We start from the raw sequence: 141,499 nt of genomic DNA on the forward strand, positions 1-141,499 counted from the left end.
TGAGCAATGTGGGAGACACTGGCAGGGGACCATTGGGCATGGTGTGCCCTCATCAGTGAGGGTGCTGTGCTCTATAAGGGCAGAATTGAAACAGCTCAAAGGAGAGGTGACATATAAGTTTAGAATACCCACCCCATATATGTATGTTATGCAACACTATTCTATTAGAAACTAGGAGGGATGGGAATTCAGGGAAGCCTGGAATGATTTGTATGAACCGATGCTGAATGAGATGAGCACAACCAGAACATTGTACACCCTAACAGCAACATGAGGGGTGATGATCAACCTTAATGGACTTGCTCATTTCATCAGTGTGACAATCAGGAACAATTTTGGGCTATCTGCAATGGAGAATACCATCTGTGTCCAAAGAATTGTGGAGTTTAAACAATGACCAAAGACTATTACCTTTAATTTTAAAAAAAAGTTCTTATTAGGTAATTTTGCTCTTATACTTTATTTTTTTTCCTTAAGGATATGATTTCTCTCTCATTACATTCAACTTAGATCAATGTATACCATGGAAACAATGTAAAGACTGCCTTCTGTGGGGGGTGGAGGGAGGAAAGTGAGATTAGGGAAAAAATTCTAAAATTCAAAATAATTTTTTTTAAAAACTTGGTGGAAAAACCCCCACCCCAGGTGTTCACATGGACTCTTTGTGTTCAACCTGTGTTAGAGCATTCTGAGCTTATAATAGACTTAACAGCCACCATTGAATACACTGTAATTTGTCTTAAATATAGTGATGTCATTTTGGTGATCTTTGATAATAAAGGACAAGAACCAGCCATCTATAAAAGGGGGTGAGAAGGAAATGGCAAAAGAAAAGAAACTTGTGTCTCTGTGAAAGTCAGACACAACTGAACAAGTGAACAAGGAACAAAGGCAATAAATGGTGAATGTGATCTATGGCTTGAGACTTGGATAGATGTAATTATAATTGGTGAAATAATAAATATAATTGAAGATTCCAGAGGATTCTGTATAACAGAACTAAAGAGTCAAAATGGGGAAAAGAGGAGAGATTAGCTAGTGTAGAGAATATGGTCTGAGAAAGAACTGAGGTTGACGGACTGGAGATCAGAATGCATCCAAAGAGAAGAAAAAAGCATAGTGAGGACGTGGAAAGTCAATTGTGGTCAGATAAGGAAATTTCAAAATTTTTAACAATAGAAGTGGTACATTTGTGGGTGACACCAAGTGAGAAAGGAACAAGCATTTCTTTAGCATCTCCTGCTAGGCACTGGAGTAAGCACTTTACAAATATTATGTTATTACTTTAAGGATAGGGTATGATCATTCTTTGATTTGCACTACAGCAAAAAAGAGCCTTAAACTGGAAGAGATCTGGGCTAGTCCTAGCCCTGTCACTCATTTTGAAATCTTGGTAAAGTCCCAAAGCTTCAGTTTTCTCATTTGCTAAATGAGGAGGCAGAGGTACCTCCCAATTCTAGAAAGTTATTTCAACTTTTCATATCAAGAAATAAAAAAAAATAAATGAGCAAGTCTTTTTTTGAAGGTTGCCTACACTATATATTCCTTTATTAACAGAATATGCCCATTTATTAAGTTATATGCTGCTAAAAAAAGAATGATTTGTTCCCCCTCAGGTTTAGAAACTTAGGAAAAAGACATCTAAGTGAGAGCAGTGAATAGCATTTTGCATTGTTGTTCAGTGGTTTACAGTCATGTTTGCCTCTGTGATCCCAGCTGAGGTTTTTTTCTTGGCAAAGATTCTGGAGTAGTTTTCCAGTTCACTTTACAGATGAAGAAATAAAGTGAACAGGATTACACCGTTATGGAGTTCAGTTTTGAACTCAGCCCTCTATCTACTGCGCCATCTAGCTGTCCCTGCCAGATAGCATCTTGAATACAAATCCTATCTGAGACATTATTGTGTGCAAGTATCATTTAATTTTTCAATTTCTAAGACAAAGAGCTGCCCTCTAAGTGCTGAGATGAGGAGCACAGAACAAGTCGAGGAAATGTCTTCTTTGGGAGATCACTATAATAGTCACATAGCAGGTTTGCTCCAATTTTAATGGCAAAAAATGCATGATATTAAGAGACACTAAATAGATGAGGATGATTTAAAAAATCAGGGTATCATAAGTTAGTCATACAATTGTACTGTCATATAATAAAAGGTACCAGAAAATGAGATATTTCTAAAGAGAAATAAAACAAATACATATTTTTAATTCAGGGGAATCATCTGTATCTGAACTGAAAGATCAGTGACTGTAAAATCCAGTCAATATTATATATTTTTTTCTTAACTATACAGTGAAATAGTAAAGAGTTAACTGAACTCAAAAAACATGGAAAGAATGACATGAACTGAAGCTGAGAACAGAGTAGAACCAAGAGAACACTGTATACACTGGTAACAACACTATGAATTGACTTCGTTGGATACAGCTCCTCTCAGCAATTCAGATCGACAACCCAGAGAAACCTGTCATGGACAATGCCAGCCATATCCAAAGGGGGGAAAATCTCCCAACAGAATCTAGGTTTAAAACTTCCCTTAGTCATGTGATGACAGGTTAAAGAGGAAGCGGTTGCAGCTGTCAGAGCTCCCTGCAGCTGACTACAGAAGCCAGAGCCGGTGTGGGACTGTCTGGTGGGAGGAAGGGTCTCATCATGGTGGATGATTTCAAGAGATTCCTGTGCAAAACGTTACCAAGTGTTGAAGGGGTCACGCCATCGTAGTTTTGGACCGGGATGGAATACCGGTTATCCAAATGCTAATGATAATGCTCCAGAGCATGCTTTGAGACCTGGTTTCCTATCAACTTTTGCACTTGCAACAGACCAGGGCAGCAAACTTGGGACTTTCCAAAAATAAAAGCAGCAATGCCAATACTGGACTGTCAGTCTAGAAAAGGAACTTGCCCCTGTGTTTGAAGAGTTGAAACAGGTCGTGGAAGGTTCTGAACCTAAGGCCTAATTAACCATGGCCATGTTGTGGTCCCAGTGAGTCCAGTCCAGCAACATAGTGTGACTCCACACTCTCAGAAAAGACAACTTCCCCACCTTAGATTGAAGAAGTTTGTATTCATTATTTCTAAATCAGTGGACTACTGTGTTGGGTTTTAGGCTTAATTCTTCTCTAGTATGATTTCCAGAGAGACCACTAAAATGGGTCCTATCTATCACAGCTCCCATGGAGTTTAACTCAGCCATCAATGAGGGATGAGTGCATCAGAAGCAATGTTCTCGTGATTCACGAGCCCCCTGACTGTTATGTTACAGTCAGTCCAAGCTGGCTTGCAGTAGGCAGGCCCTGTTCTGTATATGCTGTTGCTTTGTTGTGAATAATAGAGAACGTATTTTTGTGTGTGCTGTATTGTTGTATGTTTGCCCTAAGTGAGAAGAAGAGAGCCTCTAACAGCAGCAATAAATCAGTACAATCACTAACTAGCTCTGTGAGGTAGGAATTTAAGGAAGTGTTACTAATTAGTTTTTCTCTGGTTGTATGTCTAAAAGGAAATCTCTTGCTTTGGATTTATTTTTATATTCAGCTATAATAACCAATCAGTATTTTGATTTTTTTTCTTTGTACAATTTAAGTGTGAAGATCAGTATCAAAGCTTTGGTTTGTGACATTTATATAAATGCCATGATACAACAGTTCTTTTTTTCCTTTTCCTAAATAAGGGTCTAAATAAAACAGTATTTTGTACAAGTAAAAAAAAAAACACTTCTCTTATGTTTTTCCTTCCTATCTCATGATTTAATTTTTTTCTCATTAGCCCTAATAACTCTTACACAAAATGATTAAAATGTAAATATGTTAAATATAAATGGTACATGTACATTTTTTACTAGACTGATCACCATTATGGGGCAAGGGGAAAGGGAGGGAAGAGAAGATGGTAGAAAAATATGTAGCTTATAAATTTACAAATGGATGAATGTTAAAAAACTACCATAGCATATAATTGGAAGAAAAAATAAAATACCAGTTTAAATAAAAACAAAACACAAGTCCTTGTTCAAAACAACTACCAATCTCCTTGTGCCCATGCCTTCCTTTCAAAATTATAAGTTTCTGAGTTTTTATATTTAGCAGGAATAAAAAATAAGTCCTTCATAACAAAGCACTTTTTATAAAATTTAGAACACATAGGCTTTGATTGAAGAGGAACTGCAGATGGCTCCAGGTCTTTTCCAATTGTGAAGACAATGTGGTCATTTCTTCTAGTAACACTGGCTCTGAAGGAAGAATTTTAAGATGCAACTGAAAAAATAAATGTTCATGAATTAAAATTAAATTGTCTAGATTTTTAGAAAAATGACATCTTCTACCTATTCTTTTACTTTTCAGAGGTTCCAAGTAAAGCCAAATTATTATATATAATTTATATAATTAATTATATCTTCTTAAGGTTTAATAGTTTTCCTAGCACCTACAGTACTTTTTCCTCCTCAGCACAGCCTTTTCCCTTTTTTTAACATAATTTTTTGTTCTTCAGACTTCTTCAGAGTCTAGTAATTATCATTACACTCTGCTTTCACAAATGATTTGAGATAAACACTATAAGAATTCCAAAGGCTTAGAAACATGAAACCTGGCTTAGAGACCAAACTTAAATTCCTATGCTATCACAAAATATCTTAATCAACAAGCATTGCCTACAACACACTCCTTATAAACCAAGCATTATGTTAGCTGCTGGAGGAATAAAATGAAATGAACAGTCCCTACCATCAAGGAATATATATACCAATGGGGAAAAAATATGTAAAAACACAAGTTTATATAAAAAATTTTTAAAAGGTAATGGGACTAAGGATTGTATTTGGTGAGAACTATTTTCTTTTATTCCTTTTTTTCTTTCCTAAATTTTTAAGTGATATATCTATTAGTGTTTAGGAAACAGTTAAAGCTTAAAGAAAATAAATAGAATAAGCTAATATTGAACATTATTCATTAACTAATGGATCTCCCAAAAGTTTAGTGCAGTTTTAACCTTTCTTAGCTTAAAACTACACTAATAAGAGATAGCATGTCTTTTACTTTACATATCTCATTTGATCCATGTGTGTTTGGGAATCTAAGTACACATATTTATATATGCTGCCTTCATTCTACTATTAAAAGAAACCTTCCAAATGCTGACCAGTGCATAAATATAATTATTTTAAAAGGAGTTCATTCCAGATCAACAACTTTGTAGCTACCTGGAACTCAACCTTACCAACAGTTATATAGAGAACAAAGATGGCGTTAAGTTTGCATTAAAATGCTGTCATAATTAATCATGCAAGAAAAATTAGCAAAATTGTAACCATTTGGGGCAGAGATGAAGAAGGAAGAGTATAGGTTGCTATACCTTATTCAGAAGAGGTATCTTTTTATTTTGCAATTATTCATAAATGATATAAATGGCTGTAAAAAAAACTCCCTTCTCATAAATGCAATAATTACCTTTAAAAATAAAGCAAGATATGCCTGGGAGAGTTCAAAATCACGCTTTGTAGTTAACATTGCCCCAATCATTTTCAAGAAACTCTGCATGAGTTTTATAGAGCCACCACATTCTGGAGATAAACTTCGTAGTTCTATTTCAATAGCTGAAGGACCCAATTCCTTAAGGACATTAAGTGCAGATTCATCTGTATTTTTAGGAGAAAAAAAATCAATTACCCCTTTGCAGTAACCACTTGTAAAAGGAAAGAATTATATCATTAGAATCTAAGTGAGCTATTATTTATTAAAATAATTTAAAACAATAAAAAATCATTTTGAGAATAGTATTGTGAATAAAAAGTCTTTCGATTATCTGGTAGCAGGAGGAAGAAATACAGTGCCCACCACACCTCCTTTACAAAGATCTAAAAAATACACCAAACTGAATTCTGATTAAAGAATCATCAAAAAGAAGAGGGTGAGCAACAGTGTCAAAGGCAGTAGAGAGATCAAAGAGAATGAGGATTAAGAAACTGGATTTGACACCTTAGGGTCAAAGGCTATATTTCATAGGATTAAGAGAGTGTAAGAGGAGAAAAAGTAGAGCCATCTCTTGTAGATGACCATTTCAAGGAGATTAGTTACAAAGGCAAAAGAGATATGATAGTGGGAATGGAAGGATCAAGTAAGGGTTTCTATCATAAGGGAGACATTAGCATGTTTGTAAGCAGTCAAGAATGAGCCAAAAGATTGGGAGAGACTGAAAATAAGTTCTGAAAGAGTGGGGATGACAGAGAGGACAATTTATTTAGGAAACAGAATGGAAGGGATTAATTTCGTAGAGGGGTTATTAGCATTGAAAAGAATAGGGTCACCTACTGAAGGAGACAATAATGGTAGAAACCACCTAAGTGAGAGGAGACATGGATGAAATGATAAAAGGGAGCTGATAGTAAATGGTCTAAATTTTTTCCTTGAAATATGAGGCAAAGTTATCAGCTGAGACAGTTATGGGAGGAATGAAAAGACTTGGAAGAGCCAATGTGAAATTTGGGATAGTGAGCTGATAAGGCAGGTATATAGATTATGGTCAGATAAAGGAATTTGACAATTCTTGACCATGAAAGTATATTTGTGTATGATGTCAAGATCAATGGCCATTTTTGTGTGTGACTGAAGTGGAGTGGAGTAGCAGCCAAAGGAAAGTGAGTAGGTAGAGGGACGGAGAGGTTAGAATAGGGGTGAGAAGAAAAAAAATAGATTTGTTAATTAAAAATAGAGAGGTGCTAAAGATGTGAAATGTGTTTAAATGAGGTCAGTATATTAATAGTTTAACTGTATTGTTTTACATTGATACAAGAGACTTCATAGAGTGGAGAGGGTAATTTGTAAGTTTGTAATATAAAAACAAAATACATCAAAATTTTTTTAAAAAGGAAATGATCAACATATAGAAAAATATTTATAATAGCTCTTTTCATGGTAGTAAAGGTTGGAAACTAAAAGGATTTCTTTCTATTGGGGAACAAATTATGATCTGAGTACAATAGACTACTATTGCCATTAAAAATGATGAAATGCATGATTTCAGAAGTCTTTAATGAGCTAATACAGATCCAAGTAAGCAGAAACAGTAGAATAATTTATAATATCATAGAAAAAAACAACTTTGGAAGATTTTATAACTTCGATCAACACAATGATAAAACTAGGAGTTCAAAAGACTGAAAATTCAGCAGGTCACTCACTCATCTCTTAACAGAGAAGAGATGAAGTTAAAATTCACAGGGACAGTCCTTTTGGCAATTTCTAATGTAATTGTTTTGTTCAGGCTATATAGCTATATTGAAGGATTTGTTTTTTGACTGGCTTATTGGAGGCAGAAAGAGTAGGAGGGGCAGATTAATAGAAAAAATGCTGTCAAATGAAATTACAAATAAATTTAAGGGGAAAAAAATAATGAACAGACAAAATTCTAGTTGTGAAAAAGATACTGTTGAAAGTTGAGTTCTGAAAAAAATATCTATTCAAGTAAATTAAGAGCAGATGGAAGTTTATAAAATTACTTATTTAGAAAAAGCTAAGTTTAATTGATGTTTAACTATGTCATTTAATGGATAAAAATAACACAAGTCCATTATGAATTCTCTTCTTTCAAAACAAAATACCAAAGTTTGTATAAAATGGTACCAATTTGTACATGAAACTTTGGTACAAAATCTCAGATAAATGAAATAAAATTAAACTGAATATATTATTACAAACTAAGTTAAAAACAAAAAAATACTCAGCTCATTAGTTTTGGGGGTTGCTTTCTTTTGACTATTTTTAGATACTCCCATTAGTTAGACTGCTCAATAGATAATCTGGCTGGAGTCAGGAAGAACTGAGTTCAAATCTAGCCCCAGACATTTACTCAATATGTGACCCTGGACAAGTCACTTAACCTCCATTTGTCTCAATTCTTCTTCTATACAATGGGGACAAACTAGAGAATGAAATGGCAAAACCATTCCAGTATCTTTGCCAAGACAACTCCATGGACAAAGAATTGGATATGACTGAACAAATGACTAACAACATCAGCAACTACTGAACTAGCTATAAGTTACTCCACTATCTCTTTTTTATATATTCCAAAGTTTAGAATAGACATGGAAAATGTAGATTTTTTTACTTACATTTATTATTGTTCAGTCCTTCTTCAAGTTGCAGACAGAAGTCAGATTTTTGAGCCAAAATTCCAAGATTTATCACTTTAGACTTGAATAAAAACAGCACCAAAATTAAATTTTAAAAATGAAGTATGCCTGGCACATATTGGGGAGAAAGGGAAAGTTCATTCTATTCCTCCACCCCAGCTAGGGGAGAAGGAAGCAAAGAAGGATGCAGACTTGAACTTTGAATCTCTGGTCTTACCTTTTGAGCACCTAGATCTTGGTCAGTGGAAAGATATTTTGGAACAAGGCCAGGAACTGTAGGTATAAAAAATGGTGCTGATTTAGGCACTTTGGGAGGTTCCTTTGGTTTATTCTTTTTCTGATAAGAGGAAAATATAAAAAATGAAAAGATTTAGAAAACAAAAACACTTTGATACCTTAACACTCCTCTATCAATAAAAGATTATAGTCTGTCTTAAAGAGCTGTCTGAGGCAACTGAACTTGTCCAAAGTCATAAAGCTATTTAAATGACTCATTTTTTCAGTTTTTCCATCTCTTATTTAATGAATCATACAAGTTATTTCACCTTACCTAATACCTGACAATACACTTTTCATCTGTTGAGACTTCTAATGCTCTAAATTTCCTTCTGATATTCTAAATCTTTAAAAGTGGAGAGAAAATATGTCTAAGATTTAAAAGCTGCAACCTGGAAGAAAGAGTACAGAACTAAAAAGAGGTTCAAGCTTGGGCTTCACTAGGTATATGATGTTGTTCAAGTAACTGCTGCTCAGGTTCCTTAACTGGAGAATGTGACAAAATCACTTTTTTTTGGTTGGAAGTAGTAGGACACAATCCAAAATGTTGGTTAAAGATAATAATCAGAGGGGGCAGCTAGGTGGTGCAGTGGATAGAGCACTGGCCTTGGAGTCAGGAGTACCTGAGTTCAAATCCAGCCTCAGATACTTAATAATTACCTAGCTTTGTGGCCTTGGGCAAGCCACTTAACCCCATTGCCTTGCAAAAACTTAAAAAAGATAATAATCAGAGATCCAAAAATGAATTTGGTACACAGGACTTTGGGATTATTTTTTAAAATTACATAGTATGCTGTTCTTTGTAAGGCCTCTATAATAGGTGATGACAGGTCAAACAGGATGTCTGAAACTTTAACATGATTATTAATAATTTTTTTAAAAGTTTAGAGAAGACTTTCAAAATCCAGAAATGGTAATCAATACAATATTATTGTATTGTGTTATTGTAGCAATACAATATGATATTAAACATATAAAGTTTAAAGTATTCAACTTAGTACTGGGAGAGGAGAAAACTCATAGTTTCAATGTTTTTACAAATTACAGCCAATTAACAAGCATTGATTAAATGGCTACATGCCCAACAGTGCTAGGGATACAAAGACAATAATGAAGCATTTCCTTGAGCTAGGTATATAAAGAGAGATAATATGTGTACATAGATGGTACACAAAGTATTGCAAGGAAGAAGAGCACTAGAAGTTAGAAATCAGGAAAAGTTTCAGGTTTAAAGTGCTGTCTCTTGAGTCTTGAAAGAAGTGAGGAACTTTCTGAGGCATCAGTGACTGAGGGAACATAGTATACCTTAGGGATGTGGGATGGTCAGTAAAAGGCATTAAAATGGAAAATAGAGCATTGCCAATGAGAAATAGTGAGGCCAACAGGTCGGGTGAGGGTGGGTGGGTGGGTGTGTGTGGGGGGTGTGTGGGTGTGTGTGTGTGTGTGTTTTCAAGCCTTCTCACAGTTGAATAATGCTTAATAAAGCTGGAAAGCAGGTTGGGGTCACCCTGACTCATTCTGGCAGTTGTGTCAAGGATGGACTGGAGAGAGGAGAGATTTAAAGCTATGAGATGGTTTAGGAAATTAAAATCATATTAAGACAAGTAATGAAGTATGCCTAAACTAGGATGATGGAGGTTTGAACAGGGGAAAAAAGAATCAATGGAAAAGCAATAGACTGAATATGTGGGCTAAGATCTAAGCATGTTACAAGCCATCTTCTCTACACTTTGTTTACTGGTGATCTCATTAGCTTCCAAGGATTAAAGTATTATCACTAAGCCAACAACTCACAAATATATATATATATGATATATCATATATATGTGTATATTATCAAGGCTTTTTTTTCTTTCCAGTGAGCTTCAGTCCAGCATAACCAATTGTTTATTGAACATTTTAAACTGGATGTCCAAGATGTTAAATTGGATGTATCCAATACAGTACTTAGTACCATTCCCCTCTAAACCTACCAACAAAGTTACCACCATCCCTCTAGCACCCAGATTTGTAAACACAGCATTATCATCCCAATTCCTCACTTCCCCTCACCCCATATATGCAATTAATTCTCAAATCTTATCATTTCTACATCCACAATACTTCTCAATTCTGACTCCTCCTATTATCACACACCACATTACTTCAGGCACTATTCACATCTTGCCTATATCATTTTTAAAGCCTCAATAATTCATCTCCCTACTTTAAGACTTTCCCACTCCGTCTATCCCATACACTTTTTTTTGTTTTTGTTATTTTATTTTTTCAATTACATGCAAGGATAATTTTCAACATTCATCTTTTTTGTAAGTCCCAAATCTTGCTACCATTCTCCCTTCCTTCTCTGCTTTCTATAACAGCAAGTAATCTGATATAGACTATGCATATGTACAAACATGTTAAACATATTTACATAGTAGTATAGTGAAAAATGAATCAGAATTAAAGGGCAAAAAACATAAAAACAAGTTTAAAAAGTGAAAATAGTAGGCTCTGGTCTATATTCAGACTCTATAGTTTTTTTCCCCCGGATGTGGATGACATTTTCCATCACAAGTCTTTTAAAATTGTCCTTGGTCACTGAACTGCACTGCTGAGAGGAGCTAAGTTCATCACAGTTGATCACAAAGTGATTTCCTTTAAGCAAGACTATGTCTCTTCTTCTTAATCAACTATAGTGACTCTTTATTGATTCTGTGATAAATTATAAACCTTACACCTTTTAAAGCCCTTCACTAAATGCCTCCAAATTTATCTTTCATTACATATTACTTTTCCTCTTGTACTTTGTGATCCAGTCAATAGGTCTTTTCTCTGTTCACAGACAACACTCTATCTCCCTTCTTCAAGCCTCTGTATGGTTATGCCTGCATTTTATCTCCTTTTTACCTCCATCTTACAGAACTCCATTCTTCCTTTAGGACACAACTCAAATAACACAATTCTCAATTCTACAGGAAGTTTTTCAGTTAATGCCCTCTCATCTAAACTACACTGTTCTTTAGTTGTAACTATTCTCTTAGTATTTTGTGTCTATGTATGCATATGTGTTTTCTTGTCAGCTCTCTTGTTAAAAACCTAAATTCCTTGTTATTTTCTCATCCATAATATTTGCAACCCACAGCAAATAATATAGACCTGGTACATGATTGGTACTTAATATATTTGTCTGTTTAACACAGATGAAGAATTAGAAAAGAGAACCAAGAGAAGATAGTGTTTTGAAATCTCAGAGAATAGAGTATTTAAGAGAAGATGCTATCTAGTAATATCAAATGTGTCAGAAAGGTCAGGAAAAATAAAGACTAAGAAGTTCACCAGATTTCTCAATTAAGAGATTAGAAGTAATTTTGGAAAAAAAAAATTTAGTTGGGTTATGAGATAAGAAATCAGAAATGGATGGTGAGAGAGTGGAAGTGCAGGTACCAGGGATGGGAACAAGTATTTATTAAGTGTCTGTTAGGCCCTGTATGAAATACTTTACAAATATTATCTCATTTGATCCTCAAAACAATTCTGGAAGAAAGTGCTATCAATATTCCCATTCTACAGTTCAAGAAACTGAGGCAGAAATCAAATTATATGCCCAGGGTCGTCTCACAGCTAGCAAACATCTGAGACTGGATTTAAATTCAGGTCTTCTTGACTCTAAGCCCAGCACTCTATCCATTAAGTCTTTTAGGGGCTTTAAGTCAGATTATTTTCCCCTAGGACAAGAGATTAGAGACAGAGAACAGTAGTGTGTTAGAGAAGATGTAGAAGGGGATAATTAGAAAACCTCAAATTAGGATTAGAAACATCAATGAGCAAAGTTTCAGTCTAATCATTTCATAACATAATTTTTATCTCTTCATACCCCTTTTACTCCCACCTTTAACCGTGACTTTATATTGCCACTGTTCAATGAATCCTGGACAACAAGGTAAGGAAAACTCAAATTAAAAAGTTTGTTTTCTAATTACTAATGGTTAAGATTGCCCTTTCTGTAAAATTCATTCAGGACTCCAGAATTTGAGATAATCTTACCTTAATAACTGCAAGATTGAGAAGGTTTTTCCACCTTGATTCAGGTAGTAGTGACAGAGTCAACAGCTGCTCATTGAGTTGTTCTGGTGAGTCATAATCTATCATTTCATCATTTGGTTCTTCAGTTTTTTCTGAGAGCTCCTCTTCTTTATAAAAAGAATTCACAATAAAGTAGATAAATGCATCTATATAACTATTAATTACAAATACACTGTCAACTTAAATTCTTTCAAACTATGCTTAAAAATGTTAAGTTTGAGATCATTCAAATATAATTGATATACAAATATAACATGATACTTTATATATATTTCTTTTGGTAAGTGGTTTAAATATGTCTATATATGAAGTTTTTTCTCTTAGTGGAGTCCCTGAATATGTAATATTTTACTTCCTAGCCCCTTCTTCCATATCCAAAAATATTTAAATACTTTCTATAAACCACATTATCATTTTAACTTCGCAAATCTTTGCTCAATGCACATCTCTCCTATTAACCTCCTGAATCTGTTTTTCAATTAAGTTTATTTCCAAAGAGGAGACAAAATGAAAATTTTAGACTTCTTCATTTTCCTTTATCTACTTGATTTCAGTAACTGATGGTATTACCTTTATCTCAAACCAAATTAACAACAAAATTCTATCATATTCCTGGATTCAGGGCACCAATAAATGCAAATATTCAAATAAAAGTTGCTAGTTTTTATTCTTTAAAATAGCCCTTGGTTTTGATGTTGCATGAAGAGGCACACTCAAATATGCCCAACTAAATTTGTAAAAAAAAAAAAAAAAAAATTGCTTTCACAAATTAATATTTTCTTAACATGAAGGTCAAAAATGGTCAGTCATACCATTTGCTTATTTTTATGTTTAACAAGAGCTATCTTATGATCATTATATTAACCCACCCAAAAGCATATCACATCTTGTGATTACCTTGGCTGTGGCAGATACCAGGAAGCATTACAACAGAAGGAACATAATCTGCTGAAAGTGGCCGTAATGAAACAAGTGAATACAGGGAAATATTAGACCTAAGAAATAAAAACAACACAAGGAAATATTTTAAAAGTTCATAAAAACAATCCGCTTAGAGTAACATCTAAAGGTCAGATCTCTAGCTTCTAATACCATGGCTACAAATTCAGATTATTCCGTGTAATTAAGAAAGACTTAATATATTTAGATTGTTCACTTGAAAATATTATAAATATTATATACCTTGCTTTAATCCAGCACTTGGGAAAGTCAAAGCTAAAAAAATTCTAATAAAACATTTTTAATAGAATCCTATGCACTGGGGAAGCTTGTTATTTAAAGGAACCCTGTTTTACAAACCTGTTCAAAAAAGGAACCTTTTTAAAAGTGTAATCTTTCAGGTAAATCATTTTTTGGAAGGGAGAAATACTTTGCTCCCATAACTAGAATTGTTAAAGCTGGGCACAGTTGTACACAGCCTTTTTAAAATACCAAATACTGGATTTCTAAGCTTTAAAAAGCTGAGTGAATAAACCTGGTTTTAGTAATTCATTGGCAAAGGAATGAAGATTCATTCTCTCTCATAATTCAGAGTAATGGAATTTTAAAATAAATTATCAAACCTTTTAACACAATATGTAAGTCAAGAAGAACCTATCTAGAGTTGAAAGAGACCTAAGAGGTAATTTATTCTAATTCTTTCATCTCATAGATGAGAAACAAAGGTCCAGAAGGAAAACGATTTGCCCAAAGTTATACAGGCAATAGAATCGGAATTTGAACTCAGCTTCTATGACTCCAAATTCAGTTATTTCTGAGATCCTAGCAAATGATCTACTAATTTAAAATAAAAACAAAACTCTAGTGGAATTTACTGTATTAGAATCTGACCTGGAGGAGCTTCAGAAACATCTTGGGCTTACTGTCAAATACCAAAAGAAAAAAGAGAGAGAGAGAGAGAGAGAGACAGACAGACAGAGAGACAGACAGACAGACAGACAGACAGACGAGAGAGACAGACAGAGAGAGAGAAAGAGACAGACAGACAGACAGAGACAGTGTGGCACAGTAGAATGAACACTGGAATCTGAAGTCCAAATGCCTGGGTTTTCATTCTTGTTTTCACTGAATGACCTGACACCTCACCTCTCTGGGTGCTTTCCTCTATAAAATAAAGCCAGGTGGTACAGGGGTAAACATCAGAATATTGACTTCATCATACATGTGCCAAAGTTAGCATTTTCTAGTTACAACTAAAATACATAATGATTTTTCCATAATTCTTCCACCTTAACAAGCATGATGATCTTATCCCATCTCCTGGACCCCTTGAAAACTTCTATCAGGTCTAAAATATCAAAGTATTACTAGCTAGAATAAAAATCCTTTAGAACAACTCTGTCCTAGGGAATACACTAAGGAAATGACTCTAAAAAACAAAGCTTATGAAGTTATGTTACTGGTAATCTTGAAGTCATTTTCAATATGCTCTCCTTTATTAAAGTATTAAAAAAAAAAGGCACTTCCACTTGAGAGATATGAAAATCATTATTATTATTTTTTTTAGGTTTTTTCAAGGCAAATGGGGTTACGTGGCTTGCCCAAGGCCACACAGCTAGGTAATTATTAAGTGTCTGAGACCGGATTTGAACCCAGGTACTCCTGACTCCAGGGCCAGTGCTTTATCCACTACGCCACCTAGCCACCCCAAGATATGAAAATTATTAAGAAAGTTTGAGAAGCTTCATTTTTTCACTGGGGGAAAAAATATGAAGTACTTACCACAAATAAATGCCAAGATTATCCACATGGGAAGTGGCCAGAAAGTCTCCAGTGGGAGACATAGTTAGACTGAGAGGTGCTGAATCCACTAAGAAGCAGTCTATAAGGCTAGTAAGGGGAGAAAAAAATTACTTAAGGGAAAGTCAAAGAACTTATGATTTTTAAGCTTTAAAGGCCCCCCTCAATTTTTTATCTTCATTTAAATTTCAACATAATGGATGTAAATTACTCTAAGGTTTTACTCAATGGAAAGAGAGGATAGAATAAACCTCGCAAAATAAAATTTCATGCTGTGTCACTTGGAGACACTAGTGATTATCAACACTTAACCATTTTAATTTACATGAAAATATTTAGTTCTCATCTCTAGAAGGTCAAGTTACTAACTAAAATAACTAGAAAAGGAGGGATAAATAGGGATATAATTTTCTAATGCAAGAGAGATTAAAGGTCAGATACCAGAGAACTCTTCCCAAAATCCTCTATTCACCTTCTCATTTCCCACCCAGCTATCCCCACTCTTGGATTTCATGATTTCTAGAAGTCATCATTTACAAGGATGAAATTTACTCTGAAAATAAAAGCTCGCTAGGACTCTCTGCCTCTTCCTCCTTCCTTATTTAGGAGGTAGAATTTGAAGTCAGGTTTTCCTGATTCCAAGTTCAACACATTTTCCTCTCATACTATCTAGCTGCCTCTGCAATTACTCAACAGCTTATTTTCTTAGAGAATTGTAACTCTGGATCACTCACTTAACTGTTCAGTGCCTCTATGAGAAGCACAATCAATATGAGGATTCTAACCTAAGTCTTTTTGCAAAGTCTCTCTCTCTGTCTCTCTCTGTCTATATATATCAGATTAGGCAGAATTGGTCCATAAGCAAAGATAATATAACATTTCAATATCATTGTTTTCAATAATAAATCAAAGAGTTTTTAAAAGTCATTTGAAGTAAGATTTTCTGATCTTGTAGAGGTACCTACTTAAAGATATGTAAGCTGAAAAACTGTCATATTTGAGTTCTGTGATCACACCCTTTTCATGTTAAAATGAGGCAAAAAAAGCTAAATCTCTAATTTGTGGATTTGTTTTAAATATTCAAACTATTCTACATAAAAGTTGACTATTTTGTATATTAAAGATTCAGCAGATATTATGTTAGGATTTCTCATTAACTAATTTAAATAGCCAACATCATAGCTACTGCAACAAACTAGGGGAAAAATCAATTCAAATCACTTCTTTTTCACAGTACAATGTTAAAGCAACAGGAAAATCATTCAGTAAGGAGGTACTGAGAACAAAGATTTTGCTATAAATTTTTATTGTTTCAGTCATGTCTGACTTGTTAAGACCCCCATCTGAGGTTTTCTTGGTAAAGATCCTCGAGAGATTTGTCATTTCCTTCTCCAGCACATTTTTATAGATGAGGAAAATGAGGCAAATAGAGCTAAATGACTTGCCCAGGATCAAACTGCTAGCCAATGTTTTTTTTTATATATAATCCTTTGCTTTTTTATTTTTTGCAAGGCAATGGGGTTAAGTAACTTGCCCAAGGTCACACAGCTAGGTAATTATTAAGTGTCTGAGGCCACATTTGAACTCAGGTCCTCCTGACTCCAGGGCTAGTGCTCAATCCACTGTGCCACTAGCCAATGTATTGAAGAGGAGTCTTCCCTGCTTTAATCCCAGCACTCAAACAAAGGTTTTTGAAAGCTGGAAATAAGTAGTTTTGGGAAGCAGCTAGGTGGCGTAGTGGCACTGGCCCTAGATTCAGGAGTACCTGGGTTCAAATCCGATCTCAGACACTTATAATTACCTAGCTGTGTGGCCTTGGGCAAGTCACTTAACCCCGTTTGCCTTGCAAAAAAACCTAAAAAAAAAGTAGTTTCTGTTGTGAACAAAATTCCACAATAAATAAGGACTTAACTTCATTAATAATTGCTTTTTTGGGGGTTTTTGCTCCAAAAGAACTGTACTACTTCTGTGTTTAATACAATCACAAGGAAACTGGGATTATCTTTCTAAAAATCAAATTGGTACAGTTTAATCCCATCCTTCAACCCTCTTCCTAATATGGAAGAAGGTGGCCAATGTGGACAGAGTTCAAATTGGGGATGTGGTAAATGATTTCTACCTAACCTTCCTACCTTTTCTTTTCCTCCTTTTCAAAGATTTAGTTTCTATTTAAAACTATCCTTTACCTACTTTCCTACCCTATTCTTAAGTTTATACTCCATGTAACAGGAACTCTCATTGGGTGATGATTTGAAAGTAATATAAAATTCTACATTAATCTTTTTGAGGTGGCTATTAAACATTTAATTCCAGGGTCAAAAGCAAAATATCTTTCCACAGTGGCTTAATACATAAATAGGATTCAAAGAAAGCTAAAAATACTATACAAATTTACTTACCAGCCAGATGGAAGGTCCCAAACCCTAATTGAGCAATCCATTGACCCGCTTATTAACCAACGACCATCAGGACTGAAAGCCTTTAAACAAAATCAATAAAATGCTCATTTTAAAAGTGCTAAGCAGTCCAAAAGACAATAGAATTGATTAAGAATTCAATTAATCAAACTGTTTGGAATCAAAGCATGACTCAAGACCCCTGTGCTTTCAAATCTAATGTTGCTTTCCCACTAAACATCCCGTCCAAATATTGTTAGCTAATAGTGGAATGAAAGTAAGCTTCTAGGACAGGGGCTGTCTTAGGCACTTGAAACTGTTATTTCTTTGATATAGCTTCTAATTTAGACTACCATTCCCCTGAATCAAGTCAAATATGTGAGGTTTTAGATGAGAAAAAATATAAATTTTCTGAAATAATAATAAAGTTTCTAAACAACTAAGAACAACTAAGTATTTCCAATCTTGCTTATTTAAAACTTTATTTAAATCTTAATTTTCTTCCTTGCTCAGGAAGCATTATTTTATTCTGCAAAGTTTTGGGAGGACTAGTTAGACATCTATGAAAAAATAAAACTCATAAGTAGTTAAGGATATGAAAAAGAACAAAAATTAGGAATTTTTATCTGAAATACATGAAACTACTTTCCTATATGTATCCAGGACACCAAATCTAGGTTTCAGACTCTGCCACTTACCTAATTCATGCAACCTCTGTCTGACCCTAAGTTACCTCATCTGTAAAATGAGGGAGAAAGAAGGCTGGACTGAATGAACTATGTGGTCCCTTTTTGTTCTAAGTCTATGATATATGACTTAAAAAATGTAAAAAGGCTCTGAAAAAGTATAAATGACTATACTCAACACATTGGTATCGTTATACAGATGTAGAGCAAATGCAGCTGTCAAAAATACCACAACAGTATCATCAGAACAGAATTTCAGGAAGGGGACAAGAGGGGGAGAAGGATTTCTCAATTTTAATTCTGTAGAGAAGCAAAAGCATGCTGTTTTGGGAGGTTTTGTTTTGTTGCTTTAAATCTGCCCAATATAACAAAAATTTATTTGGAAGTTTTCTCCCTTGGAAAACAACCAATCTTATTTCTATAGTCAGCATAAATTTCTATGCTTTTTCTATAATTTTAAACTAACTTTAATCCTTTTTAGGCTACTCCACCTTTAAAAGGAAATTTAATGTTTATTAAAAGTGATTTTGTTCCATCTACTAACATTACCATGTCATTTATCTGGCCGTGGTGTCCAAAAAATTCTCTGACTGTCCTTCTGGTTTCTATATCTACAACACTTAGACTGAAGTCATCTGAGGCAATTCCCAAGATGCCACTGACAAAAGAAGTACATAATTTATAAGAAATTAGAAAAAAACACGAATCATAAAGACTATTTTCTATTACTTAATTTTACATTAGTAAGAATCAAATAAAATGTTCTCAGTATATTGTCTATAGCAGTGACATTAAATTTAAGACAAATCTAGGATTTCACTAGTAAACAGAATATAAGCAAATTGCAATTTTTTGCAAGAACATTACATAAAGTTAAGAACAATAAACTCAACAACTATGCAAAAAGTCATAATGGAAAAGTCAAATAGAAAAATGTAACAAATGACAAATGAACAGCTTGATGAATTACTCTATAGCTACCCCTTTTTGTTATTTCTCTATTTATAGAATTTCAAAGATCTTCAACTTCATCAATGTAGGATTCTCCCTTAACTGATTCTCTAATTTCACAAGTAGCTTAGGTCAAAAATGCCTTTTCATTCAACATGATAAAGGGAAGCTATAGATCTCTAACATCCTGTAGTCTTCATTCCAGATCTCTTAATGTTGCATGAGTAACAATCATATTACAGGACAGGACTCCTTGTTCTTGTTACGTGACTGGTCAATTCTTACATGAAGTCATCACTAATAATATGCAGCAGTCTATTTATGACTACCACAGCTCTCTCTTGCCCATTGAGTCACTTAAAATTTGGATTCTGTAGAGACGTGTGATTCCTAAGGATGCGGCATCGATAAGTAAATATCAGTCCTAAAAAGATGGGTTTTTAGGGACAGTCCTGGAGTCAGGAAGTTCTGAGTTCAAATTCAGCTTCCAATACTTACTATCTGCATGAAACTAGGCAAGGCATTTATACTATTTGCTTCAGTTTCCACAACTGTAAGGCAGGATAATAATGGCATCTACCTCGCAGGACTATTGTGAAGATCAAATGAGACTATATGTGTAAAAATGCTTAGCACAGTGTCCAGCACAAAGCAGATGCAACATAAATGCTTTTTCCTTTTCTTTCCCTTTCATTAGAATTCAGTTATTTCAACTGTTAAGTAATCAAGAAACTAATAGAGAAGCAATCTAGTGCATGGGAAGATAGCAAAGACATGGAAAAAATTTTAGATCTTAATAGGTTTGAAAAGAGAGAACTCCAAGATCTACCGACCTATAAAGACTTATTATCCCATCAATAAAAAGTCTTTGAGAATCATCCATACATAAGTTGCATGCTTCCTCAATGAAGGTATATCCAAAAATAAACACAAGGTGTTTGGAGGGGAAGGCACTGGATAGAAAGATTTCATGTAGCAGATAACAACTGAGATAACTTTGAAGTAAAATAAGGATTCTGCCTTGACTCTATTTTCAAAGGTCACTAATTATTTGTTTTCTCCTGACACTCTCAAAAGATTAACTTCTAATCATTTCAACTCTGCATCATCTCTCATACCTATTCCCTCTTTTTCCTCAAAGCCATAATTCCAAGACAGTTTTTTTTACACCTATCTATACTACTTAAATGTTTTTATGCATTAATCTGGTCATGTTATTCCTCTGTTCAAAAGTCTTTAGCACTGCCCTAATAAGGCATTTGTGGAATGGGGAAAAATAAGATTATAAACACATGAGCAGGCAATTAAATAACCTAAAGAAGGAACAATAAGCTCAATGTATATGGAAATGAATAATGTGTAATAAAACTAGAAAGATAGGTTGTGGTTAGGTTATGTTCTCAACCAGAGAAGTAATAGAGAATTCCTGAAGTTTACTGAACAGGGGAGAATAGAGAGAATTGAGGATCTTTAGAGAGAAATGAGTAATGATACAATGAAATATACATTCATACTCATGAGCTCACAGATTTCTCTAAATTAAATTAAGTGGTCATATAAATTATGATATGCATATATATGTAAATTAATTAAGAGATATAAACAAGTAATTTCTGCAAATAGTGTATGGAATGGTTGATATAAGAAACATCTTAAATATTTAAATTTTTACATATGGTTCTGGTTCTCAAATTTATAATCTAAATTATAAAGTTAAAAAAGACTCACCTGTCTCTATGTAGCAATATGATACTGGGAGATGAATTTAGGTTTGTGGTGTGAATTAACATTTTACTCTTAAAGTTCCAAAATTTGAGTAATCCTTCACTACCCGCTGTAATTGTTAACTGGTTTAATCCATCTACTGCCACTCCTCTAACAGCACCTTCATGGGCTTTAAATGCAAATAAATAAATAAATAAAATCTCTCTCTCTCTCTCTCTCTCACACACACACACACACACACACACACACATATATAAACATTCTTTCAGAATAATATAGAGGGGGGAAAATGGCTGCTTCACATAAAATTTCATTATTTCATTCAATAATTTATTACTGAATACCTATTAATTCTGCTTTTTAAGAGAACAAAGTTAACAGAAATCAATTCTATGTGCTCTTTCTTCATCATGCCAAAGTACTTTTAGATTAAAAAAAACAGACATGAATCTCATTACTAAAATAGTTCATGTTAATTTCACAAAGATAATTTCAAAAATTATAAAAAAGATGTCAAGGTGAAAATAAATGAAGTTTTCTGAAATTTTAACTCTACAAAATCTGAATTTTACAACTATGTTAATCCTTATCATTCCATTTGAACATTGTGACATTAAAATTTGAAAGAGATTTAATACTCAAGGACCAATCGAGACATTACAGATTCTCAGAGGTTGAAGAAAACTCAAAAGTCACTTAATCCAATATATACCTGACATGATTCTCCCCTATAGATAGCTTACAAAATGATAACATAACTTTTGCTTTAAGACCTTCAGTGGGGGGTGGGGGTGGGGGTGGGGGTGGAATTCACTACTTCCTAAGGCAGTTCAACCCACTTTTGAATAGCTGTAATGTTATTCAAATACTCATGACATGCATAGGAAAAGTCAAATTAGCTTTCAGTCTTATATTGGTAGTAACCTATTAGAAAGTAACATATAATTTTGCAACTTTGAATCTGCATTTCCTAAGCAGCATTTCAATCTTAAATTAAATCTTAAATTTTTATTAATTCATACAGTGTACCAATTCCTTAGCAAAATATTCCAGCTGCAATTTAAAAAAATACTTTACCGTATCAAATTGAAATAAATGAAAAATTTTAAAAATAATAAATTATTACCTTTTTCAACTCCAAATGAACCTCGATGCATACCAGACTGCATGTTATAGACATCGACATTTCCTGATGAAAGACCAATTATAGCAAAGTTTCCACAGGAAGTTATATCTACAGACTTTGGAGAAAATTACAATAAAGAAAAAAAATCAAATATACAAATGCATGACTAATTAACTATCCCTATGGTTAAGCTGAGAAGTTAACCAGTATAGACTTTGGACTGGGGGGAGAAGAGGAAGGTGTTAGAAAACCTAAATTGGAATTCCTAATGACAACAAGCTTTTTGAACCTGGGGAAAAAATATAATCTCTCATCTATCCCATCCAAAGTTATGTCATCTTTTAAACTTTAATATACTTTTTGTAAAAACTATGCCTACTAGGGGGGAACCCTAATGTCTCCTTTTCTTCACTACTTACTGTCCTCCTTCAATACAATGCAATTTGACTTCTGCCTTGACTCTATTTTCAAAGGTCACTAATTACTTGTTTTCTCCTTCTGACACTCTCAAAAGATTAACTTCTAATCATTTCAACTCTGCATCATCTTTCATACCTGACCCCTCCTCTTTTTTCCTTAAAGCCATAACCCCAGTAAGACAAAAAAAATACCTATCTATACTACTTTAATGTTTTTATGCATAAATCTGGTCATGTTATTCCTCTGTTCAAAAGTCTTTAGCACTGCTCTAATATCTCCTAAATAATTTTCAAATTTATTTGCCTGTCCTTATCAAGGCCCTCAGACCTTCCATGTATCTTGTCATGTGAAATATAATTTATGCACCGTAACTAAAAGTGTTATGTATTTAACTCCTCCTTATTTGGGCAGAGGAATCCTAGACTCCTCTAAAAATCTGAGGAGAAGCCTATGGACTCCTAAGAATACTTCTAAATTAATAAAAAAAAAAAACCCAAAGGATTACAAAAGAAACCAAATATATTGAATTACATTTATCTGAACTTTAACAAAATTATTATAATTTTTATTAAATGGAAATAGTCCTCTGGTCCAGTCAGTAGAAATTCAATTAAATTTTTGCCCCTAGGGGATGTAGGGGATAGTGCAAGTGTCCTGAAGCCAGGAGGACCTGAGTTCAAATCTGCCTTCAGAGACTTAATAATTACCTAGGCAAGTCACTTAACCCCAGTGTCTTGCAAAAAAAAATTCTTCCCCTTTCCTCAATGAAAACTGATATGCTCATGAGCACTGACATCTTTAATGAAAGAAATAAGGTACACAGTGTAATATGTAAATATGACATAGGTGGTAAAATTTACTCATAGAAAAGGTCTTCTGGTTTATCTTAGGGAAACTGGAAAATTAACAAAACAAACATCAAAAACACTTCAATTGACATGAACATTTGGTTAATAGGGGTTTTTATATTACCTAAACTAATATTCATTTTTCTTTACTGCTCTCTCTCTGTAACTAGCAACTTATATTTAACTACACTATTTATTTTCTATTTATTGCTCATATTGATTCTATACATACTTATATGTATATTTTATTAAAACTCCAAGAGTAGGGATTGTCTAATTTTTTGTTTTTGTATACTTAGCAGTTAACAGTGCCAGGCGCATAGTATATATTTTTATTAAATAGTTTTGATTGATTTTTGGTTAGAGCAAGTTTACTAAAACAGATATTATTAGATACTTATACTTCAAGTTCTCCTGGATAACAACAAAAATAAAAAAAGCTAAGACAAAGTCTCCTTCAAAAAAAAATCACTTACTGTTGCAGTTATGTTATGTAGTTTATCTTTGTTCCAATCTTCTGGTTTCAGGAAATAAGCTCCCATGGTACATTTTTGGTAATTCCAGGTTGTACAAGAAAATCTTCCTTGATGACAAGCAATTATTCCATCCCAGTCACTCTCACGAGAATTCTCTGAAACATAATTTAAATCATGATTAATATGCAAATCTTTTGAAATACTTGCAGAAAAAAGTATATATGAAAAAATCTGGGTTATAATTTCTTAAATCAGTTTTTGAGAAGGCGGTAACTAAAGTCATTAATTTGCTATATTCTTCAATCTAACTAGGAACTTTACAGTAAAACTATTTTTATGGGATGACAGCAATCAACAAATATTTATGACGCATCAACTATGTGCTAGACACTCTGCTAAAATGCTGATAAATATGCCTTAAAAAACCCTAATAAAACAATACCAGCAAATATATATAAAGAGATCATCTTTTTTATCCTGCAAAATGTATTAAGAATATATTATTCAGATTATATATCTAGACATGCATCTTATCAAATTAGCCTATCAATGGGAATATATCTTGGATATATGCTACAGATTAATGAGGTAAAGAGAGAAAATGGTACTGGATTGCATTAACAATCTAGGGTGTGGGGTGGCTAGGTGGCGCAATGGATAGAGCACCAACTCTGGAGTCAAGAGTACAAGTTCAAATCCAGCCTAGGACACATAATAACTACCTAGCTGTATGGCCTTGGGAAAGCCACTTAACCCCACTGCCTTGCAACCCTCCTCCAAAAAAAACCCAACAATCTAGGGTGTCCAATAATCCTAAATCACCACCTTCAGTGCTAAGAGTTTATCCTCTTTAATACCAATATTTCACATGGTTGCAAAAAATGGAAATGGCATTCAAAGAATTAAAATGACAACCCAAAAAGCAATAGCAAAGTACACAGAAGATATAATGTTATCAATAATCAAAACTTATGACCAGAAAAAGAAGTAGGCCAATGAATCAAAAATGAAACAATGGGGACAGCTAAGTGGCGCAGTGGATAGAGCACTGGTCCTGGAGTTAGGAGGACCTCAGTTCAAATCTGAGCTCAGGCACTTAATTATCATCCTACTGCCTTACAAAAACAAAAACAAAAAAAAAGAATAAAAAGAACAGATAAATAGCTTGGTAGCATCACTAAGAAACTCTAGTAGAAAACACTAAAAAGAAAAATAAAAGGTCTGTAAGCAAGCTGGACTGGACCTGTATGGAAAATGGATACGAAAATATGAACAAGAATCAGGGAAATCATTACACACACACACACACACACACACACACACACACACACACACACACACAAAGTCAGAGGCATCAAAGCACTGACCAAAATAGTCTGAGATCTTAAAAAGATCTTCCTTTTAATTTTTTTTCTTGAAAAGAAAAAAAATACTATTACACCATTACTAAAACTACTGTATGCAATTTCAACTGCAAACAAATAAGAAATATAGAAATTCCAGTTTCCACACCTGTATTTTCAGAGATGTAAACAGCAATTTCTTGATTGTTGTATTATGTTAAAAACCTAACCAATTATTCTTTCCTTTAGAGACAAGCTATTATTATTCTTTCTGCATGATAGTCTTATTCCAACATTTAAACTCCTTTTTTGTCTGTTTGTTTTTGTAAGGCAATGGGGTTAAGTGACTTACCATAACTAGGTAATTATTAAGTGTCTGAGACCAGATTTGAACCCAGGGACTCCTGAATCCAAGGCCAGTGTTTTATCCACTGTGCCACCTAGCCGCCCCAACATTTAAAATACTAATTTAATAGCATCACAATCAAGAACAGGCATTGAAGACTTCTACCATAAACATGCAATAACCTATTCTAATTTTATCTTTCACTAATCCCCCATATAAATACTAGGCTCCAACTTGTTTCAGCTCTATCTGTGTTGAGTCAGTTATTTATCCTTGCCCAAGCTGCTTCCTATTGTAATATCTTGTCCCTTCCTGTCACATCCAACACATCTGTCAAAACTTCCTTACTCATTACATTAAACTGCTTACATTGATTTCACCCTTTTTTGAATGCATTCATTGTTCCTACTACTTGACATTACATGGACTCAATTCTTACATTTATTTAAATTTCTATATATGAACCTTCTCAATTAGATGCTAAACTCAAGGGGGAAAACAATTCTTTATATCTTTCTGTATTCCACAAACACACACACACACACACACACACACACATGAATATTTGACATTTATTTACTGAGTGGTGGGAAAAAATAGCTGTTTACCAGGCTAATTTGTATACGGTAAGCAAACAAAATGTGGAACTTTTCTAAGAAGCTGCCCTTAAGAATACATTTTTTTCCAATATGCTTTAGAGAGAAGATCAACACTAAGATGAGAATCTTCCAGGGAAGATAGAATTTAAGTCACTACCATCCTATCTATCAAATTCTACACTATAAGCAATTCTATTACTGTAACATCTTTTGGGAAAGAAAAATTTCCCAAGCATTACAAATAAGAGACAGTATGATATAACAGAAATATCACTAACCTTAGGGTCGAGAGATATTGGTTTAAGACCCATCACTAAAGCATACTGGCTATGACTCTGGCAGGTCATTTAATCTCACTTTCAGGAACTTATTGAAAACTGTTAAATTCAGATTCACAAATATTTTGCATTGGTGAAGGGTATTTCTTCATCAGGGGTTCCCACTATCAATAGTGTCAAACTCAAATAGAATCTAATCCCCATGGCTGCAAATTAACTTTAGAAAATCACAAATTAACATCATCTATGCTACATGCATGTATGTATCTATATACAAAAATGCATATATATGTATACACATTCTTAAACATACAAACATACATACTAATCTGATTTGGTACTCTTGCATTAAGGATTTTTGGGGGTTCTTTTGAGAGCCTGACATCTGTCTTTCACCAATGAAATCATATGTCCATTTAAAAAAAGATATTATAACAGTTTCTGTAAAAATTAATGCAATTAACTTGTATATATTAATCATTCTCTTTCCTTCTTTTTGCCTTCTATTGGTTTCCCTTCTGATCACTTAGTCAAATGATTTTCAATACCTTGTATCATGCAGGCTGACAAAAAAGGAATAGCAAATTAAATCAATACAATGAGGCTTGTAGTAGCTGCTGCAATAATCAAAGAAGGGAAAAGGCTGAAACTACTGGATAAGAGATATGACTTTTGTATAGATTTTCATTTTTTTATGTTTTCTTTATTTACAGAGAAAAAAAATGAGTTGTTAAATATGATTACGTAATGCTGTATGCCTTCATTTAAATTAAGTATTTTGCTGATTTTTTCAGTGATAAATAAAATAAGCTTTCAAAATGGGGTTTCATTTTCTTTTGTTTTTTTTTAAAGATAATTATCAGGTTGAATTAATATATCAAGGAATTCCTAAGGAGAAAATAGGAATATAGGGAACATATTACACTTTTTTATATCATTTTAAGTAATTTCAAACAATTATTCATGTAATCCAAACATCCTATAAGAAAATGAAGATCAATTGTTTTGTGCAACAGTGACATCTTATTAATGCTTTCTATTTAAGATTTTTAAAAGCATTTGATCCTATCAATAGTTGGACAAAAAAAAAAAAGTTGGACAGATTGCTTATCTTTTTAATGTAGTTATTTTTATGGAAAAAATTCATCTCATCTTGTTCAATTCTTATCCATGACTTTTGTATATCTTCTAGAATCTGTCCTGGATCTCTTTATAGCTGTCCATTTTATTGTTTACTTTTACTATGTGACTAGCTCAGGTTCCTTCAACTAGTCAAGCAAACCAGCAGTATTAAAAGGATTTATATGGGCTAGGTTTTGTGCTAGTTTCTGGGGCAACAAAGACAAACAAACTCTTAAGGAGCCTACATTCTCTAAGGAGAATACAACATGGATTTAGAGAAATACCAAAAAAAATAAATATAGGGTTAAGCTTTGGTGCAAAAGCTTTAGCATTTTGGGTACAATGGGAAGGGCTTCATGTAAAATGGGGATTTGAATTCTAGGTATGGAGGGTAGCAGATGCACAACATGTAAGATGGAAGAAAATGTGTCATGAGTAAGATGTCAAGGATAAGATGGTCAATTTGGCTGGACCACAGAGTTCACAAAAATGGAACAATGCACAAAAAAGACCAGAAAAGTGGGTAGGTGTCAAACTGCAAGATTTTAATTGCCAGAGAAAAATGTGTATGTGTTCCACTGGAGTTTTCCAGGCAGAGAGGGTGCGTGAGTAGAAAAAATGGGATGGAAAAGAAGTCGACTATGAATGAAAATGAAGTTGAAATTTTTCAACTAGAACATTAAAGTTACCTGCTACAAATATTGTTATGGGTGGAAGTCTCATTGATTCACAATTCTTAAAGCCTTTACGTTTAGCATGCTTTTTGTTTATCATGCCTGGAAAATAACAAAAGAAAAACAAAGAATATTTCAATAAAACTTGCATAAAGACATTTAATTTCACTACTTTTAACAGTATGTCTTTTACAATACAGTAAATTTCCTTTTATGTGACAAACAAGGAACAAAATAATTATCAACATTGACATTTTGGCTCATGTCAACTTAAATGTATTCCTATAGAAATACTGACTCACCTTTAAATAATGCCTTAAGATTTAAAAGCATTTTCCTTAAAATGGTATTATGGAAACGTCATAGGACTTATTCGAACATATGAGCCTGTGGCTTCTTCAGTCTATGAGCTAACTAGGTGTGCAACCTCAAGTCAGTCACTTCATGTCTCTAAAATTTTCTAATTTCCAAAATGACAGGATTGGCCAGATGCTTTATAATGTCCAACAATGAAATTCTATGACCCTGATCTCAGGGACCCCCCCCGCACCTTACCTCATTCCCTGCCATACCAAATATGCTATATCAGAATACCTATTTCATTAAGTAATAGAAGAGACAAAGCCTATGAAATTAGAGTACAGGTTTAACTATATCACTCCTTTCCTCAAACATCAGTGGCTCCCTATAACCACTGGATCAATATAAAAAAAAAATTCTATGTTCATCATTCAGAGTCCTTCATAATCCTGCTCCCTCCCAACTTTCCAGTCATCTTACATTTTACTCCCCAACACATAATCTTCAATCTACTAATACTGGTCTCCTGGTTGTTCCAGGGACCAGATAAAACTATCTCTTGGCTCCAGAAATTCTCTTTGGTCACCCCAAATCTCCCTGCTTCTACTCCAATTATGGACCTCCCTGACTACATAAAAAAAGTTCCAACTAAAATACCATCTTTTACTTTGTACAATTCAATCAGTAAACTTTTATTAAATGCCTATTCTGTGCCATGCTAAGTCAAAAGACAGTTCATGCCCTCAGGGAGCTTACAATCTAATGGGGGAGACAGCATACAAACAAATATACTTATAAAGCAAACTATAAACAGGATAAATAGAAAATAATTAAAAGAGCTAAATCATTGGAACACAGAGGGGGATAAGAACAACTTCATATAGAAAGTGGGATGTATAGACTAATTGCGACTTAATGGAAATTAGACAGATCAGTAGTTAGAGCAGAGGAGGATGAGCATTCTGGGCACAGGGACTACCAGAGAAAATACCAGAGCTGGAAGATGAATGTATTTTTGGTAGAAGGGCCAAGAAGGTGGTGTTATTAGATAAAAGATATTTATTGGGGAGTAAGATGGAAGACTGAAAAGGTAGAAAGGGGTCAGGTTATAAAGGAATTTGAATGACAAATGGGGCATGTTTAGATTTGCTCCTGGAGGCAATAAGAAGCCAATGTAGTTTACTGAGTATGGGGTCAGCATGATCAGATCTGCATTTTAGGAAAATCACTTTAGTAGCTAAATGGAGAATGGATTGATTGGAGTGGGGAGAGACATGGAACAGGTAGACCTAATAGGAGTTTAGTGTGTAATCAAGGTGTGAGGTAAAGTCTACCCTAGAGAGGTGACAATGTCAGAGAGAAAAGAGTAGATAAAAGAGATAATGGAAAGATAAAATCAGCAGGTCTTGGCATCAACTGTGTGTGTGTGGGGGGGGGGAGTTGAAAGGTTGTTGAGAGTAAGCGATCAAGGAGAACTGCTAGATTGTGAGCCTGAGGGACTGAGCTACAGCAATGGAAAAGGAAGAAAAGGAGAGGATTTGGAAGGAAAGTTTTAATTTTTGTTTTGTACATAGTAGATATAAGATATCTACTGGCCATGCAGTTTGAGATGTCTGAAAGGTAATTGAAGATGTGAGATTAGAGTTAAGGAAAGATTGGCGCAATAAACGTAGATTTGAGAATCATTTTTAATAAAAAAGGTAATTAAATCTATAAGAGCTGATGAGAACATTAAGTGAACAGAAGGAGAAGGAGAAAAGAAGCACTAGAACAAAATCCTGGGGGAAATCTGTGGTGAGAAGTCATGATCTAGAAGAGGATCCAGCAAAGGAGACAAAGAAGAAAAGGTCAGATAAGTAGGAGAAAAACAAGGAAAGAGTAGTTTCCCAAAAACCTAAAGAGAACAGAATAAACTAAGAGAATGATGAATAGTGTCAAAAACTAAGAGAGGTCAAGGAGAATGAGAAAGAAAAGGCCACTGGATTTGGCAATTGGGCGATAACTAGTAACTTTGAAGAGCAGTTTCACTGGAATAAAAAGGTTGGAAGTTAAGAGTATAAGAGGTCAAAAAGAAAATGAGATAGAAGAAAGTGGAGGCACCTATGGTAGACAACAGGTTTTTACAATGAGTTTTGCTACAAAGGGCAGAGCAACAGTTATAGCAGAGATGAAATGTTTAAGGAAGGGTTTCATCAGAATAGACAATCTTTTGGAGGAAATAGGATGGAGGAATAAGGTCACCTCATCATATGCCTTCCCCCTTTTAATTACTTCCTATTTATTCTCTATATAGTTTACTTGTACATATTTGTTTTTGTTGACTCATTAGGTTGTGAGTTCACTGAGGGAAGAGACTCTTTATTAATTCTTTTTATATCCCTTTTATATGCTTTGTATCCTCAGGTACATACTAGATGCTTAAAAATGTTTACTGATTGAATGAAATAGAGGATAAAATATACTTTCTAATGTCCCATGGGAATGGATACTTCAGAAAGATAGCAAAATAAGACTTTAGATTCAAGACCAACTTTAACCTTGTTATTAACTTACCATGTCCCAAATTCTTGTTGTATTTTTCATGAACTGTAGAAAATGACTGCAAAGTACCATCATGACCTAATAGAACACAAAAAAGTCAAGCTTTGTACAAATGATAGCAACTTGAATTAAAAAAACCTGATCATGATCAAGTCAACTAAACCTCAACCCCCAAATATGTACCATTTTAGGAGAAAGTAGTCTAATAAATATATCATAAAAACATTAAACTATAGCACGACAGAATGTTAAAGGACAAGGGTAATGTTTAAAGAGTATGAATTAAGAATTTTCAGTACAATTTGAATCTAATGTTTAAAATCCTCATCACTAGAAGTTCAAATTAATAACTTAATCTTGAGAGGCAAATGAAACAGGTGAGGTAGAGAAAATTATTGAAATTATCATTAAGGTGGCCAAAAGTAAGTCTTAAAAAAAAAGGCTTAAACACTGTATAGGACACAGGATAACTGCTTCGATATTTATTAAGTTCTAAATTGAATGAAGAATTAATTATAAAATACTCTTACTTGCACTAAGAATTTGCTGTCCGTTTTGTCCATAGTATCTAATTTTAGTTACAGGAGCACTATGACCCATTCTGGATTTCAAAAGCCGACCTTCACCTCCAGTACCATCAAATATCCAAATCTGTAAAAAAAAAAAAAAAAAAAAAAAATCATCACTTCTGAAAGATCAGGAACTACAAATTGAGATTGCAAAATGCTCACTAGAGAGTGGTATCACAGAATTTCTAGAGTGAAAGGAGATCTCTTTGTCCAACCCAACCACTTCTAAAACATGACTGAAAATCAGTAATCTAACTTTTATCTGAACCCATTCCACTTGAAATAGCTCTGATTGTTGGAAAGTACTTCCCAACATCAAATCTGTATTTTCCTCTTTGCAAATTCCATTCATTGCTCCTGCTGATGCTCTTTTGAGTAAAACAGAACAAGTCAATCTCGGGCATGACAGACCTTCAATACTTGAAGAAGACAGAAATCATGTCCCCAGTCTCCTTCTCTAAAATAAATACCTCCAGATCTTTAAATTAACTTCATATGGCAAAGACTTAATTCCCTTAAACAGTCTGATTACTCTCCTCTGCCCTCTAGTTCTCTAGTCTGCTATTGTTCAGTCCACATCATTAGTCCACAGACCAGAGCATGCCAGAATCTTCTATCTTCCCCAAATTCCTACAGTTTGTCCAAATTCATGCTAGTTGCCTCTAAGACACTAACTATTCAACTCATCCTCTGCTATTGCCTTCAATTTTTCCCAGTCATCAGGATCTTTTCCAATGAGTCCCATCTTCTCATAATGTGGTTAAAATGTTCAAAGTATTTAAGTTTTGGCTTTAGTATCTGACTTTCCAGTAACTAATCTAAATTAATTTCTTTAAGTATTAACTGACTTGATCTCCTTGCTCTCAAAAGTCTTCTCCAGCACCACAATTAGAAAGTATCGATTCCGCCCAAGAGGATAAAATCTGACATTGCTTCCATTTCTTCTCCTTCTATTTTCCAGTAAGTGATGGGACCAGAAGCAAAATCTTAGTTTTTGTGATGTTAAGCTTCAAGCCAGCTTTTACACTCTTCCTCTTTCACACTCATCAAAAGGCTTCTTAATTTTTCACGTTCTGCCTTCAAAGTGATATCATCTGCATATCTGAAATTCTTGATATTTCTCCTGGCAATTCCATCCAATTTGACATTTTACATCATCTTATTGGCAAATTAGTTAAAGTGACAATATGCAGCCCTGTTGTGCTCTAAGAGACAAGAAAGATGATCTGATACTCCCATTTCTTTCAGGACTTGCCACATTTGCTGTGATTCCCACAGCTTTAGTATAGTCAATGAAGGAGACTTTCTTCTTCCTCCTCAAACCTGCTGCTCTGGGAATATTCAATTTAATGTTACAGTCTAGCTTGTAGAATCTTAAAACAAAACCTTGCTGGCATGTGAAATGAGTAATTTAATCATTCTTTGGCAATGTTCTTTGGCATACTGAGCACTTAACCACTATCATCTTTCAGAATTTTAAATAGTTCAGCTGGAATTCCATCACCTCCAGAAGTCTTGTTCTTAGCAAGGCTTTCTATGTCCTATCATCTTTCACAGGCAAAGATGTCTGGTTCTAGATCAGCAACGATACCATCTTGGTTACTGGTTAAGATCTATCTTGTATAGACCTTCTATTTACTTCTGCCCCCTCTTCTTCATCTTTTCTTTTTTTTTCTTTTTTTTCTTTTTAGGTTTTTTTGTAAGGCAAATGGGGTTAAGTGGCTTGCCCAAGGCCACACAGCTAGGTAATTATTAAGTGTCTGAGACCAGATTTGAACCCAGGTTCTCCTGACTCCAAGGCCAGTGCTTTACCCACTACACCACCTAGCTGCCCCCCTTTTCATTTTTTTTCTTAATGAATTTTTTATCTTGCTTTTGGTTTTGCAAGGCAATGGGGTTAAGTGACTTGCGCATAGCTGGGTAATTATTAAGTGTCTGAGACTCAGGTCCTCCTGACTCCAGAGCCAGTGCTCTATCCACTGTGCCACCTAGCTGCCCCCATCTTTTCTGCTTTTGCTAAGTCCATACCATTTTTGTTTTTTGTCGTGCCCAATTTTGAATGAAACATTTCTTTGATCATAGCTCTTACATTTCAGGTTCTTATGCATTTTTGGCATTTACATCATCTGACTTTCCTACTGTGACCAGAGAGAGCCAGAGCTGAGTTTTTTTCTAGCTTTAGCCCAGCTACTTCATTAATACTGGAGCTACTGTAGTTGTCCTCTGATCTTCCCCAATAGCGGAAGCTATTTGGTGCAGGGGAAAGATTTGCATGAAATAAACAGAACCAAGAGAAAATTGGATAAGGATACAGCAGTACTGGTCAAAGAAAATCTACATTCTATTCTATGCTATTTTGATATTAAATATTCAAATCAGCTACAAAGAACATATGAAGAAAGATGCTATCCATCTTCAGAGAAAGAACTGATAAATAGAAGTATGCAAAAATATGCATATGCACAGCAAACACACACATGCCCAGATATATCTGGTCAAAAGGTTCCTTCTCTACTATGGGATAGGAAGGGAAGGAAGGAAACAGTTTGGTCTTTAAAATGTAACAAAAAAAGTAAAATTAAATTAAAAAAAAAAAAAGAAAAATAAATGTTACCCAGAATTATTCTTAATAATTCATATAATGACTGACCAGAATAGAACAGAAATACAGCCAATGCTCTCATTAACTTTCTTAACTGTAATCACTGTTGTCTCACTTTGAGCTCAGTTAATTAATACGTCCTAAATCTTTTCCAGATAATTCCTACCTAAACAGAACTCTTCCTTTTCATACTTATGAAGTTTATAAATTATAGTTTTAAAAATTGGAAGGAACCTTAAATTTTTTTCTAGCTCTTCCTCAATATTAGACATAAAGAAGATTAAGTAATTTGCTGAAGGTCAGAAAGGTATTTAATGGCAGATTCAACCTCAGTTTTCTCTAACTCCAATTCCAAGAGCTCTTTACATAGATTCCCCACTCAGAGAAGTTATGCCTCTCTTAATGTAGGTTAAGACAACCTTGGTTTTGTTAGCTACTATAGCATACTGTTGACAAGTACTGAGCTTATAATACACTAAAATGGCTAGATCTTTTTCAGATATATTACTTTTCAATCATGACTTGTACTTGTCAAAAAAATTTAATCCAAATGTAAAAATTTACATTTATTACCATTCAATTTAATCTTAGAATCAACCAATGATCTGGCCTATTCAGATCTTTTTGGATCATTTTTGAATAACATTCAATGTGTTTAACTTCTCTATAGTCAACAGTAGCAGCATTTCCTGTTCTATCTGTATTTGTTTGTTCCTGAGGATTCTCTGGAGCAAAATATACCATATGGCCCCTAATATTCAAGTCAACATCATAAAGAAAGAATAGGGTTGAGTTAATCAGTTTTTAATATGTCACAAAAAGAGATCTTACCCTCAGAGCATTATCAGCACCATTAGTAAGAAGAAGCGGCTCTCCATGGAGAAATGTCAGACCAGCAATTGCTGTAGAGTGGGCATTTCTCATTTGACTGATTAGTTTTCTCTCTTCTAGGTCCCAGAGACTGATATGACCCAGTGGGCTACCAGATGCCATTACTGGATGTCCATCTATATTTGAAATCAAAATAAAAAAAATACAATTAAGTATTCTATATCTAATTATAAACTCCTTAGAGATAATTAAAATATACAAAACATCCACCTCCTCAAAAAATTCAATTGTTAGCAGAAATAAACTGCAAGTGGATATTTGACAGAGAAGGTAAAACTCAAAAACTGATAGCTTTATATATGATGATCACTCTTTTGTAAACTTATATATAATACAGGACTCAAAAAAGATTGTAAAAAAATCATTTAGAAAATATCTGACAGTTGACATTATCATCAAATTTGTACAAGAACTTCATTCTATACAGAATAAAATATACCTGTGCGGAAAGAAATTGAAGTGACAGGACCCCAATCCTGGCGAAACTTCATCAGTGTTTCATCAAACTTAATATTGTGGATAATAATTTGACCAGACACAAGTCCAACTGCAATAACATCCACTGCAGGTGCCTGAAAAAAATTAGCCCCCCCCAAATGATTCATTTTTTTAATCCAAATAACAGTATCGCCTTGTTATTTCCCACCACACCCCCCAGGTTATCAAAAGATTTAGTAATATCCTGTCTGGGGGTAACTAACCAAAAAAAGTTAGAAAGCTAAGAGGAACCTTAAAGGTGATTCTAGCCTAATCCCCAAATTGTGAGTTTGTCTATAATGTGCTTCTCTCTAGGCAAATATATGTAAACAATTACAGGCAATAGATCTACAGAGAAACACATATCCAGTATCTGGGTATAAATGTGTACAAAACAAAGTCAGTTACTAGAGTTGGGCCAGACAAAACTTCATCTCATTTCTATAGGAAATATTCCAAAATTCATCTGTTTCAAGTTTATCAAAATAAAGGAAAACAGTTCTTTCCAGGGTCACTTTAAACTGGATGGAGAGTTAGATCACATGATTCCAAACAATCAGTCAACATTCAACATCATTATTTTTGTTCTGGTATTAACTTTTCTCAAACATCAACACTGTTCTCAAATTTTTCCTCAAATGCTTCTAATAACTAGGAATTTTCTCTTTACAAAAAAAATCTGAATTTAAATAGCTTTTATTTTAAAATTACATTCATTCTAAATATAACCATCTCCTCTCCTCTAATTCATCAAACCATTACTTATAACAAAATTAAACTTCGAACTACCTTAAAATAGAAGTACTTCTCAAAATTACCAAAAAGCACTTATTTAATACTTTTTTAAAGAAAAAGTAAAAATACTAACCTGTTGGAGAGCTGTCACTGAAAGATTCCATCCTGGAAATGTATACAGAAGTTTGCTATATGGAGGAAAAAAAACTACTTAAGAAACTATTTTGAAGTGCAAGAATCAAATGCTTAGAAACATAGAAGCATGCTTTTCTGAAAATCAGAAGTTAAGGTCTAGCACAGTGACTTACACCTAGTTAAGTACTCAATAAGTCAATAAATTTGCATTACTGAATAAATGCTTATTTAATTTAGAAGCTGGGCAAAGCAAGAAGCATAATTGTTTTAATTATATATTCAAATAAAGAACTTTTTTTTTAGAATATAATTTGAAACTTTTTTCCACTTTTAGCTTCCTAATAGTCATGGAGACTATTAGGAGACATAATGAGATGGATCATTAAAGCAGATTATATTTCCTCATAGGAAAAATGCTCTTGGTAGAGACTGTATCATATACTTTTTCTAGAATTTGGCATGAAATAAACCATAGGCACAAACAAAAATGTGTTATGAAATTAAAAATATAACTGCACGCCTCCGGGATCATCCAAAATAGTGAAAGCATGCTACATCTAGGTATACAAAAAGAAGTATATTATGCATATCATTTATATAAGGAGTTTTAACATATTAACATATACATTCATTAACTAATAAAACCCAAACTAAAATTAATATGCTAGCTATGCTAAAGCATTGAATATTTAATTTACAATCACTGTTAATTCTTCTTAGAATTAAGAAGAGCTTTAAGGGAAAGATTTTGAAGTCACTGAAATGTTCAAGGAACCTTGAGAGGACACTTTCCTTCTCTTTATTACCAATCTTTAATAAGAAAGATATGCATTAAAATTAAATATATGCATTGTAAGAAATATATGCATTAAAATAACTATTGTGTTCTTAAAAATGTCTCAAAACATTGAAGCAATATGAGCCTTGTTACTATTACTGAGGAAAGATCTGATCTAACACTTCCCATATTCATACCCATTTTTCTTTTTTAGTTTATTCAAAGTTCATTCAGACTAGAAAAGTTACATCTGTATTTCACACCTGACTACAGAAACATAAAAACAAATCAAGGTCAGTTTTATGGCATTTACAAAGGAACTTCAAAATATTTTTTCATTAGAAAATTAACAAGACAGGTCTGTCTAGATTTTACCAAATAAACCAAATTTTTTACCAAATAAGATTTTACCACAATTAGTTATTGTTTTGGAGGATTGGTTGCTAAATGAGTGGAGGACAAGTTAAAAGGTGGCAATATGCTTGAAACAATAAGAAATATTCTTACTTGGATTTAATATTCCACAATTGCAGGCTTCCTTGTTCACTCCCAAGGAGAATTTTGTTCAAGTAGGTACTTGGATGCAAAATGGTAGAAATTTTAAAAACAGCCTTATCAAAGGTCAATTGTAGATACTTTTCTGCAAATAGAGGGGCAGTTTAAGGACAGGGTAAAATAATTTCAGCCAAGATTCAGTATTTCTTCCAATACCTAGTACTAACCTCTTACAGAGATCTATGAAAGGGTAAACACAAGTAAGATGGAAGCAATAAATACCAAAATTAGGGGAAGAAATAAAAAAAAAGGAAAAAATTGAGAAAAAACTGACATAAATAAGAACTGATTTAGAGATAGGAAATAGAAAAGAGATTATGAAAAAGGAAATACTTCCCTAAACATAGAAGCAAACCTGATTTCACTATTCCATCTTTACACTTTTATTACTTAGAAGAAACTACATAATGGATTCTCTAAGCATACATGATGCTGAGATATTAAAGATAATAATATATTAAATTAATGAAAGTCAAATCAACATGGATTTTTTGATTTAATAGCTAAAGATACAAAAAAACTACAAAAACACAAATCCCTCCCAAAACAACCAACCAGACCCTACACTTTAGGAACTTGATTTGGTAGGGGAGAAAATATGCAAATAGCCATGAACAGACAGGATAAATTAAAGATAATCAAGTGGGATTAAAAATAACCATACGGGTAGGGACAGTTAGGTGGGTGCAATAGAGCACCGGCCCCAGAGTCAGGAGGACCTGACTTCAAATTCGACCTCAGATACTTAATTACCTAGTGTGTGACCTTGGGCAAATCACTTAACTCCACTGCCTTGCCAAAAAAAAAAAAAAGGTAATCATAGGGATCCAAGGTATGATTGGATCTAAAAGGAAACAGGAGATACAGATGAAGAAAAGAATTTCAGACAGGGATTAAAAAGCAAAGTCAAAGGTAATAGGCCTATTCATGCTGCACATTGCACATACTTTTAGACTCTTACAATGCATTCGACAATCATGTGGAATTTTTCCTCTTTAAACTGTTTTTGCTTTTTAAAATATAGTATTTGTTGTGTGGGATGGCTTTCCCACTCTGTATTTAATATATTACAATACGATATTGAATCAACTGTAGGTGATGAGATCATCAAGTGAAATAGAATAGATAACTATCTTGAACTTTAAAACAAATTACTTTACACAATGACTGTAAACTCATTATTCCAAGAGGAGGTACAATGTGAAATCTTAAAAGTTCTAGGTAAAGCAAGGCAAATTTTAAGAATGATGGACCTATGTGACATTAAGGGAAGTTTAGGGATGTTCTGGTCTCTAAACAACTTTCTGAGCTTGATCTGACTCTTTACTTCCACAAATATCCCTTGGTGCTACTGTCAAATATAAGCTATCAATGGAAATGAATGTAAATTTGAACCAGAACATTTTTGCTGTCGTATAAAAATTATGGCTAAATACTTCACTATAGTATATATAACACTCAGAGTTTATTTCCAAAGTCTCCTATGGTAGAAATCGTTAGTTACATAAATTTAAAAAAAGATTGTCATTACAGAACTATGTAGGGATGAGAAACCAAACATAGTTACCCCACAAATTAAATATAAAATGCAACAATTTACTAAATTCAGAGAATGTCAATAACTGTTATATTCCTATAAAACCAGTAATATACAAAAAAAATCAGAGAAACTATCAAATTAATGATTTCTAGGTGCTACATGGAAATTTAATCAATGTAAAGAAAGGTTAACCACCTAAAGAATTATTTTCTCCCATCCCAAGTTAAATAAAAATTGAATAATTCATTCTTACCTCCTGAATATATATGCCAAATAATGAGAATACTGTCTGTATCAATAGAGATGATATGATCCCCAAAGGGTTGTAGGAGATGAATTTCTGCACTGTGACCCTTGAAAGTGTTTGCTACCTAAAACATTAAAAATTCAAATTGTTACCATTAGCTATACTAATTTTGAAAATGTTAGAAAATATAAAAACCACAATAGTTAAATTTTATATATAAAATTACATTTTTTATAGTAATAACAAATGTCCAGGGAGAGCCTTGCCTTAAAATTCTCTTTGCATGCATCATGTACCACAGAAGTGATCTTGAATTTTCAAAAATTATGTTAATCAATTAAACGATGCAAAGCCAAAATGAATCAGTCTTTGCCTTCAATAAGTTTACAATACAAACCAAACAATATACACATCTACAGATATTTACAAAATAAAGCAATTAGGAAACTATTGCATTATTGCAGGTACATTATTGAATCAGAATGGCAGCTATGTTACTAAAAAGAGAAGGGGATGGATGACATGGAAGAAGAAACAACAAGACTTGGCAACTGACTGGATATGTGAGGTTAGTTAATGTGAGAAGTTGAGAATGGTAACAAAGTTGTAAACTTGAGATATTCAAAGAATGGTGATGCTCTCAACAGAGAATGGGAAATGTGTAAAAAGGTTGGTTTTGGGGGAAAGACAATGAGCTACACTGAGTTTGAGATGCCTACTAGACATCCAGTTCAAAATGTCCAAAAGACAGTTCATGATGAAGGACTGTAGGTTAGGAGAAAGACTAAGACTGATTACATATATATCTGGAAGTAATTAACACAGAGATGATTCTTGTTTACTGATATATAAGCTGATAGGGTCTTCAAAAGACAGAATACATTAAAGTAAGTTCAGGGCAATCTTGGGGGTACACCAACAGGTGAAAGACATTATATGAATGATGATACACTCAGAAGAAATAAATGGTCAGAAGGAAGAAAACCAAGAAAGAAGCAAAGAGCAAATTACTGGACAGATCTTATCAAAGTGAAAATGTTTCAGGTATAAGTCTAGTGACAAACTGGGTGGATCTTACAACAGGGGTTCTTAACAGGGGTCAGTGAATTTGATATAATTCTCTTTTCTTATTACATCATTTTTAAAAAAAAAAAAATTGGGAGCAATTAAGTAATGCAGTGGACAGAGCACCATCCTTGGAGTCAGGAGGATCTAAGATCAAATTCTGTTTTAGACACTTGATACTTACTAGCTCTGTGACCTTGCAAAAACAACAACAAAAAAAAATGATAACTATTTGAATGTAATTAGTTTCCCTCTTAATCCTATACATTTCATTTTATGCATTTAAAAACATTATTTTGAGTAAAGGTCGTCCATAGACTGCCAAAAGGGTCCGAGAAGCAATAAGGTAAAAAAATCCTTTATCATAAAAGAAGCTTGAATGGTAACCAGATTCTGATTTTAGTTCTGCTCTAGAAACACATTAAAATGTGAGAAATTCACAAAAACTTACCAAGGACCTAATTATAGTTGATTTACAACATTAGGTAAACTATAGCTGTTCATAGAAATTATAGACTTTAGTAGGATGATATGACATGTTCATACAGAGAATCATAAACTATATAGACTCTAAGGCATTTGGGTTGGAGAGAAAAGATTCCTTTACAGATATGCCTAGTGGGGCAGTGGATAGAGCACCAGCCCTGGATTAAGAAGGACCTGAGTTCAAATGTGGCCTCAGACACTTAATTATTACCTAAGCTGTGTGACCTTGGGCAAGTCACTTAACCCCACTGCCTTGCAAAAAAAATAAAACAAAATAAAGATATGCCTAGTGTAACAATGAGAACCTTGTCAAAAACACAGTCCAAAATGGATGAAGCATAAAGTTGCCAGGGCAATCAACACTGCCACTTCTTTTTTCTCATTATATCATATTATATAGCTAAGACACTCTTTTCCATGTTAGACAACTAGTGAAGTGAGTAACACAATATTTTGAAATGGGATATGATCTGTCTATGAGGAATGATTATTAATTTAACTTCCTTACAGGTCCACCACAGTGCAAAAATAGCAAGATTTTTGAGAAACTGACAGAAGAAACAAGTTGCATTCATCATTGCATTCATTGTTTTCTTCGTTAAAATTCAGCATTTGAAATAGACAAATTAAAATATTTCCATAAGTGATCAGACCTCTTTGTTTCGGGAAAATGCAGAAAAAACATTCCCATATGCAGCAAAGACCAACCTCCCATCAGCTGCCAAACAAGTGATATCCTGAGGTACAGAATTGCCTAGGAGGGAAGAAGAAAAGAGTTAATTTTTTTTCCCTAGGTGTTAATATAAAATAAGAAAATATTCTAACTAGAATGTTTCACTGGGTATGGGGACAAACACCTACAATCCTTGTTACCTGGGTGGCTGAGACTTTAGTTTTAGGGTCCTGAATTATAACAGAGTTAAAGCTAATTTATTACCTTTACTAAACAAAGGCCCTGACTGCCTGAAGAGGTACGAACTGGTTCAAATTTCCAGGCTATTTAGCCATCAAACTAGGCTGGTAGGATGGTAACTCAATTTCAGTAACAACAACAAAAAGATATGTTTCAGGATTCCCCATAACAGGAGAGTGGGGAGGGAAATGAACAAGAAAATAATGTAAAATAGGGGAAAAAGCAACACACTAACCCTAATGCTTCTCCCATATTAAAAAGGATCTTAGATCGACTATTTATATGAAAGAGTTTTCTAATTTATTTAAACTATAAAAAGCATTTCACATAATTGTCATCACATTGCTTGTCATCTCAATGGGTAAGGAAGGGACTGGAGAGAAAGAGATTTTGGAGTTCAATTTTTTAAAAAAATGAATGCTAAAGTATCAAGAAAGGAAATATAAAAAGCAACCATCAATTTTTAAATGACATTTTTTAAATCTTGCATTTAATTATACTCTTTTCTTATTTTTCTCTTCTTCAGACTAAATATCTTCAAGACTTGCAATTATTCCTCAAATGATATTATTTATAGCATCTTCAACCTCACTGATCTCCTCTGGAAACTGTCACTGTCTTTTAAAATATAGACAGAATATTAAAAATACTCCAAAATGATCACAAAGTATGATGAGGCTCTTCATGACCTTTTGTTGTTGTTATTTTTGTTCCAACCCATGATTTCATCTGGATATGGAGCCCCAGTGAGGAAAATATCAATGCAGATAAGCAATTCCTCTGTACTGACTGGGACACTGAGAGACTTGCATAGGTAACATAGTCAGTATACAGCAAAGACAAGACTTTAATCCAGGTCATACTTACTCTAAGGCAGGTCAGTACAGTAAACTGCTGTTTTGTTTGTTTTTTAGATTTTTCAAGGCAATGGGGTTAAGTGGCTTGCCCAAGGGCACATGGCTAGGTAATTATTAAGTGACTGAAGCCTCATTTGAACTCAGGGACTCCTGACTCCAAGGCCAGTGCTCTATCCACTGCACCACCTAGCCACCCCTAGTAAACTGCTTTTGATTATATTCCTAAACATAAGACTTCTATTAATGAAGAATAAGACAATCCTTTTTTTTTTTAAAGCAGCTATCATACCTCTGGTTCACAGGATTTTAGATTTGAAAATAATCCTAAAGATCATGTAATTCAAGTTCTACAAAAGGTACAACTCTCCCAAGATCACAAGGCTAGTTAACTGGCTGTTAGGATTCCAAACCTAGTGTCATTCCAGCAAAATAAGATACCTCCTGAATAAATTCAGTCAACAGAAATCCCAAATCTTTTGAAAAGAAATTCTTCCATCCTATATTTGTACAATGAATTTTTCAAAACTCGAAATAAAGGGTTTATTTTTATTTCTATTTAGCTGCATCTTCTTGATTTAGCTGAACACATTTCAGACTCTGACTTGTTATGTTAGCTATTATTCCAAGTTTGTGTGTTCTAAAAATCTAATAAACATGACCTTCAAGTTTTTATCTAAACCAATGATTAAAATATTGGCTTCGACATCACTAAGAACATCCCTGTGGGGGTGGAGCCAAGATGATGAGAAGAACAGATCATGTCTTAGGCACTCTCTCATAAAACTCAAAAGCTAAGGACTCTAAATTTTCGAGAGACAGAACCCACAGAGGGACCCAGACAAGCAGTTCTCCTACTCAAGGTAACCTGGAAAAGAGCAGAAAGGCTGGCTCCCCGGGGGTTGGTGGGGGCGGCCTGCCAGAGGGGTGGCCCCCCAGAGCGAAAGAACATCAGCCTCCCAGAGGCAGACCCAGGGCGCTGGGAGCCGTGGCTCACAGCTGCAGGGGAGCTGCACCCCGGGGAGCACCGGGCACAAAGTGGGGGAACAACAGGGGACGTCTGCTAGAGTGAGCACATGAAGCCCAGCCATCAGGGCACACAGAGAGCAGCTTGGACACTGCAGCCAAGTTCCAGGAAACAGAAGCTGGCAGAGCTGGTAAGCAGCAGCCCCCAGGGCATGAGCCCATTGAGCTGAGGGAAGGTAGTGAAGAGAAAGAGAGACTGCAGAGCTCTGTCCTCTGCCCCTGGAACAGGACTCTGTGACTCTGACCACATTCAGATCCTGATCGCAGTCTAGGCCCCCCCCCCCACCTCAGCCCAGTGGCAGAGGGGGGCGCATATGGTCATTCAGAGACCAGAAGGGAGGACAGAGCCTCATACACTGAGACCCTTGTGGGAGTGTCCCAAAAGCTCAGGAAGCACCCCAAAACAGGCTAAGGCTGGGAAAATGAGCAAGCAGAGAAACAAGATGAACATCATTGAGAAATATTTTGCATATGAGCCCAAGAAGGATCAAAACACTCAGTCTGAAGATGAGGAAGCACAAGCTCCTGCATCTAAAAATTCCAAGAAAAACAGAAATTGGGCTCAGGCTATGACAGAGCTCAAAAAAAGGCTTTGAAAATCAAATGAGAGAGTTAGAAGAAAAACTAGGAAAAGAAATGAGAGAGATGCAGGAAAAACATGAAAATCAAGTCAGCAGCCTAGTCAAGGAAATCCAAAAAAAATCTGAAGAAAATAGCATCTTGAAAACTAGCTTAGGTCAAATGGATAAAACAGTTCAAAAAGTTATTGAGGAGAAGAATGCTTTAAAAAGAAAAATTGGCCAGATGGAAAAAGAGATAAGAAAACTCTCTGAGGAAAACAAATCCTTCAGACAAAGAACAGAACTCAGGGAGATTGATGAATTTATGAGAAACCAGGACTCAATACTTTAAAACCAAAAAAATGAAAAATTAGAAGAAAATGTGAAACATCTCATTGAAGAAACAACTGATATGGAAAACAGACTTAGGAAAGATAATTTGAAAATTATTGGAATACCTGAAAGTCATGATCAGGAAAAAGGACTTGACATCATTTTCAAAGAATTACTACAGGAAAATTGCCCTGATATTCTAGAAGCAGAGGGAAAAATAGAAACGGAGAGAATCCAGAGATCCCCCCAAGAAAGAGACCCCAAAAAACTAACCCCTAGAAATATTATAGCCAAGTTCCAGAACTCCCAAGTCAAAGAGAAAATAGTACAAGCAGCCAGAAGGACACAGTTCAAATATCGTGGAGCTGCAGTCAGGATCACACAGGACTTAGGAGCAACTACATTGGAAGCTTGTAGGGCTTGGAATAGAATATACCGGAAGGCAAAAGAGCTTAGAATGCAGCCAAGAATGAACTACCCAGCAAGGCTGAATGTCCTCTTCCAGGGAAAAAGATGGACTTTTAATGAACCAGGGGAATTTCAAATGTTCCTGTTGGAATGGCCAGAGCTGAACAGAAGGTTTGATCTTCAGATACAGGACTCAGGTGAAGCATAGAGATTGGAGGAGAGGGGGGAAATATGAGGGACTTAATGAGGATGAACTGCATGTATTCCTGCATAGAAAAATGACACTGATAATACTCATACGAACCTTTTCAGTTAATAGAGCAGGTAAAGGGAGCTTTTATAGTTGAAGCACAGGAGAAAGCTGAATTTGAAGATAAAATATGGTGTAAAAATGGAGTCAATAGAAAAAAGGGAAATGTAATGGGAGAAAGAAAAAGGAGAGGGGGAATAGGCCAAGATATTTTATAAAGTAAGATTTTTCTTTATTACAATGAGCTATTGCAATGATATGGAAGGGGGGAAGGCAAGGGGAATGAGGGAAATCTTCGCTCCCATCAGAGGTGGCTAGGAGAGGAAACAGCATATATACTCAATGGGGGTATAGGCATCTGGAGTAAGAAGAGGGGGGACAGGGGGGAAAGGGGGTGATGTGAGTGATGGAGAGGATGGACCATGGGGGAAGAGTGGTCAGATGTAATACATTTTTTTTACTTCTTTCAAGGGGCTGGGATTGGAAGGCCTGTCTGGGACCATAGGGTCAGGTGGATGCTGGGCCTAAGGGGTGGTATGGGGGCTCAGGGCCTCTTGGCCCCAGAGCTGGGGATCTGTCTGCTGCGCCACTCAGCTATCCTACAGCAGAGTCAGAGTGAAAGGAGAGAGAAAATATAGTACACGGTAGTGGAGAAATACATAGGAGGGAGTTGCGATCAGCAATGGCAAGGGTGGAAAAATATGGAAGTGACTTTTGTGATGGACTTACCATAAAGAATGTGATCCACCCGCGACAGAGTTGTTGGTGTTGGAACAAAGACTCAAGCACATTTTTTATTATTATTATTTGGGGGTGGGGGGGGTGCAGGCCAGATGGGGCTGGGTGGCCTGCCTTGGGGCCGCATAGCAGGGTGATCATTGGGTGTCTGAGGCTGGATTTGGACCCAGGTGCTCCTGGCTCAAGGGCCAATGCTCTGTCCGCCACCCAGCCACCCCCTATCATCATCATTATTATTATTACTATTTTATTTTATTCTGGGCCTTTTTTTCTTTTGTTTTTTGGTTTTTGCAGGACAGTGGGGTTGGGGTGGCTTGCATGTCACACGGCTGGGTGATTGTTGGGTGTATGGGACCGGATGTGGGCCCGGGTGCTCATGGCTCCAGGGCTGGTGCTCTGTCCATTGCACCACCTGACCATACCTACAATTATTACTGTTATTTTTTAAATTTTTTCTCTCTCCCCTTTATTTTATCGCTCAACTGAGTCTATATTTTTGGGGGGATGAGGTATTTCATTTACTCTTAAACAAGATTATTTTATTAATGTATAAAAACATTATTTGTAAAAAAATGAGAATATTAAATAAAAAAATTTCTTGGAAAAAACAAACAAAACAAATTAAAAAAAAAAAGAACATCCCTGTGGAACTCCAAAGAACTCTGGCTCATAAATCAGAGAAGCCAGGTTCAAATCTAGCTGTACTTCTTCAAACAGAATGAAACTGGTCACATATTTTAACTTTCCTGAAATAGATCATGGTACCACAAAGTCTTCGGCCGCACGGGGAGCCTTCCTTGACCGCGCGGAAGTGAGCGTGACATCGATGTCAGGGCAGCTGGTGAAGGCCTGGAGTGCAGTGGATGATTTTAACAAATCTAATGTCTGATCAAGCTCTAAGCTTACTCCACCTTCATGGTCACTGGCACAAACTGTTCTCATCCATCCATCATACTAGGGGAAATTTTTACATGCTTAGCATAGACATCACTCTAACTCACCAAGTTTGTGAAACACTGGTTACCCTAAACCTGTTATAGTCAATCTGCAGAGGCATCAGCTGCTTGGAGTCACAGGTGAAAGTTGACTGCGGGGGCAGCCTTGTAAGGGGCTTGGCAAGCCCTCACACCAGAGGTGTTGCTAGTTCTCCTTGAACACTCTAAATATCCCAATCTATTCTCTAAATAATCTATATTTACCTAGCTATTTGCATGTTGTTTCCCTCATGAGAATGTAAACTCCTTGCTGTAGAAATTCTTTATGCCCTTTTTTTTAACCTCCAGAACTTAGCACAAGGACTGGTAGGTGGTTATTAGGTAATACATATTTGTTGATTACTATTAACTGAAAGACTGATTCTTTTTTTTTTGTCTAAGATGTTTTTCAAGAACCTCCAGTTCATTTTGAGCTTTAATATTCCTGACACTATCATTACAAATTTGAGATCATCCTTTCCATTAATTCTCATTTATTCCTTTTAAAATTTGAAATCGGGGTGGCTAAGTGGCACAGTGGATAAAGCACCGGCCTTGGAATCAGGAGTACCTGGGTTCAAATCTGGTCTCAGACACTTAGTAATTACCTAGCTGTAATTACCTAGCTGTGTGGCCTTGGCCAAGCCACTTAACCCCATTTGCCGTGGCAAAAAAAAAAAACCCTAAAAAACCTAAAATTTGAAATCACTGGGATGAGCTCCTTTGTAATAAGAGTGATTTTGTCAGATGCTTTCTTTTAGAATGGTATCATTTCTGGTTGTATAACAGAATTCACAGTAGTATAGAAATTTAAAGATTTATAGTGATTTCTAAGGAAATGAGTATCATTATCTTACTGATAAGGAAATTGAGGATCAAGAGTAAAATAACTTGAATACGGGTCCCAAATCCTATCTTATTATACTATATTGCTTCACTTCCAAAACAGCTTCCCAAATTCATTTTCAAAATAATCTCTCATTTCATTATGTAATTCAACAAAACACATATTTTGTACCAGTTAGAAAGTGAACAATGCTAGCAAATTTAGAATGAATTGCATACTCACTTACTGCCACCAGACTAAGCTTCTGGACCTGTGGGGGGGGAAAAGACATTTAATTTTGAATAAGTTTTGGCAAATAAAAAAGTAACTTTAAGAATTAAAGTAAAACTCATTAAATAACAACCTGTGCTGTACTTTGACACAAAATCAATGCAAAGGTTTTTCAGTTTTATTTTGAGGAGTTTTTTGGTGGAGAAGAAAGTATTAGCAGTTGGGAAGGGCTTTGTGTATAAGATGGATTGAGATGTGGTTTTTAAGGAAAATAGGGATTCTAAAAGGCAAACAAAAACCATTGAAGATAGAGCGTTTAAGTAAGAACAGTAAGAAGACAAGTTTGAATGGACTATAATATGCATGAAAGGGAATAAAGTGCAGTAACACTAGAAAAGTAAGATAACAAAGGATTTTAAACACCAAACAGTAAAATTCATACACACACACACACACACACACACACACACACATATATAATCCTAGAGGGATCACTTTAAAGCCAAGGAAAGGACTTGTTAGAGATAACACAAGTAGAAAAAGGTGAAATTTGACACCAATTCTCTGATTCTAAATGTAATCCTATATCATGCAATTTAATTAGAGGGTTGTATTTTATCTAAACTTTGCATTTTCCAAGTACCTAAAAGTACACAGCACAAAGGAGATTAATGTGTTTCCTCATTTTGTTTTCATTTCAAGACTCATCCCTTATTAACTTCATTATATGAAAGATACATAAATACCAGGCAAGAAAACCACAAGTTGTTTTTTTTTTAAGTTCCAACTCTCAATTTTACATTCTTAGGGAGGAAGAGAGGAAAGTAGATGAAAGATAAATATTATTATACAGATAAATATGCTAAGGACGGTACAGAGAGATGGAGAGACAAACTGCATTAAGAAAATTTGATGGAAGAGAAAATCAGCTAAATTCAGGGAAAGCTTCTTGGAGGACCTAACATCTCAATTAAGGCTTATAGATTTTGAAAAGCAGAAATGAAGCATATTGTTAGCATGAGATAAAAGTACTGAATGAAGATCATATATACTGAGTTAGGGAAGAAGTCTGAAACATAGACTTAATTAATGGAATTAAGGTGAAAAGAAATTGGAAATATGTTAAAAATCAGATCACAGAGGACCTCAAAGGTCAGGATAAAGAGCCTAAAGGCAATAGAGGGAGGAACCACTGAAGGTTTCTGAGCAGAGGAGTGACACGAGTCACTCCTGTTCCACGATATTCCAAGGCTAGCTTACTTTGACAGGTGCATTGAATAACAATAAAAAGAGAAAGAGTCGGGAAGCCTAGTTAGGGAAGTATGTAATGACGGTCTGAACCAGGTTAGTGCTTTTGAGTGAAGAGATGCTGCAGCAGGCACAGTAGAAGAAGCTAAAACTGCAAACCAGTTCCTCCTTCCCCTATGTTGAGTTTGAGATGCCTAGGAGGAAACATCACAGGGAAATAAATATTCATCAAGCAGCGCGGGTGATGCCGGGAAATGTGGAGTCCCTGCATCCCTGGTAGCAGAACTGAGGAGGCGAGAAAAGGGAGCAGGGAGAAAGCTGGAATGAGCACACCGGCCAAGGGACGGTGTGACAGGCAGGGCGAGATTCAGGAGAGCCACGGAGCCTCAGCAACCCCTTTCTGGAAGCCGAGCTGCAAACCAGAGTGACTGGGCGACACCGCGGCCCGACGCGTGAGAAACCAGTGAGTCCGGAAGCTCGGGGGGCTGCGACCCCCACAACCCCGGCTGCACATGCGCACACGCGGGTGGAGCGGCAGAAAGCGCGGGGAGATGTGCGTGGGGCTCCTTACGTTATAAGTGTGGAAGCTCTTCCCCACGCAGGTTGTCACGTAGAAGCTGCGGTGCCGACCGTGGTAGCGGACCACGTGCGGGATGTGGGAGCTGAAGAGCCCCAGGGCGCGGAAGCCGGAAAACAGCGCGCTTCTCGAGCAGCGCCCGCCGCCGCCGCCCTCCATCTCTCTTCGGACACGTGGAGCCCGCGATCGCGGCCGCGGCTCCTCCGGATCCTCCTTCCCTTCTCCACACCCGCAGCCGCAGCTTCTCGGGGCAGACCCGCCGGCAGCGCAACCTCAGCGCCGCTTCCGGCGCCGCGGCAACGACGTCACGCTCACTTCCGCCGGGTCAAGGAAGGCTCCCCGCGCGGCGCAGTCGCGGTCGTCGGCGCCCCAAACCCGAAGGAAGCACCTTGGACAGAATCCCAACGATCCGTCCCGCCTTAGCCACAAGCAACAGAGATGCTTGAAGGGGCCGTGAGCTCAAAATCCCGGGTGTCACGTCTTAACACTGTACCTGGAGTGAAAAGCGTAAGGATGCCGCGGGGAGGGGATGAGGCGGGGGCCGGGTCCTGGGTTACCTTCGGGCTGAGTTCCACGTTTACCTTGAACCATCTGTTTCTCATCTCCGAACTTCACTCAGTGAAATAGCCCGGGATCACACAGTTAATTAAATGTCAAAGCTAGGGCCTGAACTCACTTCTGCTGCCAGCCAGAGCTTTTTCCTACTTTAGCTTGGATCCCTCCAGTGACGTCTCACAAGCAGTACTAAAGTAAAAAAAAAAAAAAAAGTATTTTTTTTAGGTTTTTTTTTAGTTTTTTGCAAGGCAGTGGGGTTAAGTGGCTTGCCCAAGGCCACACAGCTAGGTCATTATTAGGTGCCTGAGGCCGATTTGAACTCAGGTACTCCTGACTCCAGGGTCGGTGCTCTATCCACTGTGACACCTAGCCGCCTCTATTTCTTGTTTTTTAGGAAGCCCTTTCATATTGTCAAAATCTAGCTCTTTGTAAGTAACTTCCACCCATTTCTCTTAGTTTTTTTTCTTGCTTGGGCCATGCAGAACAATTTTTTTTTTTAGGTTTTTGCAAGGCAAATGGGGTTAAGTGGCTTGCCCAAGGCCACACAGCTAGGTAATAAGGCCGGATTTGAACTCAGGTACTCGTGACTCCAGGGCTGTTGCTCTATCCACTGAGCCGCCTAGCCGCCCCAGAAGTATAAAGTATTTTGAAGATTCAGAAAAAAAAAAAATATATATATATATATATATATATATATATATATATATATATATATTCTTTGATTAAGGAGTTAATAGAAGATTTCATGAAAGAAATTACATTTGAGCTAGCTCTTAAAGATGGCCAAGTTTTTTTTTTTTTTGCAAGGCAAATGAGGTTAAGTGGCTGTTCCAAGGCCATACAACTAGGTAATTAAGTGGCTGAGACCGAATTTGAACCCAGGTACTCTTGACTCCAAAGACCGGTGCTTTATCCACTACGCCACCTAGCTGTCCCCTAAGATTTTGACAAGAGGAAATTACATTTAAACTGGCCTTTAAAGATGGCTAATTTTTTGACAAGATTAGAGGGCAGGGAAGGAGCAAGGCATTGGGTAATATTTCAGATTGAGAAAACAGTCTGAATAAAGGCAGGCTGAAAAGCACAGAATACATTCAGAGAATACTTAGTAATCTAATATATATGAACCATGAGGTGTACATAAGGCTGGAAAGGAGTGGGCCTGGACTAGAAAGACTTTTGATTCCAGGCTGGGGAAAGTAAATACTATTGAAGTATTTAGTAAGTTTAATCGTATTTTAGGGTCAAACAGTAAGGCTAGCTCCCTCCATCCCTACCCAGACCCTGCCAAACGGATCTAGAAAAGACATCTAGACTGAATTCTGTTGGGGAAATTCAGGAAAAAATGAGCAATTTGTCCAATTCAGTTTGGCTGAAAGAGACATGTGTGGACACTGAGGAAGGGGGTCTGACCAAGAACACAATGAAGAACACTCCTGTCCCTAGGGAGAGTCTATGCTCCATGGCAAGAAGAACAAATCTATACTGGGCCCTTTCAGGGTACAGGGGCACATAGTTGCCAGGAGATAATTTTGGTGTCCATTTTCTGGTTCCAAATCATACATTTGGGGTTTACTGAGAAAAGGATTTGTACCCAGAGATGTTGTTCTAGGGAGTGGTCTGCAAGCTCTAAGCAAGTTCAAAAAGCAGGGAGCTTTCTGAATGTAGTTCAGACTGCAAGAGCAGTAAGTTTTAGTTTCTAGCCTAGTCTGAAGCCTGCAGAGGAATAACCAGGGTAGATATCACAGACCAAAGCAGAACCTGCAGTACAGTTACTTTGAACAAGCTAGAGATCCCTAACTAGCTGATCATGACTGAGTCCAACAGCAGTCTTCTGTTGTTCAGAGCCAAATCCAAGGTTAGGAGCTTAAAAAGTTTAGACCAAGGTGGCAGCAATCAGACTTTGTCTTGAACTAGACCACTTTAAGAGCACTGAAAGCTTACAGGTTCCCAGTGTTCTGAGATCCTAGAATAATGTAATACTCAATACCCTACAAAAACAGCAATAAGAACATAAGATCCCTTCCCTAATAACAAATGTGAAGTCAAGAGCTAGTCTGGAATAATGAACAAGCAAAAAAAAATGGCTCCCATCATTGAGATCTATTACAGTCACAGGGATGCTAAAGACACAAAACACAGAAGAGAATAACTCCAAAACATCTAAAAGCAAAGCCTCAGAGAAAAATCACAGTTTAGGCAACTGGAATTCCTGAAATAGATGAACCAAGAGTTAAAAAAGAAAATAAAATTGCTTACTTATAAATTAAATGAGCATATTAGAGAAAAAAAACTTAGAAAATAAATTAGAACTGTGTAATGCCCATGCCCTACTTCCCAAAGACCCTTTTCAAGGCCATTAAAATTTTTTTTTTAAAAAAGGAACCCGGGCAAGTGGATGGTACAGTGGATAGAGCACCATCCCTGAAGTCAGGAGTACCTGAGTTCAAATTTGGCCTCTGACACTTAATAATTACCTAGCTGTGTGATCTTGGGCAAGCCACTTAACCCCATTTGCCTTGCAAAAAGAAACCAATTCTTTATGGTGGTAAAGAATTAAAAATTAGGGGTGGCTAGGTGGCATAGTGGATAAAGCACCAGCCTTGGAGTCAGAGTATCTGGGTTCAAATCTGGTCTCAGACACTTAATAATTACCTAGCTGTGTGGCCTTGGGCAAGCCACTTAACCCCATTTGCCTTGCAAAAACCTAAAAAAAAAAAAAAGAATTAAAAATTGAAGGCTTGCCCATCAATTGGGAAGTGACTGAACAAGTTGTGGTATAGGATTGTGATGAAATAATTCTGTGCAATAAGAAAAGATAAGTAGTATGGTTTCAGAAAACCCTGAGAAGACATATAAATTGATGCAAAGTGAATTGAGCAGAACCAGAAGAAAACTATATAGCACCAGCAATATTGTAGGGATGAGCAACTCTGAAAGACTTAGCTATTCTCACCAAGACAATGATCTAAGATATTCCAAAGAAACAATGAAAAATGCTATTCACCTCCAGAAAGAAATGATGAATTTTGAGTACAAATTGAAACATACTTTTTAATTTTGTTTGTGTGTTTGTGTGTAATTTCTTTTGGGAAATAGTTAATATGTTTTGAATGATTTCCTATGTATAATTGATATATTGCTTGCCTTCTCAAGTTATGGGTGAGGGACAAAAAGAAAATAATTTAAAACTCAAAAAGTGAATGTTAAAATCTTGTTTATCTGTAATTAGGAATTTTTAATGAAATAAAAGTATTTTTTAAAAAGAAAGCAACAACCTTGTTCTTCGCTTTTTAGTCAGTCTCATTAGACTATATACTTTTTTTTATTCCTAATTTTTAAAAAAAGATTTTCAGCTCTAAATTTGCTCCTCTCTTAACCCCTGGCATACCTATTTAAGAAACAAAAAAAAAAATCCTAACAAGATAAAATTTTTTTAAGTGTTGCCATCTGTACTCAGACTAAATGAGTTCTTTCTCTGGAGGTAGCAAGCATTCTATATCACAAAACCTTTGGAATTGCCATGGATCACTATATGGATAAAAATAGCTAAGCTTTTCACAATTGTTGGGCATTACAGTGTTCTAGTTCTTCCCTCTTCATTTTGCATTTATTTGTGTTTTCCCAGCTTTTCCTGAAACCATTCTATTCATCATTTCTTACAGCATAATAATATTATCACAATCATATTCTTGTTTGTCTGTTCCCCAGTTGATCTTTCAACTGATCCTTGTCTTCTCAATATTCAATTCTTTGCCACCACAAAGAGAGCTACTATAAATATTTTTGTACATGTCAGTCTTTTTCATTTTTCTTTGATCTCTTTGGTATATAGACCTATTAGCAATATTGCTGGATCAAAGTATATGCAGTTTTATAGCCCTTGGGGAATTGTTTCAAATTATTCTCCAGGAATGGTTAGACCAATTCACAATTCCACCAGTAGTACATTAGTTGTTCCTATTTTTCCATGTCTCCAACATTTGTCAACTTTCCTTTTCTACTATGTTGGGTATGAGGTAATACCTCAAAATTGTTTTTGGAATATAACATGTTATCATATGACTATTTATACCTTGATTTCTTCTGAAAACCACCAGTTCATATCCTTGGATCATTTATCAATTGGGGAATGCCCTGAATTTTTATAAACGTGACTCAGTTCCCTATATAGCTTAGAAATGAGATCTTTGTCAAAGACATTTGCTGTGAAAAATTTTTTCTTAAGTTTCCTGCTTTCCCTCTAATTTTGTTTGCATCTATATGTTTTTGGAAAACTTTCAAATTTAATGTATCAAAATTATCCATAGATCTGTCAGTAGTTTTTCTCTGCTCCCCTAATTTGCCTATGATTTCACCCTTTATATTTAAATCATGTATACATTCTAAATTTATCTTACTATGCAATGTGAGTTATTGATCTATGACTAATTTCCACCAGACTGCTTTCCAGTTTCTCAGCAGTTTTGTCCAATAATGAAAGCTTGCTCCAATAGCTTGGATCCTTAGGTTTATCAAGCATAAGATTGTGGTAGTTATTTACTTCTGCATATTGTGTGCCTAATTTATTCCATTGATCTATTTCTTATCCAGTACCAGATTATTTTTATGATTATGACATTTTAATTGATTTTTTGATTGCTTCAATATTCTTTTCCCTCTAGGTAAATTGTTATTTTTTTTCTACCTTTGTAAAATAATTTGTTCATAGTTTGCTTGGTATAGCACTAAATAAATAAATTTAATTTAGATAGTATTGTCATTTTTATTATTTTGTCTTTGTGTACCCATGAGCAATCAATTATGGATTGACTAATTGCTTATTATTTATATATATTCACATGAAAAATGTTTTGTGATTGTGTTTACATTGTTTCTGTGTATGTCTTGGCAGTTAGACTCTCAAGTTTTTTTCTACTGTCTACAGTTAATTTTACATGGAATTTCTTATCTCTCTTCCTGTTGGGTTTTGTGTGTAATATTCAGAAATGCTGGTGGTTTGTATGGGTTTATTTTATAACCCACAATTTTGCTGAAATTGATCATTTTTTTGATTAATATTCAACCAGCACTTAGATTCCTGTTGTGAATCCAACATCGTCATAATTTTTTATTTTTGTGAGATATTGCTATAATATATTGTTAGCATTTTATTTAAAATTTTTTCGTCAGTTTTCACTAGGGAAATTGGTCTACTTTATCTGTTTTTCTGCCTAGTTTAGGTATCAAAACTATTTTTGTGTCCTAGAAGGAATTTTCAATATTTGTCACATTCACTTTTAAATCCATCTGATCCTTTCTTTTCCCTTAGGGAGAGCATTTCTAGCTTGTTCAATTTCTTTTTCTTAAGATTTATTTATGTTATTTCCTTTTCTGTTAATTTAGGCAATTTACATTTTTGTAAATGTTCACTCATTTCTTTGTCAGAAAATAAAATGTTGATTTTGTATTTTATATTTGTTTCCATTCTGTAAATGATTCTATTCTATTATTCTAGTCTGTATTTTGTGAAACATCCTAAGTCCTTTTCTCAGTCTCTGAGTGAAGAAGCCCATGAGTTCAAAAGTTCAGTCTTCTGTCAGATGGAAAAGTTCAATTTTCCTATCATTCATTTTAAATTAAAGGAAAATTCTGAGTACATACAAAATTCAATTTATTTTTAATTAGGGAAATACTGAGCTAATTTTAAAAGTTCAGTGCTTTCCTAAAACACTTTAAATCAAAAGGAATTGCTACTTCACCATTACTTGCAAATCACTTTTTGTCAAAGAAACTTGTTTTCTCCTATACCATTAACTATCTTGGATTCAGTTACAAGATATCTCTTCTTATCTCTATCACCCAGCATAATACCATTCTAGGAAATGTGTTATCTACCATTAGTTATTCCTTCAAGATCCTGGTGTCAAGACTGTCAAGATGGAAGGAGTTACCAGCCCACATTCCAGAGTTTCCCCCAATTTTATTATCTCTATCCTTACAATACTGTCAGTCCTTTAACCAATCATATTGTTTCCCCCATCTACCAACTAATGTTCTTTGTTTATTAAAAAAGTCAACTTTTCCTCCTCTGAACCAACCTAGTCTTTGACCCTCTTTATTAGTAAATTCATGTTTACCAATAAACTCATTGTACTCAGAACTTTGTGCCTCAATCTGCCTGATTTTGCTTGTGACAATTAATTGCCAGGGTGATCACTTATTAGGGAGGAGGCCCCTACATTTAACTCCTTGACAACCAGCAAGCGGGATTACTGAAACTAGTTAAGGAGGAAGTGGGTAGAGTCAAAGTAAGCAGTAGGTCTTGGTTGTCATATTTGTAAAATTATAAACATAGAGCACACCAATGATATAGCACATGCACAACATAAGAGGGGAAAATACTGGCAATTGTTCTTGGAAAACATTAGAGCACTTTGCATGGTCTTACCTTTCATTAATAAAAATCTCTACAATACTTGCTACTTCATGACTTGTCAGTTGTATTCCTCATCTGCCCAATGGAATCAAGTTAACATAACAATAGCAATGCTGTAGTCAGGTTGACACACCTAATATTCAAAGAGCAAAAAAAAGTGTAATTAATAACAGCTCAGCATTTAAAGGGCTTCCAGAGAACTCCACTACACTCAATAAGCATGACTGTACTGGGACTTTGTTAAGCAAAATAAGTCAAAAAAATTGTATAATTTGTTCTTATCAAATCCTGGTTCTATGCACTGAAAGATAGGCATGACTCCCCAAACTGACTGTATTTGAGAAACAATCATTAAGAACTGTTACATTATCCACTTAAGTCCCCCAAAATGATTGTTTTGTGATCCACTTTGCCCCTTCCTTCTCACTTGTGATTCACATGTATAAGTTTTGCCTTTAGTTCCAATCAAGAGAATCCTGATTTGCAAACCTCTTGCAATGAAAGCAATTAATTAAACCATTACTTGATTACTGGCAGTCTATCTCTAGCCTGCTCTGTTTCTCCCAGGTTAGAAACTGGCTCAGTAAAATTCTGTTAACATATCCCTATAGATGCTAATAATCTAATCTACAGGGAATGATTCTCTAGAATTCCTCCTGTGCCAATCCCTGTCATAAGTTAGGTGTTGGGTAACACTACTCATCTTTTCAACCTCAAATTCAGATAATTCAATTCCATCTGCTCCACTATTCCATAACTGGACTGTCCACCCAAGAATGTATTCCCTGAAGTGGCTAGGTGGCATAGTGGATAAAGCACTGGCCCTGGAGTCAAGAGTACCTGGGTTCAAATCCAGTCTCAGACACTTAATAATTACCTAGCTGTGTGGCATTGGGCAAGCCACTTAACCCCCTTTGCCTTACGAAAAAAAAAAAACTTAAAAAAATGTATTCCCATGATTTCTATTACAATCTGGCCATTAATATGTTAGTTTTCCTGGAGTATTGTCTCAGACTCAAAATATATTGTGCTGGAGGCTTGATAATTCCTCATATATCTGCTTTATCTGTCTAACCCAAGTCTAACTTGAATCACTGCAGAGGGTCCACATCTTCTATCTCCTCCTCAGCTACAGATATTCTTTCTCACTCTTCATCTGAATCAATTTCCTCCAGAGCCTGTGGCCTAGGGTCCCAATTCTTAGATGTTGCAAGACCTTTTCACCTTAACTTTTGGTATTTGGTGCCTTCTATACCCCTTGGAAATGTATTGTTCATTCATTCTTTTCAGCCACATCCATCACAAACTGGAAGGAAGTGATAATCCACATATCTTGTTCTAGTACTAGATTTTCCCCCCGTAATTCTCATACTCAAGCCCCAGCAGCTATTGCTCAGTGACATAATGCAAACCAATTAGCAATGGTGAAGTTATCTTAGTAATTGCTGCTCTAGCCTCTTTGCCAACAGCTTGTAATCTCATCTTGGCTAACAGGTACTCAACCCTTGTGGAGTCTTGGGGGCATCTCCCCCACTTCCTAGGTGGCCCACACAAATCTATGACTTGAGTCACTGTGACTTGAGTCACAGCTGTAAATGGCTATCCCCTATGGGGGATCTCCCAGCCCATTTCCTGGGAATCTTACAGATGATGACAGTTGTTGTGAATCAGGACACCAAAGTACCCTATTGCAACTTCTGGTGACACAGGAATTCAAAGGAAAGAGGCATACAAAGCCAAGGTAATCAGTTCATACTTCATCAGGGGATTTACTTAAAGGAGGCCCCTACAGTTAGCCACTTGTTCCTGACAGCAAGAAAGTAGGGAATACTCATGGGAGAACTCCATCCTGGAGCTTTGACTTTAAGCTGTTCACAGACTTTACTGAGTTCAAAATAAATATCATCTGTAAAAGTTGATCTTATTTAGGGAGGTTGAGGGAAAGGGAGTGAAGACATTTTTGCTAATTGAAAAAATAGAATTTTTTTTAAAAAATTAAAATTATGAGTTAGACAACAAAAATGAAAAATTCTGTTGGAGAGGATTTGGTTTCCCAGTACAATTGTTTAGTCACAGGATGAAATCATAGATGACTAGAAGATAATGGGTTTTTTTTAGTTTATTTTTTTTAGTTTTTGCTAGGCAATGGGGTTAAGTGGCTTGCCCAAGGCCACACAGCTAGGTAATTATTAAATATCTGAGGCCAGATTTGAACTCAGGTACTCCTGACTCTAGGGCTGGTGCTCTATCTACTGTGCCACCTAGCCGCCCCCAAAGATAATGTTTTAGTGAAGTATTAACAGTTTGCCATCCCTTTGAGAGTTATGAACCACTCCCCCTTTTTTGATTCAAGGAAGCATTCACATTGAACAGACAAATATTAACTGTATCTTTAGGTGATCCTTTAAAAGACCTAGTTTGAGAGTTTATTATTGTAAGAGAGACTGGAAAGGGCCATCGGTTGAGCATGAACATGATCCCTGAGAGAAAATCACTTTTGGGAAGAGTGTACCCTCAAAATTCTAAAGGGACACTGGCCAGCTCCTAGCAGTTTCAGTTTAGTAGGGGAAACCAGTGGTCTCTATGATCATGAACCCCTTGTGCTTGATGGTTGCAGATATTTATAAGAAAAAAGAAAAGACTAAAAATAGACTCAGTACAAGTCTTTGATCAATTTCAAAAGGCGAAAATTCACATGATTGATCAAGGGGAGCTTTAATATAATCAAAGGTCATAAAGGATGTTAAAAAAAAGAGAGAGAGGTCCAGAGTGTGGTTATGAGCTACTTTTGTTTTATGAAAGACAAGAGAGGGAAAAAGGTATGTGCTAAGGAAAAAAAAGGAGGAAGGAATGGGATCTTAGTATCAGACATAATTAGGGTGTGTGAGATGAAGTGTTACGTAGGAACAAGTGAGTAGAATGAGAATCCCATGAACCTCATTTTCATCTGAACTGGACAAAAAAGAATAAAACACACCCATACCAACACATACTTATACACCCAGTCTGGTCTAAAAATACATTAAACTCAATAAGAAAATAGAGACAGGGAGAAAGGAAATATAAGAAGGAGGGTAAAATTGTTGAAGGACTATAATTAAAAAAACTTTCATATCAGTATATTATGAAGGGACTATTAATTTGAAGGAATGGAAGACTAAAAACTCCCATGGTAATTTGAGGAAAAGGGAAGGGAAGAAAAATAAGTTATTAGAATAAGAGTAAAACATTTCACTTATAGATCACTATTGGGTTTTTTTCCTCTCTTTTTTTGCAAGGCAATGGTGTTAAATGGCTTGCCCAAGGCCACACAGCTAGGTAATTATTAAGTGTCGGAGGTCAAATTTGAACTCAGGTTCTCCTGACTCTAGGGCCAGTGCTCTTTCCACTGTGCCACCTACCCCCAAAATTATTTTCAGTAAAGAGCTTTTCAAGAAAGGATTAAGGATCAACTGGGAACTACATAATCTAATTCTAAAGAATTGGTCAATAAAGCATAGAAAAACAAAATGTTATTAAATGTTTTGGGATGCACCTAAAGCAGGCTTTAGTAGAAAATTTTTATTTCTAAATACTTTCATCAACAAAAGAGATAAGAAAATAATTAATTGGATATACAATTTAAAAAAATTAGGAAAGTTTTTAGAATAGATCTAGAAATTCAGAAAACCAAGGAAGAGATCAAAGTTAAAAGCAAAAAAACCAACACTGAATTGATAAATCAGATGGAAGTAGGCTTTTGAAGTTTTAAAAAGCTAACAAAATAGATTAATACATTACTCTAAGTTAAACAAAGATGAATTAAAAGAAACTCTCAGAACTAATTTCCAATTTATTTGCTGATCAACTAAGGTGATAAAAAGATCCATTTATATAAGATCTAAGTACTTCAGACTTGATGAATATCCCAGTACTTCATGTGTTACTACATCATTATCTGTTTATGAAAAGTTAAAAGTATTGGAGTATCTTCATTGAATGAATATTCTATTTTAAGAGCTAAGTAAATCCTTTTTTGTTCAGCATCCCATGAGTGCCTAACTTTATCCCAATATGAAACCCAAAGTAACAGGATACCAGCCTGAGTCAGACCTTCTTTTATACATGCTATTAAATATGGTCTTGATACATTAAGGAAAAAAAGAGAAAATTAAAGACCAATATCCTTCATGACTATCAACACAAAAATATTGAATAAAAGAATAGCAAAGAGATTAAACCAACATATTAAAAAGACAGTAGTCTATGATCAAGTATTTATAACAGAAAGGAAGGGTTTGTATTGGAACAGAATGAGAAGGTAAGGAAAATGAAATCAAATAAACCATACTAACGAATAATCTCAAATTTTTTCCTATAAAACACATAGAGCAAGATTCTCAGCTGAGAGAGTGGGGCTTCCCCTTTGAGTTTGAGGAGGGGTGAAAAGGTTAGGAAGAGCCACTGTGAAGAATGAAAAAGTGAACTAATAAAAGAGGTGTTGAAAGATTACCTAACAGCTAGAACCCAGTTGAGATTGTTACATAAATTTTAATGTATTCAGTCTGCATGATTTTCTCCACATTTTTTTCAGTAGCACATGAGGAGATACTATGAACAATATGATTAAGGGGTCAGAGATTCAAGAGAGAAAAGCAATGTAAAACTGAACTGGTTCATTAGACGGTCAAGTTGAGTAAAGAGGAGAGAATAGCTACTTCAAGAGTGTTGACCATGGGGCAGCTAGGTGTCGCAGTGGATAAAGCACCGGCCCTGGAGTCAGGAGTACCTGGGTTCAAATCCAGTCTCAGACACTTAATTACCTAGCTGTGTGGCCTTGGGCAAGCCATTTAACCCCATTTGCCTTGCAAAAAAAAACCTAAAAAAAAATAGAGTGATAACCTAGGGATTGGAAATCATATTGCCAACAAAAATTAGAGTTTGATGAGGGAACACAGAGGAAGAAGTAGAAAATCAATAGACAACAAGATTTCAGAAATCATGATCTTAGAGGTAGTACATTTTGTGGCAGGATGATAAGATCAAAGGTATAATTTTTTGTGTGTTATAGCTAAAATGGGTGGAGGACCTGAAGTAGGTCTTGAGAAATGAGTAGGTTGAGGAGCTAAAAAGTTAAAGAGTGTTTGATTTAATGTTAATATGTATGTTGACATCCTCTAGTATGATATCCATCTAGTAGTTTGTTGGGGTGTAAGGTGTGTTCAAGGAAAACTAGTACCTTAGTGTGAGGATGCTGAGCCCTCTTCAGGGCTGCTTTCCATCTGTGGTGGCCACCTGAGCCAACTAACTCTCACCTGTGGCTCCAAGAAGCTGTAGCATGCTCAGTGGCCACACCCCAGTAAACCATTTTGGCAGGCTAAACCAGGTTGAGGGTAACTGAGGGAGTCTCAAATCCAAGCATGTGAAGTCTTCCACTGATGGGTTGGGTGGAGGAGGAGGAGAAGAATTCGTTCCAAAGGCCATGAAAGCAGCTGAAGCAGGTGCTATGGAGCTCTTAGAACTTGGTTAGACATCAAAAGTGCCAATATTATCCACTGCATCTAAAACCATCATCAGTTGTCTTGACTCTGTCTTGCTATGTTGGATCATGATGACTTTGGAAGAGCAAGTGAGGTGGTTGATTTCTTGCAGCTCTGCTTCACTTAAATCAAATTTACATATGCAACGAATAACAAAGAAAAAAGGTATGAATATTTGGGGAGGGGAGACTGATTTTTTTGAATCTGATACTGAACTTGTTGAGGAAGAAAGAGAAGTACTTTAGACTGAAGTTCAGGCAAGTGACAGTTTGGGGAAAGATAGAAGTTGACAGAGAAGTCATGCTCTTAATAGATTTTCCTCTTCCTCTTCCCTTAGGGAACTTGCATCAGGAAAAGGGAAGGCATATGGTCCTCGGAAAGAATGGACAAGAGCCCACATGGCTTAAAGGTAAGTTAAGCACTTACTAAAGACAGGATTCTTCCCAATTTCTTTTCTCCAGATCAAGTTTAAGAAAAATTATGAAACAATATATGAATGAGGTAATTCATACTTATAATCAATATATGAATTTTGAGGTACTTCTCTATTTTCTATAAGATTAATTGATCAACTGAAATCTAATCACCATGCTGATAAACTCAGTTTTTGATACTGAACACTTTTTCAACTTCCTAATTGCCCCTTTCCTCTGGGCTGGAGGGTGGAGCTGAGAACTACTCCTAAAGGCTAGGACATAAACTCTCCAGGTTAACTTATTTTCCAAGAGTAGCAATACTTGGTTTTCTTTCCATTTAACGTCATACCACCTGGTGCCCTTCCCCAATCCCCTTTCAACTTCCTTTTGTGTATTATCTTCCCCCATTAGATTGAAAGTTCCTTGAGGGCAAGTTCTGTCTTTTTTTTTTCATTTGAGTCCAGCATTTAGCACCCACCTTGAGATCTCAGTACCTTGAGTGGATGAGCAGCCTACCCAATCTCAATCCAGCAGCAACAGATTTTAGTGAGGAGCAAACTCAGAAACAGTCTGATGAGGGAGTCTAGCCACCAAGGGATTTGCTAAATCTGGTCCAGAAGCAGCTATGATATTGCACCCTAGGGGGTAGCAATAGTTAAGTCTCTGATCTTTTGAAGACACTGTGCTCTGCAAGTCCAAGAGTATTCAGAAGAGGGTAACAGAAGGATTGAGAGGTACAAGTATATTTAGTAATTAAATATATGGGGGCAGCTAGGTAGTACAGTGAGCAGAGCACTGGCCCTAGAGTCAGGATGTCCCAAGTTCAAATGTAACCTCAGATATTTACTAATTAGGTAGCTGTGTGACCTTGGGCAAGTCACTTAACCCCATTGCCTTGCAAAAAAAACCTAAAAAAAAGATTATGGGTATCTTTGAAGAGAGGAGTTTCTGTTAAATGATGAGATCAGAAGTCAGATTCCAGAGAGTTAAGAAGAGATAAAGGAAGGGAAGTAGGAGCATCAAGTATAAATATTTTTCTCAGAGGTTGGTCATAAAAAGGAAAGAAGATAACAGCTAGCAGGTATAAATGAATAAAGTAAGGTTTGGAGGGACCTGTTTATAGGTATTAGGAAAGTAACCTATCCAGACAAGCAGAGATTGAAGAATAGTGAAAGAGTGGGGTTGATAGAGTAATATTCTGAAAATAGGATGAATTGGATGAGATCACTGGGGGAGAGGTAGTTGCCTTGTTTAGAAAGGCCTTAATGTAAGACAAAGATAAAGGAGTTATCAGAGAAAGGCAGCTAGGTGATAAGATGGGGAGGAGGGAAAAAGAGGGAACTGTCAATGAATGGCTTTATTTTTTCACTGAAGACAAGCTTTTCAGCTAAGGATAGATAAAGGAAAAACATCAAAAATTTGAGGAGAGATGAAAAGACTTGGAAAAATTTAGGAAATAGTATAATGAATCAGGGAGGTGTGGATGTAGGTAGCATAGTTTTGCAATTATTTCTAGATCTCTTAAAAAGATCTTATTCATTAACATATGGATGAGAATGAAAACAATGGATAGTGGGTGTAATCCAAACTTGAAGTTTGACAGGGAAGGTCTACAAGAGAGCCTAAATGAGCAAGGGACTCCAGTGTCTTCTTTCTGTTCTTAAATTTATCATACATACATATATGTGTGTGTGTGTGTGTGTATGTGTGTGTGTGTGTGTGTGTATTTCATTATTTTTTTTACATAGTTGCATGTTGTCTCCCTCCTTAGCCTGTGAGAAGAGAAACTCCCCCCCCCTTCTTTGTATCTCCTCAGGTGCTCTGTTTGATTTTTAACTTTAGGAAAAACACCTGAAAATCTCATTATCTGAAATATCAACATGGAGATTGATTTAGCTTTGATGCTCAATACCTCATTTTTGAGGTTCGAATGCCTCACCTAGACTGGAGGACTGAGCTATAAACTCTTTCCAAAGTCTCCCCTTTAGAAAGGGCTCAGAATTTCCTTGCTAAATTGATTTTCTGAGAGCTTCTCTGCTTGGTTACAACTCTCAATGTGAACATATGACCACTGGTTATCCTCTTCTCACTCCCTCCAAATACTCTTTAGTTTCCCCTATTAGGGGGAACCAACTATCTCAGGAACTGACTTTCTAATTTATATTCAAAGCATTGTGAAGAGTGCTTGGCACCTGGGAGGTGCTTAAATATTTATTGGCACATAGTAAGTGCTTAATAAATATTTATTCACTGACTGAGAAGAGAACAGGGTAGAGTTGAACTGAGATATCAAATATATCAAAGATATCAAATAGAGAAAAGAAAAAAGAAGAGATTGTAGAGGCATGACTGGGGGAAGAATGCAAATGTGAAGGGATTGACTGTCATGGGTAAGAAATGAATAATTATGCTTTGTAAAGTAAACTATTTGACCAACATTGAAATATGACTCTTCCCTTAATCACAATGGTCCAGCTTGACCAGAAAAGGCCCATATTAGGGGATTATGGTTATATGTAATTAAGGCCAGACTTTTCAGTCTTTATTTGGCCATGGAAGTAGTTACATATCTTGTTTATAGTTGTAAGTCTTAAACTTGACCTAATGCAGGCTTTGTTCTAGACCCCCTATAACAGTCCAAGCTAGGGGACAGATAGTGCAGCAGTATGGAATGGTCAGACCTTGCATTACCAGAGACAGGAGTTGCCATAGAGCATGCAGAGCAGGCAGTGGCAGACATGGAACATGCCAGGTAGGGAGGAGAAGCAGATTAGGTACTTGTGAAAGTGATTAGCAGACTTGGGCTGGGCAGATAAATTGGTCTCTCTGAATAAAGAACCTAGAAAGCAGCAAGGATGGGATTTGTTTAAAATATCCTGCTCCCCTTGATTAGGGATTTATAGGAGTGTGTTGGATGTACACTTAGCATACTCAAAGTTCTGACAGGATTCATTTGACATGTTTTTATTTGCAAATGTGCTACATTATTTAATAAGAAGTACTACCCATTAACTCATCCTATTTTCCATTTTTTTCCATAACCCATTTCTCAGCCTAGCTCAAAATGAGACTTCTTCTAGTCCAAACTAAAAGTACAATTGATGAATGCGATCACTACTAACCCCACAGGTTAAAAGAACTAGTTTAGTCTGAGTCTCTCCCCAGAAATGGCTTTCTTGTCAAAGTGAAGGGTGATCCTGACTGGGGTTGTTCCATTTTTCTAACCAGGATTACCAGATTACTAGAGGTAGATGAGTCTCATAAAGCAATTGTCAGAGAGGGCAATGATCAAGCCTCATCTGAAGACCAGCACCCACTTTCCCCAGCTACAGCTAATCATAAGGCTTTTCTAATACTGACTCTTCCCCACCCCTCCACCCCCCCCCACTTTTGGGTCTTAATATCTTTTCAGTCCCATTGTGGTCACTAACCTACTGAAGCAGGGACAGTTTGACTTATTTTATTAATAGTTATATGCTTTACTGTTAACAAACACTTATCATGTCAGGAAAACTTGCCTCAGTTTATTTTTGTGACACTTTAATGCACCAGAAAAATGAAGCTGAAAAACAAGGTTGGGGCTGTTAAAGCAAAAGGCAAAATGGGATGACCACAGACTATACAATCAGATAAGAGATTTTCAGAATTCATACTTGTGGGTGATAGATCTAGATCTAGAATATGACCACTTCTATACACAGCTAAGGTGCAGTGGAAGAATAGGTTAAGGCAAATGAGTTCATTGAGAAACTGGGAAGGAAAGATGTTTGAGACATAGATATTTATGTAGAAGTTCCTTGGTATGAGTGCAGGACTTTGAGTGGATGGAAAGACTACACAGAACTCATTGATGGAGGAAGAAAAAGAATCAGCAAAGAGCTAGAGTAGCTGAACAGCAGAGTAACTTGATATTGAGGCTCTGGCTGTACTGGAGTTTTGACTTGCTTTGGCCACCTGTGTCCTAGACATGTTTATGTCACTCCTTATTTTCTTACAACATTTGGGGGAAACACTTTGTAACTACTATCCTTCCTATAATATCTAATAAATGTCTTTGCTAACCAAATCTGTTAGCTCAACAAGGGAAAGCATCCTGGTTGGGAATATTGAACAATATTTATGAGGATAGCCATCCATAGCAACTACCCTGGCTAGGGTGGTAAGAATTGGGTAAATAAACTTCAGGAGGTTGTTATTATACATTGGAAACCCTGGAGGACACAGATAAAATCTAGTACTATTTAGTTCTCTGATTACATAAATTAGTACAAAGAGAAAGACAAATTAAATACATAATACAGTTTGGATGGCGGAGGAAAAGGAAAAAACCCACTATCCCTGAAGATTAAAAGGAGATAATGGCTAACCCTAACATTTATATATTGCTTAATATGAGCTACTTGATCCTCACAACAAATCTGAGAGTTGGGGTATTATTATTATCCAATTTTACAGTTGAAAAAGCTGAGACAAGGGGCAGCTAGGTGGCATAGTAGATAGAGCACTGGCCTTGGAGTTAGTAGTACCTGGGTTCAAATCCGGTCTCAGACATTTAATAATCACCTAGCTGTGTGGCTTTGGGCAAGCCACTTAACCCCATTTGCCTTGCAACCCCCCCCCCCCCCCCCCAGTAAAAAGCCGAGACAGAGATTGATTTGTCCAGGGTGACACAACTATTAAGTCTGAAGCCAGATTTCAATTCTGCAGGTCCAGCCCTCTATCCACTGTTCCACCTAGGAACATTTATTCATGCAAACTAATTCATGGAGTCGTAAAATCTTATCTTTCAGCTCATTAGCAGTCACTTAGTCAATTATTCAATGCATGGAATTCCTTGTGCAATATCCCTGAATATACATATATTTTATTTTATTCTTATTATCTCACCTCAAATTCTAACTATATCTCTATCCCCTCTCCTTCCCAGTTAGCTCTAATAAGAAAAATGTTAAAGTAAAAAAAAGTAACCTTAGTAACAAAAATGTAAAAAAAAAAGAAAAAAGAGCAATTCAGCAAAACCATCATAGGACAGTATAGGATAATGCATTTTTTTAAGTACTAACAAAATAAGTTAAAAATTCAGTCTGCAGGTGTTTTAAAAATATAAATAATCTTTATAAACATTAAAGATACTTTTCAGGATTGATATACATATTTGACCTCATCATTCTTATTCCAAGAATTTTAAAAATCTGAACTAAAAATGTATTTACATTTTTTCCTCCTTGCAAGTTCTTTTCAGTAGTTTTATATCTCTTATTCAAACTTTGTCTTCTCTTCTTTTTCTCCTACTAGCTGTGAAGTAAGAGTACAAAATTAAGATAACAATTTAGTGAAATAACTTACTTTAAGAAATATTTTGAAATTTAGATACATTCATTAATTATTTCTGTTTTCTCATAGGTTTACTGGTCAAAAGGTAAATAGGAAAGAATATAATATAATGGATCTAAAAGCACAAAACTCTTTGGACATGTTTACTATAAAATCAAGAATTTAATTGTAAATCATGGGATCATTATTGTTATTTGTCATTACTGAATTTTTTATAGATTATAAATATTGCTTTTTGAAACTTGCTTTCCTGAAATAGCTCCCCTAATTCAGAACAACTCACTTAATTTGAAGGTAGTGAAGCATTCATTGAAGACAAGTAAGGTAATGGAAATATAACAGAAGATAGTGACAAGATTTGGAAAGTACACATTTTCAAATTGTTTTTGGAGCCTGGTTTTATTCTCCTCATTATAAAAATATCAAAGAGAACCACTAACCATCCCTTTCTACTTTCCTATTATCCACTTGAATCACACTTCTATGGAGTTTCAAAACAGAATCATTGTCCTATGACTTGTTAGTGGCTAATTATTAGAGAAATTTCCTATAGCATTTTTCTAGTGATCCAGGGAACTTGCTTTGCCAGTGCCACTTCTCCCTTCAAACCCACTGAAAAATACACCCTTAAAAGTTTTAGTTGACCAAAAAAACTATATTGACAGCATTTTTAAAATTTCAAGGCATTTTTGAAAGAATACATACTTGAATTTTCTGTTTTTTTTCCAGTATTCTCTCCAAATTTCTAATAAGTTTCTTGCTATTTCAGAGCATGTCATTTTTTTTATTCTTTCTTCCATATTCTTTTCTGGTGCTTTAGTGTTGTTTGCCTTTGGAACAAGAGAACATAAATGAATACTAATATTTTAATAAACACTAATAAAATCAAGTTATAAAGTTACCTTTGTATAGCTTGAAAAACATTTGTTCCTAGTATTTACCCTATTTAGTCTCTGACATGTATGAGTTGTATGGCTTTGGTTGCTTTAAGGCTGTTAAGATGTTAAGTTTGCTTAACATCTATCTCTAAGCCTAATTTTCCTCATCTGTAAAATGAGGATAAGAGAAGTGAAATAATGTACATAATGCATATTATAAATCTTTACAAATGTCAGTTTCTGTTATCTTTTTATTTGGTGATCTCCAGGTGGAAAAGGAAAAATAAAAGGAGTAAAATAGGCTACTTTAGAGTTATCTTTTGCCTAAAAGATGCTAATAACACAAAGTAGGTTGTAAAGTCAATTGAATATTTTAGAGTCATTGTAAGTTTGTTGTAAGACTTTTGTGGTTTCTATGACTTTGTTCTCAGGTCAGATTTAAGTTTTCAGGCCAGCCTTAGAACTGATCTTGCAACCTGGGGATTTGTTGGATCCTTCAGGTTGTTTTCCCACACAGACCAAAATTTCCAAGGTATTGTGATTACTTTTATTGCTGTAGTCAGATCAATGTCATCCTGTCAATGTTCATTTCCTTGTAACTTGTATTATTTTGCTATTGTTCCTTTTTCCCCTCAATGTATCTAAACCTGAACTTTTTAAAAAACTAACTTAAGGTATACTTTCTTCATTAAATCTCCTTTGACTGCTCTGGTTCTCCTCAGAATTCCTATATCATTTATATTATGAACAATGCAGCTTTTCACTTAACTATATACTGTCTTGTTTACTGATGTTTAGTAAAAATAATCATACCCCCCTACTCCTAATCTGGGTACAATATTTTGTACATGACAAGAATTCAGAAAGTATTTATATTCTAGCTAGCATATAATTGGTGATCAGCAATAATTATGGGTCTTTGCCGGGCACTGTGCTATATGATATAAATAGATATAGATATAACATAAATAATAATATATTATTTGACTCTCAGAAAACCCCCAGTGATGTAGGTGTAATTTATTACCTCCATTTTACAGTTGAGACTATTTCCCCATTGTCCCATGCTTTAGATGTGTCTGAGGATAAATTTGAACTCAGATCTTCCGACTTCAGACTTAATGCTGACCACTAATTCACTCTAGGAAAGACTGAAAATGCCCTCAGACCAGGTTATAATCATTTGGGAGGAAATAATAGTAGCTCATATTTATGTAAGCTCACTTTCCTCAAAAAAAAACCCCAACAATTCATGATGCAGGTTGTACAATAGCTAATCTCTTTTATAGATGAGGCCTGTACCACACTGGCTAATAAGTATACCCAGGATTTGGACACAGATCTTTGACTGCTAGCTCCAGACCTCTTTCCATTACTTCCATACTATTTCTGACTGATTGATTAGATATTACCAGTCCGCATGTTCCCAATTACAATTTTACATTAAAAGTTCAGTTGTTATGAATGTTATAGCAAAATTGTCTTAAATTTGCATTTTAACCAGTTCTTCCCTTTTAATGCTTCCAGTCATACCATACAACAAGGATATAAAAAGAAAAATCAGGAGCACAGGTAATTCTTGAGGGTCACATTCTGACAGGAAGGAGTATTCTGCTGATACTGAACTTGTTTCATATTATAATTATCTGTGTGCTTAACCAAAGAGAATATAAATTTAGTGAGGGCATTTTGTACCCTATCTCTGCCTTGCATTTAGTATCAGTAATAAATACATAGTACTTGATAAACGTTCTTTCAGTTGAATTGCTAAGTCTTTTTAAAACCTAGGATTGTCTTTTGTTTCATTTGCCTAAAGACAACACTACTAATTTTTCCTTCTTTCTTTCCTTCCTAGTTTCCTAGAAAAATATGTGCAAAATACTGGTGTGTTTTAGCAAAGAACTTAGCTTGAAAATACTCACAAGCCTACAATACAATCACAAGCAGTTTTCAGAGATGCTGACTGTCTGATTCAAAGGAAGGTTGAAAGGTACTATGTACAGTTTCACTGAAGATTAGTAAAATGGAAAAAGAATATTAGACTTAAGTAAGGTTTAAAGAATGACCACAGAGCCATGGATTTAGACCTGGAAGGAATTTTAGAGATCATCTTATCCCATCTTATCTCTTTTACAAATGGGCAAACTGCAACCTTTGGAGGTGAAGTAAAGTGACTTACCCAGTGTCACAAAAATGGTTTGACGTGCTTAATGAATGTAGATGAAATTGAGGTAGTAAAGCTGAAGACCTCTACCACTCTTATCTCCATTAGTCACCCTCTAGAGCATAGGTTTCCTTATGTAACTGGGAGAATACTGTTCGAAAAAGTAGTTGTTGTGTTTCTACAGCAGTTTTAATTCACTTTCCTTTCAGCATATAAAATTACAATTGGAACCATAGTTATTTTTCACTGGGGTATAAGTGGAGGGTGTTGAGAGGGAGGAAGAGGGAAGAAGGAGGAGAAGCAAAGCGACTTCTTTGAAGAAGCACCGAGTCAGATATTTCCTATTAGTGCTGCATCGACAGAGATATTGATGATGGAGGGCTGGACCTCCTTTGTTGCCTGTACCTGATTTTCCTGGAAGGCTGGACAATAATTCTTCAAGGCAATGCGAGTCCTATTCACGAAATCTTCAAAGGTTTCCCCCATTTCGATGGAACAGTTGTTTGACCAATTACGGGCAAGCTTTTCTACGATAGTTAGACAACCACTCTGTTTCGGGAAGTATTGAAAGAGAAAGTGAAAACAAAGAAAGGGGAAAGTCCACCAAAGAAAAAGCTGGGGAAAGGGAGGGTGGGAGCGATGTAGGTGGGTTAGAGGCGGGGGAGGGAGAGAGGTAGGAGAAATCGAAGGAAAGGAGGTGAGGAGTGGTAGAGGAAAAGGAGATTGGAGAAGAAAGGCACAGAACAGGATGAATAAGAAGAGCGGTTGAAAGAAGAGGGAGGAACAGAAGCAGGAAGAGGAGGGAAGAGAACAATTTGATAGCGCATGAGGAGTGCTAGTAGCTCTTTGAAATTCCTTTATTCCTTAGCTCCTGAAGCCCCAGAGCCAAGGCTGTGTCAGAGTGATAACTGTAGGTGGCGCCCTAGACCCCCTCCCAATGCTTATCCTGAATTTTCAGGAGTAATTCAGATTCTTTCTTTCCTCCTCAGTTGCCCCCCCACAAACATACACAACCTCGTACCCTCTCTACCTCCCGCCCCGCATCTATGGCCAAGAAATTCTCAGATGGAAGGATCTCTTTCAATTTTTGTGAGGTTTCTAATCAAAGCAAAGTCATGGTCTTCCAGAGGGTTTGTGAATACCCTTTACACCACCCCTGTTAAGAACCATGTCCGCCTTCCTAAAATGTGACTGATCCAGGAAATCTCAGTCGAAACTGAAGAACCGTCTCTACCCAAGTTCAACAGCTCCACTTGACATTATGGATGCTATCTCCCCTCCCCCTGCCTCTCTACCCCTCAGCAGCAGGTATAACATTACTCACCTTGGTTTTACAGAATAAATTACTATTTTCAGATGATGACTAGAGGAAAAAAAGACAAACTTATTATAGTAATTTGCTAAGAGTAAGTGCTCCCAATCCAATTATAGATGAAGGGGAACCTCTTCAAAGTGGAATAATTTGCCTTCCTACCAACCCTTTCCATTAAGCCCATTTCATCACATTTCAGAGAATTAGAATTGTTTAGAAGTATTGATAGAGGGGAGGGTGAAGTTTCTTCTTTGACCTATGTTCCCTTCTATTCTAGTCTTCTACCATCTTTGAATGAGATATTGTAAATTGCACATGGTAGGAACAAATGCTTTTTCCCATTCCCTCATTTCACAAGGTTCCAGTCAGAAGACTCCTCAATTCTTTTCTTGAAAATCAGAACATACATTTTAAATTAATGTATGCACAAAACACATACAAAATTTTTGACCTAGACATCCCTCTTCCCTCATGTGTTCACATTCAACAAAACATTCACTTATTGACCATGCCTTAGATTCATTGACTATATCTTATTAACTAAGAATAAAATTCTAAATAAAGAGCAATCTCTTGAGAACTTCCAGAAAAATCACAAGCACAAACTTTCCCTGGGATGATGCTGAAACATTAGATTCTTTTAGGAAGGCCATAATAAACTTATGATTCAGCTATTCCTTATTTTCTGGTCCCAATGACTCTTGTCTTTTAAGAAATTGGAGAACATTTTTTTTGCATCTAATGTTTCTATAGGGATGCATCACTATAGGATCCTATCACTCACCGATTCTGAATCATACAAAGATTCAAGTTTCGTATTATAGATTGTATTTTCATAGTCACTGGCCATTTCATAGTGATTACATCTTCGAAAGTTGTAGGATAATACCATTCCAGTCAGTTGTAATAAGGTGATCAACCTGTAAAAAACTACCAAAACAAATATATTAAGACTCAGCCATCCAACTTGGAATCCCCTGTCCTACCAGTGTCCAATGCCCAGATTTTAAAGTGCTGCTCTTGGTTGAACTGACTCAATGCTGTCAAGACTCTTTCCCTCAATAAAGAATACCAAATTGCCTTATATTCACCCATGTTGTTGCCAGAAGTTGGAGTCTCCCTGTTGATCATCAGAGCTTGACTGACTCCAACATATAAAGTACCTTAACGCCTACGGGAAAATTTGATTTTCTTTCACAGGCCAATGATGTTTTTGTATGTCATACTTTCTATTGCTGATGTAAAAAAATAGGAGCAGCCAAATCTATGGAATTTTAACATAAGTAAAATCATCAGGAATTTCCCTTATTTCCTCCCTTTTATCAAAGAATCCTGGTTTTAAAATGAGCCTTCATTTCAAAGAGACATCTTCAATCACAATTTCTTTCATCTGAAAAGACACCTTTCTAGGCAGGCTGACAAAGATTTTCCTGAGGGAATCATTCTTTTGGGGGAGACTTGATGCCACCACTCTTTTGACAGCGTCTCTAAAGACTTCCATTTTACTCAATTACTTTTTATTCTTTGGGTGACTAGGAGGAAGCCTTATTGTGCATATGAGATGCAAGAGGTAGCCAGGCTGAAGATCACAGCAGCATTGGTTAGAGCTAGCATATTTGAACCCAGTGAATGAGGCTAGTGGAAATGGTCCAGTGAGTTTTTCCAAGAACAAAACTGCTTTCCGGAGAGATGCTTTTACAGACAGGGACAGAGCAGATACCTACATCAAAAAGACTGTTCATCAGAAATTAAAATGTAGAGGGAAGGAGTCACGGGATGTATTGGGAACAACATTAGCATAGCGTTACTTGTAAAATTTTGGCGACAAAGCTATTTTCCTTCAAATTCCAACTCTCTTCTCCCTAGTTACGTGGTTTCCAAATGAACGCAAAGAGATTAGATACTGGACATTGATGTCAAAGTCAAGGAAAGAGGTACGGGAGGTGCTGTCCAACACAGAAGCAGTTAGAAGCTGCAGAAGAAAGCGGCTGGTGCCGGGCCGCCCGTGCGCAACCATGAGGCGCAGCTAACTGAAGCATTAATCAAGCTCCTGAGTAAAGGGCAGAGATTCTCAAGAATTGGGGGTAGATCGGGTGCTGCCCTTGGATTTCGACCACTTCCAGTTCTCATGCTGTGAGCGAAGGTTGGGGGGAAAGGGAAAGAATGTAAAGAAAAGGGAAAAGGAAGGAAACGAGGGAGTGATAGGGACAGAGAGAAACGCAGAGGGAGAAGGAAAGGAGTAGGAAATGGAAGGGAACAGGAGAACGCCAGGAATGGGAGGGGGGAAGCTCTGGACATCGCAGTCCCGCTGGGAAACAGTTTTTGAAACCGGGCACCTTTTCAACTCAAGTTAAAGGAAGACTCGGAGGACGAGGGCATCGAGGAAGCTCACGCACTTCTCAGTCCCGCCCCCGACACATTTTCCTACTCCTCCCTGTCCCCGCTCCCCGCCCGCCTGTTGAATCCTGCTGTTTCTTAGCCCTTGGGAAGTTCCTAGGAGTCATCACTTGGAGCCGCAGAGGCAGAGCACCCTGCATGAATCTCGGTAAAGGTCACAGGAATTACAGAGACCGGGAACCAGAGCAGTGGGTGGAGTGGGGTTGAGAGGAAAGGGTATTGGATAAAAGAGAAATTTTGTGGAACAGCTGTCAGTTGTAATGTTCACCCAGAATTGTTGATGTTTGGACTGAGAGAAGGGAATTTGTATACCACTTACGTAATGATCAGCGGATGATTCACAACAAGATTTGGCTGGAAATGGCAACACCAGTCTAGGCTTAGTTCCTTGCATCTCTAGGTAAAAAGCAAAGCCATTTTTCCTAACAACACTTGGGATATTGTGGGATGCTGTTGAAATTTCATTCATGGATAATGTAAATTCATGGCAAATGTGAATAACAATAACAAGAAACAGCTTTGTAAAATTATAATGACCAATTGATCAATCATCCCAGAAAAAAATGTAAACTCTTGAATATAATATAAAGCACAGTTTATGTATTGTTTGACTTTGCTGAACTAAAAAAAAATTGTTCTAAAGGAATACTAGCTTGCTCTAAAGGAAGGGGGAGTGAAGGATATATTTATAAATGAAAATGAGTAACTAAATGGCACTTTTTAAAAGAATATTGTAAATGGTAAGTAAGTTACAAATCTGTACTTGTGAAGTTTCTGCTCTGAGACTTCTCTGTACACATAAAATCACAGTGCTGTACTATTTCTGCCTGGCAGGGAAATTGGCGGAGAAATATCATTTGCCTCATCAGAGACCTACTTTTCTCTTTGTTCTGCATGGATGCGTGTAAGCATGGTGGTATTAATCAGAGAATTGCTATATCATTGCCATACTCTTAAATTTGTTGCATATTGCAGTTCTAGTGCAGAAGGAATCATAGAATCAAAGAATCCTAAGAGACTGAAGAAATCATACAGATTATCTAACTCAACACATAGATATCTACTACATGTAAGATACTCTGTATATAAAACAAATATGAACATGGTTGAGACCAATAAAGAAAAAAAAAAGGATGGGAAACCTAATTTTTAGTGTGTGTATGTCATTAATTCTGAACTCTCAATTTCCTAAAGGCTCCTTCAAAAGTTCATAACATAATTCCAAATTTCCTGAATGAGATTTTCTTTGGTATATAAGAAACTTTCTCTTTTTTTTTTTAAGTTTTTACAAGGCAAATGGGGTTAAGTGGCTTGCCCAAGGCCACACAGCTAGGTAATTATTATGTGTCTGAGGTTGGATTTGAACCCAGGCACTCCTGACTCCAAGGCCAGCTCTCTATCCACTGCGTCACCTAACCACCCCCCTAAAACTTGCTCTTTTTATGAGCTATCACATGGTATCAGAGCATAGCTGAAAAATGGGTGGCAGACTACTTGAAGAAATTTACTCTTGAGTATTATTCTCTCTCCCAGGAAGCACAAGATCCTATTTCCTTCTGTCCTGTCCTCCCTCAACAGGTAAAAAATTACAATGGAAGATGATTATTTAAGGAAAATAAGGAGCAGCTTGAAATGCTTCAGTACAACTGAAGGATGGATATCACAGAGTCACAGAATCTTAAGAATTGGAAGGGATCTCAAAGGCCATCAAAGAAATAACTAGCAGTTTTGGTGTCTAAGCCCAGAAATGATGCCTGAAGTAAGCAACACTAAACAGTCCTTCAAAGGCAGCAGAGTTCCTTTGAACTTCAGTAAACTGAAGTTCCCCTGGCACCAACCTCCCCTTTGGATACCTCAAATGTGCAAGAAAGGAGGACTAGACCCAGCTAGGGAAAAACTTACATGGTAGTGACAGCTAGCCTAAGAAAGGTACTATCTGGTAACTTCCCAGTAACTTCTTAACTATCATGTAACTTCTTGCTAAGTAACTTCTGAAGGGGTAAAAGTTTACATGTATAGATAAATAGATAGATATAGATAGATATTTTATACACACATGTACATATGAATAAAATGATTGTTAAATATTTGAATTATACAAAAATTAAAAAATAATTATTTTTATTTAATTTATTTTAAAGTGCACAACCCTGGCTTCTTTGTCTTAGTTATAGCTCCAGAAACCTTCTGGTTCAATACTTATCTAAACAAGAATCTTTGCTATGATGTACCTATCCAGAGGCTTGGACTTCACTTTAAGATTTCTAGTGACATAGGAGTCTCTTTCTTCTGAGAAAGCTCATTTAGTTTTTGAGGTTCTACCAGTTGGGAAGTTTTTTCCTTTTTTCAACCTGAGATCTGTCTCTGAAACTTCCACTTATTGCTCCTAATTCTCATCTGTGGGGCTAGGAAAATTATGTCTAACCACTCTTATGCAATGGTGACCCTTTGCCTTTTTCTATATCTTTTTCATTCACTTTTTTTTAAATTTTAGTTATCTTTGTATGTGTCATATCATCTAATAGACAATAAGCTCAATAAGGACAGGGACCTTATTTAAGATAAACTTTATATCTTTTCCTGAACCTATATCAGTATTCTGCACATATTAGGTACTTAAAAATTGTTGAATAAATAACTTCATCATACTCATCACTTTTTCATCATCCTCTGCATATATGAAAGGGAAAGGGAAGGGAATAAGCATTCATATAAGACCTACTATAGATTAGCCACTGTGATGAGTACTTTTGCAAACATTACCTTAATTGATTTTCACAACAACCCTGTGAGGCATGTGCTATTATTATTTCTATTTAACAGTTGAAGAAACTGAGACAATCAGAACACTTCCCCAAGATCACACAGTGTCTGAAGCTAGTTTTAAACTCAGATATTCCAGATTACTGGCCCTAATTTCTATCTAGCGTGCCATGTATCTAAAACTGGAATATTATCAATGGGTAATGATAGCTCTTGCATAGTGGTTAATCTCTATTTTAGATTGGTTAAAAAAAGGTCTAAGGGTCTAAAAGGTCTAAAGGTCTAAAAACTACTGTGCATAAAGATGTGATGACTTCTTCACTACTATGAATGACAGGTTCCAGTAACACTATAAATACTATAAGTGTCCTGAATTTCTCATTCTTTAAATTGGAACTCTTGAGTATTACTGCAAATGTCAACTTGCCTAATGATGCTTTTATGTAGTAGTTGCCTATGTTTAATGTCTGAACCTTCATTTTCCAAAAGCATTCTAAGTAGTGTGACCATTATGTGAGTCAGTTCAGGGATGATTTCCAACAGTAGTGTATTTGAAGAGGCCCAACAATCTCCCATGAAATCCCATCATTAGCAAATTCATTCCTGTGAGTTAAGCAATTCCTGGCAAAATTTCCTTTGAAAAAACATTCACACATACACACACACACACACACACACACACACACACACACACACACACACACACACAAACAAACTAGTTTACTGCACACGGATTAGATTTTTCTTCCTCTAAAGAATAGAGAAGGAGCAATATGAGAGGGAGGGGAGGTGAATGCAAAGTCTCTGAATAGCAAGGCCAATTTGAAGACCAAACAATTCTACCTAAGCCATAGTCCCTTTAGAGCATGCTGTGATGAGAACAAGAACTACAGAGAAAGAATTAGAGACATAAGGACAACCGAGTGTCCCACTTCTCTATAAAGACTTCAATATTTCAAAAATATGTGATTTTTATTAGTATGGGAACTGCCTCCACCAAATCACAAATCATCTGTAGTTTAATAGATTACAGAATCGTAAGAAATAATTTTATAGTTAGAAGATCAGAGATCATCTGACCAAATGCTCTAATTTGTTGTTTAGTCATTCAATTAGGTCTGACTCTTTGTGACCCCATGGAGCAGCATATCATACCAGGTCTTTCTATACTCCACTATCTCTTGAAGTTTGTCCAAGTGAATTTCATTGTTACTATGATATTATTTATGCATCTCATCCTTTGCCATTTCCTTTTCCTTTGCCTTCAAAATCTTTCCCAATATCAAAGTCTTTCCCAGTGAATCCCATCTTTTCATTATGTGGCCAAAGTATTTATGATTCAGCTTAATTGAGATAAGACTTGCCCAATGTCTTACAGTAGTAAATGGCAGAGTTGAGATTTAATTCAAGTCCTTTGGATCAAATAGAGAGCTATTTCTTGTACATTGTTCTGTCTCCCATAAGTCTTACAGAGTGGCATCAGTCTCAGATATCTTCGTTGGCATGCTCAGGGTTGTACAGTTTATAAACTTGAGAGGCTTGAATCTAAATCCATTCACCCAAGCTGTATAATAGACTCAACCTCCCATGATAGCTTTCTTAGGCTTCTTTCAGTTAGTAGAGTTTTTCACATGGAAAACTATTTTTCAATTTTATCCTCATTACTCTCTAGCACTATGACTTACTAATGGCAAATCATAACCTCTCTGATCCCATTTCCTCATCTGCAAAATAAGGAAAATAATACTCTTCCTCTCTATCTCATTGAATCATGAAGAGAGTTCTTTGTAAATCTAAAGTTATGGTATAAGTATGGGACAGCTAGGTGACACAGTGAATAGAGTACTAAGCCTAAAGTCAGAAAGACTCATCTTCCTTAGTTCAAATCTGACCTCAGACACTTACTAACTGTGTGACCCTTACTAGCTGTGTGAGTAAATCATATAACTCTCATTGTCTCAGTTCCTTATCTAGAAAATGAACTAGAGAAGGAAATAGAAAACCATTTTTTAAACAAAGTGTATATGAACCATTTTTTTAAGCAAAGCAAATCATATAACCCTCGTTGCCTCAGTTCCTTATCTAGAAAATGAACCAGAGAAGGAAATGGAAAACCATTTTTTAAACAAAGTGTTTGGCTTTTGGGACATAGTTTACCATCCTTTAATCATCTCCTCTCAAGTATGTACAAGAAAATAGAGGCTCACACAGTGAATAGCTTACCAGCTATCATCAGGAAGAACTGAGTTCAGAAGAGTCAGAAAGAACTGAGCTCAAATCTGGTCTCAGACATTTGATGCTTACTAGCTGAATGATCTTAGACAAGTCACTTAACCCCATTGCCTCACAAAATAAAAAGAAAATGGAGAAAGGCAAATTGACTTCTATCGTATGTATCTTTGCCAAGAAAACAAATGGAGTCAGACATGACTGAACTGACTGAATAACAACATGTAAGGATAGGGTGCTAGATCTGGATCCGGAGTTCTGAAGACTAATACATTCAGGATATTATGATGAAAAACATTGTATGCGATTCTGGGTCTAGCTCTCCATCTTGAAGTCTTTTGGTGCTTTGTTTTTGTTTTTGTTTTCAAATCACAGGGCACTGTCCATCACTGGATATCTCTGTGGAAATGCTATTAACAGTATCTGAGAAACTTGGGAAAAATCTATATTAATTTAGATTAAATTGATTAATTATCTTGGGCATTTTCACTTTGCCTAAAACCTGGAATAAACAACCGCAGTTAGATGATAAGCTAGAGTAGAGAAGTATTTTATAATATAAAAATGAAAAACCAAAACAACCACTTACAGGAAACTAAGGGCAGATGCCAATACATTGAACATCCCTGAGTGCTTAGGGAAGTACCAAGATATAAAAGTTCACATTATAAACAAGAGAACCATGGAAAAATTGCACATAAGATCTATAGATAGAAGAAATTTTAATGACCAGTTAAGGTGACTTTCATTTACAGCAATACTAGGTTTGAACTCCATGGAACATTTCTAGGATTGATAACTTAAAATATCATCAACATAACGATAACTCAGTTTTGGATACTCAACATCTTCCCAACTCACTTAGCTTCCTCTCCCCTTTGACTGGAGGATGGACCACTAAACTCTCAAAGCTTTTCCTTTATAGAAGGCTGGATAATCCGTCTAACTTTCCATCTGCAACTGATTCCAAAGGTAACTTGCTTGGTTTGAATTCCATGGAATTTGATTCCTTGCCCCACCCCTTCCAAGCTGGGTGCCCTTGGTATCATTCCTCACCCTCCAGCTTCCTTTTTTTATGTTTTCTTCAGCCATTAAGATTGTAACCTCCTTGAGGGCAGGTACTATTTATCATTTTCTTATTTATATTCCCAGTACCTGGCACAAACAGATCCTTATTAAATTGAAGTGACCAAGAGGAACACAGAAGATAAACTGGATGACTTTTATTACATAAAATTAAAAACTTTTGGATAGGAGTGGCTAGGTGGCCCAGGGGTGGCTAGGTGGTGCAGTGGATAGAAGCACCGGCCCTGATTTCAAATCTGACCTCAGACACTTAATAATTATCTAGCTGTGTGGCCTTGGACAAGCCACTTAACCCCATTGCCTTGCAAAAATTAAAAAAAAAAATCTTTTGGATAAACAAGTCCAATAAAGATAAGATTAAAAGGAAATCAAGGGGCGGCTAGGTGGCATAGTGGATAAAGCACCGGCCCTGGAGTCAGGAGTACCTGGGTTCAAATCCGGTCTCAGACACTTAATAATTACCTAGCTGTGTGGCCTTGGGCAAGCCACTTAACCCCATTTGCCTTGTAAAAAACTAAAAAACAAACAAACAAAAGAATGAAGGACTGACAACAATATACCATTTCTAGGCCTATGCCTCCGAATTATTAAAGAAGTAGGAAAATTGCCAAGTATTAAAAATACAAAGCAGCTCTTTTTTTTGTGGAGACAAAGAACTAAAAAACTGGCTGGGGGAGCAGGGCTGGGTTTGGATAAAGCAGGGATACAAAGTTGTATTTGGGCAAGCCAGTCAGGTTCAAAACTATCCACTGATGTGAAAACACAATGGACACACAATGAAAAAGGCATTTGTCCTTAGATACAGACTTAGAAGAAGAGAGGAACAAATTGCTTTATTGTTTGTGGAATGAATATTTGTTTTCTCTGTCTAAATGTATAACTGGAAAATAAACAGTTCACCTTTATAAACCAATTTCATCCCACTTATGCATCAGCCAGATAGTACATTTCTTTTTCTATTTTTTTTTAGAGATTAAAAATCTAAGAGGATGGGAAGGAAAACACTGCAAATTAGAGAAACTCAGGAGTGCTACAAATATGGAATATTGCATGTTTACTTTATTATAGGTTTTTCTTAATTATTAGAAGAGAACTCTTATGGAATGTGAGTAATCTGAAAATGTTTGCAATGTAAAAATAAAATACCTCTATAAAATTGTTTTTTAAAAGATCCTTTCTTCAAATTTTCAATTCTATTAGGATTGTCTTTGTGAAAATATCTCTAAGTTAATATACTGAAAGGCAATGGGATGACTGGATTCTCTTTATAAAAAAGAACATAGTAATTCACAGAATTAATGAGGGAAACCTGTTCTATCTTCTCTTGAGCCTACAGTATACAGAGGTAAAAAATTTCCTAAAATTAATTATTTCTAAAACATGTACTAGATTATCATTATTTGACTTAATGCCAAATGGTGATTTGACATTGGTTAATATCAGGTTTCTTCTTCATTATACATTATATAATATCAGTTTTTTTCCCTTCATTATACATAATAGTATATTTCTAGTAATATTTATACACTATTCCTCAATAAATAAGTGGTAAAAAATGAGCAAAAGTTCTCAAATTATAAACTATTAATAACTATATGAAGGAGCAATCCAAAACACTAATAGTAAGTGGAAATCAAAACAACTCATACTCTGCAAAATGATAAAAATGATAAAAGATAGACAATGTTGAGGAGTTGTTTGAAGATAGGCACATCAGGTGGAGCTATGAAAATGATACAACCATTTTGGAATACAATTTGGAAATATACAAATAAAGGGACTAAAATACCTTCCAACCCAGAGATTCCACTAGTAGCATATACTCCAAAGAAATCAGAAGAAATATGCTTCAAAATGCTTATAGCAGCACTTTGTAGTAGCAAAGAATTGGAACCAATTAAGAAATTGTGGAAAATGAATGAATTGGAATCTTGTTGCTATAAGAAATGCCAAATGTGATGAATACAGAAAAATATCAAGGAACTTATATTAACTGGTACAGAGAGATTTTAGGAAAGACATGGCCATAATAAACATGGTAACTACAACCAGGGGTGTGCTGGTAAATATTTAATACCTGACCCCCCCAACATGTTTGAATAACATACTTTCAAGTTTAATCCTTAATATTAATATTTTTCCCATCACTTTCTTAAGTCTAGATAATCAGCAATAAAATAAATCAAAAATGTTTTCTAGTATTTGCTAATTTTCCCAGGTCAAAAGACTCATGTGGAAAAGAAAAAATTCAGTATTATGAGAAAACATCTCTAAGCCAGTCCCTTGCAAAGGTGATAGGTTCACCCAAAGATAGGGAATATAGCATATATTTCCAAAATTGTTCAATATATTAATCAGCTTTGTTGATTTTTTCCCCTCTTTTTTCCTTCAAAAATAATTGTTATATGGAATAATTCTTTGGGATTGGGCAAAGGAAGGGATATTAGGAGAAATTTTGGTGATATAAAACCAAAAGATATCAATAAACATTTATTTTAGAAAAATAAAGAGAAAGAAAGACAATATACAGCTCATTTCAAGTCAGTCTTGTTTAGAGATATGCTTGTAACTAACAAAGGGTAAAAAGAGATTAAAACTTTAATTATTCTAGGAAAAGTAAAAAAGTATATGATGTGAGAAATATTGGTCTCTCAAAATAACTCCCCTATTAATATGTGGTGGAAAATGCATTTTATTTGTACTAAAACATCTGGATTAGAAACACAGTTTGATTATAATAACAGAATTATACTGAGCTAATCTTTAACCTGGTAATGGAGAAGAGCAGAATGCCAGTAATCAAGTAGTGGCTTAATTAATTAATTGGGGAATACAGAAATTCTCCTGAGAACTTTTAGTTCTCAAGAACTCCAATCTTGCTGCAGTGAAGACAGGCATTGTAGAGCATTTAAAACTTGAGTAGACATCAAAGATGCCAAGGTCATTCACTGCATCCTGAGGACCACCAGTCATCCTGATTTGTCTTTCTCTGGGACTTCAGTGATTCTGAAAAAGAGAACAAGGCTGATGACTTTATGCAACTTTGACTCACTTAAATCTAATTTTTGAATAAGTCAAGGTATAACCCAGCAATGCCATTGGTCCTCTTCAAAAATGAAGGACAATCAACAACAACAAAGTTGTTTATCTTCTATTCCCAAGGAAATTTTTCAACTTCCCAGGAAAAGCAGATTGGAGAGAAGAAAATACGCAATTAACAATCCTAACTACACATGTGACAAACATAAACTAACTCATAAAATGAAAGAGAGTAGCAAAAAATCATTTTAAAAAAAGATTTCAGCAATATATTAATAATAATATAATAACCTGAAATAACTTGAGAACAATAATAAATAATTTGAAAAATAAAGATCTCAAATGAGGGAGAGAATTGAGCATTATCTATTATGCCTTAGGCAAATTCAAAAAGTTAGAATTGATAATCATCTTATATGGAGCAACATTAAAATTCAGGACTAAAAGAGCTAAACAGGGAAGCTACATTATTCTTTAAAGCACCATAGATAATGACATAATACCACTACTAAATTTCTATGCCCTCATATAAAAATATATTTTAAACATTACTCTAAGACTTTTTTAAGCTATTAAGGATTAAAACTGCATAAAGAGATTTGAGATATGCTAGATAGAAAAGTAGATACATTAAGCACATACTTTACTCATTGCTATCACAACAAAAATCACATTTGATAAGAGACTTTTGAAGAAAAAAATCAGTTAAAGGAAAAACAATTTCCAAAGGAAAAAGAAAGGTTACAGAATAATTTTATTAAAGAAAATACTTTTAATACCTGGTACAACTGAGTTAAGGCTTCATTCTCAACCCACTAATACTTTTTTTTCTGACTATCTCTCCCTCTGAAAGCTGATTCACTCATGATTTTAGCTTGGTTTTAGTTGATGATACCCAAATATTTACCTCCTAATTTGCCTCTCATTTTCAATATTGTATACCAATTGTTTAGATAATGTCTCTAAACAAAATTTGTCATCTTTACAGCCACAATCTGACTCCCCTATCATTCCTCTCCAAGTTATACTCTGATCTTTCTATACAATCAATGCCTCAAAAACCTCTTCACTCCAGTCTTGGAATTCATACTTTGAAAGTATCCTTCTCCCCTTCTGTCTCTCTTTTAATTCAATGACTCCTTCCAGAATCTCAATTTAAGGAGGGCAGCTAGTCCAACCATGTCTCATTACTCTCCAAGCTATGCTCCAGACTTTCTTTACCATATCCTTATGCCATGGACTTTTTAAATTTAATATTTATTCTCATTTTGTACAAATAATTTTTTTACATTAATAGAATATTCTTGTTTAAGAGTAAACAAAATACCCCCTCTCCCCCCATAAATATAGACTTGCTTGAGTGATAGAGGAGAGAAAAAAATTAAAATAAAAAAAATAGTAATAATTGTAGGTATGGCCAGGTGGCGCAATGGACAGAGCACCAGCCCTGGAGCCATGAGCACTCAAGCCCACATCTGGCCCCGTACACCCAACAATCACCTAGCCATGTGACATGCAAGCCACCCCAACCCCACTGCCCTGCAAAAAACCAAAAAAAAAAAAAAAGACCCAAAATAAAATAAAATAGTAATAATAGTAGGTGGCTGGGTGGTGGACAAAGCATTGGCCCCTGAGCCAGGAGCACCCGGGTCCAAATCCGGCCTCAGACACCCAACAATCACCCTGCTATGTAGCCCCAGGCAGGCCACCCAGCCCCATCTGCCCTGCCCCCCCCAAATAATAATAATAAAAATGTGCTTGAGTCTTTGTTCCAACACCAACAACTCTGTCGCAGGTGGATCACATTCTTTATGATAAGTCCATCACAAAAGTTACTTCCATATTTTTCCACCATTGCCATTGCTGATCACAACTCCCTCCTTTCTTATTTCTCCACTACCATGTACTATGTTTTCTCTCTCCTTTCACTCTGACTCTGCTGTAGGGTCGCTGAGTGGTGCAGCAGACAGATCCCCGGCTCTGGGGCCAAGAGGCCCTGAGCCCCCATACCACCCCTTAGGCCCAGCATCCACATGGCCCCATGGTCCTGGACAGGCCTTCCAATCCCAGCCCCTTGCAAGAAGTAAAAAAGAAAATGTGTTATATCTGACCACGCTCCCCCCCCATGGTCCATCCTCTCCTCCATCACTCACATCACCCCCTTCCCCCTGTCCCCCACTCCTTACTCCAGATGCCTGATACCCCATTGAGTATATATGTTGTTTTCTCTCCTAGCCACCTCTGATAAGAGCAAAGATTCCCTCATTCTCCCTTGCCTTCCCCCTTCCATATCATTGCAATAGCTCATTGTAATAAAGAAAAATCTTACTTTATGAAATATCTTGGCCTATTCCCCCTCTCCTTTTTCTTTCTCCCATTACATTTCCCTTTTTTTCTATTGACTCCATTTTTACACCATATTTTATTTTCAAATTCAGCTGTCTCCTGTGCTTCAACTATAAAAGTTCCCTCTACCTGCTCTATTAACTGAGAAGGTCCATATGAGTATTATTAGTGTCATTTTTCTATGTAGGAATACATGCAGTTCATCATCAAGTCCCTCATATTTTCCCCTTCTCCTCCAATCTCTATGCTTCACCTGAGTCCTGTATCTGAAGATCAAGCCTTCTGTTCAGCTCTGGCCATTCTAATAGGAACATTTGAAATTCCCCTGATTCATTGAAAGTCCATCTTTTTCCCTGGAAGAGGACATTCAGCCTTGCTGGGTAGTTGATTCTTGGTTGCATTCTAAACTCTTTTGCCTTCCAGTATATTATATTCCAAGCCCTAGGAGCTTCCAATGTAGTTGCTCCTAAGTCCTGTGTGATTCTGAACTGTGTCCATCTGGCTGCTTGTAATATTTTCTCTTTGACTTGGGAGTTCTAGAATTTGGCTATAATATTCCTAGGGGTTGGTTTTTTGGAATCTCTTTCTTGGGGGGATCGGTGGATTCTCTCCCAAGTAATTCTTTGAAAATGATGTCAAGGCTCTTTTCCTGATCATGACTTTCAGGTATTCCAATTCAGGTATTCCAATAATTTTTAAATTATGTTTCCTAAGTCTGTTTTCCATATCAGTTGTTTTTTCAATGAGATATTTCACATTTTCTTCTAATTTTTCATTTTTTTGGTTTTGAAGTATTGATTCCTGATTTGTGGTAAATTAATCAATCTCCCTGAATTCTATTCTTTGTCTGAAGGATTTGTTCTCCTCAGAGTTTTCTTATCTCTTTTTCCATCTGGCCAATTTTTCTTTTTGAAGCATTCTTCTCCTCAATAACTTTTTTGAACTGTTTTATCCATTTGACCTAAGCTGGTTTTTAGCATGCTATTTTCTTCAGCAATTTTTTTTTTTTTGGATTTCCTTGACTAGGCTGCTGACTTGATTTTCATGTTTTTTCCTGCATCTCTCTCATTTTTTTTCCCCAGTTTTTCTTCTAACTCCCTCACTTGATTTTCAAAGTCTCTTTTGAGCTCTGTTATAGCCTGAGCCAAATTTCTGTTTTTCTTGGAGTCTTTAGATGCAGGAGCTTGTGCTTCCTCATTTTCAGACTGAGTGTTTTGATCCTTCTTGGGCTCACAGGCAAAATATTTCTCAATAGTCTTCCTCTTTTTTCTCTGCTTGCTCATTTTCCCAGCCTATGGTCATTCACAGACCAGGAGGGAGGACAGAGCCTCACATACTGAGACCCTTGTGGGAGTGTCCCCCAAAGCTCAGGAAGCACCCCAAAATGTGAGGCTCTGTCCTCCCTCCTGGTCTGTGAATGACCATAAGCACCTCCCTCTGCCACGGGGCTGAGGTGGGGGGGGGGCTGTTGTTCTGTGGGGGGGCCTAGACTGGGATCAGGATCTGAATGTGGTCAGAGCCCCAGAGTCCTGTTTCAGGGGCAGAGGACAGAGCTCTACAGTCTCTCTTCACTCCCCTCCCTCAGCTCAATGGGCTCATGCCCTGGGGGCTCCTGCTTAAAGCTCTGCCTGCTTATGTTTCCTGGATCTGGAATGTAGTGGCCAGGCTGCTTGCTGTGTGCCCTGAGGGCTGGGCTTCAAGTGCTCCTTCCAGCAGAGGTCCCCTGCTCTTCCCCCAATTTGTGCTCGGTGCTCCCCTAGCTCTGGAGACTCCCCCACTCGAGGCTCCCAGCACCCTGGGGCTGCCTCCAGGAGGCTGAAGTTCTTTCATCTGGAGGTCCACCCCTCTGGCGTGCCGCCCCTCCAACTCCAGGGAGCAGAGCCTTTCTGCTCTTTTCCAGGTTACCTTGAGTAGGAGAACTGCCTCACTGGGTCCCTCTGTGGGTTCTGTCTTTCGAAAGTTTAGTCCTTAGTTTCGAAGATTTATGAGAGAGCGCCTAAGACAGGATCTGTTCTTGTTGCCATCTTGGCTTTTTTTTTTAAAGCATCCTTTTCTATGTATGTAAGCTCCTTGAGGGAAGGGCCTGACTTTTTGCCTTTTACACTAAATAAATCCTTTTTTTTTTAAATTGGCTACCAATTCTTCCAAATGCTTCCATTTCTGTCAGAGCATGTTGCCATTATTTCTCCAATTACTTAGGTTTGAAATCTTTCTTCTTTAGCCTCCTTAATTAATCAGCTACTAAGTCATACTTATTTTGTCACATTGTCTCCCAAGTCAATCCTTACCATATAATTCCCGTTATTACTTATCCTAGTGCAGTCTATTACATCCAGTTGGTTAGACTGTTGCAGTACTATTTTAGTAATCTCATATTTCCTTGCTTCTAATCTATTTTCCACACTACTATATTTGATTTTTCTAAGACATGAATTTCATCATGTCACTGATCAAAAACATTTAACTGCTCCCTTTTCAATTCATAGGACAAAGTTCAAATTTTTTGACTTTGTAATTATGTCATTTAACTGTTCTGAGTCTTAGTTTCCTCATCTATAAAGAAGGGTTGATAATGTTTCCCCCTTTTTGTTTTGAGAAAAGTATTTTTAAAGACTACTATCTCAACTGATACTAAGCTCCTTTTCTGAAAGACAAAGAAGAAACATTGACCATCAATTTATTGATTACCTACTAGCCTAATTAATAAATTGATTGTTAACTACCTAAAACATTGTTTTTTAAGGGTTTTCATGCATCACATCAAAAAAGGTACTGTGTTCTCTGAGCTAAGTAGAATTGAAGTAGCTCAAAAGAAATGAGATGTGGAAAATTAGAGATTTCTCCTTTCCAATTGTTCATATGGAATATTTATGCCTAACCTGTGACAGAGCCTTCTGAGCTCATATCTGCCTAGTCACAGGTGAACATGCTGTACATGTGAGGTCATTTTGATTCTCTTTGAATAGGAAGGACAGTAACTGTCTCATTTCCAAGAAGTGAAAGATGCTTCATATCACTCTTATCAGTCTTCCTGTGGTTCCTGTACATTCTTTCAAGATACTCAAAATTTGTCCCTCAGTTTCTTTCATACCGGTATCTACAGAATTTTAAATTCATTTGTGAATTTAACTACTCTACTAACTCATAGAATCACAGATTTGGAAGAGACATTAGAGATTATTTAGTATGACTCCTTGGTTTATAGACTAGGAAATAAAGACCCATAAAAGTAAAGAGATTTGCTCAGGTCAACCAAGATAGATGAAAATGTAGTCTTTATAACTTACATGATACTATATACTAAGGTCAAGTTTTACCTAAAATACTTTAGAATTACTTATATTATAAATTACCTTTATGGTCTAACCTATCTCATCCACTTGCTCTGAAAACCTTGAGTTGTGCTCATTAAATCTCAAAAAACATAAAGAAAATGTTTTTCTCATAGTATTTTTCCAATTTTCAATGTTTAGGATACTACCATATCCAAAAGTCATTTGCATATATGAAGTGAACAGAACCAGGGGGTATATTATATACAGTAACAGCAGTATTGTTCAATGAAGAACTGTGAATGAATTAATATTTTCAACACTACAATGTCTCCAGGGAGACATTGCCTCTTGAGAGGCAACATATTTTAGTGAAAAGTTTTCTTTAGTGAGTTTTTCTAATTAGAAGATCTGTATTAGAGTTTTGACTCCATGACAACTTCAGCAGTTCATTTGATCTCTCATCAATAAAATGGAGCATTACCTATTCCCTTATATAGTGGTTTTGAGAAAAGGTATAAAGCACTTACATATATTTGAATGAGCATTTTTTTGATGTCTTGAGAAGGCATAGTGCTTTCCCTGACACATAAGAAAAAACATGTTTGCATACAAAATAGAAAACTTATTTTTCTTTTTCTACACTTTCAAAATCTATTATTTCACATATATGAAACCATAATTTCTGGTTTTCTTATTCTTCTCATATATGGTTTTTCCCTTTTATGCATTTGCCAATTTTGCAGAACATACTTCAGGATTATTATTAATCATCTATCCATTTCCCTTATCCCCATTCACCCTTTCACTCATTATTTCACAAATATTTGTTGAACTCATACTACAGGGCAGGTACTAGATATAGGATCATAGTTTTAGACTTACAAAGATAACCAAGGAAACTGGAAGTAATAGAGTTTCCAGCTGCCCTAAGTAAACAAAGGATTTTTGCTTTGACACATGTGTGTGTATACATACACATAATATATACTATATATAAACATACATACATGTGTATGCAGATATCCAAAATCATATATAATACATACAAATATACATTCATAGGCATATATGTAAGACAGTCCTATGCTCATTTCCATTTGTCCTCTGTTTCTCTGAAATTGGAGAGTATCTTCCTTCAATAGTATCAAATCTTCCATATTTTTTAAAATCTAACTACTTATCATTTCCCTACACCACAGCAATGTTTCAACCTTATATTATCTAGTCATTTTAAATAGTCTAAAACAATATTGAGTAATAGACTGAGACAGTGGTTTTCCTATTTTTGTCTTTTGATTAAATTTATTTTGGCTTTAACTTTGTTTGAGATCATGATTACTCACCTGCTATTTTTTAACATTATAAATTCCATTCCCTACCTTTATTTTAATATGTATCTCTCATTTTTATAGCATTTCCAGAAGGCAACATATTATTGAATTCAAAATTTTAATCTACTGTTTCCATTTTATGCATGAATTCATCCCAATTCACATTCTAAACTATAATTACTTGTTGTTTATTTACCTCCTTCATATTTTCCTCCCTATCCTTCTCACCCTATTCCTAACCTTCCTCACACCTCTGCCTTACTTCTACCCACTATCTTGCCCTTCTATTTCTTATCCTACCCCTCTCTAAGAATCCATTATCCTCTCCCTCACCCATTCCCTTTGCCTTCTTGTTTCTATATGAATTTAGAAGACTTCACACCCTTCCAATTATATATGCTGTTTCCTCTATTATCCCACTCCCATTATTCTACACCCTTCTATATCTTCCTTTATTCTATTCTCTAACCCTCTTATTTCTCTATAAATTTAGATATTCTTTTAAATTATATTTATAATGTTCTGTCTTCAGTCCAGATTTGATGTGAGTAGAATTCCCTCTAAAAATCCTTCCCTTTCCTCTTATATTCTTATTTCTTTCTGAATTTAGAATTTATACACTTCCAAATATATATGTTTTGTTCCCTCTTTAACCCTTTCCTGATAAGAATGGGTTAGCAATGAAGCTAGTGGTCAGGTTTTGGGGAGTAGAAGCAGGCATGGCTTTTGGAAAGGATTTTGCAACCAATTCAATGAAATCATCCCTGCTATTGTTGGCAAGGGCTACATCATATTGAATGATGAACTGAAATATGCATCTCTAGTTCTTGGAGCAAGGTTGTCTGAAACAAACATTCAATCTTCAAGCACAATTAATATTCAAAGCCTTGAGAAACTATTAGAAGATGATATTGTGTATGGACAGCCTTGAACACAAAGGCCCTGGAACACAAAAGAGAGAATATGTAACATGGTATGGTCAAGTGTTCACCTCCCTGAAGTGATTGCCCTTAAGAAGAAATACAAATCTCACCCGTGAGGCCCACAGCACTGGGATACTGGACCCAACAAATAGGAGTGTAGTAGAATACTTCTATCTGAGGATGTGGATGTGATGATGGGGACATTAATATAGAGCTTTGGAGCTGCTGGAGGATACATTGGAGGTAGGAGGGAACTGATAAGACTATCTCCTAACACATTCTCATAGGGCCTGTATGCCACATTGTTGTCATCATCTGTTGTAGAACAAATCATAACCTCTATGACATGGATTATGGGCAAAGATGGCCCAAACCTTGGCAAAGAATTGTGCAACAGACAGTTGAGAATATTATGTATTTCACAAAGTGATTGAAGGAGATGGGTTTCATTGTCTTTGGAAATGAAAATTGCTCTGTGGTGCCTTTCATGCTGTACATGCCAGGAAAATTTGGTGCATTTGGATGGGAAATGATGAAGTGAAATGTCTGTGTGGTTGTGGTGGGATTTAAATTCCAAACAAGGTTTTGCTTATCAACAGTACACACTAAAGAAATATTTGATACTGCATTAAAAGAAATAAATAAAACTGGATGCCTGTGGCAGCTGAAGCACTTCTGTCACTGATTGGTAATTCTTTTCAACTGGTCCTTTGATGAGACAAAATATGAAGAGACAGAGGACTATGCCTTCCTGGTGATCTTTAGAGGACACCTTCCCTCACCCAGGACAATATGTGGTCTTTCTGAGTCCAGTCTAGAACCACAATTCTGTGACTGCTTCATGTATTTTCTCACAATACTGAAGATAACCATATCCAATTCAAATGGCATTTTGTAAATAGTGAAAGTTGTTTCACATTCTTTCTCCTCTGCATCTCTGCTTCAAAAAAAAAGTCTTATTCTTTGCTTTTCCACCATACACACACATTTTGGGAATGAAAAAAAGTTTTGTTTTATAACTCTTATCCTGATGAAATCACAATATCCTAGTCTGCCCTATAAACCACTCCTGACCCTCACATCTTTTCCTATCACTGTAGCTACTGTTTATGGAGTAGGATCTGCAAAGAGAATTCATTCTGTTCTTCCTCCTTAGGAAACAAGTGCCTTCCACTTATCTACCATACTGACTTTGAAAGTTATTAATGTTAAACTATAATTTAAACATACAGATAATCAAAGCTCTTTTTTTTAGGTTTTTGCAAGGCATATGGGGTTAAGTGGCTTGCCCAAGGTCACACAGCTAGGTAATTATTAAGTGTCTGAGACCGCATTTGAACCCAGGTACTCCTGACTCCAGGGCTGGTGCTCTATCCACTGCACCACCTAACTGTCCCTGTGAATAAAATAGGGTTAAGTTCTCTGCCTGGAAACTATTCAGTATATTTCTATGAAAGGATTAACATTGCTACATTAGCTCTTTTTAAAAGCTGACATCCTTCTGATTATATCCTGATTACTGTTTTCTTTTGTTGTTTTCTATCAAAACATCTACTATATGAAAGAGATTTTTAAAAAAAATTTCCAGATTGTGGGAGAGGGTACTCAGATACAACATACTTTTGGACAGGGACAGGATGAAAGGAGAGAGAGAATAGAATGAGAGTGGGGAGGAATAGAGTGGAGGGAAATACAGCTAGTAAGAGAAACTGTGGGAAAAAATATTGAAGGAATTTCTCTGGTGGGCTTATGATAAAGAAAGCAATTCACCCTAGAGACAGAGCCATTGGAATCTGAACACAGACTGAAGAACATTTTTTTTCTCTCTCTCTCTATTCTTGAGGCTTCTCATCTTCTTGGGGGGGTGGGGAGGAGGGTTTATGTTTACTCTTTTAACAAGATTATTGTAATAATATAAAATAAATCAAATTTTTTTAAATCTTAAAAAAACTTCCAAAATAGCCATCTTCTTCCCCATTTAATACCTTTATATCAGTTCTTCCTCTTATAACCTCATTTGTATGACATAATTATTCTTTTTACCTTTTCTACACCATTTTGCTTTTTTTTTTAGAATCACATCACACTCAGCTCTATCACAATCTTTCTTTCGAATTACCTACTTGCTAATGATGATCTTAGACATATGGTTTACATTTCCAGGTTTATATTTTCACATGTAAAAATAAATAATTTGTCCTTACTGAGTCCTTTGTAATTAGCCTTTGAGTTAATCTTATATTTCTCTTAGATCGTGTATGTCATTTTCTATTATATTCTGGTCTTTTTGCAATAAAAGTCTAAAAGTCTGTCAGTTCTTTGAATATCCTTTTTTTCCATTCAGGATTATACTTTACTTTGTTGAGTATGATATTTTCAGCTACAACTCCAGTTATTTTGCTCTTCAATATGAAGTGTTCCAAGAAATGGAGTCTTTTATTGTAGCCACTGCTAAATCTTGTGTAATTATAATTGTAGTTCCACTATATCTGAATTTTTTTTCCTTCTTGCTCATATTTTTTCCTTAACCTGAGAATTTTGAAATTTGACTATAATATTCCTGTAAGTTTTCCTTCTAGAATCTCTTTCATGTAGTGATTAGTGTTTTATTTCTACTTTCCCCTCTTGTTTTAATATTTCAGGACAATTTTCTTTAATTATTTTTTATATTATTGCATCGTATTTCTTTTTTGATCATAACTTCCAGGTAGTCTGATTATTCTTATGTTTTCTCTTCTTGATCTGGTCTCCTGATCAATTATTTTTCTTATAAGATGTTTTATATTTTCTTCTGTTTTTTTCTTTATATTTTGTTTGTTATTTCTTGGTCTTTTATAACTTTTCTGGCTTCCCCTTGCTCAGTTCTAATTTTCAAAGAGTCATTTTCTTCCTTAATATTCTGGATCTCTTTTTCTCATTGTTGTCTTCTTTTTTTATAAAATCTTGTTTTTCTTGGATTGTTCTTATTTTTAAAAAATGTTCTCAATCTTTATTATTTTATTTTTTTAAAGTCTTTTTTGAGTTCTATGGATTGGGGGGGGCAGATGCCATTTGTTGTTACTCTTTGGGGTAGGAGAGGCTTTTTTTTTTTTTTTTTTTTGCTTCAGTATCCTCCTCTGAGGACAAAGTCTGGTCTTCTCTGTTCATAGGAACTGTCTATGTTTGGGTTCTTTTTACTTTGCCTCTTCGTTTTTTAAAAATTTTTACCTACTTAGTATTATAATCTCTCTAATCCTGGGGTATAGGAGAAGAAGTCTCAGGTCCTTCTTACTGTTATTTTTTGAGCTTTGTCCTGGGTCCAACCTCTGTACTCTTTTTTGCCTCAAATGTCACAGCTAAGGACCCTGTGTTACTTTGTTTTGAAAATGATCTTGCTCTCTGGTGGTTATAATCTTTAGTTCTTCCCTCTAGCCTGGTATCAAGACCTTTCCTGAAGTGCACACAACCAACAGTGATCATAACCCCCTGCTTCTCCACTCACAGGCCAGGGGGTGTGCTGGTTCCTTTTTACCTAGAAATGCATCTTAGCAGCACTGCTGGGCTTGGGAGGTGAAAAATCCTGTGGCTGAGACCAAACCTACCTACAACCCAGCTGCATCTAGCTTGGAGGTGTTTACAATTCATTTAGGAGAGCTAAGTCTCATTTCTGGGATCTTTCTTCTTTCTCTAGCTGTCCTGGGAGAAACACTGTTTTGCCACAACTCTTGTTTAGTTTTGCCGCAACTTTTGTTTAGTTTTGCCACACTAAGTTCACCCTGACTTGTTATTTTTTTCTGGTTTGTGGAGGAAATCTGGAGAGCTTAGAATTTTCTCACCTACTCCACCAAGTTCCCAGAATTCTCTATTTGAAGAAAGAATCTTGAAGAGAATCCATGAGGGTTTGACTTGTAAAATGAGCCCCTTTTGTTTCTTAATATTACCAAAGACTTCAAAATAGGGGGGGGAAACTTCATTAAAATTTTCTTTATATTTATTAATGCAATTTTGTATATATAATTCTAAAATTAAGTGTTAAGAAAGTATACTCAAAACCTATATATACTATTAGAAATATTCAGAAGCTGGTAGATAGCTATTCTAATTCCTAAAGAAAAGACTAATCTTGTTGCTTTCTCAAAGTTTACTACTCTAATTAAAAATTTTAAACTTTGCTATCTTCATTTCATCTTCTTTTGGTGATACATATTATCTTCATACCATCCTGGAAAAATGAGATAATTTAGGACCTAATCTTATAGATGTTAAACCTAAGAACTCATTTTAGCTTTCATACTTGTATTCTATTCTATAACCGAGAGATGTTTTAATATCAATCTATTAATTAATATATTTGGCACTGCAACAACAGAAAAAGTTTTTTTGTTGTTTTGGTAGGGCAACGGGGCTAACTGACTTGCCCAAGGTCACACAGCTAGTAAGTATTCAGGGTCTGAACTTAGTTCCTCCTGACTCCAAGGCCAGTGCTCTATACAAACAAAAATTTTTATAAACCTGCCCACTTTATAAAAATTTTCTATAAAAGGAAAAAGAAGGGACATGATTATGACAATGTCGAGAATGTTCCTTTGAAGGCAAAGACTGACCTGACATAAACTTAATGAGGAAAACTTCATTAGCTCTGTTTGATTCCACATAAAAGTCATGGCTAACAGTCAATTTTGCAGCACCACATTATTCAAAGTTCAACCCTGTTAACAGGATATCATAGGCTCAGAATTAACTAGGTGGGGAAAAAAAGGAAATAGCAAAGAATTCTATCTTTGTCTAGCCTTCTCAGACTCAATTATCTATCAGTAACAGTTCTCAAACTGCATTCCCTTTGGGCAGTATGTGACAATACCCTTGAATGGAAGAATATTGGCTTGATAAGAATTCAGTCAGTCATCCCTGAAGTCAGAACTCAGAACAGTATCAAGTCCCAGGAGACTGTAATAGCAAATAGCAAAATTTCACTAATCAAAGATTAGGGCTGGGTTATTATTATTATTTTTCTCATGTTGCAATAACAGTTAACAATAAGCATATATAAGAATATTTATGCATATATAAGGTCTTAATTATACTTTCTAGTTTAAATCCATCCTGAACTAGAAATCAATCATTAGAAATAAAATCAATCATTAGAAATTAAGATCAATATTCTGGAGTTATGTATTTATGTTGAATATATAATAATTTATTCAAAAAAGTCCAGAAAAATACTGACTACTTACTATAAGCCTATAAACTAACAATTATCCATGTTGTTTATTCATTTCTAAGGCAAAATAAACTCTAAATCTAAGGTCTGTTGTCTCAAAACTGTAACTTCAATATTTACTATTTGTTAACAGGTACAATTTTCAAATTTCCATCAGTGATGGCAAAATTATCTATCAGACAAACCTCACTCTTTACTATAAGCAAACGATGTCCTCCTCTTTGGCTTGGGAGTTGTCTTAGTTTCTCATCAAACCACTTTATTATTTTAGCAGCAGGACTGATAAGATCTTATTCCTGCCCAAATGGAAAGCCCCAAGAAACCTCAGATTTAAACACAACTTAAGAAGTCTGTGATACATTTTGTTTCTTTTTTCAACAGTAAGTTATTCATTTTAAAGAAAAATATCAAAAATACTTAGCAATTTCAAACTTTGTGACCACATTTTTTACCCACTCAATTCATAATTTAATAGCATTCAAATTAAAAGAGAGGGTAATTTTCCAATATAATTGTGTCAACCTCATATTATCATTTTTTCAAATTAACACTTCCCATACAATGGTTTCATAAAATTCACAATATAAAAAATATTCAAGTAGTCCCACAATCGCATAAATAATTTATTTTTTAAAAATAACACAAAGCTTTTTTTCTATCAGTCAGATCACATCAATTCCTTTGAATGCATTTCCAAATCTTCTTATGTAGAAGATCACTTCATCTAATTATCAATTTGGCATTCTGTTTAAAATTCTGTTGCAAAATTATTTAAGCTCACAAGAGTTTTGTTCTAATTTCTGCTATACTATTTCCTGTTCTTTAAATTTTGTTTTAATACTGCCTTTAAGTAAGTTACCTAACTGAGCTTTGAATAATGTGGAGCTACAAAATTGGCTGTTAACTATAACTCTTAAGTGGAATCAAACAGAGCTAACAGAGTTTATGTCAGGTCAGTCTGTGCCTTCAAAGGGATGGACCTGACATTGTCATAACCATGTCTCTTCTTCATCCTTTTAAAGAAAATTTTTATAAACAGTGTTCAAATGATGCATTGTACCTTGGCTCCAACACAGTTAAGTTCTGGAACTGCAATAATCCCATGGTCATAATCTTACTTTTTAAAACATAGTGTTTTACCCTTTTTTTTGGTGTGTTTTTGCAAGACAATGAAGTTAAGGGACTTAACCAAAGTCACACAACTATTAAGTTTCAAGTGTCTCAGGCTGGACTTGCTCTCAGGTTCTTCTGACTCTAGGTGTGGTGCTCTATCCACTGCACAAACCTAGCTGCCCCCTACCCCCACAATTTTTATTTTCTTCCACTTTTACTAGAAAGAAACTGCTCGGTGTTTGTTCTGCAGTGTTGAAGTGCTTATTCCTTTTTGTTTTGCAAGAAAGTTTTTGTTTTGACAGAGTTGAAATAGATTGCTTTTTCCTCTTAAGCTGTCACTAGTAAGTAAATTTATCTATTTGGGAATTCCTTTTTTAAGAGAAATTGGCTCTAAACTAAAAGATACTTTGTAAATGTGGTCTCTGCATCTCTTCAGTTCACTTAAGTTCTACATAAAGGGAAAAGGGCAACATTGCTGGCAATCACACCTGGGACATGGAGGAATTATAATTCCAATTACAGAAAGCATGAAATGATAATGAAGCCTCACAAGCTTTCATTCACCTTTTAATAGGAGAAAAGGTCCTTAGTAGTTTTCATGGTACCAGGACTTATAGCTACACCAAGCTCATCTTGAACAGTCAGCAGTGATATCATCTTTGAAAGCAAGGATGATCTGTCTGTACACCATGAATATCAGTAAATAATCAGGAAGGTGCCACCAGTTAGGGTTTAAAAAACCCTAGTTCCATGAATCTAGACACCAAATCTATGCCTAGATCTGAAACCCCCTCATATGACTCTTCAGGACAGGAATTTCCATTCCCTAAACCCCAAGGATAAAGGGAACAGTTTAACTACAAACAAAAGTTTCTAAAGACCCACCATCTGGGTCTAATCACTTATAAAGACATTTGGGTTTTATTTGACCTTTGAAGTTAAACTCAAAAATTAAGAACTGAAAGTATTGAAATTTCTGAATATTAGATATTTAGAAAGGCCTTTCCACAAGGACAAAACAGGATGGAAATATCTTTGTCAGCATTCTTGTGGTTGTATTAATGAGTATCATAACTGATAAACAAGTGGTAATCATTGGATTAATGTTTTAAAGACTTAGTCTAAGAACCTAATTTATCTACTTATTCCTATATGATTTATGTAAAATATCAAACTAATTAATACTGGTTGGAATGGAATAGGGGTACTGATGAATTATATCTCACATGTAAAACAATAGCCAAGGACTGTCCAGCATGGAGTGCTCAAATCAAAAGAAGGTACTATGAGCAAAGGAGACTTTCAGTCACTCTATGAGCAAAGGAGATTTTCAGTAGCTCAAATAAGAAACACGAGATACACAAATTTAGAGACATTTCCACTCCAAATATTCTTGTGGACTATTTAAATATGGTCTGTGGTACAGCCTTCTGAATTCATATTCATCTGATCAATCATAGTCAGATGCACTGTACCTTGACTCCAACATAATGATGCCATTTTGATCCTCTTTGAGGATGAAGGACAATACCCAACCAACCAATATTTTTGTACCATAAAAAAAAATGAAAGTGATAGTTTCAGAAAAACCATGGAAAATTTCTATGAACATACTTGGAGTGAAATAAGCAGAATTAGGAAAACATTTTACAACAATAAGACAAATATAAACAGTTTTTAAGAGACTTTAGAACTCTGATCAATGTAATAACCAAAATAGGATTACTGATAAAACGCTATTCACTGAGAGGTAAAAGACTCAAGATGGAAAATGAGACATACATTTTTTTCAAGGCTAATGTGGGAATTTGTTTTGCTTACAAGGATTTATTTTGTTTGTTTTCTAATTTGGAAATATGTTGTTGCTATTGTTATTCAGCTTTTATTTTCTTTTTAAAAAATTTCAAAAAGAACCAGTGACATTGCAAGGTGATGTCTTGACTTGCTTATGAATTGGATTTAAGTTGCACAAAGTCAATAGCCCTCTTCCAGAGTCATCAATGTCCAGTGAGAAGGAAAAAGTCAATAGGATTGTCCGTAGTTTGGAATGCAGTAGTGGATTTTGCCATCTTTGGTGTCTGACCAAGCTCCACAGTGCCTGCTTTAGCCACCTTCATGGCCATTGGAAAAAACTGTTCTCATCTACCTATTCTGCTGAGGGAAGTCTTAATATGAAGACACACATGTCCATAACCTACTAATATAGTGTGTCACACTCGAGTACTTAAATTACAGCATATGAATAAAACAAATCTCAAAGGAAAAGAAGCTTTTGAGTGAAGGAAGAAGAGAATTTGGACGTGGCAATAGGGATCAAGTAGTATTCCTATTCCCCTGCTTTGAACAGTGAGCTGAGGAGAAAGACTGAAGATTCAGTCAGCACTGGAAAGGATGACCCGGGAAAGTATTTCATCAGCTGAAGACTAGATAAGAATTAGTAGATGAAAGAAGTGGGAGAAGAAAAGATTTAAGTTGAAGAAAAATTTGTTGTATTGAATAGACAATCCAGGGGACACAGTGAAAAGACTGGGTGGAGTTAGGAAGAAACTTTGGAGTTGAGGAGGATGAAAATAAGAAATAGAGTAAGGGGGTGCAGAGTGGCATATTAATGATGATCTACAAGGAGTTCAAAGTCACTGGAATATGATGTATACGATCAGGAATGAGAATGTTCATCATTAAGTGGAAGGACTTGTGAAGCAGGAGATTGAAAGTCTGAATTTGAAAGGATTACTCTTCTTTGCACTGAAAGTTCTCCACATCCCAGTTGGGAAATCAAGAGTGCTAAAGCTCAATTTTCTTCCCCAACAGTGCAGAAAGCTCCTAAAAATGGTATGCTTCAAAGAAGGTAAACACTACATATAGTAGAAACCCAAAAATGACTGAAAAAGTTATGGTATATGAATGTTATGGAGTACCACTCTTCTATTTAAAAAACCCACGAATGGTCCGACTTCAGAGAAGCATGGAAAGAATTACAGGAACTGATACTGAACAAAGGGAGGAGAACCAAGAGAACATTGTACACATTAAAACAACATTGTGAGTTGATCATCTTGGATGGATGCAGCTCCTCCTGGCAGTTGAGAGCTATGACAACCCTGGGACACCTGTTATGGGAAATGCTATCCACATCCAGACAAAGAAAACAAAACAAAACAAACAAAAACAAATTCCAGAATCTAAATGATCACTGTTTTAAAATTTTTCTTATGTTTTTCCTTCTTATCCCATGGTTTTTCTTTCATTTTCCTTAGTCCTAACTCCTCCTACAAAAAATGACTAATATGTAAACATGTTAAACACAAATGTACATGTACAATTCACTAGAGTGTTCTCAGCTGAGGGGAGGGGAGTGGGAAGGGAGAGTGGAAGGAAATTATGTAATATAAATATGCATGTGGATGAATGTTGAAAAACTTTCATAATGTGATTGAAAAATAAAATAAAATATCTATTATAAAAAAGGAACCCAATAATTTGACTAGGACCAGAGTTCCCCAATTCAGAAAAGGGAAGTAAAGAATAAATTAAATAGCATTACTTATCTACCTAGAATCTCAGTTAAATAATTTCCTATTGTAAAAAGACATCATAGATTTTAGAAAACTGATTGTGAATTTAATATCAATTTATTTATACAAAGATGAAGAAATATCATTGATTATAAAAATTAGAATCATCCAGTCCACAAACTTATGATACAGTAGTATTATAATTACTTACTCATGTAACCAGAAAAAAATTCATTGTTAGATATATACTATTTTATATTTTTGATGCATATATGTAGTATTTTATATATATATATATATATAAATCTATTGAACTATCACTATAATATGTATATTTTACATTATATCAAGAGTTTTAGTATTTATTTGTTTTTAATATTTTTGGTTACATTTGTTCTAAGCTCTCTCCTTCCCTATCTTGTGCTCCCCAACATTTAATGTAGAAAATTATGTGAAACTATACAATACATAGTTCCATATTTATCTGGAGGTGTATAGTATCTTGTTTCATAGTCCCTTTGTAGGTGAATATACATATAACTAAAAATAGCTCAGTCCTTTACTCTTCAAACAATATTGTTGTTACAGTATACTTTGGTTCTGTGCATTTTATTCATTGTTTCATGCAAGTCTTTCCATGTTTTCCTAAAAATCAATCTAATCATCATTTCTTACAGCAAAGAAGTTTTCTATCCCAATAATAAAGTATAACTTATTTAGCCATTCCTCAATCAATGAACATCCCCTCAATTCCCTGTTCTTTTCCATTCCAAAGAGGTCTGCTATAAATATTTTAGAACATATAAATTTTTTTCCTTTCTCACACCCACCTTCATTCACCTTTAGGAACTTAATAGTGATATTCCTGAGTCAAAGGGTATATACAGTTTTATACTCTTTGGGCATAATTCCAGATTGTTCTCCTAAATGGTTGGCTCATTTCACAATTCCATCAATAATGAATGTGTTCCAATTTTTCCAAATTCCCCACCATCATAGTTGCTTTCCTCATGAACCATTTTAGCCAATCTAGTAGGTATAAAATGATATCTCAAGGTTGTTTTAATTTGCATTTATTTATAGATAATGCTTACTGATGGCTTTAGGTAGGCACATCATTTTAAGGAAAAATCTGTTTGTTTTCTTAAGTGTTTTTAAGTTGTATTTGGAGGAGTGACAGGATGAAAGGAGAACAAGAACAGAATAATGGGAGTGGGGAGGAAAAAAACAGAGGGAAATAAGTTAACAATAGCCAACTGTGGGAAAAAAATATTGAAGCAACTTCTCTGATAGATTTATGATAAAGAATGCAATCCATCCCAGAGACAGAGCGGATGGTATCTGAAAACAGACTGAAGTACACTCCCCCGCCACTTAATTTCTATTTAGTTTTATCTACTTTGGTGGGGAGGGGGGTTTGTATTTACTATCACAACAAGATTATTATAGTACTGTGGAAATAAATAAATAAATCATTAAAAAAGAAATGAGCATTGTATTTTGTCAAATGGTTTTTCAGCATCTAACAATATAATCATGTGGTTTTTGTTATTTTTCTGATTAATATCATCAATTATGCTAGTAATTTTCCTTATATTGAACCAGCACTGCATTCCTAATTTTTTTTTTTAGGTTTTTGCAAGACAAGGGGGTTAAGTGGCTTGCCCAAGACCACACAGCTAGGTAATTATTAAGTGTCTGAGGCCAGATTTGAACTCAAGTACTCCTGACTCCAGGGCTGGTGCTCTGTCCACTGCGCTACCTGGCTGCCCCTGCATTCCTACTATTAATCCCACTTGGATTCACTGTATAATCTTTGTGATATATTGTTTTGATCTCCTAGCTAGTGTTTTTTTAGGATTTTTGAATATATATTCATTAATGAAATTGGTCTATAGTTTCCTTTCTCTTTCTGGTTTAGGTATTGGATCCAGATTTGTTTCGTAAAAGAATTATGGAAGGATGCCTTCTTTGTCTACTATTCCAAATAATTTTTTTAATTTTGGAATTATTTGATCTTTAAATATTTGGTAAATTCTGATGCATTTTCTTAGGAAATTGATGGTCTGTTCAATTTCTTTTTCTAAAATAAGTTGATTTAGATATTCTATTTCCCTTTCTATTAATCTGGATAGTTTGTGTTTTTGTAAGCATTCTCCTATATCACTTAAATTGTTAACTTAATTAATATATAATTAGGCAAAATAATTCCTAATAATTGCTTTTTATATATATATACATTAGTGGTATGGTCACCCTTTTATTTTTGATACTAGTTATTTGGTTTTCGTCTCTTTTTTAATCACTTTTTTTTTAGATTTTTGCAAGGCATATTGGGGTTAAATGGCTTACCCAAGGCCACAGCTAGGTAATTATCAAGTGTCTGAGACCAGATTTGAACACAGGTACTCCTGACTCCAGGGCCGGTGCTTTATCCACTGCGCCACCTAGCCGCCCCTCTTTTTTAATCATATTAACCAATATTTATTGGTGTTTTTTTAAAATCAACTCCTAGTTTTATTAAATTTTTCAATATTTTTCTAATATTCAATTTTATTCATTTATCCATTAATTCTCAGGACTTCTAATTTAGTGTTTAATTGTAAGTTTTTAATTTTTCCCTTAGTTTTTAAAATTGCATATCCAATTCATTATTCTGCTCTTTCTCTTATATTGATATAAACAAATTTTCCTCTACTTATTGTTTTGCCTACATCCCATAAGTTTTGGGCTTTTTACACTTTTTTAAATTTTATTTTTCCATTATTTCATGTTAATAACAAGTTTTAAAATTCACTTGTTAAACTTTGAGTTCCAAATTCTCTCCCTTCTTCCCATCCCAGTCCCCCTTCTTTGAGAAAGCAAGTTAATTTGCCATGGCTTAAAATATGTAGTCGTGTGAAAGTTAAACATAGTCCCCTCCCCCTAAAAAAAGGAGAACCCTCAAGAAAAATGAAGTTAAGAAAAATGTCTCAATCTGCATTAAGACACTATCAGCTCTTTCTTTAGGGAAGGATAGTATTCTTTATCATAAGTCCTTCAGAGTTGTCTTGGATCACAGCATTCTGAGAAAAGGTAAGTTATTTGCAGCTGATAATGCTGTAATATTGATATTACTTTGAAGATAATATAATACATCTGCTGATGTCTTTCCAGGTTTCACTAAGGGCACCCTGTTTATCATTTCTTATAGCAGAATAGTATTCCATCATAATCACAAACCACATTTCAGCCATACCCCATCTGATGGGTATACTTTCAGTTTCCAGTTCCAGTTTCCAGAAAAAAGCTACTATAAATATCCTTATATTTATATAGGTCCTTTTCCTTCTTGTGGTTCATCTCTTCTGGAATACAAACTTAGTCGTGGAACTACTAGGTCAAAGGGAAGACAAGATTTTATAGCCCTTTGGGCATAGTTTCAAATTGCTCTTTAAAATTGTTGAATGATTTCATAACTCCTCCAACTGCATTTTTGTCTCATTTTTCTACATTCCTTCCATTTGTCTCTCTTTCTGTCCTATTAGCCAATTCAATAGGTATAAGGTAGTTAATACCTCAGAATTATTCTAATTTGCATTCCTCCTATCAATAGTGAGTTAGGCCTTTTTTTAAATGGGGTCATAGCATTGATAACCTTATCTGAAAACTGTTCATATCTTTTTTTCATTATCAGTTGGGGAATAGCTCTTGTTTTTTATAAATTTGACTCAGTTTTCTATGTTTGGAAAATGAGGTCTTTATCAGAGAAATTTTGTTTCAATATTTTTCCCTACAGATAATATTGGTAACTATTTCCCTCCAATCTATTCCCCCCCCATCACCATTTATTCTATTCTCTCTCCTTTCATCTTCTCCTTCCTCAAAAGTGTTTTGCATCTGACTACCCCCCTCCCACAATCTTCTCTTCCTTCTGTCACCTCCCTTTCTCTTTCTCCCATCCTCTTCCCCTCCTACTTTCCTCTAGGGTAAGGTAGTTTCTATACCCAATTGAGTGTGTATGATTTTTCTTCTCTGAGTCAATTTCTATGAGAGTAAGAGGCTCCTTCTTTTCTCCTCAATTCCCCCCTCTCCCACTCCACTGCAAGAGTTTTTCTTGCCTCTTTTATATGAAATAACTTACCCCATTCTACCTCTCCCTTTCCTTTTCCCCATACATTCATCTCTCATCCATTTACTCCATCTTTTTAGTATATTATCTCTTCAAATTCAACTCCCTCCTGTGCCTTGTCTAAATTTACTACTTCTAATTGCCTAATAAATGAGAAAATTCATGAGTCATCAGTATCATCTTCCCATGCAGGAATACAAGCAGGTCAGCATCATTAAGTCCTTTATGATTTGCCTTTCCTGTTTACCTTTTTATGCTTCATTTGACTTATATTTGATGACCAAATTTTCTGTTCAGCTCTGGTCTTTTCATCAGGAAAGTTTGCAAGTCCCCTATCTCATTGAGTGCCTGTCTTTTTCCCTGAAAGAGTATTTTTTCAGTTTAACTGGGTAGTGGATTCTTGTTTGTAATCCATACTCTTTTGCCTTCCAGAATATCATATTTTAAGTCCCATTATTCCATGTTCCTTAAAGTAGGAACTACTAAATCTTGTATTATCCTGACTGTAACTCCATAATATTTGAATTGTTTCTTTCTGGCTGCTTGCAATAGTTTCACCTTGATGTTGGAGTTCTGAAATTTGACTATTCCTGGTAGTTTTCATTTTAAAATCACTTTCAGGAGGTGATAGGTGACTTCATTCAATTTCTATTTTACTATCTGCTTCTAGAATATCAGGACAGTTTTCCTTGACAATTTTTTGAAAGATCGTGGCTTTCAGGTAGCATAATAAATTTTAAATTATCTTTCCTGGATTTATCTTTGAGATCAGTTGTTTTTCCAATGAGATATTTCACATTTTCTTCTAGTTTTTCATTTTTTTTGTTTTTGTTATATTTTGTCTAGCTTTCTCACAAAGTCAGCTTCCTTTAGTTCCCATTCTATATTTTAACAAACTATTTCCTTCAGTGGCTTTTTGTATCTCCTTTTCCATTTGGCTACTTCTGCTTGGAGCAGAAGTTTCCCCTTTCCTGGTTGGTCGCAGTCATGGCTCATGGCCCTAAGAAGTACCTGAAGTATGTCGCTGCCTCCAAGCACTAGATACTGGACAAGTTGATGGGCGTGTTTGCTCCTGGACCATTCACAGGTCCCCACAAACTGAGAGAAAGCCTCCCACTCATCATCTTCCTCCACAACTGATTCAAATATGCCCAGACAGAAGATGAGGTTAAGAAGATCTGTATGCAGCAGTTAATTAAGATTGACAGCAAGGTCCGCACAGACACAACCTACTCTGTTGGTTTCATGGATATCATCAGCATTGAGAAGACTGGCAAGCATTTCTGGTTAGTTTATGATACCAAGGGCCACTTTGCTGTTCATTGTCACAGCTGAAGAGGCAAAATATAAACTATGCAAAGTAAGAAAGACCTTTGTGGGCACCAAGGTCATTCACCATCTGGTGACCCATGATGCTTGCATCATCCACTATCTAGATCCACTCATCAAAGTAAACGATACCATACAGATGGATCTAGAAACTGGTGAGATCACGGATTTCATCAAGTTTGATACTGGAAATCTGTGTATGGTGACTGGTGGAGCTAACTTGGGTCTAATTGGGGTGATCACCAACAGGGAGAAGCATCCAGGCTCCTTTGATGTGGTCCACGTGAAGGATGTCAATGGCAACAACTTTGCCACTAGGCTTTCCAATATTTTTGTTATTCACAAAGATAACAAGCCTTGGATCTCTCTGCCCCAAGGCAAGGGCATCCACTTCACCATTGCTGAAGAGAGAGACAAGAGGTTGCAGCCAAACAGTACAATGGGTGAATGTTGGTACACCATCTCATATTTTCCTCTGGCCAAATAAAGACTTTATAAAGTGAAAAAAAAAAATAAAGTATTCTTCTCCTCATTGACTTTTTGGACCTCTTTTTCCATTTGGTCCAGTCTGGTTTTTGAGATGTTATTTTCTTCAGTGCTTTTTTTGTCTCTCCTTTACTAAACTGACTCAGTTTTCATGATTTCCCCCTCATCTCTCTCATTTTTCTTTCCAATTTTTCCTCTACCTCCTTTACTTGACTTTCTAAATCCTTTTTGAGCTCTTCCATGACCTGAAAACAATTCTTATTTTACTTGGAGGCTTTGGACTTTGTTATCTTCTTCTAAGTCTGTATTTTGATCTTCCCTGTGACCATAGTAACTGCTAAGATCAGATTTTTCTTCCTGTGGTTTGCTCATTTCCCCAGCCTATAACTTGATTTTGACTCTTTGTTAAGGTGAGGTTCTGCTTCCAGAATGGAGGACGCATTATTATTATTTTGCAGCTGTTTTCAGAGATACTTCTAGAGATTTACAAGTTTTCAATTGTCCCAAGGTCTTATGCTCTAAGGAGAGGTTTCTACCACTCTTCTGGCCTCTGCTCTGGTCTGTGGGTGTCCATAAGCACTCCTTTCTGCCCTGGAATTGTAAGGAGGGTCCTTGCTCCCCTACTGCCATAAACTGTAATGCTTATGCTCCTTTTCCAGGGAATGGGACACAAGACCCAAGACCCAGATCTGACTATGGGAAACTTGCCTCCATGAGGAAAGAGACCCCAGTAATCTCCTTTCAATTCCCTTAAGGTCCATGGACTGAGAGCTCCAGAATCATTTTCTCCTATTGATTCAGGGTCTCCCAAAGCCTGCTCCTGGTCTACTTGGGTCCAGTCTAAGCTGCTGAAGCCTGTGCTAGACTGTGCTCCACTCTTACCCCACTGGGGCAGATTTTTCCTGTTGACCTTCCAAATTGTCCTAGTCAATGCCTGAACTGAGAGGTCTGAAAACTGCTCCCCCCACCCTTCCCTCCTCTCCCCACTCCTCCCAGCTACTGACCCAGTCATCCAAAGTCTGTTCTTGGATTGCTGGGGCCAGTTCACCCTGCACAGCTCCGCTACTCTGTATTCCTCTCTTACCTTGGTGTAGCAGACCCTTCCCCTGGATCTTCCAAGTTGCCTTGGGCTGTATAATTGCTTCAGTCAGTATTTTGTGGGTTCTGCCACTCTAGGTATTTGGAGCAGTTTGAGGGAGAGCCTGGGAGAGTTCCTGCCTTTACTCCACTATCTTGACTACATTTCCTATTCCATAAGTTTTGATATGTTGTTTCATTATTATCACTATTTTTTAATAAAATTATTTATTTTTTTTTTTTTACTTATTCTATAACCAGCTCACTCTTCAAGATTAGGTTATTTAGTTTTCAATTGATTTTAATCTGGGTTTCCATGGTCCTTTTTAAATGTAATTTTTACTGAATTATGATCTGAAAAAAATGCATTTAACATTTTCTGCTTTTCTCCAAATATAAAGTTTTTTGAGGGTGTCAATACCACTGAGGGAAAAAAGTACATTCCTTTCTATTCCCAGTTCTCTCCAAATGTCTTTCATGTCTAGTTTACCTAAGATTTTATTCATCTTCTTGACTTCTTTCTTCTTTATTATTTGTTTAGATTTATCTAGCTTATTTAATGAAATCTCCCACTATTCTAGTTTTTCTTTCTATTTCCATCTATAATTCACTGACCTTTTCCTTTAAAAATTTGCATACTATAGCATTTAGTCATAAAGATTTAGTAGTGATATTGCTTCATTCATACATCCATGATACCTTCCTACTTATATCTCTTTTAACTAAGTTTATTTAGCCTTAAATTTGTCTGAAATTTTGATTGCTACTCCTGCTTTTTTTACATCAGTTGAAGCACTACTACTATAGACTTTTATTTTTACACTATATGTGTCTCTCATTTTTAAATGTGTTTCTTGTAAATAACATATTGATAGGTTCTGTTTTTTAATCCATTTTCATTTTATGGGTGAGTTCAACATATTCACAAAGTAATGATTACTTGTTGTATATTTCCTTCCATCTTATTTTTTCCACTGTTTATCCTTCTTTCTCTCTGTCTCCATTTCTGCCTGTCTTTGTTTCTGTCTTTGTGTCTGTCTCTATTTCTCTGTTTCTATGTCTCTCTCTCTCTCTCTCTCTCTCTCTCTCTCTCTATATATATATATATATATATATATATATATATCTTATTTAATGAAATCTCCCACTATTATATATATATATATATCTGTCTCTCTCTGACTCTTAGTGTCTGTTTCTGTCTTTATCCTTTTCCTTCTCAGAATTCTAATTTACTTCTGATTTCTGTCTTCCTAGTATGCACATTCTTCTAAAAATCCATCCTTTATCCTGTCCTCTTGTCCTCCTATTTTTCTGTAAATTAAGAAATCTTTTATGTCCTATTAAATATATATGTTATTCACTCTTTAATCTGGTATCAATGAGAATAAGTTTCTCACACTATCCCACCCCTCTTTTTTCCTTCCCTCCATGATCACAGTTCTCCCATTCATACCTCTTTCATATGAGATGATTTTATTCCATTTTATCTTTCTCTTCCCAGTTTTATTTTTAGCATCATTCCATTAAAATAGAGTCAATCCTAAGTCTTCTATCTATCTATCTATCTATCTATACTCTTTAGTAATGATAGTATTCTTTTTTTGCAGTCAATGGGGTTAAGTGACTTGCCCAAGGTCACATAGCCAGGTAATTATTAAGTGTCTGAGGTTAGATTTGAACTCAGGTTCTCCTAACTCCAGGTCCGGTGCTCTACCTACTGCACCACCTAGCTGTCCCAGTAATGATAATATTCTTAAGAGTTACAAATGTCATTTTCCCATATAAATAAGCAGTTTAACCTTATTAAATCCCTTATAATTAACCTTTCATATTTATTTCTTATGTTTTTACTGATTCTTGTAAGTTAAATTTTCTTTTCAGTTCTGAATTTTTGTTCAAAAATTATCTGTAAGTCTTAAATATCCATTTTTTCCTTTGCAGATTATTCTGTTTTGCTGAATAAGTTATTCTTGGTTGCAAACTCAGCCCTTTTACTCTTCAGAATATTATATTTCATGGTCCTCAGTCTTTCAATTTAGGAGTTGGTAAATCTTGTGTTATTTTTGACTGTAGCTCCATAATATTTAAATTGTTTCCTTGTAGATGCTTATAAAATTTTCTCTTAGAACTAGGAACTTTGAAACCTAGCTACAATATTCTTGTGAGTTTTCATTTTGAGATCTCTTTCAGGTAATGATGATTGGTGGATATTTTTCAATTTTCATTTTACTCTCTAGTTCTACAACTTCAGAGCAATTTTCCTTGATAATTTTTGTAGTGTCTAAACTCTTTTTTTTAAAAAAATTTTAACTTTCAGGTAGTCCAATAATTTTTAAATTATCTTTCCTTTTTTGTTCTTTGCTTTTTCAAGGCAATGGCATTAAGTGACTTGCTCAAGTTCACATAGCTAGTAAGTTATCATGTATCTGAGTCCATATTTGAACTCAGTTCCTCCTGACTCCAAGGCTGGTATGCTTTCTATCCATTGCACCATCTAGCTGCCCCATCACTTGTTTTTCTAATGAGATGTTTAACTTTCTCTTCTATTTTTTTCATTTTTTTGAATTTGGTTTATTATTTTTTAATTGAAATTTTATTTTATTTTTCCAATTACATACAATTGTAATTTTTCAACATTCATCCATTTGCAGATTTATGAATTCCATGTTTTTCAAGACTTTGGTTTATTATTGCTTGATGTCTTATGAAGTCATTAGATTTCCCCTTGCCCAGTTCTCATTTTTTAAGGAATTTTTTATTTCTGTTAAGTGTTTGCATCTCTTTTTTCCAATCGGTTGACTTAATTTTCATAATTTTCTTACTTTTTTTGCATTACTCTTATTTCTTTTCCTAACCCCCCCCCCAACATCTAAACATTTAAAGCTCTTTTAAGAACTCTTGGGGTTTGTGACTATTTTACATTTTCTTTGAATTTTTATAAGTTGTTTTGTGTTCTGAATTGGAATCCTGCTTTCTATCACCACAGTAACTATTTCTAGTCAGGTTCTTTCTCTCTTTTTTTTACTCATTTTTAAATGGCCTTTTTTTCATGGTTGTGAGAGTCAGACTCAGCTCCTCAGCTCTCAGGGTGGGGTGGGGTAGGGGAAGCAGGATAATGTCTCAGATTTCATGTTTCTCATGCAGTTGTTTTGGGGATTTGAACTGCTTGGTTTTTTCAAAGTTTTGTAATCTAAGTTCAGTTGAGGTCACCACTTTTCTGGTTCACATTTTGATCTCTAAGTGACCTGAGATGCTCTCTGCCCCTAAGCCTTGTCCAGGGTTCCCAGCACCACTACCACCACAGAAGCTGCTTTTGTTCCCTACAATCCTTCAGATGACTTGCAAGTGTTAGCTCATCCCTCTGCCCTAAAAGTAGGAATTTGACTTTTCTGTGAGTGACAGTAACCAGCAGGATCCTCCCACCATGTATGTCCCTTCCTCCTCACCTTCAGCCACAGTCTCCTATCTGATCAGTGTTGGGGGCCCCATGTCTGGCCCCAGCAGAGAGCTGCCACAAGCTTCCACTAATCAGCCACTGAAGGCCTTCATCTATAGGGTGAAAACTTCCCAGATCCAGCTAACCCAGGGCTTGCTTTCTATTGAATTGGTAAAACTGCCTGGAGGTAAATCTGCACTTCCAGGACATCACTCAGGGAAGTCAGATCTTTCCTAAAATCCTTCTTAATGTCTCTGATTGGATGACTGCATTACCATGACTTTTAATTATTCCTGTTGCAGGGGCAGCTAGGTGGCGTAGTGGATAAAGCACCATCCCTGGAGTCAGGAGTACCTGGGTTCAAATCCGGTCTCAGACACTCAATAATTACCTAGCTGTGTGGCCTTGAGCAAGCCACTTAACCCCGTTTGCCTTGCAAAAAAAAAAAAAACAATTATTCCTATTGCTCCAAAATTTACTTTGAAGCATTATTGGAATGGGGAAGAATTGGTAAAGCCAGGTATTTTTCTGCCTTATGCTCCATCTTCCCACAATTCATTCCAATGTAAGAGTTTTAAATTTCCTTTCTATTTGGTTTCTCTACAGCCATTTAACTTGTAAAAAAAAACATAGGACTGAAGCTTTCCTTACAGTGTATATTTTGGCAGACACTTTCAAAGATTTTTAATCCAATTATTTTTAATTAACTGATTAGAGAAAAAGAATTTCTGGCTCAGTTTTCAGATAACCATTTTCCACCTTGATCTAATATGTTTTTTCCCCTCCAGCCTCCTTCTACTCTAATAGCCTACTTCAGCTTATATTTTTACAAGCATATCTTTGAAATGTCAATCCCAATTTTATCTTCTTTTTTCTCTAATATAATTGGAAACTATGTAAGCCTTGAGAAAACTTTGTTTTGTGCTGTCATGATTTAGAACTATGAGTCTGTGCTTTGAGACTATATGACAAAAACCAGTCCTTAAAATGTCTGCATGTTGATAAGTTTGACAGCAATACCTATCAAAGAATTCTTTGGATATTTAACTTTTTATCAAATGTGAGTTTTGAATGTGCCCAAAGTGATTTTTGAAGACTAAAATAAATGTCACTATAAGAAGAAATTCAATACTAGCTTCAATAGCTTATCCTTAACAGACTAGAGATGCTTTAGCTATATTTTTTATGAGGCTATAGATGCTTGAACAATGACAGTTTAACAATAACTGGACTTTGAAGAGTTCCTAAGGAAGCAAAGGGATTTAACTGTGATATATAAGGAGAATGAATTTTAACTGTTGACTGAGAAGGGGTTGAGAGTGAAATTTTCATTTTATGTCTGGTCTCAGAAGAGACTGAATTGGCTGTCATTCTGAGTTACATACCAGTGATGAAAATTCACTGTGAGAATAAAAAAAAAAAACAGGACCTTCCTTGAAAGAACAAAACTTAATTCTTCTAATACAAATAAACCAGAGGGATACAATCAAAGCTGATTTTTTTAATGTTATCAATATAAACCTCCTCTTTTCTACTTATCTTATTAGAGGAACAATTTAGTATTACTCAACCCATATTGGGAAAATCTGGATTAAGGAGGATTCTATGATCCTGTGTTATCCATTCAATAGAAATTAATGTACAGTAAAAGGTGATCAATTGCTTTTTATAGGTAATGGCTACTCTAGGGTACTCGAAGTCTGATAGTCATTTAGAATAACCACCAATTATTTTGGTTACCTCAGCACCAAACAAAGGAGCTTTTATTTGATCTTCTGGTCAGTAAGAAACAACCAGAGTTTAAAAAGAAAGGAACTGATAATGGTCAAAATTCTTTAGGAATATAAATTTAGGTAAGTCAGGCTTTGTGGAAGCTAATTAGAAGATTAGAGGAAGGAAACTGGGGTTGTGAGAACAGATATGATGTTATTACAATAAGTGATAAGGACTTTAGGATGGCAGGTGTTAGAGTAGAAATAAAAATGACAAGATTTGACAATTTCATGGTTATGTGAGGTGAGTGAAAAGGAGGACTTGAGGGTGATACTGAGGTTATGAAACTAACTGACTGGAATGATAGAAATTTTTTTTAAGGTTTTTGCAAGGCAAATAGGGGTTAAGTGGCTTGCCCAAGGTCACACAGCTAGGTAATTATTAAGAGTCTGAGATTTGAACCCAGGTACTTCTGACTCCAAGGCCGGTGCTTTATCCACTACACCACCTAGCTGCCCCAATAGAAAAATTTTAAAAGAGGAGTGAATTCAGTGGGAAATATAATGTAAAGAGATTTGCTATGAAGATCACAATTCATCTATACTTCTGAATGAGTCATTCTATCCTTTTGAATATCTATTTTTATGTTATCTTTTATTTATTAATATAGTAGATAGATATAATTTATAAATAATACCTATACACATTGGAATTTCATCACAATTTTCTTTTTTTCTTAAGTTTATTCTTCAAGTTTTTTAAGTCAATTATACAAAGTTATTTTTTTCTGTTCCTTTTTTGAAGCACTTGGGTTTTCAGTGGGGATTCTTCATCCAAGCAGACTCCTTTGTCCTTTTAGTACATATTGTCTTGTCAATCTCCATATTCTCTCTTCTATTCCTAATCCACTCTCTCTTGAAGATGATGTATTATTATCACCAGTATCTGTCAAATAGTTCTTTGTGACAACTCCATTCTCACCTGGGCTCTTTTCGGTGAATAGTTCAGATTTGTGCAGAGCCTTTTGGTAGCCCCTGTCCTAGATATGATTTACAATTTGGGTCTGTTAATATGCTTAAGGGTGAATATTTTGTTTTGGATGCTTAGTGTAGGCAATGATGTGTGTCTCCAAGTCTTCCTAGTTGAAGGTCTGGCTGCCATGCATTAACCACTGAAGCTTATCAAGAGTAGACCTAGAGATCTGAAAGTTAGCTGGGCAATTCATGGCAACATTTTACCTTGGCCCTGCCAGGGCACAACTGCAGCCCAGGTTGGCCCAGGAGGAATTTCTGCACATTTGGCAGTAACTGGGAGTCAGTACTACCTAAATGTTTTCATAGGATGTGTGATTTAAAAAAAAAAGTTTAAATATAACTGATCTAACAAACCTTATGTGATGAGGGATCCATTGCTATACCCCCACCTGGAGAAAAAAGTAAGAACTATAATGGTGATTCTTTGGACATTTTGTTGTCATTTTCAATAACTGCTTTTTTAAAAAAATAAATAAAGTGATTAGACCTAACCTCATAATAATTCTGAAGCAAATATAGTTTTGTTTTCAGTAAACTTAACTAATTCTAAAATTCATTTCATTCATTTATTCAACAAATATTTGCTGCTCATTATGTGGTCAGCCTATGCTAATGCTCTAGGGGGGAGAGACACAAAAACTAATAACACAGAATATCTTTCCTCAAGGACCTTTAAATTTAGTAGGGAACAAAGGAATGGAAACCAAAAATCCTGTTAATACAGGATAAAATTTGATAAAAGATAGAAGAACAAAGTTCAATAGAAGCATATGAGAGGAAATGATCATTTTTAACTGTAAGGTAAATAAATATGGTAATATGAATTGAATATAATATAAATAGTATAAAACTACTGGTCTACATGTTGAATCTGACATCCAATTTTCATAAGGAATTGCAGTTTCTATCTTTTTGGGGAGCAAGAGAAAGCATATGATTAAATATTCTCTTTCACTTTCCTATATATAAGACAAATATTAGCCTATAATTGTATCTACCTCAAATTGGTAATCTTGGTGTATGATTTGGGGGGGGGGGATTAAGAGAATGCTAACCTCCTTGATCACTGCAAAGGAAAAGGTAATAGCATATAGTCATTTTATCTCCCTTCCCCCAAAGGCTGGTTACACACAAAATAGTCTCAGATATTGAGTAAATAATATTTATTCAACCAAACAATAAACAGAAATTATGACTATTATATAGATTAAAGAAGAAGAAAAAAATCAAGAGTGGATGAATTTTTCATCAGGGAGCAAGATAAGTGGGATTTCTGTTCAGTCAAAAGAAAATTGATCTTAAGAGGAAATTGTTTCTTAGCATCCTCTAAGGTTACAGGCACTGAAAGTTAAGAAACATGTTGAGGGGTTGGCTTCCCCATTATCTGCATCTCTGGAAAAATCTACTGTTGACTATTTCAAAGTTCACCCCTTGCCTCTTTTTGCTCATCTCTCTCAAACTCCCTTCTCTCTCACACCATCTCCAAAGGTTCTCCATAATTTTTTTTTTTTGGCAAGGCAATGGGGTTAAATGAATTGCCCAAGGTCACACAGCTTGGTAATTATTAAGAGTCTGAGGCTGGATTTGAACTCAGGTCCTCCTGACTCCAGGGCCAGTGCTCTATCCACTGTACCACCTAGCTGCCCCTCCATAATTCTTTTTTGCAAGGCAAATGGGGTTAAGTGACTTGCCCAAGGCCATACAGCTAGGTAATTATTAAGAGTCTGAGGCTGGATTTGAACTCAGGTACTCCTGACTCCAGGGCCAGTGTTCTATCCACTGCACCAACTAGCTGCTTCCCCCCCCCCCCCCACTCCATAATTCTTTAGACTTCAGAAGTTCATTAGTCACTCATAAGCCATGTCCCTCTCCATGTGTGAAGCATTCAACTTCTCAGGTCTGTTTGATTTTTAGGAAACTATTCCAGGTTTGCTATGGAAGTAGAACTAGACTAAAAATAAGAAATGACTTAACTGGAGGAGGTAGCTAGTTAGAACTGGATAGGTAAAATTTCCATGGATAGAACTATAGCAAGGAAAAGACAAAAGGAAGAGAGAACTGTAATCAAAAGCACAAACCTAGTAAAGTGTATAGAAAGTATTGGATAGTCTTATTTGAGTGCAATGTAGGTTTTATGAAGAAAAGTAATTAGGGATAAACATAAAAAAGGTAGGTTGGGGCCAGATGTGAAGGACCATGAAAATGACATCAATCTGTAGGCAATGGGCATCAGAGCAATGATTAGACAGTGGGCATTTATTTAGAACTTCCTATATGTAAGGCACTCTGTTAAAGACTGGGAATACAAACAGAAATTGAAAGATGACGTCTGTACTTCATTTTTTTAAAAAGATTTTATTTATTTTGAGTTTTACAAATTTTCCCCTATTCTTACTTCCCTCCCCGCACCCCTCCCCCAACAGAAGGCAATTTGTCAGTCTTTACACTGTTTCCATGTTTTACACTGATCCAAATTGAGTGTGATGAGAGAGAAATCATATCCTTAAGGAAGAAACATAAAGTATAAGAGATAGCAAGATCAGACAATAAGATATCAGGTTTTTTCCCTAAATTTAAGGTAATAGTACTTGGTCTTTGTTCAAACTCCACAGTTGTACTTCATTTTCAAAGAAGATCATGACATCAGGGAGATGATACCATGACAAGCACATGAATTGGATTTGAGTGGGGGGAGGGGGGGTGCTGTGCAATATTACCAGACTTACTTTCTTCTCCAGAGTCATCTGGATCTAGGGGTCAGATATGGATCAGGATGACTGGAAGAGGCAATCAGGGTTAAGTGACTTACCCAAGTTCACACAGCTAGTAAGAGTCAAGGGTCTAAGGTTGGATTTGAACTCAGGGTCTTCTGACTCCAGGGCTGGTGCTCTATCCATTGCATCACCTAGGAAAAGGCAATTCATAAAAGGAACCAAAAAAATAGGAAAGTGACATAATAGAGATAGTTGTATGGAGATGAGTCCACAAATTAGCTTGCAGGGAAGGGGATTCACAATATCTGTGTTCTGATCCTCTACCTTTAACTGGAGGTTGTGGGAGGACTGGTAATGCAGAAAATAAGGCTTCAGGGGGAGAGAGTACTTCCAGGTTGAAAAGTAGTTTGAGAGGGGTATGAGCTTACAGGATGAAGAACTTTTTGGGTTTTTTGGGTTTTTTTAAGGCAAAGAGGGTTAAGTGGCTTGCCCAAGGCCACACAGCTAGGTAATTATTAGGTGTCTGAGACCAGATTTGAACCCAGGCACTCCTAACTCCAAGGCCAGTGCTTTATCCACTAGCCACCCCAAGAACTTTCAATGTTGTTGAGAAAATCCTATAAAGAGTCAGAAATCTGCCTGAAGAAGGACGATGATGTGATTAGAGCTTTTTTTTCTGAATGGGAGTAATATAATTGGAGGGAAAAAAAAGAATTAAGATGGAAATTTAGATAACTTTTGAACTATAAATTTTATTTTAGCTTTTAATAATATGAATAAGTTTTCAAATTTACAATAATCTCTATCTCTATTATGAAAAGAAGAAAATAAAGGAAAAAAAACAAATAAAATGACAAATAATTGTGCAGGTAATTAGGTATTCTGTTATTTGTGGCTAAAAATATAAAAAAAATTTATCCAAGTAACAATGAAGTCATAAATAATATGAATTTTATGCCCTTAAAATCTTTGCTTAGACATTTGTAATCTATCATTCTATCTATCTTGCGTTGTTTCTTTTTCCTCACTATTTATCACTTCATTTAGGTTTTATGGAGCTTTCCTTTTGTGAGCTTCTTATGACATTATAATATTCAATTACATTCACATACTATGATTTATTCAATCATTCCCACATAATTGTGCAAATCATTTTTCTAGATTTCTGCTATCATAGAAAGTATTGTTAAGAATAATTTTGTACATATAAATCTTTACTTTTTTTTAGTCAGTAATGATAGTGAGGGAGTGTGGTATAGTGAAAATAGCCCTTCACTTTCCTGAGGAATTTGGAGTCATGAAATGTGAATTCAATTTCTGGATCTGCCACTTATTACAAATGTAGCCTCTCTGGATCTTGGTTTCTTTATCTTTAAAATGAGGGGCTTGTAAAATATTTATGCTATGAGTTCAGTATAAACTGGACAAGTTCTGGATCTGCCACTTATTACAAATGTAACCTCTCTGGATCTTGGTTTCTTTATTGGTAAAATGAGGGGCTTGTAAAATATTTATGCTATGAGTTCAGTATAAACTTAACCAATCGCATCTTGCAGTGTTACCCTTTGGAGAGATCAATGTATTTTTAGCATTTAGTAAAGGAACAAGCAGCCAAAATCTGATAAAGGTCTTGAATGAAGAAAATAACCTGCAGATGGTGAGGATGTGAATTTATAAACAAAATCATTCTCATAAATGGCCTTTATAAACATAACTGAACCTGTGTTGCTAACTTTTGGGATTCAAGTTTGAGAGAATTCATAGCATCCCAAGCTATTTATTCTGCAGACTCTATGTTCCAAGTCAGTACAACAGTTGTATTTATTTACTTTTAAATCAAAACCTCTAAATAAATCCCAAATGTCATTTCTCAAACAACTCCAAATGGATTAAGGTCAACTGCTTTTTCTCCAGACAGAAAAGTAAATGGGAGGACATTTGAGTAAGAGGTAAATGGGGATGGGGTACTATCAAGGATAGGTACTATGTATCAAACAGGCAGGGCCTAGATAGAGTAAAAATGATACCTGTTTACAGTGATTGTATGGTCAACAAAAATGTTCCCTGACCAAAAATAACTGCTACTACCCCAAATGTCTGGCACATAGTAAACACTTATTAAATATTCTTCAATTGGTTATTGATAGTCCCTCAATATTCTCAAATTGGAACCACCTTTTTCAACTTGAGGTATTGTTTCCAGAAGACAGAATCTGGTAGATTGCATTTATTATTTGTTAGGGTTTACATAAAAACCTAGGAGCCCATTAGTACTTAGTGCTACCTGCTCATAGGTTAGATTATCAAATCAATTAGCTATTATCCAGTCTGGTAGTTTATTATCTAAGTTATTATCAGATCCCTGAAAGAAAAATAAGGAAAGATATCTAATAATAACTCTCATTTCTATAGCAATGTAATATTTACAAAATACTTTTCAAAACAATTCTGTGAGGTAGAGACATAAGCATTGTTATCTCCATTTTACAATCTGAGAAACTGAAGTTTACACAAATTAAGCGACATGCCTAGTCACATCACACCTAAATATCAGAATTGGGACGATGAACCCAGATTTTCTGAATGTATTCACTGTTCTTTCCGCTACATCACACACACACACCCTCATATAAGCACTGGCAAATTTCGGAGAGGAAATGAAACCAAGAAAAGTTTACTAAAGTTTACTTATATTGAACATATTGTATATCTGAGGCCATCACAGGAACTTAACTGGACAACATTCTCCCAGACAAAACTGACCCTCTGAAAAATTTTGAAGTAGGCTAAGTTTGAATTGGGCTCCCTAGCCTCCATATCTGCCATTTTGCATGCTTAGGGCCCTTTATCCTCCCCCCCCCCCCATTCTGCTTAAAGTCTGTGCTCAAGAAAGGATCAGATATCAGTGATTTGTAACATTTCTATAAATTTAGGTTGACATTATTCTCTCTCTTGGCTGCCAGGTCAAGTACTAAATTTTCTTGTGAGAAATAACACTATTTTTATGCTTGGAAAGTTTATTAGTTCAATCCTTTCATTTTTCGCTAAATAAAATAATACCATTTAACATAAATTTTGTCACATTAAAATTTCATGATGTGTTATTTGCTACTGAATTAAAATTACTAGGAAAATTTCTCTTTATCATGTTGTTGGATAATAATATAAATTATATAAGACAAAAGGACCAAAAAAAAGAGTGATTTTGCTGGATGGGGGCGGGTGGGGCAGAGAAAGGTTAAGAGATAAAAAGTTGATGGCTGGCTAATTTTTCCATCCCTTATCAAATTCAGTTATGTGGTAAGTGGGAAGGCAAGCTAGGATATGTTTATGTGATCAGTTATGCAAAAGAGCTTCCAATATTTTTATCATTGTTTTTGCTCATTTATTTATTTTCAGTTATATGCACAAAGGTAATTTTCAACATCCATCTTGAGTTCCACATTTTTCTACTCTCCTCCCTTCTTACTTCCCACCTTGGCAGTAAATAATCTGATATAGTTATACATGTAAAATTTCATCTAACATATTTCTTTCTTTTTTTTTTTTGATTTTTGCAAAGCAATGACATTAAGTGGCTTTCCTGAGGTCACATAGCCAGGTAATTATTATGTGTCTGAAACCAGATTTGAACCCAGGTCCTCCTGACTCCAAGGCCTGTGCTCTATTCACTGTGCCACCTAGCTTCCCCAACATATTTCAATTTTAATCAAACTGTGAAAGAGAACTAGAACTAAGAAGTAGAAAACATGAGAAAGAAAGAAAAAGCATAAAAGAAGTTTTTAAAAAGTGAACATAGTATGCTTTGCTCTGCATTCAGAATCTGTAGTTTATTCTTAGGATGTGAAAGACTTTCCATAACACATTTCTCAGGATTGTCCTTAATCACTGAACTGCTGAGAAGAGTCTCGTCAGTGATAGTTGATCATTTCACAATGTTGTTGTTAATGTGTATAATGTTCTACTGGTTCTGCTCTCTTCACTCAGCATCAGTTTATGCAAGTCTTTCCAGGCTTTTCTGAAGTTAGGACAAAGAGCTTCTAATAGTTAATAGATATTTCTGTAAACTGTTTGCTGGGTAAATTAATTTATTTGGTAAATGTCATTATTATTCCTTCTTTTCCTGAAGTGTTTTGTACTTTATAGATATTATATTAGTTAATACCTGTACCTGATAAAGTTTGCTTCATTTATGCAAACAATTTTTTTATGATGTAAGTGTTTAACATGAGCAACACACTTCCTATTTGTAACTCATTGAGTCTTGGGACTCAGGAATGTGGTTTATCTCTGTTTAAAAACAAAACAAAAACTTTGGATTCATTTTTCAATTAAATTTTACTTTCTTAATGAACAAAATCAGTTTTCTCCCATCCCTGTTCTTCATTAAAAGAAATCCAAATAAAATTCTTGAAACAAATATCAACCAAATTCTTGCAAAGTCCATAACCCCCAAAATTCTCATTCTGCTTTCCAAGGTTACCACCTTCCTTTCATTCATAGCAATCCTCTGGCATCATGGTTGGTCATTGCAGTGGTCAGAAATGTCTTTTTAATAATGTTATTAATTAAATAAGTTGTTCTCCTTGTTTTGCTTACTTCATTCTGTATTGGCTTATTCAAATATCCCCAGGTTTCATTGAAACTATCCTTTTCATTGTTTCTTATGGCGCAATAATATTCCATTGTTTTTACATATCATATTTTGTTTAATCATTTGCCAATTGATGGGCACCCTTTATTTCTAATTCTTCAATTTCATTGAAGGTTTTTTTCCAAGGCAAAGGGGGTTAAGTGGCTTGCCCAGGGCCACACAGCTAGGTAATTATTAAGTGTCTGAAACCGGATTTGATCCCAGGTACTCCTGACTCCAAGGCCAGTGCTTTATCCACTGCGCCACCTAGCCACCCTCATTAAGGTTCTTTGAAGGTTTAAGCCTAATAGTGACATTGTTGGGTTAAAAGTGATTATTGCTGGGTAAAAGATTTTTGGAGCATAGTTCCAAACTTCTTTTCTGAATGACTGGATCAATTCATATACCCACCAACAGTACATTAGTTTGCTTATTTCCCCAAAGCCTCCACAACACTGTCATTTTCAGTATTTTTTTTAATTTTGATGTTTATGTTCTGACATTTATGATGTGGAAATTCAGAGTTACTTTAATTTTCATTTCTCACTTATTGGAGTATTTTTTCATATGGCTATTAATAGCTTAGATGTTTTTCCTTTTAAAACTACCTATTCATATCTTTTGACCATTAGTCAAAGGGAGAATACTTGAATGAATAAATTTCTTACATATTTGAAAATATTTTTCTTTATCAAAGAAAGTTGCTCCAGATTTTCCCATTTACCTATTTATCATCTAATTTTAGTTGTATTGACATGTTTATTTGAAACTTCTTAATTTTGTGTAATCAGAATGATTCATTCTTTTTGAAATAAAATTTTATTTATATCTTTTGGCTATTTTTGCATCAGGAGAATTTCCCTGGCATCCCTACCTCCATTCCATAAATAACATTTAAAAAAATTTATTTGTTTTTTCTTTATTTAAGGTAATTGGGTTAAGTGACTTGCCCAAGGTCATACAGCTAGGTAATTATAAAATGTCTGCAGTTGTATCTGAACTCAGATCCTCCTGACTCCAGGGCCGGTGCTCTATCTACTGCATCACCCAGCTGCCCCCATAAATAATATTTTTAAAGAATAATCGGAAGAATAGTAAAACCAATCAATTCAATTGGGTCCTGATTTGTGTAAATAATGAATCCCCCAAGTGAGTGAATGTATTCAGATTCACATTATTTGAAGGTAATAATTATGTAAAATATGGTCTTTGGTTCTAGCTCAATATAAACATGCAGTGAAAATTTGAATACTATGACCACTTGATGGAATTCATTATATATACTAATTGGAACCTAGTTGAATGACAAGAGTATGAAAATACATGGCAATGATATTCACCCATAGATTTCACATTTTTGCAAAGTAGTAGAGTGGGGAATGTCAGATATATATGTCTTTATAGTTTTATATTTATCTACAAACATGTATATACATGTACACATGCATTATATAGGTGTGTGTGTGTGTGTGTGTGCATGCATACACACATACACATGCTTTGGGACCATGCTTGTTCTTTGCAACTTTGTAACATTCGCTTTTGATTTTTTTCCTGATTCTTTCTGTTTACCTTGCTTTAATTATTGTGTATATTTTTTCTTGATTCTGCTTAATTCACTCTTTATCAGATCGTGTCTTTCTATGCTTCTTTGTAATCATCATTTTTGTCATTTCTTACCTCACAGTAATATTTCATTTTCTGGTCAATGCACGTCTGCTTTATTCTATTTGTTTTATTTTTTGTGATCTTCTCTATCCTATCCTTTGTTTCATCATGAAGTCTACTCCAAACCATAGATTTGAAAGGTAACTTCTTCCTTTCCCCTTAAATTTGTTTATCATGTCAACCTTTATATCTAGCTTATACACTCATTTGGAGCTTGTTTTGGTATACAATGTAAGATGCTAAGTTATATAACCAGTTTTTGACAAACTCCTTTCTTGTTTTCCTTTCAGTTTTTGTTGAACAATGAATATTTCTTAAAGAATATTCCTTGAAGAAAGGCTATAAAGAGGCAAGATTAGGTGTTTTCCATCTTCCCCAAAGGAGTTTCCTTTGCACAAATAATTTTTTGCTGTCTCCTCATTTTTAGCCTTCCCAGGTGAGACCCCAGTTCTCTGTGCCTTCCATCCTACTTGACACAGTATGTCCCTTAAGGAAAGCTGGGTGTCTTCCCCCTGACCCAAAGGATTTTCCCCTGTGCGAGGAGTCTGCCACTTCTTGCTACCACCTCAGTCTCCCCAAGGGAGAAGACTTCACACCACAAGCTAATGGTTTGTGCTTTCCCCTGTCTGGTTGAGCATATTCTCTAAGGAAACGCTAGGGACTAAGCCAGGCATCTTCCACCTGCTGCAAAGCAATGATTTCCATCTATGCCAGCAGAAAGCAACCTCAACCTACTGCTAGGCTGATCTGCAAAATGAGAGTTGAGACCCTCTAGTACAAAAAACAAACTTCCCTTTAAGTTCAAATCTTTCATCTCCAGCTGCCTCCTTTTCCTGTCTAATCTCCAGCCTTTGGAAGGAAGAGGATTTGTTTGTAACCATCTGACCATGTGCCTGCTATCTCATACTGCCCATCTATAGCCTCTGTTGGATGGAGGAGTGGTGCTCTCATCCCGGTGTTACTGAACTCCTACAGAATGTCATCCAAACTCCATCATTTCCCTGCCCCCCATTTCCTCAGGTTGAACTCTCCCTCCTAAAGTTTCAAACTAATTTCACTCAAGCTTTTTACTATGACTCTGAAATGCTTGCTTCATAGGCAACAAACTTCCCTTCTATCTCTATTCCTCTCCCATTCCTTCCCTTTGCTAGCTCTTACGGAACCTCACTGTCTTCTGATGACACAGTTTTCCTGACCACCCTGTCTAATCCACTTCCAGATTCTCCCCCTTCCTCTGTCGTGTGATCTCTCTCTTCTTTTAAGGTTCATGCTATTCATGCATTGAATCTACCAACCCAATCACAATCTTGATAGCTCCATTCTGCCACATCCCTTCTTTCTTCAATGAGTTTGATACCCAGCTTGCAATTTTTTTCTTTCCTCCCCTGACCTCATTGTGGAGGATCAACATACATATCAACTTCTTCAAATACTCTAAGCATTCAGTCCTTCAACTTCCATGACTTACTTCTCCATCCCACCTCATCTACATACAAAGATAGCAATACTCTTGATTAATTGAGGCAGAATGATTAATTGAGGGATGGCTTCCACCTGAACAGAAGGAACAGAGGCACAGTTCAAGCATGAAACCCAGAAGCGTTTATTGAGCAAGTATAGCCAGATGCTGGGAAGCCTGGAACTAGTCTGGGCTGCTTTGGGAGGAGGTGGTGATTTATAAGGTTTAGGCGGGTCATGGGGAGGCTTGGGGGGAAGGGATAATGGGGATGTTCTGAGAGTTCCAAGAGTTGGACAGAGAATAGGAGGTGTGCAAAGGACCTAGAACCAGGATGTATGTGCAAGCTCTGTCCATTTGGGGTTGGAATGTATCAGTTTGAGCCACCCTGTAGTTTTTGGTCCAGCCAAGGTGTTCCAGATTCACCCAGGGAACACCACAAAAAGAGTACTGATGTGACCACTTCAAGTAACACTTGTTCTGCCTTCTGATTGGCTGATTCCAATCCCCAAGTTATTCTGGTCTGTTCTGAATAATAAGGGAACTTGAGCAAACTCATTATTCATTCCATTTTCACAACCATAATTAATTTCATTTTTTACACCTTCAATCTTGCCTCATCCACCAATGTACTGCCTCTGTTAGAGAATTCCAAAATCATCTTATCTGACCATAATATATAGACCTTTCATCTCTCCTGTCTTCCCTGGCAAAACTCTATTCTTCATCTCACCTCCAATCAGTCTCAAATTCTTTGACTCCTTCATTCTACTCCAGGTAGTTTTCTTTACATTAGCCACTCTCCCCTGGGTAAACCAATTCAACTCTATGATGTCCTCCTCTCTTGAATCTCGAGCCCCCTTATCATATTATTGACAACCAGACCCCAGGGAAAGACACCAGAATGAATTAAACAAACATCCTTGAATAATAAAGTGACAGAGAAATGACACTCAGCTATGGTCAGAGGAGAACATCCTATCTTTCTTGGTCTTGGGTCAAGGCAAATAGGAAGTTAATTCACTGGTTTAACCCTTAGTCCCTAAACCATTTAAATTTGGAAGACAATTTCAATATATTTTATTTTTATTTTAGTTTTTGATTTTTTCAAGGCAAAGATTACATAGCTATTTAAGTATTATATATAGCTATTTAAGTATTAAATGTCTGAGGCCAGAATTGAACTCAGATCCTCTGGACTCCAGGATCAGTGCTCTATCCACTGCTCCATCTAGTTGTCCCAATTTCAATTTCTTTCGATGAAAAATTAGTTCAAATGAGAGGATTCTGGGAAGATGACAGAATAAGACAAAAAAAATTACCTGTTTCCCAAATTCCCCCATAAATAATTTAAAATCACCAATTGAATTTGTTTTTTAGGTTTTTGCAAGGCAAATGGGGTTAAGTGGCTTGCCCAAGGCCACACAGCTAGGTAGTTATTAAGTGTCTGAGGCCGGATTTGCTTCAGCTACTCCTGACTCCAGGACTGGTGCCCTATCCATTGTACCACCTAGCACCCCACCAATTGAATTTTGAAAGGCAAAAATAATTAAAAGTTAAGGTAAAACACTTGTCCAATTTAAGACAACTTGTGAGGATGTTAAAAAAAAAAAAGGAAAAAACATGACTTTCCTGGTGATGGTCTGACCTGACTGGGACCATAAGAAGTAACAGCATTTGCTATGACAGCATTGCTGGGGACCCTGGTTGAGAAGGAAAAAGGAATGCTTAAGGTAAAACCCCTAGGTAGGACTTAAAAAACAACAACATGGGAAAACCTGGATCCTGAGACAATATTCCACAAATGTCAAAACTATATCCTGACTTTAACACAAATTTAATAGCCAAGAAATGAGCTAAAAAACAAAAATTAGTAAGCAGAAGAAAGAGAGAGAAACTGACCATAGATAGCAACTATGGCGATAGAGAAGATTTTGGTTCAGGCTTAGAAGATAGTGAAGTTAAAACATCTACTTCTACTACAAGAAAAAATAAATTGGTCACAAGTCAAAAAAACTCATAAAAGATCTTTAAAAGGACTTTAAAAATCAAATGAGAGAGAGAGAGGATGAGTGCAAATAAGTGAAAAAATAAGAGTAATACAAGAAAATCAAGAATATTATAAAAAGTCAACTTATTGAAAAGAGATCCAAAAAACTTACAAAAAAGGGAGGCTAGGTGGCACAGTGGATAGAGCACTGGCCTTGGAGTCAGGAGTACCTGGGTTCAAATCCGACCTCAGACACTTAATAATTACCTTGGGCAAGCCACTTAACCCCATTGCCTTGAAAAATCTAAAAAAAAAAACTTACCAAAAAAAAAAAAAGACTCCTTAAAAATGAGAATTGACCAAGGGGAGACTAATGACTTCATAAGAAACCAAGAAATGATAAAATAAAATAAAAAGAATGAAAAAAATAGAGAATGTGAAACATTTCATTAGAAAAACAACTGACTTAGAAAACAGATTGAGGAGAGACAATGTAAGAACTATTAGATTATCTAAAAGTTATGATAAAAAAAGAGCCTAGACACTATAATTCATGAAATTATTAAATTAAAGTGTCTTGAAGTTTTAGAAGTAGAGGATAAAATAGAAATTTTAAAAGTCCACCATCAGCACTTGGAAGAAAATTCAAAATAAAAAATCACAAGAACATTATAGTTAAAATTTGAATTCCTCAGATCAAGAACAAAACATTACAAGTAACTAGAAAAAAATTATATCCTGAGAGATACAGTCAGGATAATACAAAATTTAATAGCTTTTACATTAAAAGAATAAAAGGTATGGCACATTATATTTCAAGGAACAAAGGAAATAGGTTTGCAACAAAAAAATATACCCAGAAAAGCTGAGTGCCAACATGCATAGAGAGAAAAAATGTACATTTAATGAATTAAATGACTTTCAGGGATTCCTGAGAAAAAAAACCAGGACTGAAAAGAAATTTGCAAGGATTAATTTACAAGAATTAGGAGAGCCGTGGCTAGGTGGTGCAGTGGATAGAACACCGGCCCTGGAGTCAGAAGGACCTGAGTTCAAATCTAGCCTCAGACACTTAATAATTACCTAGTTGTGTGACCTTGGGCAAGTCACTTAACTCCATTGCCTTGCAAGAAAAAAAAGAAAAAAGAATTAGGACAAACATAAGAAGGTAAATATTAAAAAACAATTACAAAAAATTTATTAAGGTAAAACTGTTTACTTCTCAGATGGGAAAACATTATCAGTAACTTTTAAGAATGTTACTGCTTAGGTAATTTGAAAGAGCATAGAGATAAAGAAGGATTGAAGCTGAATTTAGTATGATGGGATCGTTCTAAATAATGAGGAGAGGGAGATAAAATGGAACAATTATCTCATAAAAAGGAGACAACATGAAAATCTATAGGATACAGCAAAAGCATTAATCAGAAGGAAGTGTATATCTCTAGATGCTATAAAATAGAGAAAGAGCAAATCAATGAAATGGATATTCAATTTAAAAAACTAAAAAGAGAATACATTTAAAATCTAAACACCAAATAGAAATCCTAAAAAATTAAAGGTGAGGTTAATATAATTGAATGTAAGAAAACCATTGAATTAATAAATAAAACTATGATTTGGCCTTATGAAAAAAACAATAAAATGGATAAACCACTGGCTAATAGGATCTCTTTCTTTTTTTAAGTTTTTGCAAGGCAAATGGGGTTAAGCGGCTTGCCAAAGGCCACACAGCTAGGTAATTATTAAGTGTCTGAGGCCGGATTTGAAGTCAGGTACTCCTGACTCCATGGCCGGTGCTCTATCCACTGTATCACCTAGCTGCCCCCTAATAGGATCTTAAGAGAGAAAGAAAATTAAATCTTAAAAAATGAAAAACAGTGAATATATTATTAATGAAGATGAAATCAAAGCAATTATTAGAAGTTATTTTGTTCAATTATATTCCAGTAAATTTAACAATTTAAGTGAAGTGAAAGATTATTTGCAAAAATATAAACTGCTTAGATTAACAAAAAAGGAAATAGAATATCTAAATAAGCTTATGTTAAAAAAAAATAAATTGAATAGGTCATCAATGAGTTTTCCAAGAAAAAAGTATTAGAACCTGATGGATTTATTAGTGAATTCTAACAAAAATTTAAAGATCAATAATTCTAACATTAAATAACTTATTGGGAATAGTAGGAAAAGAGGAAGTCTTACTAACTCCTTTTTTATGAAACAAATATGGTTAAACCTGAAAGACAAAACAACAGAAAAAGACCCAATTTCATTAATAAATATGGTTGTGAAAATGTTAAATAAAATATTAACTAGAAGACTACAACAATATATCATAGAGATTATATATTGAGTCCAAATAGGATTTATAACAAGAATGCAGTGCTAGTTCAATATATGGAAAACCTCTAATTAATTGATTATGGCAATAAGAAAAGTAACAAAAATCACACGATTATATTGTTAGATGCTGAAGAAACTTTTGACAAAATACAGCATTCATTCCTATTAAAAACATTTGAAAGGGGTGACTGGGCGGCATAGTGGATAAAGCACCGGCCCTGGAGTCAGGAGTACCTGCGTTCAAATCCGGCCTCAGACACTTAATAATTACCTAGCTGTGTGGCCTTGGGCAAGCCACTTAACCCCATCTGCCTTGCAAAAAAAACCTAAAAAAAAAAAACACTTGAAAGCATAGGCATAAATAGAATTTTCCTTAAAATGATAAGAATCATCTACCTAAAACTATTAGAAGCCTTCCCAATAAGGTCAGGAATGCAGCAAGTATATCTATATCACCAACATCATTCAATAATGTATTAGAAATGCTAACAATAGCAATAAAAGGAGAAAAGGAAATAGGAATCAGAATGGGCAGTTAGAAACAGTCTATACATAGAGAACATGGGTATGAATTGAATATGATAGAATAATTATCTAAAAAAATTAAAGAGTTGAGAAAGAGGAATGCAATGGGAAAAGAAGAAAGGGAGGGGCAGAACTGGATAAATTATCTGACATAAAAGAGGCACAAAAGAACTTTTACAGAGGAGGGAAAGATGGAGAATGTATGTGGGGTAAGAGAGTATATGAATTTTAGTCACATCAGATTTGGCTCAAACAGGGAATAATTTATTGGATATAGAAATCTATCTTTCCTACAGGATAATAGGAAGAAAAGGGAATAAAAGAAGGGGACATGAAAGAATGAAGGGTGAATTAGGGAATGTAAAAGTCAGAAGGAAAACACTTTTGAGTAGTATAAAATGGGGGGAGGAATAAGATGGAGGGAAAAACAGTATATATATATATATATATATATATATATATCTGTGAAAAATACAGTTAGTTTCTCTAATAAAGACCTCATTTCTCAAATATATATATATGTATATATATATATATATAGAGAGAGAGAGAGAGAGAGAAAATCAGAGCTATTCTTCAATTGTTAAATGATCAATGGATATAAACAGTTTTAAGATAAATTGAAATTATAGATGTATGAAATAGGCTTTAAATGAGTATTGATTAGAAAATTGCTAATTAAAACAACTCTGAGTTATGAAGCTCAAAGGGCTATAAAACTATGTATTTTGATCCTATAATATCACTAAGTATCAAATAAATAACAAAGGGAGGAGAATCAATACAAAAATATTTATAGTAGGTCTTTAAGTGGTGACAAAGAATTAGAAACTGAGGCAATGTCCATCCATTGGGGAGTGGTTAAACAAGTTGTGGTATATGATTGTAATAGAATATTACTGCATGATAAAAAATGATGAGCAAGATGTTTTCAGAGAAATATGGATAGTAAAACCTAGAAAGATTTAAATGAACTGATGTAAAGAGAAGTGAGCAAAACCAGAGAACATTGTACACAGTAACAGCAATATAGCATAATGAAAAGCTGTGAATGACTTAACTATCCTTAACAGTACAGTGATACAAGACAATTCCAAATGACTCATAATGAAAAATACTATCCACCTCCAGAAAAAGAACTGATACTGTCTGAATACAAATTGAAGCATCCTATTTTTCATTTTCTCTCTCTCTTTTTTCCTCTTTTTGTTAGTGTTCTTGTTTTTTACATATTCAAGTGTTCATGTTTTACATGAATGCATACGTATAACTTTTCAGATTGCTTACTGTCTTAGGGAAAACATAAAGGAGGGAGAAGCAGAGGGATAGAATTGGTACTCACAACTTTTCAAAAATTTGTTCTAAAATGTTTTAACATTTAACCTTAAATAATAAAATATTATTTAATAAAAGGGAAAAAACCTGGAAAGACTTGCAATAACTGATGCAAAGTGAAATGAGCAGAATCAGGAAAACACTGAATATAGTAGCAACAATATTTTATGATCTGTGAATCATTCAATTATTATCAGGAATATAATAATCCAAGACAATTCTGAAGAACTTATGATGAAAAAATGCTATCCAACTCCAGAGAAAGAACTACTGGACTCTGAATACAGATCAAAGCAAACTTTTTCTTTATTTTTCTTGGGGTTTTTTGTCTTGTTTTCTTTCATAACATGACTAACATGGAAATATGTTTTGCATGATTGCACATGTAGAACTTGTATCAAATTACTTGCCTTTTAAATGTGAGAAGAATGAGGAGGAAGGGAGGGAGAGAATTTGGAATTAAAAAATTGTTTTTGAAAGTAATTAGGAAAAAAGAAAAATTGGCTCAACCTATGGGGAAGAGAAATTTAGAGAAGTTTAGAATATTGTTCTCACAAGAGGTCACACTTTATGTAGCTCATTTGGGGATTGTTCTACAATGTTTCAAGCACAGGTTTAAGATTATATCTAATAGTCTGGAAATGATTCAGATAATTAAAATTTAAAAGAATAGAGCACATGCCAGATTACTTAGTGCAACTCTCCAAAGAGAGTTATTTTTCCATGGGAAGTGACCTAGAAACCTTGTTCAAAAATCTATAATGATATAGTAGGATGTTTCCAAGGTCTGACCTTCTCAAAATGGTTCAAAATACTCTTAATCCACTTTCAAATCTCTGCTACACTAATAACTTTGTACCAGTAATTTGCAGCCTGATATTTGAAAGACACTATCATACCTTTTGCTGTCAACTTTATCTGAGTTGACTTCAAGTGATTTGTGGAAAGAAATTTTATCTGAGGATGATAAATAAATTTTATTTGTCACTAGCATACCTCAATGGCCTCAAGCTATTCATCATGCTACCAGACAACAGGTATTATAAAAGATGCTTTGAAATGAATTATAAAATATTGGCTAATAAGACTTTACCAAATTTCTCATCACTTAACATGATATTCCATGTTCAGTATCTGGACTCATTCTTGCTGAATAGAGTGATATCTCAAGATTTAACTTCATCTCAATCCAGGCTTAACTAAGAATTTACATGACAAAGAAGAATATACTCTGCATCTTTTCTTCACTCATATTTATTATGTTTCTCTTACTAGAAGCTCTAGACTTGGATTATGATAGCTTTATGAAATAATTTAGGTTCTGCAGCCAAAGTGCTGGTGTGACATTGGTATTTCATCTAAATTCATTCATGCAATCAATTTATTAAGCATGTGTTAGGAAGTTGTGGCAAGTTAGTGGTGTCAAACTCAAATAGAAATAAAGGCAACTAAACCCTAAGTAGAGATTACCATGGATCACATACTGACTTCAAAAAATCATCTGTTAATGTTATTTGTTTTATTGTATTTTGTTTTTTTTTGTCAAATGTTTCTCAATTACATTTTAATTTGGTTCAGGAGTGTTATGAGCTACACAAAGCCTTGGCCATTTGATTGACACCTCTGAATCAATTATTAGGGAAATAATAATAAAAACATCTAGGATTTTGGTAGCATTTTAAAGTTTGCAAAGTGTTTTTACAAATATTATTTCATTTAATCCTCATACAAATCCTAAGGGGAAAGAACTGTTATCCATTTTTTTCAGATGAGGAAACTAAGGCAAACAGAACTAAATGACCTACAAAAGGCTCACACAGTAATATCTGAGACAGGAATTCAGGTCCAGCACAATAGCCACTTTACATCTGGCTGCTCTACAAAGACTGATGCAAAATAGTTCCTGACCTCAAGGAGTTTACATTTTATTAGGGTAAACAATAGGTTACTAGAAATATATAAGCAAATACAAAATATATGAAAAGTAAATGCAAAAATGGGAGCAGGCGGTATCAACATGGAGGGATCAGCAAAATTATAATTCATGTTGGAGGCGGTACTTGAGCTAAGATTTGAGAGAAGCTAGGAATTTCACCATGGATCATTTATAATTATTTCCATAAGGACCATTTCACACCAGCAGAATTCCTTCCAAAATCTTTCATTGTTGCTGTTTCAACAATATCCCCAGCATGCCCAGTCACAAAATGAAGGAAGCAATAATTCTTGTCAAGAATAACATTTTTAAGCTTTTGCAAAGATAAAACCACTGCAACCAAGGTCAAAAGAAATGTAGTAAACTGGGAAACAATCTTTACAACTAATGTTTCTGACAAAGGACTAATTTCTAAAATATATAGAGAATTGAGTCATATTTTAAAAAAAGCCATCCCCCAGTTGACAAATGGTCAGAGGATATGCAAAGGCAATTTACAGATGAGGAGATCAAAGCAATCCATAGCCATATGAAAAATTGCTCTAAATCATTACTTATTAGAGAAATGCAAATTAAAGCTTCTCTGAGGTACCACCTCACACCTCTCAGACTGGCCAATATGACCAGAAAGGATAATGATCATTGTTGGAAGGGTTGTGGGAAATCTGGGGACACTATTATACTGTTGGTGGAGCTGTAAACTCATCTAACCTTTCTGAAGAGAAATTTGGAACTACGCCCAAAGGGCAACAAAAATGTGCATACCCTTTGATCCAGCAATACCACTACTGGGTCTATACCCTGAAGAGATGATGAAAAAGGGAAAAACATCACTTGTACAAAAATATTCATAGCAGCCCTGTTTGTGGTGGCAAAGAATTGGAAATCAAGTAAATGTCCTTCAATTGGGGAATGGCTTAGCAAACTGTGGTATATGTATGTCATGGAATACTATTGTTCTATTAGAAACCAGAAGGGATGAGAATTCAGGGAAGCCTGGATGGATTTTCATGAACTGATGCTAAGCGAGATGAGCAGAACCAGAAAAACTCTGTACACCTTAACAGCAACAGGGGGGTGATGATCAACCTTGATTTTCTTGCTCATTCCATCAGTGCAATAACCAGGGACAATTTTGGGCTGTCTGTGATGGAGAATACCATCTGTATCCAGATAAAGAACCATGGAGTTTGAACAAACTTCAAGGACTATTCCCTTTAATTTAGAAAAAAAATGCTGTCTTATTGTCTGATCTTGTTATCTCTTAGACTTTATGTTTCTTCTTTAAGGATATGATTTCTCTCTTGTCACACTCAATTTGGAGCAATGTACAACATGGAAACAATGTAAAGAATGACAAATTGCTTTCTATGGAGGGGGTAGGGGAGGGAAGTAAGATTGGGGGAAATTGTAAAACTCAAAATAAATAAAATCTTTAATTAAAACAAAGAAAGGGATGGCTAGGTTGCACAGTGGATAGAGCACTGGCCCTGGAGTCAGGAGTACCTGAGTTCAAATCTGGCCTCAAACACTTAATAATCACCTAGCTGTGTGGCCTTGGGCAAGCCATTTAACTCCATTGCCTTGCAAAAACTAAAAACAAAAACAAAAAAAAAAACATTTTTTAGAGTGGCATCATGGGTCTATGGAGGGAAAAAAAAGTGTTGGATTTGAAGTTAGAAGAAAGCTAGACTCCAATCCATCTTGCCTCTGACATGACCATAAGACTCCATCTAATTGTTACTCAAATACATTGTTTTTATTCAACTATCAATAAATCATGATAAATCATGATCTTTAATCCTCAAATTTCTTAATCTGTATAATGAGAATAATAATACTGTGATGATTGGTCCATTGCTAGACCTAGCTGACAGAACTAACTCTATGTTTGATCATTGATTGAACCACCTATATATAAAACTGGGAATCCTTTTTTTTAAACTTGGTAACCTGTTTAACAAGCTTCATTTAGAAAATTACTATAAGAAACTTTTTGCCATAATTAAATTATGGTCATAATTAATTTTATTTAAAAAACTCTAATCCAGATGTTCAAGGTTAGCCAACTTTCCTAATCAAAGTGCCTTTTTGATTGATAAAAGAAAGTTGAAATTGAGACTACCAGCTGCCCCTAAAATCCTCTGCCCCTTGGTCTTGGTCAATTTGTCTAGCAACAACAATTAAGATATAAAGATAGAGATCCAGAACTCTGTGCATGTTTCACCCATGGTTGGCCATGAGACTTAAGGGTTGGGAGATTTCATATACTAGCATGCCTGAGGGCAATAAACCTACTGACATGATGCTTAAAAGTTTCTGTTTCTTCTTGTTAGATGATTCACCCACAATCTCCTCATAAATATCCATTGTAATGCCTTTACATGGTTCTTATAAGGATCTAATGAGAATATATTTAAATTTTTGTCAACTTTAAAGGACTATAAAAAATGACAATATGGTCAAAGTACTTTATAAAATGTAAAGAGTTATAGAAATGTCAGGTACTATTGTTTCTATCATTCTTTGACTTTTACAACAACTGAAGGTGTTATTGAACCTTCTTACAACTTACTAATATAATACAAGAACAGCCCTGCAAAAAGGCAAACTCCTTGACTGGTTAAATAATTATACCTCTAAGACTAGGGGTGTTAACATGTGCATGACAGGGGAAATGATCATGCAAGGTTCTATTCTTGGTCTTAATGATATCTTAACAGTCTTGTTCCTTTGGAGTATCTATAGCTGGTGCTGCAGGTTTGTTTCAAGATGGTGTTTTGCCTTGGGTAGTTTTGCAGGAATAAAGTTCATCTCTTTTGGATTCCTTAGCAGCATATTAATGACATGAAAATTAAAAATAAACAAACAAGCAAAACAAACCTATAGCATAAAATCAGAGAAAGATAGAAGCAGGAATTTTGCCTTTTATTTGGGGGAGTTCCCAATTGATGCATTTTTCTCAGGAATATTTTTCCAGCAAAGAAAATTTGTGCAAAGTGTGGGAGAGAGGGAGATAACTTGACATTTTTGCTCTGACTCAGATGCCTACATAATCAAGATGTCATGGTTTTGTCAGGAGTTTCTGATAGGCCTACATGCCATTTACTGGAACTTTATAGATATTACAATCCAATTCATTTGGGACTTGGAATGGAATTTGTTTGATTTCTAGTACTTAAAATAATTGATGAGTAATCTGCCCAAAGAAACATCCTTTTCATCCATTGCATAAACAAAGTACACAAAAGTGCACAAAAAAGTGAACAAAGTGCACAAAAGTGCACAAAATTATAGTATTATAATTATATATAGTATATATATAGTATATAGTATATATATAGTATATATAGTATAGTATATATATATATATTATATAGTATTATAATTCTAACAATTAGATTGTTTTCCATGGTCAAGAATCTTCCTGTGAATTTGTTTTATTGCTAGTACTTAAAATAATTGATGAGTAATCTGCCCAAAGAAACATCCTTTTCATCCATTGCATAAACAAAGTGCACAAAAATTATAGTATTATAATTCTAACAACTAGATTGTTTTCCATGGTCAAGAATCTTCCTGTGAATCCACCACAATATCAAGTGAAGAAATAGTCTACCTTTGGTCAAAGATGAGGTTTTTGGATAAGAAAGTACTAATGTCCATGAGAAAAGATGTTTAAGAAGTCTTCTATATAGAGGTTAGAAAGAAGTCCCAGTGGACAAGATTTCTAAATTTAGTTCTTTGCTTCATGTGAAGATACCTTAGCAAGAAAGGAAGACAAAGGAAATTATTGGAGTGGTTCTCGGCCCTATTCAGTACTATTAAAGAAGTTTAGGGAAAGTCACAGGAGTACTGATTAATTAAGCAGTGAGACAAATCGTCAGAACCAGAACTATGATTTAAGAGGAAGACCTCAAAGCTATAGATACCCAGCCCTTTTAACAAGGAGGGATTTCTAAAAGGTTAGAGTTTCTTCCTGGGCATAAGCATATACCCCTGATCTTGGAGAATGATCTAAAACTTGAAGTGAGATATCTTTGTCATTTGTGCAGGAAGATTTCTTCCCTAACTCTTAAGATTTTGTGAATGACTGAAAATGGAAAACAATACTCTATGGAAGGTAGTTAATTAGGAATGACAGCAACAGGGCAGGGGGCTTCTGTGTGCAGGTCAAAGCTGGGCTGGGTGCTGCATATTAAAGTATGGAGGCACTGATAATGTTGCATCTGAGAGCACGAAATGAATTTTAGGGTCATCATAAATGGGAAGTTGGGTGTTACATACAAGTAGAGGTTATGTTGCCCATGTTCTAAAATCTAATTCTATTTATTATAATCTATACATGTCATGTTTCCAAAGAAGAGTGTCTGGGGGTAGGAGAGAAATCACACAAACTAAAACCTCTTCCATGAAAAAGAACTGCAGCCAGAGAATGACAGGTAGGGTTGGGGAGCAGACATATGAGAGGGAAGAGGAGAAGACTGGCTCCAAGATGTCCTACAGAATCCAACTCAGATTCTAAGTAGACCTAAAACTTTTTAAAATAAACCTATTAGTTAAAGAAAATTACTTAAAGTAGGAAAACAAAATTGAATTCAGAAACCACCATATTTGTGACAAATGATTAATGTTTTTGTTCTTCATTTTCAAAGAAGACCACAACATCAGGAGGTGATGCCATGACAAGCACCTGAATTGGATTTGAGTGGGGGGGGGCTGTGCTAAGTAACCAGCCTCACTTTCTCCTCCAGAGGCACCTGGATCCAGCGACCAAATATAAAGCAGGAAGGACTGGAGATTGCCCTGGATGTGAGGCAATCAGGGTTAAGTGACTTGTCCAAGGTCACACAGCTGGTAGTGTCATGTATCTGAGGTCAGTTTCAAACTCCTGTCCTCTTGACTCCAAGGCCAAGTTTTTATCCACTGTGCCACCTAGCTACCTGCCAAATAACTGATATATTGAGGAGAGCAATAAGAAAAAATTAACATTAATATTAAATTAAATTGATTAAATTAATCAAGAAGGCTGTTCTCTAATTTAACAAGCATTCAATGAGGAGCAACTTACTCTATGTTAGGCATTGTACATTTTACCAGAAGAAGGCAATATATTTGCAGACAATTATATGCAAAATAGATGCAGAGAAAATCCAAAGTAATTTTTTTCATGGAAAGAGAGCTCTAACAAGTAGGGAAAAAAAGACTTCTTTCAGGAAGTAGCACCTAAGCTTGGTTGGGAGGATTCTGCAAGTAGAGGAGATGAGGGAGAATGATTTGATATGAATTGTCTGAAAAGTCATGGAGATAGAAGATAGATTAATGTTCATGAATTGTGAAGGATTTTAAATGTCTGACAAAAGGATTTTATCATAGAACTTTCTTGAATAAGGGAGTTACATGGTCACCTCTGTGCTATAGTAATATTTAAGAATGGAGGGGATGTCTTAGAAAAGTTAGAGACTGAAAGCAAGGAAACCAATTAGGATGCAATTTAAATTCAAATAGTCAGGCAAAATAAAGTGAAAAGCTAACATATGGTTAGTGGAGAGAAGGGAGTGGATAGGAAAATTCAGGAACTTGAGAATTGGAAGACAACTCTATAGTCATATAGTTCAAGCCACACATGAAAGTAATCCCCAGCCTCTGCTTGAAGACCTCTAAGGGACTCCACAAGAAAGAGGAACCTACTTCCTCCCAAGATAGCTCATTCCACTTTTGGGCAGCTCTAATTACAAGGAAAAATTTCCTGATATTAAATAAAAGCTAATGATTAATCAATTTGGCTGGAATGAAGAGTTCATAAGGTAATCATAAGAGATAAAGCAGGAGGCATATTTAAAAGATTAGAGTGCAATAAATGCTAGGAGGTGACTATCTCAATTACCACCCACAATGAAAAGTTAGGTTTCCAAAATCTGACTACTCAAAGCACAAAAGATAGCCCAGAGTGAATGAGGGAAAGGAGTGTTTCCTCCCACCTGGCTGTTTCCTACTAAGATTATCAGTTGAGTATTAGTTAACCAGACTTAAGTAGCTTTTGGAAAGGGTATTTACTAAGACGTGAGAACAATTGATTCAAAAATTTTTACCAAAAGTTTGACACACATGTACAATTAGAGTCCAGGGGAATGTGCATTCAAACTTCAAGAGCATATGTGGGGCAGCTAGATGGTGCAGTGGATAGAACAATGGCCCTGAAGTCAGAAGGACCTGAATTCAAATCCAGCCTCAGATACTTAATAATTACCTAGCTGTGTGACCTCGGGCAAGTCACTTAACCCCATTGCCTTAATTTTTTTTTTAAAAAGCAAAAATACTGGCTTTCCGCCGGCTCCGCCATATTCCAGTGAGTTGCCAAAATGACAAACACAAAAGGAAAAAGGAGAGGGACTCGATACTTGTTTTCTAGGCCTTTTCAAAAACATGGTGTCGTCCCTCTGGCTACATATATGCGCATATACAAGAAAGGTGATATTGTAGATATTAAGGGTATGGGCACAGTTCATCCAGGAATGCCCCACAAATGTTACCATGGCAAGGACTAGACGAGTCTATAAGGTTACACAGCATGCTGTAGGCATTGTTGTAAACAAACAGGTTAAGGGCAAGATTCTAGCCAAGAGAATTAATGTGCATATTGAGCATTCTAAGAGCAGAGATAGCTTCCTGAAGCGGGTAAAGGAAAATGATCAGAAGAAGCCAAAGAAAAAGGCACTTGGGTTCAGCTAAAACGTCAGCCTGCTCCACCCAGATAAGCACACTTTGTGAGAACCAATGGCAAGGAACCTGAGCTGATGGAACCAATCCCCTATGAATTCATGGCATAAATGACTTAAAAAATAACCAATAAAAGATTTCTTGAATTTTGAAAAAAAAGCAAACATTGGCAAATACTATTAGTTGGAAATTCTTTATTTCTAGCTCAAGAAGGTTTGCTTTTATATAGTATAAGATCTTTAATAAAATTATTGAAGAGTTGTGGCATCTAGGTGGCACAGTGGATAGAGCATCAGCCCTGGAGTCAGGAGATCCTGAGTTCAAATCTGACCTCAGATATTGTGTGACCTTGGGCAAGTCATTTAACTCTGTTGCCTTGTAAATTTTTTTTAAATTAAAAATAAGATTATTGAGGAATTGTGAATCTTTATGTTGTTTATCTTTAATTTCCATGCTACTATTAGCTCCTGCTGCCTAGCAGGGAAATAATGCTAAGCAGGTCACTGGAAAGACAAGAAATGCTAAGGACTGATATATAGATCCTCCTATGAACCCTATCATCATCAGAATACAGAACCTAATTCAGTCCAAATCTAGAATAGTTTCATTTTATCTTGATGATCTTATGAAAAGAATGAAAAGAGTGGGGGAAGAGGAATACACTAAGGGGGGAAGAGAAAGAAAGATTAAGAAAAATTATCCAATATAAACAGGGTGTTCAAGTAGACATCCATACAAACTAGCTAGAAGCAACTGGCCAAAACAGATCTCATTTTCATCTGAACTAGGCAAAAGAAGGAAAGAAAAGTATACATAATTGGAATCATAAATACATTTCACTCAATAGCAGAAAAGGAGGGGAAAAGAGAAAAGGAAAGAAGGGGGATTAGAGGAGGGTTGGATTAAGAAAAAGATTCTAAGCAAAACAAACTTCGTGGATCTTTTGAGATGAATGGAAATCTGAGTGGATGCCAATAAATTGGTAAATGGACAAACAAGTCATTATATAAATGCAATGGAATACTATTACCCTAAACTCATTTCAGCATAATGACCAACCAGGATTCTAGAAAACTAATGAAGAAAAATGTTATCCTCCTCCTGATATATCAAGG

General features: G+C 35.5%; 1 protein-coding gene, 2 long non-coding RNA genes and 2 pseudogenes across 4 annotated transcripts; 3 read left to right on the forward strand and 2 right to left on the reverse strand.

Moving 5' to 3' along the window:
* Window positions 1-536: 536 nt before the first annotated feature.
* Window positions 537-50,314, reverse strand: WDR36 (WD repeat domain 36). 2 transcript variants are annotated; one of them, XM_074207174.1, is made up of 23 exons: window positions 50,054-50,314; window positions 48,247-48,274; window positions 41,775-41,875; window positions 39,577-39,694; window positions 37,736-37,868; window positions 36,449-36,503; window positions 35,543-35,675; window positions 35,044-35,219; window positions 31,572-31,692; window positions 31,054-31,119; window positions 28,216-28,302; window positions 23,839-23,993; window positions 22,095-22,209; window positions 20,972-21,137; window positions 18,842-18,950; window positions 17,610-17,689; window positions 15,193-15,300; window positions 13,369-13,466; window positions 12,433-12,575; window positions 8,345-8,464; window positions 8,107-8,188; window positions 5,444-5,631; window positions 537-4,252 (listed from the first exon to the last, which is right to left on the reverse strand). In XM_074207174.1, exons 1-23 carry the CDS (start codon window positions 50,216-50,218, stop codon window positions 4,103-4,105), a joined length of 2,697 nt encoding a protein of 898 aa, XP_074063275.1. In that variant the 5' UTR covers window positions 50,219-50,314; the 3' UTR covers window positions 537-4,102. The 2 variants fall into 2 exon arrangements, with proteins under 2 accessions (XP_074063275.1, XP_074063274.1); XM_074207173.1 differs by having other exon boundaries at window positions 539-4,252; window positions 12,433-12,578; window positions 50,054-50,311.
* Window positions 50,315-50,399: 85 nt separating this feature from the next.
* LOC141502432 (uncharacterized) lies at window positions 50,400-76,159 on the forward strand. The gene is made up of 4 exons (XR_012472526.1): window positions 50,400-50,566; window positions 62,889-62,960; window positions 71,035-71,169; window positions 74,522-76,159. It is a non-coding gene; the product is annotated as an uncharacterized LOC141502432 (long non-coding RNA).
* On the reverse strand, window positions 50,428-63,099 carry LOC141502433 (uncharacterized). The gene is made up of 3 exons (XR_012472527.1): window positions 62,327-63,099; window positions 57,045-57,165; window positions 50,428-50,803 (listed from the first exon to the last, which is right to left on the reverse strand). It is a non-coding gene; the product is annotated as an uncharacterized LOC141502433 (long non-coding RNA).
* Window positions 76,160-91,801: 15,642 nt separating the features above from the next.
* On the forward strand, window positions 91,802-92,729 carry LOC141498952 (serine palmitoyltransferase 2 pseudogene; annotated as a pseudogene).
* Window positions 92,730-106,970: 14,241 nt separating this feature from the next.
* LOC141498953 (small ribosomal subunit protein eS4, X isoform-like) lies at window positions 106,971-107,799 on the forward strand (annotated as a pseudogene).
* The last annotated feature ends 33,700 nt before the right edge of the window (window positions 107,800-141,499 follow it).

This window comes from Macrotis lagotis, chromosome X, assembly GCF_037893015.1.
Source record: "Macrotis lagotis isolate mMagLag1 chromosome X, bilby.v1.9.chrom.fasta, whole genome shotgun sequence".
In the NCBI taxonomy this organism is placed as follows: domain Eukaryota; kingdom Metazoa; phylum Chordata; class Mammalia; order Peramelemorphia; family Peramelidae; genus Macrotis; species Macrotis lagotis.

Excerpts from the sequence above, each read along its gene's own strand:
- WDR36 (XM_074207173.1), bottom strand. The coding sequence starts at position 50,218 with ATGGAGGGCGGCGGCGGCGGGCGCTGCTCGAGAAGCGCGCTGTTTTCC. Across the intron at positions 48,275-50,053 it reads AGAGCTTCCACACTTATAAC|GTCCAGAAGCTTAGTCTGGT; the intron begins GTAAGGAGCCCC and ends CCCCCCCCACAG. Across the intron at positions 18,951-20,971 it reads ATATTGCTACATAGAGACAG|TGGCATCTTGGGAATTGCCT; the intron begins GTGAGTCTTTTT and ends TTCTTTTGTCAG.